The 144,179-nt window shown below is 39.7% G+C and overlaps 1 protein-coding gene across 1 annotated transcript; it reads left to right on the forward strand.

The window, feature by feature from the left end:
• The first annotated feature begins 1,730 nt into the window (after positions 1 to 1,730).
• si:dkey-238o13.4 (uncharacterized protein LOC560780 homolog) lies at positions 1,731 to 59,908 on the forward strand. The gene is made up of 6 exons (XM_039763450.1): positions 1,731 to 1,905; positions 31,510 to 31,617; positions 31,922 to 32,061; positions 35,737 to 35,833; positions 47,532 to 47,656; positions 59,236 to 59,908. The coding sequence occupies exons 1-6, from the start codon at positions 1,821 to 1,823 to the stop codon at positions 59,410 to 59,412; spliced, it is 732 nt and encodes a 243-aa protein (XP_039619384.1). The 5' UTR covers positions 1,731 to 1,820; the 3' UTR covers positions 59,413 to 59,908.
• The last annotated feature ends 84,271 nt before the right edge of the window (positions 59,909 to 144,179 follow it).

Below are 144,179 nucleotides of genomic sequence, written 5' to 3' on the forward strand. Positions count from 1 at the left end.
TGAAAAAAACAATACAGTATTGTGTACGTGAAGCTCAGGAAAAATGAAATTTACAGATCGTTGTTATAGGGGCGACATAATTTTCTCAATTTGTTATGTTCTCCTATCTATCTATCTATCTATCTATCTATCTATCTATCTATCTATCTATCTATCTATCTATCTATCTATCGCATGCCTTGAATCGTTATAACTATGGCGTTGCTTTACCGCTACTTCTGCTCTAGATGTCGCTGCTATGTAGATATAATGTGCTAGGAAAGCACGGGGATTCAACACAAGGGGGCGCGCGTAGCACGTTCAGGTCAAATTTGTACTCAAGTACGACAAAGTTCAGAACATAAACCTGAATGGATGTCATAATTTATTTTTTAGCGGTTATCTTTCATTTCTTTGATATATGAAAATATGAAATGTCCAATTTACGCCTGTGTGTATATTTATCTGTATAATTCTGTTTCATGCATGATGTTTATTTGCTTATATTTCGACATTATGTTTTGTGTTTTTGGTGTCTTCCTATAAATGGCACTACCTCAAGTACGAAAAGCGAAAAAAACAGTATATTTATAATTATTGAGCAGCATGCTGCACTCAAAAGTTCAAATGCGTTTTACACTAAAAATTAGATTGACTTGAACTCAACTGAATGGAATGGAACTGAATTAAATTGAAGGTCCCCTGCATTTATTTGCCAAGGAATAATATAAAATTCTTAATAAGCTACTGTATTTCGAGCAATTGTCCATTGAAAATGTACTTTTTTTCACTTAGTACTTTGGTTCCAAAGTGTGTCCTAGTCGGCAAGGCATTTCATTTGGTTCTGTTCCTACGTCTGGTGCAGTGTGTCTCTCAGTGCAGTTGTAAGGAATAAATTTAAACTTTTAAACAGTTCTTCTTAAGACTAATTGGGTTACTAAATTGGAATTATGTTTATAACGTGTCTTCTGTAGAACAGAGCTACACAAAATAAAGGTTGTTGATGAGCACTGGCGCCTATATAAATCCCTTAAGATACTGTTGGGACAAGTAAGTATTATTAACGGAATAATAAAGAGATTTGTTCCTTGATTTTGAAAGCCTACTCTTCCCAGTCATGTGGTGCGGCTGTCTGCGTGTGGTTTGCACGTTCTCCTGGTGCGTAGGAGGCCATCCTAAGGACACGTGTGTTAACTGTCGGTATTAACATAAGATGATTCTAGAGAAAACTAGAATTTGCAGCTATCCAGGTTCAATAATGAAAAATGAATAAAAGTGATTTCAGCTAAAGTAACCACGAACCAGTTTTCTGTTATCATTCTGGCAACTGGCAAACTTGCACGTTTTATACTTACTCGAAATCAATGCTCATCCAGCTATAGTTATTATTAAATAAATGACATGCGCCAAAAATTAAATGTTTGTTTTCTGAAATATTTTTAAAAGTTGCTCGTGTTTAGGCACCCTGCATGCAGTACCTATATCTTGTAAAATCACGATCAAAATCTGCCTTGTCGGCCGTAATGTAAGTTTCTCTACCCCCTGTTCTTTTTTGGGAGCCCCACCTTTACTTAAAGTGTCCGTCCTCAGCCCGCGGGACAGTGGGTGTTACTGATAGTGGGTGTGTCAAGAAGTGGGCGTGTCGCGTAGTCCTGCGACCCTTCTCACTTTTTGTTTACAAGTGGGAGGGGCTTGTTTAATATGGAGGCGTGGTCTCACATTATCAAGAGCCTTTTAAACCCGTAATAACTTAGACGTTATATTCAGCTTTATCCAACAAACGGTAGCTCTGAACACTTCCTTGAACATTTACTTACAGGGGATTCTAAACAAGACGGAAAATGACAGCTTCAGACAGAGTAGTCCTAGCTCTCGGGGGAGCAGGTACAGTTGGATCGGGAATTGTTAAAGCCTTACTTGAAAAAGGTAAGAAGGAAAGCACGATGGCTCATTTCATAATACATGCAATTTCATTCCATTTATTGTTTTCCACGCTGTATGATCTGTCATTTTCCTTGGATGGGTAAGGCATATATCAATGTGAATCTGTCATTGCTTGAGTAAAAGCTTTTATGATTACTGCATATAAATAAGTCAAGACTTGAATTTTACCATAACTGCGTATGAGTCATGCTCTTGAATCAAAGCTTTCTGCTGACAGATGAGCTTTGTCCTTTTCTTCACGCAATTTTTTATCTTACTGTACTATTCATTTCCAGAGGTCATAAAACATGCTCAGTTCTCAACACAGAATGTAAAGCATTTCGATCAATCGGACAATTTTCACCTTTTATAGAATTGTTTTCACAACCTTTATAAAACAACCGGGTTAATTTAGCAAGTGGCATATTTATAAATACAATACTCAAACCGATTTTTTAACTATAGACTGAAGTGGAGCCTCAGAAACCCAGCTCAGACGGGATGCCGGTCCATCGCAGGCACACTCACGCATTTACACGTACATTTACAGCTGGCAATCAATGTATGCATAGCATACTGTATTTAGACATTAAGATGAGTTTGCAAAAATTCTGGCAACGACCGAAAGTAAACACAATAGCACTTAGCCTACACAATGGTCGAATGACAGTAAGAATGGATTGGCAGCATACCTGAGTTAGCACCAGCAAAGTTAAATATAAAAGAGTCCATTTACAAAAGAGATAAATTCAGATAGATTTACAAGTGACATCTGAGATGTTAATATGCTTATTAGAATCACGTTGGAAGATTAAACTCTGTTTACCCGATTTACAGCACTGGGCTGGTAAGGCAATAGATAGAACAAAGTATAATTGTAATAAAATATTTTGGTTCCTTTTTTAACAAATGAAGATATAAACCAATGTGTAAGGTTTGTTTTTTTTATATTTTCCTGTCCACATAAAGTTAAATTCTTAACAATCAAGTGAAATGTGTCTTTTAAAAAATGCAGAAAAAAAAATTGTTCTCTGTGTTACTTACTCCGAACGTGCTAATTCCAATACAGGCTCGCGGGAGACTGAAGCGTCGGGAACAAATTAGTAACCATCCCTGGGCAGAATGCCGGTGCACCGAAGGGTATATTCAGTCACACCAATGCGTTCAGTCTAAACAGCACTGGATGTGAAGAAAAAATCAGAGCATGCAGAGAATACCCGTCGAGAACACGCAAAGTCCACATGGATAGTTAGTTGGTCGGAATTTGAGCCCAGGACCCTTCAAGATAGCAACGCCAACTGTTGCGCCTTTGGATTTTTCTTTAAGTTTGCATTGATCTTTGGAAATGTAGCTTGTCTAGTTGAGTTAAGCGACTACTTAAATAACTACAGGATGTCATTAGTATGCGCTGAATAAAAAACAACAATAAATCTGATAAAATATATATACCAGAAATAGAAACGGAAGATCACGCATAAGTATATTTGCCAGCCGATAACGGGTTTCATACAATTAAATTAAAATACACCTTAACTTTTAAGTTTCTTTCAACCATAACCGAGTGGAGTAAAGCTGATATCTTAAGTGGCAGCTCGGAAACTGCAGATGATCCAGTTATGCTTTAAGAAGCAATCAAAGGTGTGTGATCTATCTATCTATCTATCTATCTATCTATCTATCTATCTATCTATCTATCTATCTATCTATCTATCTATCTATCTATCTATCTATCGTGTTAATATTTGCTAGTGTATGGGAACATGTGAGTCGTGCCTTAAAGAATCCAGTCTATTAAGTGATAGATGATAATACATTAAATAACTAAAAATGAAAAGTCCGAGTTTTTCGATATCTTCTTTTGGTAGTGTTTCACTACGTCATTTGAGACCAACTGTATAGAATTCACCCTGTGTCATAATATTTACTTAATCAATTCTGGATGCACACTGGGTGAGAGCTGGTGTTGCCTGAATTGGATTAATTGGCAATAACAATGAATGCATGAGTTATACCATCTATTCTCCCATTTCCTGGTCCCACTTTAATCGAATTCAGGTTCGCGGAGAGTCAGTAAATATCCCGAGAACGTGGGACATAATGGGGAAAACACGAGCGCTGGACTGGCTGACAGTTAGCTTTTGGACAAACAAGTACATATAGTACCTACTCAATGTGGCGCAAGAGTGGAAAGGAATAGTTGTCTCCGGGTGCTTTTGTGAAGAAATAGTGCTAAACACTGCGCCACCGTGCCTCATAATGTGAATGAGTGATGCACATACATCTTTAACATTTTTCCTGAGTAAAATCCATTTTCGAGTATACAGTAGTTCTCCAGTCTGACCAAGCGTGGCTCTTGGGTTTAGCAACTAGTTATTGCTTTTCAGGACCATGAACAGCTTTCACCTACAGTATGTGCAGTAAGATGAGGGCATTTGAAAAATTCACAGAAGAATGGAGATATTTCAACGACATCTCTGTATTGTGTGTGTGTGTGTGTGTGTATGTGTGCATGTGTAACTTACAGAGCTGGTCATAATATTCACTTTTGAAACCTGTTTTTTTTATTTTGTTATTATAGCATTATACATGATACAGTATGTAAGACAAAGTTGTGTTGCTGAAGATTAAATGTTATCCCAAGATTATTAGATTAGCCCAAAATTATCATTATTAGACTATATTAGACTACATTCCTTCATTTTTTTTGTATTTTTATATTTATATTTTTTGTATTTGGTATCATGTCTGAATTCATCCCTATATAGTATTTTTTACTGAAATGTTTCTTTATTAAAATGTTCAGTATTTATTTATTGTATAGTTGTTTCACTTATATAAACTGCAATCCACAGGTTTCCTGTTGGTTTATCTAACCAAGTGTAAGACCACTCAATTGTAGACCACACAGCAGTGACAATGGGACAATTCAGAATCTGCAGTTAATTGGCATCTCCAGAAAGTGCTCATGCAAACATGGTGAGAAAATACAAAATTCATACAAAGTGCACACCAGCCAGGTGCCAAATCACAGTTTATGCCAGGGAGATAGTAATGTAAGGAATTATGCTGCTAATTAAAATAAAGTAAATGAGCAAATTATGATGCTGACTGATTTTAATAATTTTGCTTGGAAAAGAACATTTCTGCAGCCCTTTGGCTCAGTTCCTTTGCTGGTTACTGTCTGTAAGGAGTTTGCATGCTGGACCACTGCAGTTTTCTCCCACATTTTTGGTTGATTGGCAACACTACACTGTCTCTGTGTCATTGTATGAATAAGTGTGCCCTATGATGGGCTGGCATGTTGACATGTACTGGGTGTGATACTGTTGAAATAGATGTTAGTTGCCTATAAACTTCTAAGTGTAAAAGCTTTTACATAAAATGGATAAATGTTTTGTATGTTAAGGTCCGCATTACATTTTAACTAGCTTCTTCTTGTCAAAGTCATCTCCGGCAACTAATGACAAGAAATCAAAATACCCAGTCTTCCTTCTTTACAGCTTTCAGTTGCTTGTATCAGATTTCATTAAACCCTGTGCCCCTTTGTGGTGGCACTGGGTACACCTCAGTGCTGCATGTCCACCTGGAGGAGGCTTCCGTGTGACATTTGTTCTACCCATCTCCACAAAGGTTTCTTCCTACAGCACAAAGAGACTTTTAGGTAGGTTGGCAACTTGAAATTGGCCCAAACTAATTACAAAAAGATGAAATCACAACATAAAAACACAATATCTCCTTAGACCTTTTGTTATTTCTTGAAGATGCTCTAATAGTAAACTAAAATTCAATAGTTAGTCAAAGAGTAATTCTAAACTGATCTGGTGTGAGTGAGTGTGGTCGGTGATGGACGGGCATCTTGTATAAGGTGGGCTCCTTCCTTATGTGTCCTGATGCCACAATAGACCAGGACTCCTTATGAGCCAGACCAGAAAAAGCAGCAGTTAAAAAAAGGAAATATATTTCATTTGCCCTTGTATGATTCAAAAAGACTGATGCGATTATGCATTAGGGACAGCTGTTTCACAAGACTTTGATATCAAACTATGATTCTGTTTACGCTGGCACAGGAGGTGTCCTCAGAATGTGTTTGATTGTGCTAGTTTGTGCCTAGTATTCAGCAATCTTCACTTTTAGAGTGGGCACCTGCCTGTTGGTGCTACATTAGGCTTTTTTTCCCATATGATCCATCCTAACTCAGGTAGCTCGTACCACATCAGTTCAGATATGAGCACACATCTTTTGTAAGTCAGAGACATTTTAGGCTTTGCAAACAGAAACATCAGAAAAGAGAAAAGATAGCAATACTTAATTAACAGCAAAGATCTAATGTCCTGTGGCATTCCTATAGCACACCACAAATGAGTGCCACAAAAATGCAAACCATATTGTCTTAACACATATATTCTTGACACCTAGCTAAATGGATCCTTGGGCCTATGTGGTTTGTGTAATGTCCTTGCTTTTCCCTTTAACCTCAATCAAAAGTAACCAGATTTGAACCAGCAATTATTTTGACGTTCTCCAGAGTCCGGTGTTTCTGTATCTTAGCCCAATGCAATCATAACCTGGTGTGGTCCAACTTATAACAAGTTTTACATTCTTATAGATGCAGTTGAAGCTATGTTTGAATTTTCTTCAACCCATCTGTTGCTTTGTTCAAGTCATGTCAGCTTCCCACGGCTCCTTTTGTAAATGGTATGAGTCCAGCCTAATAGTCATCATCACCTTGATGTTTTATGTATGTTGTGGAAGTCATCACAGAACCATGACACTACAATGCTTATTGGACATGAAATCCATCCATCCATCCATTATCCAACCCGTTAAATCCTAACACAGGGTCACAAGGGTTTGCTGGAGCCAATACCAGCCAACATAGGGCGCAAGGCAGGAAACAAACCCTGGGCAGGTTCGCCAGCCCACCACAGTGGACATGAAATCTTCAGCATATATTCAAGGTACTGCATTGGGAACCCATCAATATACAGAATTCAAGCTCACTTAAATCTACTACTACTACTTCTGAATCATACATGCACACGCAATGTTTTGGTAACTTCCTGCTCTTTCTAAATAGCACTGTCTGCTCATATGATCCTTCTATTCATTTCCTAGTCAGCCTATTATCCAGTTAAGGGACATGGGTGGCTAGCAATGGTAGCAAGGTAAGTACCAAGCCTTGACAGAGTGTCACTTAATGAAAGGACATATTTTTTTCATATATTTCTGCTCACCCATACCAGGCCACTTAAGAGCTTCCAGTTAACCTAAAGAGCTGTGATGTTCATCCATCCATCCATTATGTTGTGGAAGTCATCACAGAACCATGACACTACAATGCTTATTGGACATGAAATCTATCCATCCATCCATTATCCAACCCGTTATATCCTAACACAGGGTCACGGGGGTTTGCTGGAGCCAGTACCCAGCCAACACAGGGCACAAGGCAGGAACAAATCCTGAGCAGGGTGCCAACCCACAGCAGGGCACGCACACCCACACCAGGGACAATTTAGGATCGCCAAAGCACCTAACCTGCATGTCTTTGGACTGTGGGAGGAAACCAGAGCACCCGGTTCTCACGGGGAGAACATGCAAACTCCACGCAGGTAGAACCCGGGAACCCAACCCAGGTCTCCTTACTGCGAGGCAGCAGCGCTACCACTGCTCCACAATGCTGTCCACTGTGACGTTCTCACCTTTTAAATACTTAAATAGAGAGGAAGAGAAAATATACCAAATAAAGTTGCCAGACAGTCTATGTTTTATATGAAGCACTACTGAAGTGTTTCTCAACGCAGTTTCTGGATTATTCTACAGTGTCAGAAGATTAATTTTGTCACTGCATAACCATTTGCAGAGATAACATAATGATGCAGTGGCTAGAACTTCCGCCTCATAGATTCAGCATCATTGGTTTGAATCTTATGCCCAGACACACGCTCTCCTTGTGTTTTTTCCGACATCCCCAAATATGTGCTTGTCAGGTTGATTGGTGACACTAAACTGGTCCTGTGAGTGTGTGTGTGAGTTGGGAATTTGGTGGACTGCCATCCTGTTCAGGGCTGTTAAATACCTTGCAGGCAATATTGCTGGGACAGGCTCTGATGTCTGGCAACTCTGAATTGGATGAACCATTACGTAATGTATTTACAGGTTGAGACGCAGCTACTCAAAGACCCCAACGCATATCTGACAGAATTACAGTTGTAAAGTGTTTGTGCTATTAATTAGGTGCTTAATATCAAATGTCAGCTCATACATTAAACGGCATAAACACTCAATATTTTATCAAACCATGTTTATCTATTGTCAGACACAAGCACTTAGGAATCATCTTTAAAGGTCTGAAAAGGTAAATAATCCCACCCCGAGCCATGAAGGGGCACCAACATTAATATGCTGTTCTTCTTTATCAGATTTGGTGGCAGGATTGGCACTCCAGCCACAGTAAAAAAAATAAAAACTCACGCTGTTCCAGTGTGGTGCTGCACTCAGGTTTCAGTCTGGGTGGTTTGGTGTGTGGTGGGTATTCAGTGCTTACTTTATCAGCAGTTCAGAAGCTCAATGACTGGAGGACCCCTAAAGACATTTCCATATTATGGACCTCACCATAATAGCACCTCAACAATCAGCACACTAGTCTCTACTTTTTAAGTTTATTTGTTAGACCAGCTTTGCTGCCGTTATTTGAGCCTGCGTGTACTTGTTATTTTTGATTTTCCCTTTATGTTCAATTTCAGTTACATGAGGTTAGAGGTTGTCATCCAATTCCTCAACATTTTGCTCTTGATCCTTTGTCTTTCATTACAGTGGTGTAGTCAGCAGGATCTTTTGTTAAATATGTCAGAACCCTTGGATCTTACAGAGGTGGGGCTTGGGGGAGAGATAGTGAGAGTGTCTTTAGTGGTCCTCTGGTCACTGAGTTTCTGAACTGTGGATAAAGTAGAAGAGTTTGTTTGCATTAGCACCCCCTCATGGCGTGGGTTGGAGTTTCACAACTTTTCATAGCCTTGAAGGTGATTCCCAAACTCTTGTGTCTGCCAATATAATAATAATACTGTAATACTACATTTTATTTATATAGAGCCTTTCTCATGCTTCAAGCAATTCACAGAAATTCAGAAAGTACAACAGGGCATATACAACATTAGATACAAATAATATCTGCATAGAACACTAACTAATGGTAAATAGAGGATATACAAAGCATTGAAATAGAATAAAAGACTATAAACCAGAATAAAAAAACAAAATATACTAATAACTACTAAAACCCCTGAGCAAATGACATAATTTATAATACAAATACAAATCATCCTGAGTACATGAACATGAGTATAAACTGAAAGAAGAGTTAGAGTCAGGATAAGTTAAACACCTTCCTGTGTTAAGATGTCTCTTAAAAGAATGAAAAGAGTCAGATGATCTCTTTGATTTAGGGAGGTTTTCCAAAAGCTGGGTGCTACATAGCTGAAGTCTGTCACTCAAAGAGCACAGGATAGGTTAGGGGGTATAAGCCCGAAGGCAAAAATACTTTGGTTCACTGGTTGCAGTGAGATTGCCAGATTCAGTGGACCTTAGCCTGGAGAATAGGGGTATAGTGATGGTGGAGGTTACTGATGTAGTCTGATGTAAGGCTTTGTAGGTTATTAATAGAATTTGAAACTCAATCCTGTGAGACAGAGGGAACCAGGTAGAGCAGTATGGGTGACACGTGCTCGCTGCTGCAGGTCTTGCAGAGTTTTCAATCAACTGGAGCTGTGATAAACAATTAGAAGGGACATCTGCCAACAGGGTAGTAACAAAAGCATGGACAAGTTTCTCAGCAATAGAAAAAGAGATGAATGAGTTAACACTGGATATGTTATGGAGGAGTAAGTAAGAAAGTTTCTTAATATTAATTATGTGGGCGGAATAAAAAAGGGAGGAATCAAAAATGACACTAAGTTTCCTAGCAGAAGAACAAGGGCTGATGAGATAATCACCAAGAGTGATTGAAAAGGAGCTCATTTTCTTAAGCCGAGCCTTAGTAGTAATTAGTATGACTTTAGTTTTGTTGTATATTCAATCAATGTTTTAATTTCACTGAGGCAAGTTGTGAGCTGAGCAAATTCTGATGATCATTCACTTTTAACATAGAAATAGATTTGAATATCACCTGTATAAAAATAATAACTCAGACCAATACTATAAATAAAATAGCCAAGTGGAAACAAGTAGATACAGAATAGGTGAGGGCTGAGGGCAGAGTCTTGAGGGTCTCCTTGTATGGCTAACATTGACCTGGATTTGCTTTTACCAAGACTAACAAACTCTTCTGTAGTTCAGGTGCCATATATAAAAAAATCTGTTACTGTTTAAGTAATTAGACTTCACTTACTTCACTAGTATTGTTTCCTTGGAAAAAAAGATCACTGAAAAATGCAGTGGTGGAGTTGCTGCCTCTGGAATCTGGGCATCCAAGGTTCAAAGCCCATGCTCTACTGTTGTCTGTGTGGTATTTTCAGTTCTTTCTGGGTTTGCATGGGTTTTTACTGGGGGTGATGGTCTTTTTCCTAATGACATGCCTGTTGAGTTAACTAGTAATTATGGATTTGACTTTGTGAAAGTGGGCCCTGACTCTTGGCTTATGCCCTGTGCTGCCAGGGTAGTTTCCAGATCCCATATAACCCCGCATTGGTTTGCGAATGTTTTTTGTTAATGAGAAAAACATTTTCTGTATTGGACTTTGCAATATGTATTGCAATATGCAATTTTTGTATATAATACAGTAAACACATGTCTATGTAATTTTCACCTATCTTAAATATAACAAAGAGGCCAATGTGAAAATGAATACTTTGCTCTGAAATGTCCGCTTTAGAGCTCATTTGGTATCTTGACCTCCAATTCACTCCTGTGTTGGATTTTTTTTTCTCCTCTACTGGAATAAACTAATTATTGGGTAGAATCCCTCCAGGGCAAGGATTAGTTATTCTGGGTGTTAGGTAAACTATTGTCTCTTATTTAGATTAGTGGTTTGTGTGAGCTTTCATTTCCATTGTCAGTCTCATGGTATGAGCCTCAGATGGATTTAAATCAAATTTCAAAACACATTCTCAGAATGGGGAACTGCCAGTATTCTTTAATTAGTGGCAACTCCACACTCTTCTGAACAATGAATGATAAAGGAAAGAAAAGAAACAATCAGGACAGGCCATTTGGATTAATAACCACGCTAGCGTGCGAGTAGCTGTTTTGACTTGGTGTGCAGTCTCATGCGGAAAGTATTGCGTGTTACCAGTGAAAATATAAATTAAACAAAAAATGAAATAAATAAAAGAAGGCAAGTGTCAGGAATTAAACAGCTGCAGAAATGAGCACTGGTTTGTGGTCCATGCCTTGCATGCTAATGTCTGCCAAACCGATTTTTTGAAGGTGTGGGACCTTGGTGGCTATGGTTAAACACAGAGCCAAACCACAGATCTTCAGATTTCCTTTCTGGCATCAAGAGTTGCAATATGACATGTTGTTTAAATGTCAGGAAATTCAGAGGCACAATCATTTTCTGACTTTTATACAGTTGTCTCATTTCCTAATGCAGTTCCGGACAGGAACCGAACTTGGAATTTCCTAGTATATTCTAAACACTCAATTTAAATTTATGTCATTTGTTATGAATAAATATACTTCAGTTGCCTATGCAACTTTAGAAACAAATTAAAGGAAAAGCTTAATGTGTTTTTTTTTATCTGTGTTAAAAGTGAAAGATATTTAAGCACATTAAAATATAAATGAACTAAAGTTAGCATAAAGGCCACTGTGAACATTTTGACTTAAAGTATAAGGCAGCAAAAACATTCATAAAAGATATTCTGAAAGAAAGTCATTAAGTCATCTGCTCCACGATAGTGCGTCTAGTTTCTAATTTACATTTACAAAGTCAAAATGTTGACCGAGTGGTGTGGGAGCTCCAGAGTTTTTGATTTGGATGTACTGTCTGTGTGGTTTGTATGTTCCCCCATTTCTGATGTTTCTCTGTATAGTTTTTCTAATGCATTACTAAGATCAAAGGTTCACTGGCAACTTTAAAATAGCCCGGTGTATAAGTGTGAGTAGCCCTGCTCTGGACTTGAACCTGGTTCAGGGTTGGTTCCTGCCTTGGGTCAATTGCTCCAGGCTAAGCTGCAGCCACCCAAAAATCTGAAGTGGATTTTATGGGTTTGACAATTGATGAATGGATAATTGTTTAATGTTAATGGCCAGTCTAAATATTAAAATGAAGTGTTAGTGTGCACTGATCATAGCCATGGTAGTATTTTGAATATCCACATACTCATATGTAGGAGCATATTTTTACTCTATATGTATAGTACACGGTGGCATGGTGGCGCAGTGGGTAGCTCACAGTTAGGAGACCCGGGTTCACTTTCCGAGTCCTCCTTGCATGGAGTTTGTATATTCTCCCCGTATCTGCGTGGGTTTCCTCCGGGTACTCTGGTTTCCTCCCACAGTCCAAAGACATGAAGGTTAGGCACACTGGAAATTCTAAATTGTCCCTAGTATGTGCTTGGTGTGGGTGTGTGTGTGTGCGCACCTGCAGTGGGCTGGCACCCTGCCCAGGGTTTGTTTCCTGCCTTGCGCCGTGTGTTGCCTGGGATTGGCTCCAGCAGACCCCCGTGACCCTGTACAGGGTGGTGCAGATCTAATTATGCAGATCCAAATCGTCTAGATGACTTTGATTTATGTGGGGACGATTCCAGTTCGGCGCAAAGACGATTTTTCATGTCGTCAGTTTGCACACTTCTCGATGGTCCAGGATTTTTCGGGTGATTTTCTATGTAATAAACTTAATAAGTTATAGTGTAATGAAGATTGCATAATTATATCTGGAGCACCCTATAGTTAGGATATAGCGGGTTGGATAATGGATGGATAGATGGATGTATAGTACACGCCTACATAATAGTCATAAATTGTTAGTCAACATGAAGCACTATGTAATGCTACTTAAGTTTATTATTACTGTCCATTCAGTAGTTAACTGCAATGCAGCAAACTTTAAGCAACACCTTATGAATGAAATATTCAAAAATGGTACCAGTTGTTGTTTGATCATAGTAGCACCACAAACTACTATAGACACTTCCCATTGATGGACAATAACCACAAGAAGCCACAATTGCTAGCATGAGGAGTAGGATTTATGTGGATTCACGAAAATAAAAACCAATTGCAACAAGGTTGTTAAGAGATCTAAATTCAGCTGCCATGGAAAAGGAAGTTCTTCACCAACAGAGCCAATTTCTGTCATTGGATTTAGCCCTCAAAGTTGAACTAACTTGCATAGATAGATAGAAATAAGGAGGTTTCTCCCTGTTTTTCATAGTCAGAATTAGAAAGAAAGTGTGTCTGAGATGTAGTCATACAATCAAGGCTGATAACAAGGAAAGGACATTTTCAAATAAGACAAAATTCTAAATTTAAAAGATCAATACTTTCAAAAACGATAAAGTGAAGCAGAAGATTAGTATCAAGGAACAATGACATTTGGAGAAAATGCAACAGCACTGGAACAGCTGAGAAAGCACTTCAAGAAAGGTCTAGGCATGAATGAAGCACATGCAAGGTGGTGCATTACAATTCACTAACTGAATTCAAGGCCAATAATAAATAAAGAAAGAACCAGAAATCGAAGAAATTGCTAACAAAATAACTCTAAAAGAAGCAAGTAAGGGTGACTTGAACATAGGGTCAAAGCATCTGCATGTGAATACAGAAAGCACGTTGAAATCTACTGGTTTATTTTCTTTCATGGTTGTGAGCTACAGGCAGGCAGGCATTTTGACAGTTTTCTTTGTTTTAGACATGGTGTCACGACAACAAAGCTGCCCAACCTAAAAATTCAACAAAATAGTGATATAAATAAATATAACCCTAAAAAATTATGTTGCGAAAATGAACAAATTTAATAAAATAAGCTACAAACATGAAAACTAGAGTATTCAAAACTCCCAAAGTATTTCAGACTACTGGCTCATATAATATCATATAATATAATATAAGCGACTTGCTCTCTTGATGATTAGCTCAGGAAATTTCCACTGATTCTATTATGGCAGGAGAATTTTTTTGACCTCACCTTTTATGTTTAGAAGTGTAAAAAGGACTATGACTTTGTGAATTTAAGCCTTAAGGCTCTTAATCTTAGGCATGCTCTAGTTTGTCTGTCACATTTCAATTATAAATCATAGTTTCTAATCATAAACACTTTGAACAAAGCCAAACAATTGTTTTTTATGAAACTTTCCTCCTAATTTGAGGCACAGTTGTTGTGACCTAGCACACTTCCACATTACATATGTACTTCACATGTACGCATTTGTCCTGACTTGAAAATCAACTGATCGGTATACGCAATTATCTCATAATATCTCCTAAATGATTACATTAAGCCAGCACTTCTCAACCTTTAAGTATTTGCAACCGAGTTTTCATAACAGTTTTAATCGCGCCCCCTCTAACATTTTTTTGAAATGTAGATGCATATTTTATTATACCTACTTAACTTTTATCAACATTTATCTAACTCTATATTTATTGTTCTAGTATCAGAATGTGGTTTAAGTTAATTTGTTTTGATTTCAACACATGTTTTTTTAATATTTTTGATTCTTGTTTTCTTTTTTTCACATCTTCGCGCCCCCCTTTTTGTTACTTTGTGTCCCCCTAGAGTGGCCCGCCCCACAGGCTGAGAATCACTGCATTAAGCACAACCCTCGTTTATTAATCTGGTGAAAAAAAATGATTTTAGATGACTGGGTTACTTATTATTAAAACTTTCCTTAGCTGCTTTACGTTTGTAATATAACTCTTTGGCTAAGATTGATTCATGACAGATTTCAGAGAGGAATGCATGCAAGTAGTTTGATTGGATTTGTCTGGCTTTCCTTTCATTTATGTTATTTAATGAGGGCTTAGTTGAAGGGCCTGTTGTGCACAAGGCGGTACTTCATTGTTTAATGTTTTTGTTAACATGACAGTAGATAGAAGCTTGCTTGACTTATGTAGGATAGTCATGTAATTCAGAGGCATCTTAATTGTGTAGTGAAGGGGCAAACATTGTGATCTGGAATGTGGGAGGCTTGGGTCATGTTCTGAAAACAGTGTAGTTTCTAACTAACCTGATATCCTTTAAAATAGAGGTGCTGTAGTATTTAATGAGGAAGTGCATTCTAAAAGCTACACCTGAGCAAAACTCTATATTAATTTCATTGTATTTATAAAAATGCTCTCTTTCATTAGATTCTGACGATTGATTTTTTTCTAAGTTATTAGTGTTTTAAAATTAGAAACAATAAAATTGCCCGCTGTATACTGTACATATAGTTTCTCTTCATTCAAAAATCAACATTTGGTACTGCTATAATGTTTATGTACCTATAGTCCAAAAAAATACTTAGTTTTTATTAATTTATTTACTGTAGGGAGCTAATGTTCTAAAGTTCTAAAAGGACAAGGGGGATGCTACAGAAAGAAAATTATTTTTTTTATTCTTAAGTCAAATTGAATTAGATTGTTAGCTAAATTCTTACACTAGACACAGGAAAAACACAAGATGTGAAAAGATGTGATTCTGATCCGTGTGTTTTCCAAAAATGATCAATATTAGTGAATAACAAATGAGATTGTGAATGACGCATACTCTTAAAAATAAAGGTGCCAGAGTGGTTCTTCAAAGCGATGCCATAGGGGAACCATTTTTTGGTTCCCAAAAGATACATCCACATGAAGAGTCCAGAAATAACCTTTATTTATTTATCCACAACATGCTCCATATAATAAATAGCCATGAACAGCTGGAAAGAGACCTGTGAAATACCAATGGGTCATGATTTTAAAGAGACTCTTGTTGCATACAATAATACAAGATTAGTCCAAGTATTCTTATTCTGTTACTGTCCTGCTAGGTAGCCTATGATACATTAAAAGTTTTAGATTTTTAGTACATATTAGGACAATTTTCAAAGCACAAAGAACAATTTTATATACAAAGAACTCTTCCCAGAATAAAATGGTGATTTGTCAAGCAATAGTTTTAAAAGGAACTACACAACCCAGTAAAGAACCATATAGTGACATTAAAGAACCAGAATTTTTAAGAGTATAGGTGAAGAATAAGTGAGTTTTACGTGTGTTTCCCAAAGCCCTCGTTATTCAACATTTAATGAATGAGTTTAAAGTACTTCTTGGTTGGGCTCCTCCCCAGCGTCCATGTCAGAAAAGCAGACTATTGATAATAGGAGCATCTATCCCACGTATTTTAGTTATCAAATACATATTGTATTGTTATACCAGACATGTGCAAATGCTAAAAGTAAAAAAAAAAATAAAAAAATATAAAAATCAGTTAACATGTAAAAAAGCACAACACAAGGAAAATAAAAAACAACACCTTACAACAGAGAAGTTAAAACAACTTATATAGAAGGTGACAAAAAGGCTTGTAGAAGCTCCTGAAGACTTGTATGCTCACCAGAATTGCATCTTCCACCTCCCCCAGAGCAAGCTATACAACAGCGCATGCGTTTTGGTATGTGGCGTTATAGCTCTCCCCAGCCATGATCTGGGGATTCAACTGTAATTGGCAGGTATTTGTGAAAAGGATACTCATTGTCTCCAAGCCACCAGAAAAATGCGGCATCCTTTGCCATCAGACACACTCCAGAGTTGAACCACATATAACACCTGGCTGCGGCAGATAGAGGGTAATTTCCAGAGGGTGGGACGGGACTGTGTGTCTGCCTGGAGGATTGCCATCTGGGATCCCAAGTTGTTTCATCATGTAGTGGGTGCGGCAACGCACTGTACCAATGTATGCTCCCCAACTTGACTTGACTTTGGTCTTGTTAATTAATGAGCTTTCTAAAGTATGAGATAACAAAGTACTTTGTGTTATGAAGCTTTCAAGAAACACACCCCTGACCATTTCTGAGCTAACGTGTTTTCACATCAAGTGTTCATTCTGTGGTCTGTAGTGCAGTAATAGAATTAGGGAGAGAATATTTTAATTGATGAGTTTCAATGAGAAGAGCATGCATGATGATTTGCTAGTGTGCAAGTGCCACATAACAGAGAAGGAAGAAAAGCAAGAGCAGGAGATAGACAATAAGTGAATGAAGCAGGCTGAGACACAGTCAAGCCCAATATCAGGAGAAAACAAGTGAAAACCAAACAGCAAGAATCAAAATTAAAAAATGAAGCAAAAGGTTACAATTACAATTAACTGTTTCTAAAAATAAATAATTTAATCATGTCACAGTTTAGGTAAGTTGTGTACTAACCAGGAGATGGTATAGTTGTGTTCCATTGAGAAAGGGTTAGCTGCACTGTTTTCCATCAGCACAGACACACACACTCCAGGATGAGGATTTGCCCTTTCAAAGGTTTCCTAGTTGGGACACTGGAAATACTCCTGGGTCTGAAAAAAAAAGAAGCTGCACCACATCTACCAGGAAGATGGAGTCCAGAGGGAGCAACAAGGCTTACTGAGAAAAGTGGAAGGAGGAAGGAAACACCCAAGGAAGAGAAACTATGGCCTATTCTGTTGTACATTATGAAGTAAAGCTTGTTGAGAGGTATTTCCCTACTAATATACTGTTATTTGCACATGGCTTTTGGTGTTGTGCAATTGTGTGTTGGGTCTGAGGCACTGCTATGCCCTCTGAAGAGAAAATCAAAATTCTTATTGGCTCCAGTACCCCATAAATGGCAGTTTGTTTTTGTATTAAACATTTTTCCAGATTATAGTAGCTTTGTATATATTTTTGATCAAATTCAGATACTCACTTTTGTGAAATAAATCACAGGCCTCATAAACTACTGGACAACCTTAGTTTCAGTGGCTGAATAAAATAGACGTTTTCTGTTATTCTAAAATGTGAAACTGACAAATCACATTTTGAGACCTAAAAGCCACAGTTAAGGGGCACAGGGATAAGTCTTCTGAAATGGAATTCATCATTGTAGTATCTATAACACACATCTGGACTCCTTAAAAGAGAAAATAAGCTGTGTAAAAGCTGTCAACTGTCTCTGATAATAAACCTGATGATCCTGAAGATCAAAGTTTCCTGTTATATTAGAGCAAGATGACCAAACCTGCAATGGGTAAGCCTACAACAAGAACACACCTCACCAATGGTAATCTTTAAAGCTACTCAGTATCCAATTTTTTGAACAGGTGATTGTAAACTAAAGCTGTTCCTTCAACAGGGTGCCACGTGTTAGCAGAGAAGTTTAGAATCAGACTAAAGTCAAACCACCACAGCTGCACTTGCTGACTTCATACAGAGTATCCTAACTAAACACATGTGTTTCGCTGTATTATTTTTAAATTAAGAACATAGCACTGAACTACTGTTATTTTACTATTCAAACCCACAGGGTCATAAAATTGTCTTTTATGATACCCATCACAGCAAAATGTTAAAGATATCCAAGAATTTTATGGCTCAGGCTTTTCTTCATAAACAAAACCAATTATACAGGACTAGCATTATAAATAAAATCCAATTTAAATAAAATGTATTTGTAATGAACAAATTCTGTTGACACTAGGATTTTTACAATGCTTTTTTTATATAAACATTTTTTATTGCATGTCAATAAAAAAGTGGGAGCATCCACATTTTAAAGAAAAATTGCCAGACATATTCCCTTCAGAACAGCTTTCACAAAAAAGGACTAAATGATTCTTGATTTTAATAATAATTTAAATAAGTTTGCTCATTCAATTGATGTTGAAAAGGCTTATAGTATTTTTCTCCAAGTACATTTTATATATGCTTACTAAATGGCCACTTGTTTTGGTATGTCTAACTAATTGAGAGATGGTCCTTATTTACCCTTAAAAAATTGAATTTTTCAGGTCATCAATTCATAATGTTTAAGAATTAGAGTTGGGGGAAGACTTGCCGAAGTTGACTAAAATGTATTTTAGAACTGTGACAAATTAGCTGTCATTATTATACTGACTCACAAGAGACAGTAAGAGAAAAAAATGGAGATGATTGGAAGATGCAAGTCAAAAAAAGGACAAATGTTAGAACCAGGACTCAGCATGTACTTTTTCAGCAAAGCCAAAAGCACGATCAAATATTCAAAAACAAAATAAAGCAGAGATTTAAAAGAAGTAAGTCTTAAAGTAGAAATTCAATGTTTTATCCATCAAACTCTGTCACTCTGGAAATGTATAGGATGACCTTCATTGATTGACGTCAGTGATGAGCAGCCCCTGCAGAATTCTGGGAAGGATGACTATGGAAATGACTGAAACATTAATCTAAAATGTTGGTGTTCACAGGAAAAACAAAATGGCATTGTGATAAAATGCAAAAAAATTATAAACTTTTTTAACATTTTTTAAACACAAAAATGAATAGCAGCTTCTGAATCTTTGAGTCTAAGTTCAGGTTTATACATCATGCAACGCGACACGTGTTCCAGTGGACACTCCTTCTACGCAAGCATTGTACTGTTTATACTTGCCCGCATGCTTTACGTAAATCTGGAAGATTCCACCAGGTGGCAGTGCAAAATATCATCACGGTGAGAACAGGTTTGGCTTCGCTGTGTTGTGAATTGCCTGAAACACCCATTAAATTCTGAGGACACATTGCTGCAGTATCCCTGAAAAGGATATTTAATGATTAAATCTATAAATCTAAGGATGCGCCCATTCCGGCAAACATCAGGCATGAGACAGAAACAATCCCTGGATGGGGCATCAGCTCATCGCAAGGTGAACACAAGCATACACATACCCTAGTGTCATTTTAGCGTCACCAAATCCCCAAGCCTTCATGTCTTTGGAAGCAAACTGGAGCACACTATGGAAACCCACCAGGGAATCATGCAAACTCCAGGCAGGTAACACCAGGGACATGACTCTCTTTGAGGCAGACCGTGCTGCCACAACATATGTAATTATTAACAGTATTTATTATTTAAATGAAGTTAACGACTTATCTGTAAAATGCAACATACATACTTTAATGCATTTCATCATGAAAGTAATATCAAGTATAAATCTAAGGATTCTCAATGTACAGAGAGCTGGAATATCATAAATGTAATGAGTTTTGTGTGGCGATTGTTGCTGTCAGTTCAGGAGAAAGCCCCAGAAGCAAGTAGCGATTAAAAACTGGGTTTGTTTTAAGATGATGTTTACGATGATCTACTTTAATGATAAAGTAAACTACGAGGTTAAAGTGGACATTTCGAGATTAAAGCCAAATATCCATTTTAATCACAAAATCCACCTTTTCACTGTGTTCTTAATTTTTTTCTCTGTGGCTCAACTAAACCACTTTACATTCTGATGCTGTTGTGAAGGTGCAAAAAAAAAAAAGACGGCACAGAAGATGGAATGTGAGATCTTTAAAATGTATTGTTTCATTACGATGGGGAATATGTGATGCTTGAATATAAAAGCACCACGAATGCATCTGTATGTCAGCATTTTGCTTCACCACATCAAACCATTCATCAAATAACAATGCAGGCACATCGATACCAGAGGATCCTCAAAGCGCCGTTATGTCACATGTAGATAGTAAACGTCACATTCCAACTTTATCACGCTGCACCTCCCCGCCCCGTATTTTTGCTGGTACTGCAACTCACACACACGGCATGTTAATTTCTGAGGACGTGTCAAATGAACGCTGGGAATGTGAGGCAGCCATGATTTGTGCACATGTGCGCTCTGAGTGTGAAGTATAAACAAGCCCTAAAACATCAGAAGCAATGTATAGGATTGTAGCAGAAATGTGCACAATACATTTTTAAAGTTACAGATCATACCAATTACATCTCTAATCCCAGTAACTCATTCAATCACATTCAACCTCTTCTCACAGATGTTGAGTTGTGTTGAAACCCGGTGACCACATTCATGATAGTCAAGGTACCAAAGTGGTTCTTCAGAGCAATGCCATCAGAGAACCATTTTTCGTTCCCAAAAGAACCATTCACAAGAAGGTTCCAGAAAGAACCTTTACTTATTTAGATTCACAACGAGCGTGATACATCACAATGAATAGATAGTAATGGATTTGTCAGATACCAATGAGTTCATGATTTTAAGTTCAGGCTCTCTTGATCTGTCAGGAACCTACTAGGTATACTACTACATATTGCAGATTTCTGTTTTGTATGCATATTAGAAACCTTTTCAGAATCCAAAGCACCAATTTCATATCCAAAGGACTGCTCCCAGAGTAATATGGTTCTTTGCCAAACAGTGGTTCTACAAGGAACCATACACCCCAGTAAATTATGATTAAGGAACCAGCATCTGTAGAGAGGCCTTCCTGTCATGTTCTTGGGATCACCCCAGGACTTTCCTTGCTCTGTGGTATTGAGCATTAACATATTGCAAAATCCTATTCACAGTGGCCTCCACAAAAGGATGCACCTGATAGGAAACAATGTTCAGATAACCTCTGGCATTCAAACATTGTGGCTTTTTTATTTTATTTTTTATTTTTACCAAGGAATCCAATGTGTTCCACAAAAACACAATCCATACCATTGCAAACCAGGACTGATCAGGGATGTGTTTCACCAAAACAATGACACAAACTGGTGTCCCTACAACAGGAAAGGATCTTTAAAACTGGAATGTCGCTAGAACTAAATGATGTCATCCCGGACATGACCAAACAACATGTAAATAGATAAAAAGCTAATTTCAAGAAAATACAATATGGAAAAAGTATCCAAAATGCACCTTAATAAATTTAAACAACTGTAGATCCTGATAAATATAGAAGCCTACATTCTTAAAAATAATGGTTCTACAATGACACTATGCTGGGATGGGTGGTTCCTCTCACAGAACCATTTCTTAACAAAGAACAGTTTTATGAAATTAGCTCTTTGGACTTTGAAAAGGTTCCTTATATTTGAACAGAACAAAAATCTTTAATATGTAGTAGGCTACCTAGCAGGATATGAACAGATCAAGAAAATCTGAACATGAATATGCTATTGCATTCATGTTTATTTATTGAGTCTATTACAGAATCAAATAAATTAAGGTACATTCTCAAAACTTCTTGTGGATGGTTCTTTTTGGAACCAAAAATCATTCTCCTATGGCATCGATCTAAAGAACCACACTTTTATTTTTAAGAGTGTACCTAACACAGCCTATGGTAAGAGTTTTCATGATTCCAAATGATTTCTTGTTTGTGTCACTACTGTAGGTCTTGTTGATTGGCACCAGTTGCTTATGATAGACAGGCTGGTTGGCAGCTTGCGCTAACAGCACCACAGGCTTTCCTTAAACTCTTAACTAAAGCATCCAGTTAGAGGCTTCTATGAAGTGTTTTTAGACAAATGTATTCCTTGATGTAATGTTTTTAAGCCATGTTGCACTTTATTGATAGACAACTCTATTTTATAAGTGACATCTAATTTCATATCTGCATTTACTAAAATAAATAGATAGATAGATAGATAGATAGATAGATAGATAGATAGATAGATAGATAGATAGATAGATAGAAAGAAAGAAAGAAAATATGGCTTTTTACAATCATTATTTAAATAAATAGATACATAAGTAGATAGATAAATACATTTATACACACACTCTGATCTTAACACACACCAGAATAAAAAGGAAGACATTTTAAAAAGAAAGAACACTTCCGACTTGGCTGTCACAGTCACAGTGAGGCATATGCAAATGTATTGCTGTTGGTAAAAAGGAGCTCCAGTAGTGTTTCTTGACACACTTCTGCTGAATAATTCATTGGACTGAAAGACCTGAGTGTGTCTGTGTGTCAGAGAAAGGATGTACAGCATTGTTCATAATGCCATTCAGTTTTGCTATGACTTCCAGGAGGTCCACAGTATGTCCCATGACTGAGCCTGCTTTTTTATTTAGCTTGTTGATTAGGTGGGCCTCCATCCCACCACACCACAACATAGAAAATCTCACTGGCCATCACATAGGTCTTCATGATGTGAGACGTGAGTTGTGTAGTCATTACACAAAGAGGTGTCTGCCTTCTTTATATCAGGAACAATGCAGAATGTTTTCCACAACAGTGGTATTTTCTGGAGCCCTAGGGACAGACTGCACAGATGAAAGAGGATAGCGCAAAATTGGTCAGCACAGGCCTGAAGAACTTGAAGACTGACTCCATCTGATCCTGCAGCTTTTCCTTTGTGCAGATTCCTCAGTTGTCTCCTTACTTAGTCTTTATTTATGAACAGCCCGTACTGATGTTCAGGTGAGACTTGACACTGGTCATTCCAGTTGAAGTGGCAGGAGTTGTTGATATAATAAGGATGGTGTGGGGACAATGGTCATTGGAAGAAGTTGGTAGTGAGACGGAAAATCTATTAAAAAATTGGTTCAGAGCATTAGCTTTGTCCACATCCCCTTCTAGCACTTAAGCCCTGGATTGTCTGAGTCAAATAATTATGCCCAGTCCATTCCAGATATCTTTCATGTTATTCTGGGTGAGTTAGTTTTCTGTTTTAGCTTTGTAAGCTTCCTTTCCTTCAGTCAGGTTTTTTGTCAACATCCTTCAGAGCCTCTTATTCAATGGATGTGAATATTCTCTTTTTCTTTTTTTTAACCTGTATTAAAATTTTAAGACCTGTCCTAAAAATTTTGTGTACCTCATCTGTAACAGTCATTTTCAGATAAATGAAACACAATCAAAGATATTTAAAATGTGCTTTCAAATATCACAGAACAGCTTCCTGTTCATTTTTAGATTTCTAAAATGGATTTCAAAATGTCTTCCTTATTATTTTCTGATGCATTAAATATATTTTTAGGTATGTCAAAACAGACCAGCAGATTTGTTGAACAAAAAGAAATTTTGCAGGATCTGATTTTTAGATATGTCAGTTTCAATTTAAGATATCTCTAAATCTATCTAAGATATCTTGAAAGGTGCAGGGAGATATTTTGAGATATCTGATTTTTTGGGGGAAATAACTTCAATTGAATTAGACATATTTCAGAATTAACTAAAATAAACTAATTCTGAAAAATCTCAAAATGGGTTTTAGATGTCTGAAAAACTGAACTGTATTTTAACGTGTCTCTAAATGTTAATTTGGGTTGCAGTGCATCTCTAGCTTTATTTCTTAAATTGGCTCTGAAATTTAACCTGAAAAAAACGTGTAATTACTTGTTAGTTCTTGAGCCATCTCTTATCATGTCAATATTTCATTGACCGAAGAAGAAGAATTAGGTTATAATATTTTTAATAGAAGAACACCCCTGGGATAATACATTTTCCTGAAAGTAACTGACTTCTTGGCTCTTTCTAAACAGTGCAATATACTGTGTGGTAACTGGGGGTTCCATTAGTAGTCCATTGTTGGCTGAACAATAAAATCTTACTCTTGTATTTTGGAAAATACAATAAATTAGAAAGTTATAAGTTAGTATAAACTGTGCATAGTGTATCTTAAGTAGATGAGCCACATCACAAATGGTTAGCCATTTACAAACATATGTAATGCCACCTTGTAATTCTGATTGGCATCATAGTTCGGTGACACATACTTGTAACTTCTCTAATGCTGTGTGTGCAAATCAAAATGGCTTCTTCATCTTGCGTATAAAGTAAAATTGTGTGACGTGATCCAATTTGCTACAGCATCATCTTCCCACAGGCCAGACCCATAGCTCTAGTTAGTTAAGAGCACAGAAGCCAGAAGAAAACCGTGTCAAGAATAAAGTAGGCTAAAATAATATTCAACACCATAACAAATTTGTATTTGGGAAAATTTTAGCGGGTACTGAGGATCTCCAGCAACATGGACACCATCAGTATCACGATATCAGCAACTTCTGTATCACTGAGACTAAAGCAAGCACTAATGCCTCCGTGGAGCTCCTCTTTATTTCTTCTATATAAACGTCTCCACACTCTTTTTCAAATCCTATTGTCAAAGGATGCTTTTGGTCATGTATGTACAATACATAGAAAAAAAAATGGCAGTGTGCTCTGTTGTTACTCTCTCCGGTGGACGTTAGCATATCATAATCTCTTGGACCAATAGCATGAGTTTTCCACATTTGACTTATACAACTGACATTATAAAATACCTGAAATTATACGGTAAAATCAAGCCCCGACTTATCCATGGGAGAACTTAAATGTGAGTGTATATACGGTATATCATAAATGTTGTAAGTTGCCTTGAATAATGGCATCAGCCAAATAAGTAAATATAAATGTAAATGTAAATACAATGAGGGGTGGTCCCTGATCATGTGACTTCTAGTGGGTTTATTAAAATTCTTCTGTCTAAAAATTTGAATGAATTTCAAGTCTAGAGATAAGATTAATATTGTTACACTAAGAAAAATGAAAAACCAGAGGTAAAACTGAATTTGTGTAAGCAGAGGTGCATTGTTTGTATTTATGGTAAGACACTGAAGCATCTAGGTGTTATAATTTTACTTTGTCTTTCTATAAACCCCATCTTTATTAGGTAATCTTTTTAAAATCTCAGAATAATAATCTACCTTATTAGGTCCCAGTTTTCATAACTTTTTAGTAAATAAAGGCAGTGGTGTACTGTGGGAAAGAGGATTGGATTAATTGGTTATTAATCTTTTGGAATTTAATTAATTGCTAATCAATCATTCAGTGAATCTTTGACTTTACTTTAAACCATGTCCATAACCATTTTGGTAAAGCTCCAACTTTATTTTCCTTGACTTTTTCAGTAGATGAGGTTCCTTGCTTATACCATGGTAATTGAAGCACACCCATTTTTAGAAACAGAAATAAGCCATTTATTGATGAAAAAGGGATTATACAAATATGATTAGTGCTTATGTATTAATATCAAAGAAGGGATGCAAAACAGACAAGCCACAGGAGAGGCTGCTCTTTAGTCATGTGGTGGTTTTTTAGATTTTCCCAGCTTTTTTCATTTAGTGTTTGTTTCTCTTCTGGAATTCAAGCGTGACATCACAGTCATTGCTCTAATGCATAGTTGTGGGTGAGAAAGGGATCAAGTGCTATGCTGAAACTTGAGGTTCTTTTGTTTCCAAATTAATCAAAACCTTGTAAAACCTAAGTTAACTTGTCAAGCTTATTCATGAGCTTTTTGAAACAATTAAACATGAGAAAGCAGGTCTTTGGCTGGCTGTTTACTGCTTAATTTGTCTTGGCACAGATAATCAGTTTTTGATACCATGCCTTTAAAGGAGATACCCGATGCTGTGGGAACTCCATTGTTCCAGGCTTAAGAGAAGACCTCTGCTTTTAGTGGTGTGCACTCTGTGTCTGTGCCACATGATCCTTTGTTCATGTTTATGATGTGGCATCTTCTTTCTCAACTCATTATGGGTGTTACGCTCTTTGCCATGTCCCCTGCAACTTCTTTCTGGTACAATAGTTTAGACACTAAGTTGTTCTTCCCGAAGTATAGATTTTTCTCCGGATGGGGTTCGGTTGTTGGCCTAGCTTGGTAGAATGTATCTATGAGGTACTGATCCCATTCCAGGGTGTTTGAAGGGATTCCAGTGTCCAGCTTCAAGAGCCCTAAGCAGAGAAAAGTGTCCAGTCACAAAGAGACAAAGGTTGGGTCTCCCATCTCCAAAGAGTGTGGTTTCAATCCCTAATGAGAAAAAAGAAATGCATTTGTCTTGATTTAAGTAAGTGTGCAACCTCTGCTTATTGAGTTCTCTTTCAGTTATCGGTTCATGCCTGCTTATAGGACCATGAATTTAGCCATTTGAGTAAGCAAGAGTTCATCTTGTAGTCATATAATAACCTTAAGGTGAAAGGCTTTCCTGGTGTCTTTGAGTCTGCCAAAGGTGTACAGAGATAATCATCTCACCTTTGATGAACACCTCTAGTTTTTACATGAAATTCAGAAAGCAAGCTGACTGAATGTTATCTAATGGTGGAGCTTCAATAACTGTCCTGTAAATCATATATGTGAAGAGTAGCTGGCTTTTTGCATCCATGTCAACTTTCTTCTTTTAGCAGAGAAGGCTTTGTGTGGCATTGAAAGCAAAGCAAAATGGGAAAATGTCTACTTTGCTCTACCTTACACATCTGTTTCCATGGTTTTCTGGAAGGGTACATTTATAAAACAGCAAAGTCACATGCAAATGATATGAAGCTATATAACACTGACAAGGATCACAACACACATTTTATATTCATAAATGATGGGATAATGACTCGCTTCTCTTCACATACCTAATCATCTCTAAAATTCTGCTATAAACTTTCAAAGTCACTCACATCAATGTGATAGAATACATTCCTGGGCTTCTGTTTAAGATATAAACCCATATGACTCCTAAAATCCACTCACAGCAGTCTTCTCATTACCTTCAAACTCTTCTGCATATCTCTGGGTGAGGATTTATTGATTTATATTTTTAATGTAGGTACTATATGAAACTTTTCACCTGCAGATGTTTGTGAGGTTCCATTATTTCTGACAAGTCAAGATCAGAAACCTACTAGGCAGCAGGGAAATGCATTTGATGCCTCACAACTTGATTCAAATTCTGGCCTGGTCACTGTTTGTTGGAGATTAAAGCATTTCCCTCCATTCTGTATTCTATGGGTACTTTATGTTTTCATTCTGCATGCTCTCAATTAGCCATCCCTATGATAGATTTCAGTTGACAATGGGAGTAATGGACAAAAGCCATTAGTTAATGGTTAGTTTAATGCAATTTGGTTCACAATACAGCTTTCTCAGTTATGCCAGTAGTTTATCCTTTAGCTCTGGAATAATGGAATGGAACAAGAGCTGGATTTGGGGTTGTTGATTGATTTAAAAGTTGTTTTTTTTTAATTCTTAAGAAATGATTTCTTATCTTGTTTGTGTTGGGCTGTGAGGCAAAGAAGAGGCTGAATGCAAAAGCCAAACCAGACCACAGGGTGTGTCAAAATTTTTAAGTTTTGGCTGCAAGCATGTTAAATTAAATAGGGTAAAATGGCTGAAATGAAGTCTTAAACTTGTGTATGCTGGCAGTTAAATTTATAAAGTTTCTAGAATTTAATCTTCATAAAAATATTATTGTTTTATGTGTAGAAATTAGATGTTCTTGGTTAATTGGGCCCTATGATTTAAATAGTATGTTCCAATTTTGGGAGCCAGATATTGTTGTGCCAAAGGATGTAAAATAGCCCAAAAATAATAAAAAAGAACAGATGAAGAGAGGTTGTCAAAAAACAAAGCTTGGGATGTAAATGGGAATTCTATTTTTTGTATATGGATAGAGAGAGAGAAGACATTCTCTTTTTTATTTTAATTTTATCGATTTTATTAAAATCAAATAACATTTAATACAAATAACTCAAGTTTTAGAAAGGAGGACATATCAGTGGGTCTACATAACAAAGTTAGGATAGGGTCACCCCAAAACCCTTCCATGACAGAAAACAAAGGTTTGTGTTTTATCCACAAACTCGCAGTCTCAGATAAAAAAACAGATGCCAGTGCTGACCTTTTAACCCATTGTATAGATGACGCAAAATGGCAATGTTCATGCAAACCCAAAATGAGATAATGAATTTTAAATTAAAAAAATGAAACATTCCAATATTTAGATTTTACATAGATCAGAAACCCAAAGCAAATAATAATCAACACAAATAATAATAAAAACCAACAAAAATTAAAACAGGGCTGAATAATTACATGTAAAAAGCAAGATGTGTTGAGCACAGTGCGCAGGTAAGAGATTGGTAATATGACAATTGTAAATAAGGTAAGAGTTCTAACTAATGACCGCATTAGTTTAAAGATTTTATTTTCTTTGTTTGCTTTTTGGATAAATAAATTAGGATTCTTTAGAGGAATTTAAACTATTTGTGTGGATTTAATGGACACTCAATTCTGACACTGATAAAATCATGTAAAGCTGCTATGAAGTGTCAGTGGAAACGTCTATTTCTTTTCGTTGAAAGGACAACCAAGCAAGTCTCAGAAGACACAGAAGCCAATGAAACAGCCTGGAGTGAACAAGTGTTGGAGATATAAAATACTATTACTATGTTGCTTAGGTTTTGAACCAGCACAGTTCACAACAAGTGAATTAAGAATAAATGAACGGACGCAACTCTTCTGTTTATCATTAAAAAATCCTGATTGACTCTACGAGACTTTCCTTTGGCAAATTTGCTCTTGTTTCACTTGATTTCTTAGTTTCTACAGTACAGGGGTCCTCGGGTTACAACATCTCGGCATATAACTTTTCGAGTTTACAACGCTTACTCCCATAAAAACTTAAAAAAATTGAGACATGAGTGTTTCGGCTTACACTGTTAGCGTTGTTCTTACAGACTCTTTGGGCGAACTAGTTTGGTTGCGCGGGGCTCAAGTGTTCCATTTGTTTCGCTTTGTTTGCCGACCTTTTGGCCCTTATCATGGCTCCTAAACGAAAGTCAGAGTCTTCAGATGGTAGTGCTTCGAAGAAGAAGAAAGCTATTACGATGGAAGTGAAATTAGACATTGTAAAGAGATGAGAAGGAATAATGGTAAGGAATTTTTTTTACATTCATTTTTTGTCGTTTTTATGTTACTACAGTACAGTGTACAGTACAGTATATTTATGTTCTTTTCCTTTTTCTGTGGCTTAGTTGTGTTTTTATGTTCTAGATTATATTTCAAATGTGTTAGGATAGGTAAGTGACTTAGGCTAGGGTGTGTTTCGACTTATACCAAAATTCGGGTTACATAACTGTTGTAGGAACGGAACTGTGTTGTTACCCGAGGACCCCCTGTGTAAAATTCTTTATTCTTTTTATCAAATCCTTTCTGAACTCCTACTGGATTTTGTTTCTACTTAAATTACTGTTTTAATTTCCCCGTGTTCATGTACTTGTGACTTTAATAATGCTTTGTAATGATATTTGCTCTTTAAAATTTTGAGTCATCATTTAAATCATTTATTTTGATGTTTCAAACCAAGACTAACTAATCGATAACAGAATGTTACTGATAACTTACAGTTAAAAAAATGTGAATTTTATGAAAATCCTTCATGAGAAAGAAAGATCATAAAAAACTAAAAAGATGTTCAGAAGTGGATTTTTGTTTAATAAATACTCATTTTTATATATGGTGTCATAATCTTGGTATCATTTTTGATTCCTCCCTTTCTTACTCTGCCCACATAAATCACATCAAGAAACTTTCTTACTTTCACCTCAATAACATATCTCGTGTTTGCTTCTTCCTCTCCTTTTCTAATGCTGAGAAACTTGTCCATGCTTTTATCACATCCCGCATAGATTATTGTAACTCGCTGCTGGCAGGTGCCCCTTCTAATCTTATATCACAGCTCCAGCTTATTCAAAACTCGGCTGCAAGAGTCCTTACTCGAACCAGCAGCAGCGAGCACATCACACTCATCCTGGTTCATCTTCACTGGCTCCCTGTGTCTTACAGAATCGAATATAAAATCCAACTAATTACCTACAAAGTCTTAAATAACCTTGTGCCAAACTACATCAGTGACCTTCTCCATCACTATGTACCTGCCCGCCCACTAAGGTCCTCTGATTCTGGCAATCTTGTTGGGCCCCACAATAATCTACACTACATGGGTGACAGGGCCTTTAGCTGTATAGTGCCCAGATTCTGGAATGACCTACCAAAATTAATCAGGTCAGCTGACTCCATGAATTCTTTTAAACAACAACTCAAAACACATCTGTTCAGGAAGACTTTTAGCTCTACTTGACTTCATTCCCCTTCTCTCAGTTTACCTCTCTGTCAAGATGCTCATGTAACCTGTATGTGTGTGCTAGACCATCAATTCTGTTGTCTGTTAGGCTTTCTCTGAATTTACTGTCTGAATCTTCTTTATTTATTTATTTGGTTTGTACTATGCTATATACTGTATACCCTGCCGTTCTTTCTTATATTCTGTAAATGCCTTGAGCATGGGAAAGGCGCTATATAAATAAAATGTATTATTATTTATTGTGTTTAGTGCACACAGTTTTATTAAATGGTGCTTGGCACCACTGCCACCTGACCAACATACCTGATGCCACAAAGGATGAAGGACACTGTCACTGTGATGATAACCCACAGCATCCAATTTTCTAAATCTTCCATTATATGTAGATAATACTGAATAATTATCACATTTAATTACTGTGGAATCAGTAGAGCTGCAAGGACTTTTGGTCTTGGAACTCTTAGAGGTTTATTTTTTCCAGCATCTGTGCTGGTTGTCATTTGTTTCTCTTTCATTCCTGACCATCAAAGTATATGTTATCAAATTAGACTCTGACTTAACATGACCTAAATTAAAATTAAATTTTCCTTCAACCTCCTTTGTTTTTGTAATTGTGATTTTTCTTCTAATATTTGTAAAGCAGTTTGATCCACACCTTTGTATGAAAATGTGTTATATCAACAAATGAAATAGAACTCTGATTTAATTTACCAGTAAAATTAAGGTAAAGACCTCAAAAATCAAACTTTGGGGTAATTATTCTAGTTTTGTCATCTGAAACATGTCTTCATTATAATCTGTAATGCGATTTTTAAAATACTTAAGACACAAACATTTCCTTTCTTCAGGATTTCGTGTTGCTGTGATCTCTCGTGATGGAAACAGACTTGAAAAACTGAAGAACTTTGTCTCAGCTTCTACCAGAGATAACCTTTACACACTAGTGGGAAATGTTGGTAAGATGTTTATATTGTGAAATCCATTCCTATGGGTATATTGTTTTCTTTTTCTACAGAAAACCAACTTTTCTTTTCTACCTTGGGATTAATAAAGTATCTATCTATCTATCTATCTATCTATCTATCTATCTATCTATCTATCTATCTATCTATCTATCTATCTATCTATCTATCTATCTATCTATCTATCTATCTATCTATCTATCTATCTATCTATCTATCTATCTATCTATCTATCTATCTATCTATCTATCTATCTATCTATCTATCTATCTATCTATCTATCTATCTATGTTCCTAGGTACTGAAGAAGGCGCTGAAGCTGCTAAAGCTAGTCTCCTGAAAAGTGTAGGAAAGGTGACAGACATTGTATCATCATTGGGCTTCAGCTGGTGGCAGGGTGGACCACCTCATACTCAGACTCTCAAAGAGCTGAACCATGTAAGTATTAATGTATCATCATTGCCCTGCAGTGTACAGCATCACATGCTATTTTGTAAAATAGAATTCTATGAAAAACAATTCAAAACAAGAAATATATGGGGTAAATTGCAAGGTGGCAACATATTTTGAAGATTTTTTGAAATAAAAAAAAAACAAACTTATAGGACATGGATATCATTTTTGGGAAAGGAAGATTTCAAATGTTTGTCTACTAATACTTCCTAATCATGGAGCCAGGCGTACTTTGCTGACATGCAAGTAAGAATTTCATTGTATTCTCAAGCTTGACAATAACTTGAATTTGAAGTAGACTGAAAAGCAGAGTTAGCAGTACAGGTACATGAGTTCTGAACATGATCAGTACATGAGATCATTTCTAAACTAACACTCCGTGACCTCACGGCTTTGAGGTGGATTGAGAAGACGTGAACTGCAGCAATAAAATCTAGAGGGCATGAAAGCACAATGGAACATTTCTGCATCACAGGAGCTGATGGTATAGGTGGTAGAGAGAAGTCATGATGTGACTTGCAAAATTCAAATTACTGCTGAGTAACACTTTAAGACTCATGATGAGACCTGATCAAAAAAGATGAAACCAAGTTTTTTTTTTGCAGAAACCAAGTACTGGACATTTTTAGGGCAAGGGTTACTCATGCCTAAAGTATGATGTGGTACAGTGTGTCAGGGGTGTGTCGCAAATAAGAGAGGAGCAGGATTTTGTTTAAAAATAGTCGATTGTTTGTTGTTTGTGGGAAAAAATAGGCTTTAATGGCTTGCGCTTTTTTGGGCTATTTTTTTAAGAATGACATGGTAATTTGGGCTATTTTTTAACCCCTCCACCACCATTTTCACGTTTTTCATTCATCTGGCACCTCTTCCCTTGCTATTTTCACTTGTATATGTAGTTTACTGTTGTAAAATCTCCCAGGGGGGCTCTCTCATCAAATGTAATGGTGGTGTTATGATTCTTTTTGTTGTCCAATTTTTGTATGCATGTTTAAGCCTTTTTTATTAATGGCTAATGCCCATTATTTAATTTTTCAGGCACTGGCTGTGACGTTTGCATTCATTTTTATTGTTGGCATTGTTTTCAGTTATTAGAAAATATATTGCATAATTTTCATTGCTATTTTGTTTTTCGCTGGGCACCCGACCTGAGGAGTGCCATGATTTAGGTGGTCCACTGAACACCCAATAGAATTGCATGTTTATGTCACATGATTTACACAGTGGAAACTATTTTTGGAGTCCTGAGGATGTGTCCACAATTGCATGTGCTTGACACCCCCCACAGCTCCAATCTGGATAATTTCTGCATATATACAGGTATATATATATATATATATATATATATATATATATATATATATATATATATATATATATATATATATATATATATATATATATATATATATATAATCCAGCGTCTGTCCCTCTGTATGTCTGTCTGCTTTTCACGAGAGAACTACTTAACAGATATAGATCGTTTTTTTTTTTCTATAATTTGCATGAACAAACCAGTTGATTTTGCGACTTCTCTCACTACGCTATGTATAATAGTTCGCTTGCGGTACCGATTTACTTGCATGAATCCAAGAGACACGCAGCGGGCCAAGGGGAGAGGGGCGGTGCCTCTGGCTGTACCTTGCCTCTGCTTAGCTAGCAAACAAGAGTTCAAATTAACGGATTTAGATAATTTCCCAGAACATTCCAGTTGATTTTGCGACTTCTCTCATCACACAAAGCATCATAGTTTGCTTGCAGGAGTGATATATTTGTGTTAATCCGAGACAGAGGCTGCAGGCCAAAGGGAGGGGGAAGCGTGCTGTCAAGAGTGGGGTGCCGGGCAGGGCCCTTCTCACTGTCCTGTTTCACCACTACGCAGGCGGTGGACAGCTAGTAGTGTATATGTGAAAGACTGCAACTACAACCAAACAAAATAGATAATTAAATAAAAGAAGAAGACTAGTTGTTACAGTGTTTAAATCATGATATGGCCTAATTCAGGTGGAAGTGCTGCCAAACAGGGCTCCGCAAACGTCCAGGAGCCCCCTGGTGTTGGCCACAGGCCCCAGCTTGGTTGAGCTTCTATGTTCCAAACCTGTGGCCCCTCTGTAAGACATGGCGCTGCCCTCTAGCGTTCCAGTGGAGATAATGTCTCGAATAACCTCTCTCCCCCAGTCCTTCCACCATCGAGGCATCCCGGCCATCCTCCACACCAGTTATATGACACAGCCCTATAGATCATAGCAAAGGAGAGAATTAAAACAAAACTGAGGGCTTTCAGCCAACAAATTATTCAGCAGTAGTGTGTCAAGAAACGCTACTGGGAGTCCTTTATACCAACAGCAATATGCCTGCATAATGCCTTACTGTGACTGCCACTGCCAAGTCAGAAGTTTTCTTGTTTTCTTCTTACATTTTTCTACTTTTTTGTCATTCTGGTGTGTGTTCAGACCGCAGAGTGTCTGTATATATATATATATAGCTGTATGTATTTTCTATGTATTTATGTATGTATTTATTTATTTATTTAAAGAGTGGAATGTCTATAAAAGGGGCAGCATGGTAGCCCAGTGGTAGTGCTGCTGCCTCGCAGTTAGGAGACCTGGGTTCGCTTCCCATGGAGTTTGCATGTTCTCTCCGTGTCTGCATGGGTTTCCTCCCACAGTCCAAAGACATGCAGGTTAGGTGCACTGGCGATCCTGAATTATCCCTATTGTGTGTGTTTGGTGCATGGGTGTGTGTGTGTGTGCGTGCGCTTTAATGGGCTGGCGCCCTGCCCGGGGTTTGTTTCCTGCCTTGCGCCCTGTGTTGGCTGGGATTTGTTCCAGCAGACTCCCGTGACCCTGTAGTTAGGATATAACGGGTTGGATAATGGATGGATGGAACTTCTATGAAAAGCCAGTTTTCTCAAATTGGACACTTTGGTCTTTCAGCCAATTAATTATTAAGCAAAAGTGTGTGAAGAAACGCTACTAGAGCTCTTTTTTACCAATAATACATCTGCATATGCCTCACTGTGACTGTGACAGCCTAGTCGGACGTGTTCCTTCTTTTTAAATTTTCTTCCTTTTTATACTTATGTGTGTTCAGATCAGAGTATGTGTGTATAAATGTATTTATCTATCTATTTATGCATCTATTTATTTAAATAATTATTGTAAAAAGCCAAATTTTCTATCTATCTATCTATCTATCTATCTATCTATCTATCTATCTATCTATCTATCTATCTATCTATCTATCTATCTATCTATCTATCTATCTATCTATCTATCTACAATATCTCTGTCTTAAGACTCTGTGTTTCGTATTCTTATTTTGACTTACTCTGAACTTGCTAACAAGTCCTGCTTTGTTTTTTGACTTCATTATTCACTTCCTGATTCACTGTGCTTCCTGCTATCTGCTTGGAGGAGCAGAACATATGCTAATGCAAAAGGAAAGGCATCCGCAAAAGGCACTATGACATTTCAGAAGCTCTAGGAAGTAAAAGAGCTGCTGTGGAGGCTAAAAGACCAGGAGAAGGCACCCAAAACTATTGTTTAACAATTAAGCTGGATAGACTGAGTGACCTTCATTGATCTATACATTTAACACTCTTTTTATTTCACTTCAATTTCAAGAAATATCACTTTTCAAAAATTTCAATGTATTTTTCAGGTCTTGGAAACTCTTCTCCTATGCACATTTACATCCTGGAAAGCCTTTTTCCCACTTGTGAAAGATAACCCAAATGGAACATACACATTCATAACTGGTAAGTGCTGTCCTTGCAAGTTGCATGCACACTTATGATTTCATGTATAAATCAGGGCTGGGAGCTGGCAGTAGCTACTAAAGTATTAGATAATATGAACTTTTGCCTGGCTTCTGAGCCATAACCAGTTTTTGCATGCAGACTCTGCTTAGCGCTTTCAATGCCACTCCCAATTCATAATTTAGTTCAGATAACAGAGGAATAGACTTCCCTAGGCCTTGGAGGATCAATCTCGCACTGGGGACTGACATTGTGGTGATGGTAAGATTGTTAATGAAAACCCTAATAACAGAGTCCTATAAATAAAATATCTGTTTAGTTTTAATCTAGTCATTTGATATAGATATTTGTTAAACAGTATGATGTGGTGGCACAGCGGCCAGTGTTCATACCTGGTATCTTTGGGGACTCTGATTGAGGGTGGAAAAAAGGAAAAGATGTTATTTACTTCATAGCTCATGAAAAAGTAAAGATATTTTGTTAACTGAGAAGTATTACTGATATATTTGCGCTATTCAGTGGCTTAAACAGGTAATCATACACGGTTAAGCATGTTCACTGATACCAGTTGGTCCACAAATGTGTGGATCATGTAAACCATATTCATACTGTAGTGATGCATACATAGTAGGAATATTAGCTCTGGGCTACCACTCTGCCTATGTTACAACATGTGTACTAAACTTACTAAACTTTAACCTGATAAAAATTGAATATACAGTAATCCCTCCTCGATCGCGGGGGTTGCGTTCCAGAACCCCCCGCGATAGACGAAAATCCGCGAAGTAGAAACCATATGTTTGTATGGTTATTTTTATATATTTGAAGCCCTTATAAACTCTCCCACACTGTTAACATTATTAGAGCTGTCTAGACATGAAATAACACCCTTTAGTCAAAAGTTTAAACTGTGCTCCATGACAAGACAGAGATGACAGTTCTTTCTCACAATTAAAAGAATGCAAATAGATCTTCTTCTCTTCAGGAGCAGAGAATTTCAGAGGGAGAGAGAGAGAGAGCGCTCGCAAAGAAAAGCAAACAATCAAAAATCAATACGTGTGCTTTTAAGTTTGCCGCGGCATTTTTAGAGGAGCGTCAGTATCTTCTAAGCAAACAGCCTCTGTGCAAACAGCCACTCTGCTCACATCTCCTCCATCAGGCACAGAGAACGTCAGAGAGAGAGAGAGAGCGAGATTAAAGCAAACCATCAAAAAATCAATAAGTGTGCTTTTGGAAGCACCGCGATAAAGCAGCATTTCTTAGAGGTGCGTCCGTATCCACTAGGCAAACAGCACCTCTGCTCACAGCCCCTCCGTCAGGCGCAGAGAATGTCAGAGAGGGTGAGATAGAGGCAGAGACAAGCAAACAATCAAGCTCCGCGCGGGATGCATATCTTATAGCATTGAGGAGTTTTAGTTAATATGTAATACATGCTCTGATTGGGTAGCTTCTAAGCCATCCGCCAATAGCGTCCCTTGTATGAAATCAACAGGGCAAACAAACTGAGGAAGCGTGTAGCTTAAATTAAAAGACCCATTGTCCGCAGAAATCCGCGAACCAGTGAAAAATCCGTGATATATATTTAGATGTGCTTACATTTAAAATCCGCGATAGAGTGAAGCCGCGAAAGTCGAAGCGCGATATAGCGAGGGATTTACTGTATACCTAGAACTTTTGTTGTTCTTGTTACTAGACAGCAAGCTATACACATACCTAAACTTTCTGTTAAAAGCCGTTATTGGACAACTGAAGCACACATGTACATGATGTTAGCAGCAGCAGCAGCAGGCAATGTCTTTGTAAATTAACATAATAAATTGCAAAATAATTTTGAGTGGGGGGAATTCCTAGTTGGAACTTTCAACTGGAACTGCCTCATTAAGTTTGATTTCAAACTCAGAAACTCTGGGCTGGTCTTTTAAGTTCGAGTTTCTCTGACTTCAGATCATGGCATCAATCCAGAATGGTGACTTACACTGCGAATGTTAGTGAAAGCTGAAGCATTATACTGTTTGTTAACACTTCTGTCTATTTGTGTCTCATTAAATCAGTTGTACACACAGTACTGTCTAACTTTTATTGGTGTACATGTTACAAAAATGTTTGCATGCTTATAATTGTGTATAATACATTGTTATCAACTGCTATTTATTCTGATAGATCAAACACATCAAAGATTTTCCAGGTGGCATCCATGTTGGTTTTTCAAATGTTTTACTGGAACGCAATTAACTCGGGTGCTCCAGCAACCAAATTTTGAGGTAAATGGAACACAGCATAAGCTTCCATAGGTTTCTTTGTAGAAGTTATAACCTTGGGAGAATTACCAAATGATTTTGTCATACATTAGCTTTGGCATGCCCTCTATAATTCATTATTGTTCTATAAATTGTTTCAAATGGTTAAGCACTGTCATTCAAGGCAACTAATAACAAGTAGAAATTGAATCTTCAGATACCTATCATCTCCCCTTCTCTCTGAGCTTTTTCTTATTTATCATATTAGTTTAGTTTATTAGTGCCAGTTAGAATTATTTTTAGAATGTACATTTAGTACATTCATCCTATATGAAATTATTATATTGTTTTGTTTTATTGATTGGTTTGCTTTGTGATTATGTATAACACTCATCTTATTATTTCGGCAACCTCCTTTAGTTACCTTTTATGACATTCAGGAGGTACAGTAACCTTATTTTAAACCAAAGCCACAGTGGTTATTTTGGAGAAACTAGGGAATTTATACTACTTAGTTGACATGTTGAGTATAGATGGAGGTCTGGGCAGAACAGTGATACCCAAGGAGAGAGGTGCATGCAAGAAATTTTAAGAGCTATTCCTCATTCTTACTTCTAAATGAGCACCTCTGGCATTAAAAGGTAAAAATATGAAAGCTCTGTTTGTAGTAGTATGCTCAATGGGATTGAAGTCTGACTGATGAAGATGAAAGATGAAGCAAAGCTGGAAAGAACAGAGATCAGAATGATCAGATGCATGGGGTGTCATGGAGTTAGAGGAAGACAAATGCTGAATTGAGAAAGAGGTTTGCTGTGGAAGAGGTGGAGAAGTAGACTAAGATGGTTTGGGCGTGTGAAGTGAAAGGCAGAGAGTGACTGGGTGAAGAGGTGTGCCAAGATGCAGGTGGAGGGGATGAGGCCAAAAGGGAGGTCAAAGATGACAAGGATAGAGGTATTGAAAGGAATGGGTATAAATCTAAAGTATGTCCAGTACCATGGAGAATGGAGGAAACATTCTTGGGGATCCACCTTCTAGCTTGAGTAAACATTAAAAATGTCCATTAAATCTTATGACGATGCATTCTTTTTAAATATTTGGTTAAGCCATGGGAGTTGCTGTGCCATGTTCATGCACGCACTTGCCAGTGTATGGCATTTAGCATTAAATGAATGAATCACAATGTTTCTCATTCAAATTTTGGTTAGCTTAGAAAGAACCTCAGCATAAAAGCATCTAGTACTAAAAATAAATAAACAATAAAATATTTAAAACTTTGATCTTGCTATGCTTCTAGCTATGAATTTGGTTTCAAGCATTTTTAAGATTTTAGTATTTATGAATTGACTCTTGTCCTTACCAGTTTCTGTCAATATTTTCTAAAATAAAACTGAATCTCCTCACACACCGATCATTTAGGTGTAGTCAGCACATACACATATCTTGCTAAATGTGCTCTTTTTTGCCATAACCAAATTCTCACTTGCCTGGACAATGTCTAATTTGCAGGTTCCCATAAAATTCATTTATGGCTGCAAGGCAAGTTGAAGCAATATACATTTTTTATGTTAATAATGAGGTATCTCAAAGGTGTCTTTTGTGTTTTGCTCAAGGATGGAAATAGAAATGTGAAAATTACTGTCACCAGAACCGGGACGTGATTAAGACTACTATGTTAAAGCAAGGATGGTCAAAACTATGAGATCTAAAGAGACAAAAAAAATCCATGAACCAAAAATTCAAAGCCAAGAAAACTACTAAATCCTTGAATTGATTCTGAAATAAGCAAGTTATGTAGATTTTAACTGAGGATATGCTGCTGTCATGTCTGACCTGAGCTTTGGCCCATTTCAATTGCCTTGTGGGCGAGCTGTGAACTTGAGAAAGGTTGCATGATGAGCACTGAGGATCCGATGGCTACCTTACATCCGCAACATCTGTGAATGTAAGAGACAATGAGGAATGTAAAGTGGGATATATTAAATGTTTTTGTACTCAGCTGATAGCACTGAGATCAACGGAGCAATCTCTCACTGTATTGGATGGACAGGTTGTCAGAGGATGGCAAGGGTGGAGATCTGAGCGAGGATAAATGTAAGGTGCAAACAATTCAAAATAATTCAAAATTAGCCAGCCTCAATTGAAAGAACTATGACATTGTATGCCAAGTTAAGGTATTGTGGTATTTTGGGTATTGTGGAGAATCAGCCTAAAATTCCTGTTTCAGATGCTATTTAATGCTGGACAGGTTTACTTTTGATTGAATTAAACAGGTGAAGAAAAAGCAGGAAGGGGTCTGGAGACTTATGTGAATAAAATACATTAAAAAAGTGAGCACATTTTAATGCATGATCCATACTTTGAACTGAATTTTCATGTTCCATACTTTGAAATAAAGTCTGAGTATGTCCATGTTATCAACTAAGAGAGGGTTGCATCATCATGTTGATGCTTATTTTTAAACATGACAACAGAAATGACTCACTCCATTATGAACACTCTAATGATGCGTCATTCTGAAAACTGGTGTCTTCAACCAGGGATGGAACAGACTTCTAAATGGCATGTCCCTTTTGTGGACACAGCAAGCTGGACCTATAGTATTCAAATATTAATACTTTTAAGTGTAAACCTGTGGTACATCTGGACAAGTCTCGCCATCTTATTGCTACCTACAAGCTTGTTATTGACAGCAGCAGCCACTCTTGATTATCCAAGCCAGAAGTTCAATTACTATGTGTATTTGGGAGAGTGGGGGTTTGTTGTTTGCTTGTGTGTGTGTGTATATATTTATATATATGTATATATATATATACACTCATCTAAAGGATTATTAGGAACACCATACTAATACGGTGTTTGACCCCCTTTCGCGTTCAGAACTGCCTTAATTCTACGTGGCATTGATTCAACAAGGTGCTGAAAGCATTCTTTAGAAATGTTGGCCCATATTGATAGGATAGCATCTTGCAGTTGATGGAGATTTGTGGGATGCACATCCAGGGCACGAAGCTGCCGTTCCACCACATCCCTAAGATGCTCTATTGGGTTGAGATCTGGTGACTGTGGGGGCCATTTTAGTACAGTGAACTCATTGTCATGTTCAAGAAACCAATTTGAAATGATTCAAGCTTTGTGACATGGTGCATTATCCTGCTGGAAGTAGCCATCAGAGGATGGGTACATGGTGGTCATGAAGGGATGGACATGGTCAGAAACAATGCTCAGGTAGCCCGTGGCATTTAAACGATGCCCAACTGGCACTAAGGGGCCTAAAGTGTGCCAAGAAAACATCCCCCACACCATTACACCACCACCACCAGCCTGCACAGTGGTAACAAGGCATGATGGATCCATGTTCTCATTCTGTTTACGCCAAATTCCGACTCTACCATTTGAATGTCTCAACAGAAATCGAGACTCATCAGACCAGGCAACATTTTTCCAGTCTTCAACTGTCCAATTTTGGTGAGCTTGTGCAAATTGTAGCCTCTTTTTCCTATTTGTAGTGGAGATGAGTGGTACCCGGTGGGGTCTTCTGCTGTTGTAACCCATCCACCTCAAGTTTGTGTGTGTTGTGGCTTCCCAAATGCTTTGCTGCATACCTCGGTTGTAACAAATGGTTATTTCAGTCAAAGTTGCTCTTCTATCAGCTTGAATCAGTCGGCCCATTTTCCTCTGACCTCTAGCATCAACAAGGCATTTTCGCCCACAGGACTGCCGCATACTGGATGTTTTTCCTTTTTCACACCATTCTTTGTAAGCCCTAGAAATGGTTGGGTGTGAAAATCCCAGTAACTGAGCAGATTGTGAAATACTCAGACTGGCCCATCTGGCACCAACAACCATGCCACGCTCAAAATTGCTTAAATCACCTTTCTTTCCCATTCTGACATTCAGTTTGGAGTTCAGGTGATTGTCTTGACCAGGACCACACCCCTAAATGCATTGAAGCAACTGCCATGTGATTGGTTGATTAGATAATTGCATTAATGAGAAATTGAACAGGTGTTCCTAATAATCCTTTAGGTGAGTGTATATATATATATACTAGCAAAATACCCACGCTTCACAGCGAAGAAGTAGTGTGTTAAAGAAGTTATGATAAAGAAAAGGAAACAGTTTAAAAATAACATAACCTGATTGTCAATGTAATTGTTTTGTCACTGTTATGAGTGTTGCTGTCATCAAGCATTTGATTATCATTATTTCTTTCAATCAGGTTCGTATTTGGAGGACGTGTTGTGTTGAAGTTACATTCTTTGTTTGTCAACCGTTGTAAAGATAACAGGAAGTGTTCACTACCCAAATCGCTACCGTGAATGTAAGATGTTTAACAGGCATTCCCGGTATTAACTTGTAGATTTGCCTGCAAATATTTAGCGGCAGCGTGTCTATGAACTTGTGGAATCTCTTGCGAGTATGTAGCGACAGCGCCTTGTAACGGTTGTCACATATTTTTTTATTGTGTGCTTTTAACTGTTTCTGCCCCGTGCTTCCTTTTAGAGATTATGTCCCAGTAATTAACTGTCTGTGGGATATCTGTTTAAGAAGAATTGGGGGCAAACTACGCCTGTGGGTCCTTGCTAAATGTACCATGGTGTGACGTAAGGGGAACTGACTGTAAAAAGGCAAGGAGGCGCATATTTTGAATGAAAAGGGAGAAGACAGCGAAGGAGCGGAAAAGTGAGAAGGAAAACTGTTTAAATAAAGAGCTGGGAAGGTGAATGGAAAGAAGCAGCCAGCAGTAAAGCAAGAAAGACTACTTAATAAGGATGGTGGGGTGCACGTAGAAGGTGCAACAATAGGATTGTTAAACCTTGTGATAATGTTCCCGCACGGAGGGTTTATAGAGACGCACCGGGAGAAGTATAGAATAGGGAAGCCTGTGTGACTGTTCTACTGTTCTCCTTCCATAGTTCTGTGGCTCTGCATATTTGTATGCACCTCTCCAAAGTCAGTTTGTCTTCTCTCAGTAATCTTTGTCGCAAACAATTCGGTCACATATAAGGGAACTTTTAATCTCCCCGAAATTGCATGTGCCTGCTAACACTCTCAGATCTGTGACGTAGTTGTCTATATTTTCTCCCCTTGCCTGATTTCTTGAAAAAAAATTGAACCTCTCTACAGTTTCGTTTATTTTCAGGTTGTAATGTTCATCAAATTTACGTATCATCAAGCTCATGGTTAACTCATCAGGTCTTACATCACCGGTCAGCACCTGACACAATTCTCTGCTGCTCTCTCCAGTAAGATAACGGAATAATCTGACTTTAGTGTTTTCCTATGCCTCCAGCATTGCAAGTTCTATGTATAATCTAAACTCGTCCTTCCATGTTCTCCATTACATCGCCAGGTCTTTAGCATCGAGGCTTAATGTCAGCGGCAGTCTCAGACCCTCAATTTTCCTTTCGCCTTAGCGTCTCTGCGTTCCAAACTTTTAAGAGCAAACTGGCGTGACTTTTGAAGCAGTTCCGTCACCTGCGCTGCCACTATGTTTCCCTCTTGAGATTACTAAAAGGGACAGACTCACGCTTCCAGTTTATGTCTGTTTATTTCACAGTAGTTAAAGCCAGAACAGTCACACAGGCTTCCCTATTCTAAACTTCTCCCGGTGCGTGTCTCTAAACCCTCCGTGCGGGAACATTATCATAAGGCTTAGCAATCCTATTGTTACAGAAGGAGTGCCTGCTAACCTAAAAGGGATATTCGGACCTCACGGCTTTACTTGTCTGTTGTGGAGTGGGCGTCGGCCATGGATGGACGCTAACGGCGAGTCACCCGGGTGAGACAGACTTCATTTTTCAATAAAGGAACTGTCGCCGAGCCGGTGAGATCGCTTCTTTATATGTAAATTAAGTCAATTACGTGTGAAGCGTGGGGATGGGGGACGCAATATAGGCAGGGAATATGTGGGAGGCATGGTGATGGGGGACACAACTCCGCCTCACACGGCGCCAGAGCTGCAGGCTATGGCCATATATATGTACGTAAGTAGGATTCAGTTATGACCGTTACGTGTAGAATTTTGAAATGAAACCTGCTTAACTTTTGTAAGTAACCTGTAAGGAATGAGCCTGCCAAATTTCAGCCTTCTACCTACATGGGAAGTTGGAGAATTAGTGATGAGTGAGTCAGTGAGTCAGTGAGTGAGTCAGTCAGTCAGACAGTCATTTAGTCAGTCAGTCAGTCATTAAGGGCTTTGCCTTTTATTAGTATAGAAATATATATATATATATATGCCTGGAAGAAGGATGGACCGGGAGAGGGGCAATATCTTTCCCTGGGCGTAAGAGGGAACCCCCTCTGGATTCCATCAGGGCCATGGAGATGGGAAGCTCAACCCTGTGGGGACCCGTGGTCACCATTAGGGGGCACCTAGACGGTCCTAGAGCTCTGGAGGACAGCACTTCTGCCACACCAGGAAGTGCTGCTGGAAGACCATCACCAAGCACCTGGAGCACATCCGGGGCAGGATTAAAGGGGCCACCTCACTCCATTTGAAGAGCCGGAGTCGGGTGGAAGAGGACGGAGCTTACAAGAGAGGAGTGGAGGCGGCCTGAGAAAGAGAAAGGACTGAGTAGAGTGTGGTATTTTTGTGTACTGTGTTGGTGTTGTGTGGTCTGTAAATAAATGGTGCGTGTTTTGTACATTTGGAGTCCATGTCTGTTTGTGCCGAGGTTGATCTTTCACATGGCGTCCACTCTTCGAATGGAGTGTGGCGGCATCTTTTATCCTGCCCCAGATGTGCTCCAGGTACTCGGTGATGGTCTTTCGGCAGCACTTCCTAGTGTTGCGGAAGTGCTGCCCTTGTATCCAGAAGCACTCCAGGCATACACAGTTCCTGGTCTGGCAACACTTCCTGGTGTGGCAGAAGTGCTGTCTTCCAGGGCTCTAGGACTGTCCAGGCGCCCCCTGATAATGGCCACGGGTCCCCATAGGGTTGAGCTTCCCAGCTCCATTTCCATGGCACTGATGGAATCCAGGGAGGCTGCCCTCTTACGCCCAGGGAAAGGTAGTGCCCCTCTTCCGGTCTGTCGTTCTTCCAGGCATCCTGGTTGTCTGCTACAATATATATATATAGGCGGCACGGTGGCGCAGTGGTAGCGCTGCTGCCTCGCAGTTAGGAGACCCGGGTTCGCTTCCCAGGTCCTCCCTGCGTGGAGTTTGCATGTTCTCCCGTGTCTGCGTGGGTTTCCTCCGGGCACTCCGGTTTCCTCCCACAATCCAAAGACATGCAGGTTAGGTGGATTGGTGGTTCTAAATTGGCCCTAGTGTTTGTGTGTGTCCTGCGGTGGGTTGGCACCCTGCCCAGGATTGGTTCCTGCCTTGTGCCCTGTGTTGGCTGGGATTGGCTCCAGCAGACCCCCGTGACCCTGTATTCGGATTCAGCGGGTTAGAAAATGGATGGATATATATATATATACACATTTTTTTTTTTTCTTCCCTTGTGCTTCTGTACAGTTTTAATTTCTCCTTGAGGATAATTAAAGTACATCTAAGCCACCAAGATTTGTGGTTGAATCCAGAAACTTGGTCAATAAAAGTAACACAATGCCATCTTTATAGAGGTGGGATACAATGACCTAATACAACATGTGACCCTCGTGTTGTATGAGTTGTAATGGACTTAGTGACTGCAAACAATATGACCGCGTCCCTGCAAAAAATGCAAAAATGGCAGTAGCTGCTGTCAAAATCATGAAACAACATGGTGGTGGGGAAATGTCACAAAGATAAAGAGAAAAATTATTGCAAGTTCAGAACAGAAATTAAATTACAAGACATATGCATACTTCAAAACCCCAAAGTCATAACACTAGGATGTTTGTGGAAACATACATAATGGCAAGCAGTGTGGTGTAGTACTTAAGGCTTTGGACTTTAAATCCTGAGGTTGTCCTGACACAGTAAGCCAGTCACTTGACCTGCCTGTGCTCCAATTGGGAAAAAAACAAAAGAAATGTAAGCAATTGTATCATAAATATTTTAAACTGCCTTGGAAAAAGGCGTCAGCCAAATAAGTAATTGCATTTGATGAGAAACTCTTAGGAACATGGCTTTTTATAAGGAATGTGGAACTCAGTCATGGAGTGAAAGTTGAGAATGTATTGATTAACTGATGAAAACACTATGCCAGATTATACTGATGTGTATGTGTGGTGGAAATTATGAATTGTTATCTTAACACCAGCAAATGTCTGATGATTAGTGATGCATAATTATCAATATTATTACAGTGAAACAAACTGAAAATCAATAGACAGTCCATAGGTGATTTCATGAAATTCTTAATTCATCCAAGCAATAAAAAATCAGTGTGCCCATAGTTTAAGGTTTTCTTGTGCTCATAAAACCTATTAGATATTAGCTAAACAAATGGGCTTGATGGACTGAATAGTCTTCTCTCATTTGCCTAATTTCTTATGTTTTTTATTTTTATTTTTATTGATTTTAATCAGAAACAGAAAAGATTCCATAGAGTCAAGTCACCCTTAACGAATCAAATCAAAATTCAACCCCTGGCCAAGAGAAAGAGAGAAAAGCCAGCAACTGAAACTAGTCTGTGAAAAGAACAAGAAAGGGACAGCTTATTGTAAAATGTTATTGATTTGATCCTGCCATATTTTTTAAAAATGTTTTGAACAGATCCTCTAAGTGAGAATTTGATTTTTTTCTAATTTCAAGTAGTATAAAACATCAGTTACCCACTGACTTAAAATTGGTGGGTTGGGATTTTTCCAGTTGAGCAAGATACTGTAAGTTTACGAGCCAATAGTGAGGTAAAGGCAGTTACAGTTTGTTTGTCCTTCTGCACTCTAAGACTGGGAGTACACCAAACACAGCTCTTAGTGGATTAGGAGTGATTTTGACACTGAAACTGTCTGATCGGCATGCAAAGATTTTTGTCCAAAATATTGTTATTTTGGTGCACCCCCAGGACATGTGGCCCAGTGAAGTTGGAGCTAGATTGCAATGTTCACATGTTGGATCTTGCCCTGGAAACATTTTGGACAATTTTATATGTGATTAATGTGCCTTAACCTTCCTCCAGTTTTCCTCTACAGTTGAAGGTTACGTTGTTAGATCAGCTTGTAACTGTAAATGGGTCAGGAGTGAGTATGTAGTCTCTAGATGGTCTTGCAAGGCTTCTTCCTAACCTCACATGACCCTGGATGTTAATCAGTCAATACAGAAAGCATAGATAGCTGAAGATATTTATAATCTTGTAATGTAAACTAGTAATATATTAAAGTAAACCCCTGTCTAACATGACAGGTGTGAAAAAGTGACACCAGCATTCAAAGGTTCATGAGCTTTATTGGTGTTTCTTTTGAACTGGCACGTTGCAAACAGCTGTTGAATGAGCTAAAGAATGAGAGTCACACATATTTAAAAGTCAAAAAACTTTCAGGTACGGTATTTTTTAACAATCTACATGCTGTCCCTTTTTTGTTTTCCAGGGGGTGCAGGTGAGCGATTGCTTATGCCTGGGACTGGATTTCTCACATTGGGAGCAGCAGGCAGTTTAGCTTTCTGCCAGGTCGTGAGGAGCGAATACCCTGATATACCCTGCAAAGTGAATGAGGTTAGTCATTTTGATACTTATATTTCCATCTTCTTTTCAGTTTCAATGAGGAATATATTTGATACAAAGAGAACTCTAAATGCACTGTTCTTATATTATAGTGCATACAGCAAGTATATTCCTTTGTTTATATATTTATAGTGGAAGGTTGCTTAGTCTTCAAGATGTTTTCAGGGATGTAAGTGGCACCCAGGTGATCCACATGAGTGATCCATATGCTGCTCTAGGAAGAAAGATAGTGTCTCAGGGAAGTTTGTCCTACAGGGAAAGTGGTAGAATAGAAGTGGCTTACTTGAGACAGAAAAGGATAGAGGGGTATGGGAGAGCAAGTTGGCTGTATTTCCTCTCTTGAATAAGACAAAAAAGTTTAATGAGATTTCATGAGAAGGACTGGGAGATAGAGACAAGATCAAAATAAAGTACCAAAGACTAAATCAACCTGCAATCAAATCCTGAACACTATCTGAAAATCAAAGTTTAAAATACAAAGCCGAGTTTCAATAACCAGAAAACACGAAACAAATGAATTGCATGTAATGCTCTTTGAACCCAATCTTTGGTGAAATGGGATCATGCATGATAACGTAAATACTCTTGTGCTGATGATGTCACCGGTCATGGAAGAGGAGATACATCACCTTAACAATAGGTATGCTATAACTCTAAAATGGCAGAGCCTATATGAAAACAAAATAGTGTTGTGACATAATGTGAAAAAAATTCAGTTTTGAAATTTTACTGACTCAGAGTGAGATTGAATATATTTAATGAATAGGACTGGGGGATTTAAGTAGTCAAAACAAGCTGAGGTCAAAGCTAGAAATCAAATGATCCAAAGGACTAAAAAATTTGCAAACTAGAAATGAAAGACCATATACAGAAGAAAAGAACTGAAATATCAGGAGGACAGACAAAGCATTTTTCATGCACACATTTTATAGTTTATACTCATCAATCTTGTAGACTGAATAACTGTCCAATGCCGATCCAAATATGATTGCGCTGATGATGTTACAAGTGTTGCGGTTCTCAGAGAATTCTGTCATGCAATCACCATTTCAATACCAGATGCTGAAACTCCAGAACAACAGTGTCCAAAACAAAGTACAGATGGTGTCTTGGTATAATGGTAGTGATATTCAAGTTTTTTCTGTCGCTACCCCCCACTCTCCCTCAAATGGGAATCTAATGTAATATTTCATATCTTTGACCCTTAACCCCCTCAGGTAAACATATAATTTGTCCATATATATTCAAGGGAACATACAAAAAAAGTAATAAAATACCACAGACATTAACATAAATGGTAACTCCTGGAAATATAATAATATCAGAAATTAATTAAAATGGTAAAAAAAACACTACAAAGGATTAAAACTTTGTCCCAAAAGTCCATACATGTTCATATTATTAAAGAGTCTGTTCTTTGTAATCCAGAAAAGGTGCTCTTTAAAATTATGCACCTTCAAGGCACAACCCTTGTCCTTTTCATTGGGGTGCATTTTCATTTTGTACAGTAGGTGGTACTTTACTTTCGTGTTCTGGTAGCATGATGTTTTGGTGTGTCTACACCCTTTCTTTCTCATGCCTACACTGTTTTTAATATTTATAGCTTTGTGTCATCTGTCTCTCTCAAAAGATGTTATTCCCTCCATTTTGTTTGACTGCTGGTTCAAAGAAGAACAGATCTCAAGGGCCCTTTTTCTCCACTTCAAAAGTGGTCTCAATCTTAGTACACAATGTCTTCTAAAACTTTACTTTTCTTGCTGGCTCGTGCACCTGGTTTTCATTAACAGTTCATTTGCTCTGTCTCATGTAGTAAGTTACCCTCTGCAGTTTCTCCCCCATCCCATCTCCTGACAGTATGGTGTCATTAGTCCTTGTGATCTGTGAGCTTTTCTATCACCTGCATATCAGGACTACCAGTCATGGGCCTGCATTCGCTTTGGTCAATTTTTTTTGCTAAACTCATGTTTAAATAATCACAATGTCCTGATTTTGCAGGAAAAACAGATAACTAGTTACTAGAGTAAAGCAGGTGAAAGCAAAAGGGAAAACAAATGAAAATAAAAATAAAGTGAAGAGATTGAGAGGCAAAATACACAGTTAAATATCAGGCAATAAGTCGAAAACCAGGCAAGACTTGAAAAGTAATCACACAAGGAGTAAAAAATGTAGATAAGGTTTTTATCTGCAGATTGGTTAAGGTTAGAGCATAAGATTGACCTTTTATCCCATTTGCTGATTAATTCAATAGCCTATTGGAAGTACTTCTGGGTCGAACAGTACCCTCTGGCAGCACCCCCAGAACCCGACAAGACTGCCCTATGGGATTCCAGTTCCCTGCATGACTGTCCACACAGTTAGCGTTGCCCAGGGAGGCTGCCACCTAGTGTGTTGGGGGAGTATGTAGCCCTGCCAGGTTGTCACCCCCATCCTTCCATCCTACTGGCCTCATGGCTGGGTAAAGGTCTTCGGTCCATCCCTGCTGGGAAACCATCATGCACACCTGCATTTTGGCTTCTTTTATGAGTCTTTTGGCAGGACTGGCAGGGAACATCTTGCCCTTCTTTGTGTACACTCATTGTCAGGTAAGGGACCAAAACCAATGCCGTCTCAAAAAACAAGGCCCGCTCATGCGTTACTTATTGGTCCGGTGACGTCACAATCAAGGTGCTATGTTTCCAAACAGTGCCAGCTGAACTTTCCGTCAAAGATCGTCGTTGAAGTTGTAAAGAAAGTTAATGGCGTTTTAGTTTTTGATATAAAGTTATTGCAGTCGTAAAGGTTATAAGTTCAGATGTCTGCGGTGCAGTGCAAGCTAATATTTTGATGTGTTTTGTTTATTTTAATGGAGAAACACTGCACCGCGTGCCGGGTAACATCGATAATGCTGCAAATGTTTAAATGTTTAAACTAGGGAATGGGGGGGCAGGGAGTTTAGGACAGGCCAGATTTAGATCTATACATGGAAGAACAAACAATGGTGTAGAAATAAAAATGCATAGTAATGTAAATTTTAAGCAAACACGTAAAGATAGAAGGATTAACACATTAAAAATAGCTTGCCTTAATGCTAGAAGTATCAAAAATAAGGTAAGTGAGTTGGAGTTGTATGTAGCAGAGCACAATTATGATATTATAGCAATAACGGAAACCTGGCTAAATAACAAAGATGGGGATGAGTGTAACATAGAGGGATACACATTTTTTAGGAAGGATAGACAGAACAGAAAAGGAGGTGGGGTTGCTGTTTATGCCAAACAGGAATTAAATGTAAGTCATCTTCAGTTGGATGATGAGCCCCATCTTAGTGAGGACATGTGGCTTCGCCTGGAAAATATTAGGGAAAAAGGTCTCATTTTAGGAGTGTGTTATAGACCACCCAATTCAGACAGTAATTTCAACACACATCTTTTTAGTAATATCAAAAAGGCAAGTTTACAGGGGATATTATAGTCATGGGGGACTTTAATTATCCAAATATTAACTGGGATAACCTTACAGATGGAGGAGCACAAGAGCAGGAGTTTTTAGAAGTAATCGGCGACTGTTTTTAACACAGCATGTTAAAGCACCAACAAGGGGTGAAGCCTATCTGGATTTAGTATTCTGTAATAATCAGGATAGAATTGAGGGTGTAGAGGTGATTGAACCACTAGGGTCAAGTGACCATAATGTAATACAATTCTCAGTATTTTGTAAGAGTACAGATGCAAAGACTAAAATTGTTAAGTTGAACTTTAGTAGGGCTAATTTTGAGCAGATGCGACAAAGTCTAAGTAGGATAGACTGGGATAAGCTTTTAAATGTGGAGACAGTCGAGGAGCAGTGGAACAGGTTTAAAAATGTTTTACATGTAATGCAGGACAGATACATACCTAAATTTGGAAGTAATAGGAAACTAAAAAAATCTCCACGATGGATTAATAAAGATTTAAAAAGAAGTTGCAAAGGAAAAACTGCTGTATAAGGCATATAAGACTAATGACTGCAAAGAGAACCGTAGCGTATGAGAACATGAGGGCAACCATTAAGAAGGATATCAGAGAGGCTAAAAGACAGTTGGAGAGGAATATAGCAGATAAGGCGAAAGAAGACCCCAAGAGATTCTTTCAGTATTTTAGTAGTAAAAGAACAGTTAAGGAGGAGGTCAAGTTCATCAGGAATAGTAAAGGGAATTAAAAGATACAGACAATGAAATAGCAGATGCCCTAAACTTACATTTTTCTGAGGTGTTTACAAGTGAGCAAGTGGATAACCTGCCAGAGGTAAACACAACTACTAAGGAGGTACTGAGGGATTTGGAAATTGTAGAGGGAGAAGTGCTGCTCAGATTAAATAAGATGAAATCAAACAAATCACCAGGCCCAGATAATATTTATCCTCGTGTTCTTAAGGAGGCTAGTGAGTACATATATAAACCCTTGACACGTATTTTTAGGAAGTCACTGTGCACTGGAGAGATTCCAAAGGACTGGAAAATGGCAAATATCATCCCATTATATAAAAAGGGTGACAGGGCAGATCCAAGCAACTATAGGCCAGTAAGCTTAACAAGCATCACAGGAAAATTAATGGAAGGAATTATTAAGGATAAGATTGAGCAACACATGACAAGGACAGGAGTTATTCTGAACAGTCAGCATGGGTTCAGAAGGGGGAGGTCGTGTTTTACTAACATGTTGGAATTCTATGAGGAGGCAACAAAAGGATACGATCAAAGTGGAGCTTATGATATTATTTATCTGGACTTTCAGAAAGCATTTGATAAGGTGCCACATGAGAGGTTGGGCATCAAGTTAAAAGAAGTGGGAATTCAGGGTGATGTTTTTAGATGGGTGCAGAATTGGCTCAGACACAGGAAGCAGAGGGTGATGGTGCGAGGAACCTCATCAGAACTGGCTGATGTTAAGAGTGGTGTTCCACAGGGGTCAGTGCTAGGGCCGCTGCTATTTTTAATATATATAAATGATTTAGATAGGAATATAAGTAACAAGCTGGTTAAGTTTGCAGATGATACCAAGATAGGTGGATTAGCAGATAATTTGGAATCCGTTATATCATTACAGAAGGACTTGGATAGCATACAGGCTTGGGCAGATTTGTGGCAGATGAAATTTAATGTCAGTAAATGTAAAGTATTACACATAGGAAGTAAAAATATTAGGTTTGAATACACAATGGGCGGTCGAAAAATCGAGAGTACACCTTATGAGAAGGATTTAGGAGTCATAGTGGACTCCAAGCTATCAACTTCCAAACAGTGTTCAGAAGCCATTAAGAAGGCTAACAGAATGTTAGGTTATATAGCACGATCTGTGGAGTACAAGTCCAAGGAGGTTATGCTCAACCTTTATAATGCACTGGTGAGGCCTCATCTTGAGTACTGTGTGCAGTTTTGGTCTCCAGGCTACAAAAAGGACATAGCAGCACTAGAAAAGGTCCAGAGAAGAGCGACTAGGCTGATTCCAGGTCTACAGGGGTTGAATTATGAGGAAAGATTAAAAGAGCTGGGCCTTTACAGTTTAAGCAAAAGAAGATTAAGAGGTGACATGATTGAAGTGTTTAAAATTATGAAGGGAATTAGTACAGTGGATCGAGACTTGTATTTTAAAATGAGCTCATCAAGAACACGGGGACACAGTTGGAAACTTGTTAAGGGTAAATTTCGCACAAACATTAGGAAGTTTTTCTTTACACAAAGAACGATAGACACTTGGAATAAGTTACCAAGTAGTGTGGTAGACAGTAAGACGTTAGGGACTTTCAAAACTCGACTTGATGTTTTCTTGGAGGAAGCAAGTGGATAGGACTGGCGAGCTTTGTTGGGCTGAATGGCCTGTTCTCGTCTAGATTGTTCTAATTGTGTTAAATGGAGGTTAGGGCATGTAAAATCACTTATATTTGTTGCTGGTTATGTAGTGTTTAAAATGGTTACAGGCGCAGTTCAGTCACTTCAGTGTGACATGTGCAGAAATGAGCTAGTCATGGATAAGTCTTAGAATTTTCACAGGAATATAATTACCTGCTTGATTCAGACAGGGGTGGTCTGAAATGGCCCTCAGATTTGTTGGTTGAATGTGTTACACAAATGTTTTTGATTTTCCAGTCAATTGTTACTAATGCTGAATATGAGTCAAATTTTTTATTGTTAAAAAATAAAAAATCTGCATTAATCTCACTGTTTAACGAAAGCCTGAACAGATGTGGACTGCAAGTTGGTAATTGTGTTTCTGGGAAGAGTATCTGTGACTTACTGAAGTTGTCCATGTCTACAGTGGCCAACATCTATTTAAATAAGTATTGCAAGCGCGCTGCAGATAAACGTGGTACTTTTAAGGAAAAAGCTAACCTCAAACGTAAACTGGCTACATTGACAAAAAAGAGGTAACTTAATAAGCCAGTTATTTTGATATAACGTTCTGCTTCCGTACAGATTAATATCAGCACATTTGTTAATTTTGCTTATTTTATGATGGTATGAACAAAATCATCATTTATCATTAGTCATTTCAAAATAATGGCTGTTTGTATTTTATCTGTTGTTGCTTGTTATTTTTTAGATTTAACTGCATTAACAAAGTGTTAAATGTAGCTTTTCTTGTGATTATTAACAAGTAAATCTGCATTATTTTTCACGTTACTTCTGTTTAATCCAGGAATATGTGATTTCCTGAGATGCATGTAAATATTCATTTTTCATATGGTGCCAACCACTCGTCGCTGTGATTTTCTATTTTTTTTTCTTACTTTATCATAGTCATTTTCATATATGAACATTCAGTATTGCATTGTTTTATTCAATACAGTATTCAGTGTTACTCTTAGGTTAATCTCATGTTTAAGGCATTAATTGCATTAATGTTGAGTTGCTGATATCTATATAATGGTCACTGTTAAGTATGTCAAATATGTGATTCAAACGTTATGTGTGACTTTTATATAAAAATAAATGAAATGCATAACGCAACTGACTTGCCTTTGTTATTTCACGCATTGCATTAATTAATTTTACACGGGAATAATTTATTTACACGCGTACAACGCGACAGGTTCTCTATATGCGTCTGTTGCTGCTGTAGCACCTCGAATGTGATGTCACCACAGGCATGAGCGGGCCTTGTTTTTTGAGACGGCATTGCCAAAACCCATCCTGATTGGGACACCAGCACATACGTGTCATCCATCACAATCCATTATTCTGTTAAAATCAGATAATTTAACAAGTAATAAGATAATTAAGACAAATTGCTTTCAGTTTAAAAACAATATTTTCTTCAGATTACATACTCTTGCTTTTCCTAGTTTGCTATTACAGTTTAACTTATATGTTTGCCCATATGAAACAACTGACATTTAACAGTTACCTGCAAATTTATTAATAATACATGCAATAATAACAGAACTATAATAATAAATTGTAACAATATAGGCACTTTTTAGGAAAGCTTTGTGAGGCATAGATTTCTGAGTCTAGAAAACATGTACCGAAAATAAGATACAGTATACGTAGCAATATTTCAGCATTATATGATGAAACTCTATTAAGTTATGGCACAGACACCTAAGAGCATATTATATACAATAAAATAAAAATGCATAACAAGGCAAGGGCATGCAATTAATATAAAACCTTTCCTGTTAGCAGCACGTCTTTAAATATTTTTAATATTGTAGGAGAATTAAACAAGTTTAACATTAAATCACCAGATACATCTCTGTTGTTTAATTTTCCATAGAAACCAAAAACAAATAGCTAATGAACAAAATACCCTTTGTCTAATTGTTGGGAAGAGGAGTGCCTTCACACACTCTCAGACACCCATAATGTCAGGATTTGAATCCACACCTAGCTAGGCACAATGCCAGTCTGATTTCTGCATTTTAAATCCAAAGTTATTAGTCTGAAAGATTCTGGGAGAGAGAAGGTGTTCGTATTTCTTTAGGTATTGAATTCAGTAGCTGCAGCTGTCAGAGTGTATAAAGTAGAGTGCTTGCTGAACTTGGAATTTACACTGCAGAGCTATTTGTGACATCAGCCAGAATTTAGAACAAATATCTGTTCCTAATCCAAAATCTTTCTGTTACAGTATTTTACAGTATGTGGTTGTTTCATTTATATACAGTATATATATATATATATATATGACTTTATGAAGGTCAAGAGCTTACTGAAAAGCCAAGTCAAAGTGATAAATGCATGATTGCTTCTTTTGTGTGTGTATATATAGTTACATATACTGTATATAGGTTTATGGGGTCATTATTGTCACTTGTATAGAGTACAGTGAAATTCTTACTCGCATGTACTAATAAACATGCAACACGTTGCCACTCTCCAGCACCATGATTAGTAAGCATCTTACACTGAAATGCCTGTCTTCCTTATCCAGTGGTTTAAGTATAATAAAATAAGAGACAGTACTCTGAAATTTTTGGTTTCTTTAGGTAATGGCTGGTGGGGTCTCCCCGGTACATATGTAAGGTACAAGATACATTAAATGGATTTTAGTCTTAGAGACTGTCCGCCTTGTACATATTTCAGCCTGGAGAAGGATAGATTATAGGTCAGAGACATGGTTGGAGGAATGGGGTCCCCCTCGTTACAATTCCCAGAAGACAAGAGATGGTTAACATGTGTGACATTGTAGTAAAAAGGTTGTGAGTATACAATTCCTGCAGAAAAATTGTCTTCTGATTCTTTTGTGGCTTTGGGTCAGCTAGAATTATTCCTGTCAGAGTTTCCTGCAGTTTCCAGATTTCCCTTGATGATGTAGGAAACTAAAACCTTAGTTTTCCTTATAATTTCTCTGAAGGAAAGATCTATAAATTTGTTTGTTGTAATGGTCCGTCTATGTTTCATTGCTTATTGCCCCTTTCTCACAATTTTGATAGCAATATACAGCTTAATTTAGTCCAAATAATATTTCACAGGGTTTAGCAACATAGCTTTTCGCAGTACTGCTTTTATATGGATAGAGGCTTTGTAAGTAATCAGCAAATGTTGGGATACCTGCAGGAACTGTTTACATCCCTTTTAAGGCTTAGTTCACTTCCATTGCTGTAGAAATGCTGTAAGCTGTTAACTTGAATCCTGAAAATTTTTTTTTTGCATGAATCTTTCAATTACACTATTTTTCAATAAAAACTGGAAAAATGTGGGTGTTATAAGTCTTTTGACCAGTAGTCTATACAGTTGTGCTCATAAGTTTACATACCCTGGCAGAATTTGTAAGATGTGTAGCATACTTTAAATAGATGACCAATCAGGCAAAAGACATTTCATTTAGCTTTAATGGAATCCAAATGAAACATAAAGCATCACAGAATAACACAACCATTAAACAAAACATGGTAAATAATAAGGAAAATAATGAGATGGTCCTTATTCAAAAGTTTGCATGCCTTTAGTTCTTATTGTTTATTGCCCCCTTTAGCATCAATGACGGCATGCAGTCTTTTGTGGTAGTTGTGGATTAGGCCTTTGATTTTCTCAGGTGATAGAGCTGCCCATTTTTGGCAAAAAAGCCTCCAGGTCCTACGAATCCTTGGGTTGCCTTGTATAAACTGCATGCTTTTAGGTCTCCCCAATGAAATTGAGGTCAAGAGACTGTGATGGTCACTCCAGCACCTTCACTTTTTTCTGCTATAGCACTGAAGGATCAACTTAGCCTTGTGTTTTGGATTATTGTCATGTTGGAAGATCCAAGAGTGTCCTATGCACAGCTTCCAGACTGATGAATGCAAGTTGCCCTCCAATATTTTTCGGTAACATACTGCATTCATCTTGTTATCAATTTTCACTATGTTATCTGTACCACTGTAGCTTACACAACCCCAGAACATCAGAGATCGACCTCCATGCTTCACAGTGGGAATGGCGTACTTTTTGTTATGGGCCTTGTTGCATCCTCTCTAAACATAGCGTTTATGGTTGTGACCATAAAGTTCAATTTTGGTCTCATCATTCCAAAGGACTTTGTTCCAGAAGTTCTGAGACTTTTCTAAATGCTGTTTGGCATATTTTACATGGGCTATTTTGTGGCATTAGCATAGTAAAGGCTTTTTTTTCTTGTAACTTAACTGTGCAGCCCATTTTTGTTCAAGTTCCTCATTATTATGCATCTTGAAACAGCAACACCACTTGTTTGCAGAGAAGCCTGTATGTCAGCCGAAGTGCATTGTGGGTTTTTCTTGGTAGCTTGACAAATGATCCTTCCATTTGCGCCTGAAATCCTCGGCTGATTTACCTGACCATGACCTGGTAACATCAGAACCCCCTACTTTCCACTTTTCTTAACAGAGTTTGAATGCTACTGACAGGCATTTTCAGATCTCCGGATATCTTTTTTATATCCTTATCCTGCTCTTTTGACAGTTATTTTGCTTTCTCCATGGCTTGGTATCCAGCAAAGTCAGTGCAGCTCTGCATGAATTTAACTTGCCTGTTTATACACAGACATTGATTATAATCAAAGAAGTTACAGGTATGGACACTGTCCCTTAATTACCCTTAATTTGAACCTGTGTGTGTCAACTTGTGTGTATTTTATCAGCCCCAACATATGTAAACATTTAATCAAGCCCGTTTGGGTGATTTCAGATGTCATTATGATTTAACAAGGGCACACATAATTATGTGATAATCAATTGCCTTGCCTGAGAACACTCACCAATTAAATGGAAATCTTTCTGCACAATTAGTTATATTTTCTAAATTTTTCACAAATTCTACCAGGGTATGTAAACTTATCTTGATCAATCAGAGGTATTTTGGTGGTGCAAGTGGGGTCTACACAATATTATGGAGGTGGTTTCAATGTTGTGTCTAGCTGGTATATATAATATATATTTTATAATAATAGTTGATATATATATATGTGTGCATACAGTATATGACTATATACAATCATATATACGCAATCCATCCATCCATCCATTTTCCAACCCGCTGAATCTGAACACAGGGTCACGGGGGTCTGCTGGAGCCAATCCCAGCCAACACAGGGCAAAAGGCAGGAACCAATCCTGGGCAGGGTGCCAACCCACCACAGGACACACACAAACACCAAGCACACACTAGGGCCAATTTAGAATCGCCAATCCACCTAACCTGCATGTCTTTGGACGGAAACCGGAGCGCCCGGGGGAAACCCAAACAGACACGGGGAGAACATGCAAACTCCATGCAGGGAGGACCCGGGAAGCAAACCTGGGTCTCCTAACTGCAAGGCAGCAGCGCTACCCACTGCGCCACTGTGCTGCCCAATGTTGTATTCATTTTCTTTATTGTCTGTTTTTGGTATTGTAAGACTGTCACTAATTTTTGGGAGAAATGCAAGTAACAATTGTATTGTATTATGTGCACATGACATTGTACATGAACTTAAACATAGACTTGAACTTTAAGGTACAGGTAGTAAATTTTTGCTTAATCGGGACTAAAAATCCAAGAAGTGGAAAACTATTAAAGATTTTTAAGAAGCAAACTCCACCTTCACACAATATTAGGATGCTGTGTTTATGCTGCTAATGTCAGTTACAACAATAACTTGTTGTTTTTTTCATTTTTTTAGATCAAGATAAACATGGGAGTGGCCATGCCAGAAAGGATGGGCCCAGGGTACATCAGCCATCTGGATGTTGGAGAGGCTGTCGCTTCAGTGGTGGAGCGGAGGAACAGTTCCCACAAAGTGTTCTGTGTTAGCTCTCCTGCTGACCTCAAAACAATCATTCTGGAAGGAAAAGTCTAAAGATTCCATGGAAGACTATGCCTTGAAGAACAAGTAGTAAAAGCACTTATGTAAACACATACACCTTACCTTTTAGAGCAGTTAGAATAGAACTGTAGTGAGCAACAGTAATCTTCAGCATTACTAGATGACCCGCTATACAGTATGTTCACCTTCTGTATCAACTTTTAGTCGCATTTTACTTTAATATACACATACCTGGTCTAGTTGGAAGGGTACATGTTTATTCATTAGATGCAATTTAGAATGAGATGCTTACCTGAACTCTCAGAGCTAATGGCCAAATAAGGGGTGGTCTGAAAATTTCAGTGGAAGTGATTATTTAATGTAAGCCCAAAATACGGTCAAAACCACAAAGACTGAAAAATGGTTGACAGTATCTTGATTTTGTAGGAAGCTGCTGTCTGCTGTAAGATACTAGATATTTAAACAAATTAATAAATGATACGGCCTTCTAAACAAATAAGACCAAGATGGTCTAAAGAAGAACGTTTCACATGATATGTATTAATTGCCAGTGTTTAAACCACCATAATGTTTGGGTTACATGAGAAAACACTACCTCACGTGTATTGAGAATAAAAAAACGTGTTTATGCAATCTTCAAAATCAGGCAAAGAATCAATTCTATAGGCAGAACCAACTGACACACTTAAACAGAATTCAAGTAATATATATCTCAAGCACACGTCATTCTCCGATCATTTCAATATCTGTTTCCCTAAATAGTTTTGAATGAAGCACAAGAAGAATTTTGGTTTATTTTAAAAGTGCCAAAATAGTAGCATTTAAAATGAGATTTGGAAGTGCTGGGTGGTCTTCTGGTAAAGAAAATGTGAACAAATCCAATGTAAAAGGGGTAGCAAAATCTTAGTATTCAGTTCTATTCTAACATTTATGTGAAATCAAAAGAAGAACAGTGTTTGCATTGTATGAGTTTCACCCTAATGCTCCTGATACTTTAGAGTAGTGTGTCTGTTGCCTGCTTTTTACACTCCAAACAATCTTGATCTTTCTTGCATGTTATATTAGTCTGAAAGCGACTTTTAACTGGATGCTGTGTGATGTGCGACTATTCACATTGGGCTTAACCTGCGTACAAACAAATGATGGTAATGGTGCATGCTCACAGTCAGAAACATTACTTTTTCCTCCAATTTTATTTTCCTGGTTGTGCATGCAGTGCAGTAGCAAGGAACATGCTTAGAAACTGCATGGAATGCGTAATATGTTAAATTTTATTATCAAACAATTCTATTTTTAAAAGCACTTTCACATAAACAAAACAAGCATATTCTTTCTTTTTTATGCAATATCAGCGTATTATGTGTATTTAATTATTATATATTTATTAGTGAGATTCCATGCTGCCAAACTTTACAGGTCATAATGTTACCGTACACCCCATTGCTTGATAAGATCTCATCAAGGCCTCTATTCTTCCATTTTCTAATTCTCATTGTTCCACAAATGGACGACAGTGAACCTGTTAAACTTTGACTAAATCATCACAGGACAAACAGACATACATGCCAGCACTCACTCATATTGGACCACAAATCATCCATCCATCCATCCATTATCCAACCCGCTATATTCCAACACAGGGTCACGAGGGTCTGCTGGAGCCAATCACAGCCATCAAGGGTGCAAGGCAGGAAACAAACCCTGGGCAGGGCGCCAGCCCACTGCAGGGCACACACACACACACACACCAAGCACACACTATGGACAATTTAGACTCGTCAATGCACCTAACCTGCATGTCTTTGGACTGTGGGAGAAAACCAGAGTACCCGGAGGAAACCCACACAGACACGGGGAGAACATGCAAACTCCATGCAGGGTGGACCCGGGCAGTGAAACCACAAATCATCATATCTTATATCTTTATGATGAGACAGGAGGCATATTGTAAGAACCAGGAGAGAACCAGCGTAGACATGCACAGAATACGTAAAGTCCATACTGATTCTGATGGGGTTGGACGCTAATGTTTTCCACTCTCCAGGATTTGCTGTACAGCAAAATTTCATCCATGTCATCTCTTTCATTTCTGTAATGCGAATTGACAAAGAGGTTCCAGAATTAAAGAAGGTAAAAGTGAAGGGGAGTCCAGTAAATATTGAAAACACCACTCGTAATCAACCTGTAACGTCTCCTTCTGCAGTACACTCATTGGAAAGCCAACTTAAGAGCTATGACTCTAATATTTCACTTTTAGAAAACTTTAGGCTGAAACAGCTCAAAAAGCAAGTTACATTTAAAAATATTTTGCACTGTGTTGCTTTGCATCCCCACAACATTCATTCTTTCTTATTAGTAATAGTAGTCCACTTTTTGGTGTGAATTCTAAAGTTAAACTAACGAGACTTCTACAGTGTCCAACCCGCTAGATCCTAACACAGGGTCATGGGGGTCTGCTGGAGTCAATCCCAGCCAACACAGGGTGCAAGGCAGGAAACAAACCCCAGGCAGGGTGCCAGCCCACTGCAGGACACACACCCGCATACCAGGGACAATTTAGGATCGCCAAATGCACCTAACCACTGTCCTTTCCTCCTCTTCTTGTTTTTTTCTGCTTTTTGCTTCCAGAGATGTCTGTCCCCTTCATGATTTATGAAAATGGTGCTGATTACATTTAACATTACTAAAAAAAAAAATACCATTCATCATAGGCACTCTGTGCTGCCCACAGTGACAATGTTTCCGCAGAAAAATCAGAAGTGACCACTTCATTTCATTGTATGAATTCCAATTGATAATCAAGGTAGTTTGTGAATGCTATGAAACATATGTGAAAAAACTGGATTGTCTTTCTCTTTTCTGAATTGCCCATTGATGATGTTCTTCAAATGATTTGTTGCACGTAGCATTCTGTGTTTTTTTCTTTCAAGGATGTCTACTTGCTAGGAGTCAGTCTTGTAAAATGAGAAGAAAGAGGGCAATGCTTTGTCTTGAGCCTGGCATTCAATGTCCTCTTATGAAAATGAGAAAGCACTAAATATGCATAAAACCACTTTCCTTCCAGCGCACCAATTTTGATGAATTTTCGTACGCTTAATCTTTGCAGAGATTTGTCTGGAAATGTTAGTTTTCACTGAGATATACAGTACACTGTATAACTTTATGAAATTTCAAAAACTCTCAGTGAATGGAAAGGCATCTGGCCATAAAAACATACCAAAACCTATAAAACATGAACCACATAAGAAGTGGGAAAGTATAAAAATGAAGAAGATGGAGAAGAAGTACAGAGAAATGTTCCATGCAACATCAATTACTACTTAACTTCCTCTTTTCTAATTCACCTCGTGCCTGAATTACTTGCATACTGTATGTCCGTCTTTTACGTGTTTGATAGCCACTCCTGACGAGAAAACGAAATTGAAATGTCAGCAGAGCCACCTCACCTGTTTACACGGACTTAAACCGAGATTTTAACTCTCCATCAGGTGCTAATTTCAAATATATTATGCTTAAGAAATATGAACTACAACCAGCAAGTAGAGTCTCCATAACTAACAGCTAAAAGTAGGCCATCGATTCATGCGATTTTTACATCTATGAAAGCTTTTTCAGTTACCACAATCTATCTGGACCCCAGTGTTAAACTACAGAATATAGTAAAATGCTATTGGAATATTTTTATATACAGTACTAATACGTGGTTTGTCATGTGGTGAGTGTGGCAATGCGTGGTAATTAGTCCATACTCCCACTAATACATATAATTACATTTTATTCTGTTATTTCTGAATATATCTTTTGATGAAGTAAATTAACAAAAAATAAAAGTACTCCAAGTTATAAAACAGTTAAATAAGTCCGTTAAATGCACTGGAATCTCACACCAGGCATACTTTGTTTCTGCATTCATTCACCATTGCCTGGTCATTTTGGATTGTAATTTTAAAAATTTTGGATTTTCTCTTTGACATTTGTTTTAATGATGTTTGTTCTGAAACTCATCTATTCAATGCATTTCAATCTGTTGTTCCTGAGGCATGTCTGAATTTTGATTCACACCCTGGTAATTCGGAGCAGAGTCCAATCGTGGCAAAGAGCACAACTTGAGGTGATGAGTTTCCTATTGGTGACTCTCCCAGATGTTTGGATGGGGCAGGTTTTCAGGATTTAAGGCAGCTACAACATCTTGTATGTGTGTCAATGGAACCAAGTAAATGGTAACAGAGGAAAAGAATTCAGAAAGTAATACAGCAGATGAAATATAGAGATCAATCAAAATATTTTTTTCACTGGATAACAAAATCTTACAATAATCAGTGAGGCAAAGATGTATTATATTAAGCTGATTAAAACATGAAACTGTATCTTCTATGAGAAATGATGTAACAGCATCAATGATTTAAAAAAAATATTGTCATTAGGAACAGACCTATTTTCTATTTCTGTAACAGCATTAAAAATGTTCATTTGAAGACCAATAATAGAAAACCAATCTAGTGGCCTTGCTGTTACAACGCTATTTTTGTTTCATTTAATTGCCACTGTCTTGTCACTTGACCTCTACTTTGGTTCAGTGTAAAATTTTGCATATAAAATGAATCTGAAAGGAAGCTCAGTATTGTTGATTTCATGCAAAATATTCCTAAAGGCATTTTTTATACTGTGTGAAATTGTTACTGTCATTTACATCTGAAATGCCTCATGTGACATCAGAGTTTCTGGAGCTGCCATTTGTGAGGAGTCATTCGGTTTATAAGCAGTTTGGGTGAAAATGTTGTTAAGAATGTGAAAGTGTTGTTTATTTGCAACTTGATCAAAGCAAAAAGCAATTTAGATGCGCTTTGTTATTTTCATTAAAAAAAAACCAAAGGAAATGCATTCAGTTTGTACCAGAGTTGGAGCGCATGTGTTGCTGGGAAGATCTTCATATTTGCTATTTTGCTATTTTTTTTTCCTGATCGTTCTACAGAATAAATCTCATTGAGTTTGCGGCGCATTTATGGTAAACCACAGATTCAATTTAGAAACACATAAATGAATAAAACATAAATAAACAAGTACTTGAAGAGAAAGTGATACAGTTTCAAAACATGTTGATACTGGTATAATTTTTAAAATGTAAAAATATACATCTGGGTGGAGCTGCAGTGCACAAATTCCTTTTGAACTAAGATGAGTCAATTCTGATGCTGGACCACATGTGGGTTCCCGCTACTTGTTATAATTTATTCTTTCTTGTGATTTTATTATAGAGGGCAGACCATTCAGTTGTAATTCCTCCTAAGTCTGTTTAAGTATGCTTTGCATTGCCATATGTGCAAGTGTGGAAGAGACGACTAGCAGATGCACTTCACTGATTTCTGGTGGTGACCCCAATGTCTGCTTTTATTTGTATTCAGTGAAAAAGCATTTGCTTGGTGTTGACAACAAAATAAAGGCTTGGTTGTTAATGTTATGATTTTGTTCAACACCCACAATACTTAGAAACACATTTCATTGCTATTATAGGCTTTCTCTCTGCTGTACCTTCATCAGAAAATGATTGTCTCAGTTTATGTTATTGTTTTTTTTGTCTGTTAGCTTGTTTTAATAAATTTTGTTTGAATTGAAACTAACACTATGTGCCTTTTTATTAAAACCAGAAGTTCACAATGTAAAGATGTTTAGAAAATTGGAGCTGAGAATGCAGCAAGAGAAGATCCATCCTGTGAGAGCACACTATGTATGATGAACTGGCTTTCTGTCCAGAGCTGGCAGCCCTGGCACCACCAGTCTATAGGGAAAGCCTGTTATCCCTAACCATGATATGGATGGATATCTGTCTGCCCCTGGTTTCTGAAGATGCAGTCATTATACGGTATAGGGCTAGACTTCTTTCATAAAGTTTAATGTATTGTCAATTATACCATTTTTACATTAAATATATAATTCACTATTTGGTGTTGAAGTGAATTCACATGTGACCTGTGACCACCAATGGACTTGCATCCCAGTCCACTTCTGTCCTAACCATTAATCCATCAATTACCAGATTAATTTAATTGAGTTCAGGATAATGGGGGTACCGAAAAGGCTGCCATTCCACCCATACCCACACTCATTCATTTTAGCCCACATTTACTTTACATGTATGTCTTTGGACTGTTGGTGAAAAACTGCCATACCTGATGAAAAATTCACGTAGAAACAGACAGAACTTGCAAACAACATGAACAGGATTCAAAGCTAGTCTATTAGTGCAGTGAAGCAGCACCCCAAACCATAGGTCCACCATATCACTCATTCCCATGGGTCTCTAATGGAAAAAGCTCTTTCAGAAAATGAATACTCTATATGGATTGTGGCAGATGACCAGTGATCTAGCCCTGCCAGGATGGCTAGAGGAAGGATGGACCGGGAGAGTAGCATTACTCTTCCCTGGGCACCTGGATGGTACTAGAGCCCTGGAGGACAGTGCTTCTGCCACACCAGGAAGTGCTGATGGACCAGGGATGGTGTACACCCAGAATGCTTCTGGGTGCAGGGGCTGCACTTCCACCACACTGGGGAGTGCTGCCGGAAGTTTGTCATCGGGCACCTGGAGCACATCCGGGGCATTATAAAAGTGGCCGCCTCACTCTTTTCGGGGAGCCAGAGTTGGGTGGAAGAGGACGGAGCTTGCGAGAGAGGAGAGGAGGTGGCCGAAGGACCAAGGACTGAGCAATCATGTAAATAGTGTAAATAGTGTGGAATAAACGTGTGTGTTGTGGACATTTTGGTGTCGTTTCTGTCTGTGGCTGCACAGGATGCATATCTGATACCGTATTACTGAATGACAGACTAAAATGGCTATGATGCTTAGCATTGCTGCCTCACAGTCCCAGGTGGCTGCTCTCTTTACCAGTCACTGTCACTTCCCATGCCCACTAGAGTTTCCTCCAACATCCCAAAGACATGAATTGTAAGGTAATTCTCTAATTGAAACTGGCTCTGCATAGATGAGAGTAGATGCATATGTGATTGTGCCCTACAATAAGATGGCATCGCAATTTATTGTTTCCTGCCTTGTGTCCAACAGTACTGCGTTAGGCCTCTGCTCCTCAAACTCCTGCAATGGAAACGTTGGACTCAGTAAGTAATTGTGATGGGCTAGTAGACTGTATTTGGGTCACAGAATGCCAAGAAAATTATTAATGTATGCATCCAACTACTTATCAAACTCATATAATCCAATTCAGGGTCTTGGGAAGATATCCTGTATTCCTGCGCAAGCTAGAAATCAAACGTAGATGGGGTGCTAGACATATTTACACATAAACTGAAACAGGGCCAGCTTAAAGTCACAAACTAACATCCTTATTTTGGGATGTGGGAGGAAAACTGGAGATCCTTTAGAAAATCAAACAAAGACACAGGGAAAACGCCACACAAATGTGTCTTGGATTTGAATCAGTTCTCCTGAAGCTGAAAGGTAATAAACTATGAAGATATCATAAATTATCATATACATACATTAAACTAACTTTACATAAAAAATGGGTTCTCCACCTAAAGATACAATGCAGTATAATTATTGAAAACTTTACACTACAGTCTAATGAATGATTAAAGTAAACTTGCAATAGAAACCATCCATGTCGAGAGTCCTCTTTTTTCTAGTCAGTATTTGTTGGCTTTTGGGACTTGTCCTGATGGGATGATAGATGGATTCTTGCTTCCTTCCTTTTGCTAAAGTCATAAATAGCAGAATGAGAGGTAAATAAGCAGCAGAAGGCAGTGCTTACTTCCCCTTGACTCTTTTGATATGCTGAATGTGAAAGTCATGCTGTTCCGATTAAGGCTTTTGCGGAAAGAGGCGACATCCACAGAGAGAGAGCATTGCGTGCTAACTGCCTTCTCAAGGTACCACAGAGCTGAGTCAGTCTGGGTCCGATCCAAACCATTGAGGCGTGTGGCTTTCACAGCATGCTGGCTCACAGTGTGTCTTCATATGCAAAAAAAAAAAAAAGAAAAAAGAAAAGGTCTCCCAAGTTCAGCACATTTATAAATCAGGGCGTTTACAGGAGTTTAAAAGGCATCAATAACTTTTCACAAATAAACTGACTGGAAACACATGCACCTGAAATGACTGTGCTCTGCAGACTGCCAATTTGGGACCTTATAATGTGTCAATAGGTATGAGTCTCAGTTATGATTAATGGCTTCTTTGAACTCTTTTCCAAGTATCCATTCTTCATACGATTTGTGTATTTTATACTTTGCTTACCTTAGTGTGGAGCCTTTGGTTGACCACACAGTAATGAATGAATGGTTTGAGTCTCATGCTCATTCTTTTCCTTGCAGTCACCGCAGGAAATATTTGCAACTTTAAACACATTGACAACATGTTTTTAGCTCAAAGAGAAGACCAGAATCCATTGAACACAACAAATAAACACTCAGTAATGATATGTGGCACTTGGTGCCACTGCCCACATGGCAAGTTGTTTTGCCTGCCTAAGGTAAAGTCATCTCTGATGGAGGATCGCAGGAATCGTCTTTCATCGGATTGGCTGGTGCAGCACTGACTCAGCCGTGGCATGGCCAATTAGGCGAGGCAGCTTGATGGCCAAGGTCTCCAGGACTCTGAACAAATCCAAATCCTATCATCTACTGTTGATTTCTGCTATGTACTTGTAATATTTCCAATTTTGACATCCACTGCATGCCCATCCTACATGGAAAGGGGGTCTCTCTTTGAAGTGCCTTTCAAGGTTTCTTCCATTTTTTTCCCCACAAGGGTTTTTTTTGGGAGTTTTCCTTGTTGTCTTAGAGAGTCAAGGCTGGAGGGCTGTCAAAAGGAATGGCACTTCTTGTGTGATTTGGTGCTATATAAAAATAAATTGTATTGCATTGCATTGTATATGTAACATGCCAAAGCTGAGGACAAAAGAACTAGTAGGGAGTAATGCTAATATATCATTATTCTACTACACTTTATCCTATCTATTTGAGTTTAAACATGGTAATTACTAGTGAAGATCAATGAACCAAAGCAAATTTGTTGGGTTCACCATTGACCTTGGCTGGCAAATTTTCCCTGAAAAATTGCTGTGTGGTCAGCTTAGACAAATTATTTTTTCCCAGTGCCCCATGATGCTCTCTGAGGTTAGCATGACATCACAGAACTGTAGCAGCATATTGGATGTGGTACCTGGCTGATTTGTGTTCCCATGTGCAGAAGTTTCATATATGTGTATTGAAAGCATTGTCCACCTCACCCTCTGCCCAATTTACTTCACACATACAGGAATAGTTTTTGCTATATACACGCATGAATGATGCCATTACCTGAGCAATATTCTAACCAAATCTACATCCTGCATGTGTTTAAACAAATAGTGGTATTTTCATTTGATTGGTACATTAGCTGACCATAATTAGAATATTATGAAAATACTTGTTCTGCATAGCATTTGTTTTATCTTGGTAGAGTAATACTTTTATTTAATACATTTTCCACATTTTGTTATGTTACAGCCTTATTCCAAAATGGATTAAATTCAATTTTTTTCCTCAGAATTCTGCACACAACACCCCATAACAACAATGTGAAAAAAGTTTACTTGAGATTTTTGCAAATTTATTAAAAGTGATGCGCTATGAATACTTTCCAGATGCACTGTATATTGCTCTAATTTCCCCTTTGTATTATTAAGATGTAGCCTCTGTCAGAATGCCTAATCCCACAGATTTATCACTGTTTATAAGGTATTATTGTAAATAACATCTCCCCACCTTCCCTTCTAAAGCAATCAGGTGTAGTAAAAAGACAAGCAGGAGTTAATTACACATAAAACAATGCATTATTGATAATATTAATAAATATTAACAATATGCAATGTACATTTGAATATTGGCAACCATATAACCTGATTAAATGGTGATGTGTAGTTCAGGCGGCATGCAGACTTGTTTGTTACTTAATGTCTCTAGTTAAGGCATCATTGGTGCTCCGCTTTCTTCAGAACAGGCCGCATGACTGGTCAATATAGCTGCTGAGCTGTACTCTTCATTATGTTGTCTTCATCAACAGAGGTTAGTAAGAGATGCTTCTTTCAGATGTTAGTAAGAGAGAGATTGTGAGGTTAAGCAAGTACATTTATAGATGTTCTGTCCAACCCCTACAGCCAATAGGACATTGTGGTATCTTAAAAGCTTCTGATCCAAGCCAATTTCAAATAGCCCAATGAGACCAATGAGGGAAATAGAATATCTTAACACCTGCCCCCAAACCATATGTTAACATAACCTGGCTTTCTTGCAGGGGTTAAAAGACTTTAGCAGGGAAACACTCACCTAACTGGTTTAAGTCACATCCCCCAAATCCTGTCATAAAATTCAAAGAGTCTCAGTCATAAAATGGGGGGCAAACACGAATGCCTCTCACCGAAATAACACTAAATTACATTGCTTTGCCTAAATTACAAATAAAGACATACAAAATATGTATCAAGTTATATGCAAAATCTCACATCACAACAGCATCATTGTATGTTTTGAGTTTACTGCAAAATTCAGCATGTTATGCTCCTCGCTACTGCATGTAGCGCAGATTAGTTATTGACAGGGACAGCCACCCAAGTATAAAACGCTGACCATCGCATCACAGACACTGTTGGTGTTAGTTAGTTGTAGTGATAGGAGCTTGGGAGACACAGAGAGAGATAAAGGACTCAGATTATATTATTATGTGAACCCAGATTATAATTTTATATTGGGGTAAACGGTGGGACAGTGGTTATCAGTGCTGCCTCAAAACTCAGATCTAATTTTTGGCCACAATAATCAGTCCTGCACAGTTGGCAGATGCTTCCCTAGCCCTCTGAGACACTTAAAAGTCCATTTGTCCATTATAATCTGACTCGATATATTGATTTTAATGTGTTTTGCTGAGTTCAGCAACATTCCCAAACATTTTAGTGTTCAACGGGGTTCGTTCATCACTAGTGATTATAAATGGACCCCCCAATGCTTATACACTCTGTATGCTAGCATTTTTCATCAATCTAAGTATTCGAAACATTAACCTTAGTGCTCACTTCTCGCAGTCACTGCAGAAGTTTATTTTATAGTTTCACAGGATTACAGGCCTTTTGTATGGGGTCCTGAATCAAACTATTATCCTGGACAAAGAAGGATCACTTGTGGTCCCAGAACTCAGAAAGATATCAAAGAGGAACAAAGTATTATGAAAAAGTGTTGTCTCAAAAATAAAGCAAAAAGCATAAATTATAAAACCCCTTCTGGTCTGCACAGTATAAAGGCAGATTGACGACAGAGGATGGTGATTTTATTTTGAATTTTATATCTGAGCCTGAATCCTATATCGCAAACATCCAACTAAGAGGACTATTTTCTGTTTAAACCTGAGCATTGAAGTGTTTCATTTTCCTTGCTTTTTCTACATTTTTTGCTCTAATTAAACAGAGCTTTGTTGTCCTAAGATTGCTACCTTGTCCTGCACCATCATTTCACTGTGCTACAACATGAATGCAGAGGAAAGGAAAGAGATAGCAAATATTTTTTACATTTTTCTATTACCTGTCAGTGACAAGTACTGTTACCAATAGGATCATAAAATATTAAGTAGTGAGTATTTACTGTGACTGAAAATGAACGAAAAGTTTCACATTGGTATTTGCAATGGCTCACTTTGCATCTTTAACTCTGCTACCTCCAGCTCTGTCTCCTGTTTTCTGGTCAGTGCCACCGTCTGCAACCCATGTAACATAGCTGGTCTCACTACCATCCTGTAGACTTTCCCTTTCACCCTTGCTGATACCCGTCTCTCAAAAATCACTCCTGACACTCTTCTCCACCCAATCCACTCTGCCTGCATTCTTTTTTTCACCTCTCTTCCACAATCCCCATTACTCTGTACTGTTAATCCCAAGTATTTAAACTCATCCACCTTCACCAACTCTACTCCCTGCATCCTCACCATTCCACTGACCTTCCCCTCATTTACACACATGTATTCTGTCTTGTTCCTACTGACCTTCATTCCTGTCCTCTCTAGAGCATATCTCCACCTCTCCAGGGTCTCCTCAACCTGCTCCCTACTATCGCTACAGATGACAATGTCATCAGCAAACATCAAAGTCCTAGGGGACTCCTGTCTAATCTCATCTGTCAGCCTGTCAATCACCAATGCAAATAAGAAAGGGCTCAGAGCCGATCCCTCATGTAATCCCACCTCCACATTGAATGCATCCATCGCTCCTACCGCAGACCTCACCACTGTCACACTTCTCTTGTACATATCCTGTACAACTCTTACGTACTTCTCTGCCACTCCTGACTTCCTCATACAATACCACAGCATACAGAGAAAGTATTATCATGAAGAAAATTCCACCTCGAGATTCTGATGAATCTTGACATTTTATACCTCCCAAAGTCCGAAAATACTGTTTTTTGGAACTATGTCTTTGTGTAAACATGATATCTCAATAACACAACTAGATATATGGACGAAATTTGGCAATATATTATTAATTTAATTTGTTGTTGATGGTTCTTTAATTTACATAATATAATCATTGTCTTACGGTTTACTTCTCAAATATCCATCCCCATATCTGAGTACACGAGAAAGTCGAGGGGAAAACCACTCCTGATTTTTGAAAATAATACGGCACTGATCGTGAGACTGACTAGGTCGTATTACAAGATCAGCATATTGGTACTAACCAATCACTTTTGCTTTAAAAATGTCATTTAACAACGAAGAGATACAAATCTTGTAAACTTCCTGAGCTGGCAATGTCTCTACTGAACTACATGTTGGTAGGCAAAGAGAGTCTGCCAAGTGATGAAAAGCTAAACATACTAATGTGTTTTTGCATTTATGCTATATTTATTAATTTATCTTTTTAGTTAATATTCATCATTATTAATAGCAGATATTGTGAAAAGAATCCAATAACAGAATTATGTTTTCAAATATTGGTCCCCATTTTTTCAATATTTCTCTCTCTTTCAAAACAGTTCATATTTTTTTTGTTTGTAACATCAACCATATCACACATATTGCATGTGTGAGGGATTTTTCCTGCTTTGCATCCAAACCTGCCTGGGTAGGCTCCAGGTTCCTGCAATCCTGCTCTGGATAAACAGGTTTAGATAATGTATATATTGTTCTTAATCTCAGATGCTAAATCTGTCGTTTTGTGCCTGTCCATACTCTTATTACCTGCTCTTGCTCTGCTCATTATGGGTTTACTGCTCTTATGGTGGGCTATTCAAGTCTCACTGCCCCTAACCGTGACACTACATGCTTGTTTTTCTTTGTTTCTCTCAATACAGGTAGGTGGGGTGTGCACACTGATTCAAGTCTATGAGCCTTCTTCTTCCTAAGCCCCCGTGAATTTCATGGTCACACCTGTCACAACACAGTTGATTCTCTTTTCTGATTTTTGATCTTTTCAGGTCTGTAGGTGGCAAAATTCTGTCTATAAATTGTTTGTGCCTGAGATGGAATCAGAGATCAGTATGGCTAGTAGAAAACAACAAAACCCAGTATTTGAGATTTTTGAATGCAATACTGAAGGCATTCATTATAAGCACTTTGTCATTAGAGCAGGATATGTTGTGTGCTGTGCTGTGGAAATTTAGAGTATATAAACCCTCACACCTTACAATTCACCTAAATTTCATTACAAATGGGCCCATTCTGGGTAATAAAAGGAAAAGAAAATAGTGCCAACAGTCAGTGCAGATTTCCATCCATTCATCCATTATCCAACCCGCTATATCCTAAGTACAGGGTCACGGGGGTCTGCTGGAGCCAATCCCAGCCAACACAGGGCGCAAGGCAGGAACCAATCCTGGGCAGGGTGCCAGCCCACGGCAGGGCACACACACACCCACACACCAAGCACACACACTAAGGACAGTTTAGGATCACAAAGCCACCTATCCTGGAGTACCCAGAGGAAACCGGAGTACCCGGAGGAAACCCACACAGACACAGGGAGAACATGCAAACTCCATGCAGGGAGGACCCGGAAAGCAAACCCAGGTCTCCTAACTGTGAGGCAGCAGTGCTACCACTGCGCCACCGTGCCCCCCCAGCACAGATTTGTTCAGCACAAACGACATAGAAAATATTTTAAAAATTATAAAATTGTGTGAAATTGTTCATATTCAGTATCTGGTTTTGATTATGCAAAACCAAATAGTAAACTGTGTCGTGTAGTGTGGTAAGCTTCGACTAACATTAAACTCATATTATATCCAAACACATTAAGTGTACAGTTCTGTCTCATTGTGACACAAAAACTAAACTCCATTGTAGCTCTTTAACCATACTATAATTACTAAAAGTAAAACTGGAACTATCCATCCATTATCCAACCCACTATATCCTAACTACAGGTTCACTGGGGTCTGCTGGAGCCAATCCCAGCCAACACAGGGCACAAGGCAGGAAACAAACCCCAGGCAGGGCGCCAGCCCACTGCAGGGCACACAAACACACACGGGACAATTTAGGATCACCAGTGCACCTAACCCGCATGTCTTTGGACTGTCTGAGGAAACTAAAGTACCTGAATGAAACCAACGCAGACACGGGGAGAACATGTAAACTCCACGCAGGGAGGACCTGGGAAGCAAACCCGGGTCTCCTTACTGTGAGGCAGCAGCGCTACCACTGAGTCACCGTGGCACCCAAAACTGAAACTAATATATATAAAAATAAAATACAAATGTCTTTGTAAAATAAAAACTAAACTAAAACTAAAAATGCACGATGAAGGAAAGCTAAAACTAAACTGAATTTCGAAGTAAGGTCAGGAAAAATACAGAAATAAAAACTAATATACAAAGGCAAAACTATAATAACCTTGTTGGTAACTCTGTATGGGTCTAAGTGTGGTTAGAAATGGATAAATAGAATACAGGTTATCATTTTTCATTGTTAAAGAGCTCTTCTCTCAAAACATGAGTAGGATGAAGTTAAAAAAACAATTTAGACAGATGAAGAATGAGATTAGAGAAACATAAAGATGTAAGCAATCGACCAGGGCAGTTTGGTAAAATTACCTGTTTGCTTTTGTAAGAGATGCGTCATCGATCTCAGTATTTAAATCCAGACTGACAAATTTAGCATCTTAGTCTAGCATTGCCTGATTAGAGGTGTTGCTTAGCTGTTCCAATTGCAACTCTGTATGTGAGTCATTAGTGTTACAAAAGTGTAAGTATTACAGTAAGGAGGAACTGTTACTGAACCCTCTGTATTCTGTTTGTCTTTTTGGGGTTCTGTTGGTACCACTCTTGTCCTGCCAATCTGTTCTGCACATGGAAGGAATCAATACAGATATTAGGTGATGATTTATTAAAATAGGATATCTTCTTTTGATTTCCATTACATTAGTCCATTATGCTCTTACCAAGTTAAGGGCCTTGTTCAAGGGCTCAACAGCATAAGATACTTTAAGCAAAGCCCTTAACCTGAAAATTGCTCCAGGGGCAGTGTACAATGGTGGAGCCTGCACTCTAACTTTCAATGGTTGTGCAAAATGGCAGTTTCCCCTCAGGGATTAATGAAGAATATCAAATCCAAATAATGAAAAAAATAGGAGAATGTCCAGGAGGTGTTCAGGCAATTGGCAGAGGTCATCAGGATTGTGACTTGATTTTGACTGGGGCTTTAGATAGATAGATAGATAGATAGATAGATAGATAGATAGATAGATAGATAGACACTTTTTTAATCCCAAGGGGAAATACACATACTCCAGCAGCAGCATACTGATACTAAAAATAATATTAAATTAAAGAATAATAAAAATGCAGGTATAACAGACAATTACTTTGTATAATGTTAACGTTTACCCCCCGGGTGGAATTGAAGAGTCGCATAGTGTGGGGGAGGAACGGATCTCCTCAGTCTGTCAGTGGATCAGGACAGTGACAGCAGTCTGTCTCTCATGAGATGATAGTGTTCAGTGGATGCAGTGGATTCTCCATGATTGACAGGAGCCTGCCAGGTGCCTGTTGCTCTGCCAAAGATGTCAAACTGTCCAGTTCTGTGCCTACAATACACGTGCGGCATCTTTCTTCTTTATGCTGCATCCCCAGCACACCACCACTTAGAAGAGGGCACTCGCCACAACCATCTGATAGAACATATGCAGCATCTTATTGCAGATGTTGAAGGACGCCAGCCTTCTAAGGAAGTATAGTCGGCTCTGTCCTCTCTAGCACATAGCATCAGTATTGGCAGTCCAGTCCAATTTATCATCCAGCTGCACTCGCAGGTATTTCTAGGTCTGTACCCTCTGCACACAGTCACCTCTGATGATCACGGGGTCCATGAGGGGCCTGGGTCTCCTAAAATCCACCATCAGCTCCTTGGTTTTGCTGGTGTTCAGGTGTAAGTGGTTTGAGTCGCACCATTTAACATTTAACTGGATCCCTAGTGATTTATTTTCTACAGAAATGTTGTAAACAGGACTTTTTGTTTTATTCTATTCTCTCGTCAAATGACCATATCTAAAGAATACTGTGAAAGAACTTCATAATTAATGCTTTGCTTTGTTAATTAAATTGAAACTGCTTCCTCTCTATAAATGATCCATCCATCCATCCATTATCCAACCCGCTATATCCTAACTACAGGGTCACAGGGGTCTGCTGGAGCCAATCCCAGCCAACACAGGGCGCAAGGCAGGAAACAAACCCCGGGCAGGGCGCCAGCCCACCGCAGCTCTATACATGATGTATGACATAATCATTGCTGTCATTGCATTTTAGCTGAAAATTTATGATAGTGATGAGCACAGTGCAAATAATAAACTGATCAGAGATATACTGTATGCTTTAGGGGCACAACAAAAAGAAATCCATGATTCACAGTAAGGAACAAAGCTGAGATCAAGGCACACAAGCCAGTGCAAGGAAGGAAGAAAAAATCAAACTTGGCTTTGTTCTTCTCATACTAGTAGAGATGAAAGAAGAGGGGCTGAGCTTGGCATCACAGTTCCTATAGAAACAAGGGGACATGAAGGGTGTTGTCCCTGCAGTGTAAGCCAAAATCTAATTTACATTTATATGTTTTGACTAATAGACAAAGCAAATATTTCATGGTTAAATTAAGAGATGGTTAAAAAAAAATAATCCTGTTCCCTCACGTTCAATATTACATTTGTATAATAACATATTGCCTAAGTGAATTTCCATTTCAAGAAACCTTTCTTATATAAATCCTAACAGTAGAATTCAGACAAATACAACAGTTCTAAATTAATTCACAGAAAAGATCATTTAGCCGAGTTTGTTTACATTTAAAAACGTACTCCGTAGTTTGCATTTGCAGAGAGCTGCCTCTTGTGATCTCATTGCATCATGGATTTCTTGAAAGCTCCAGATCTTCAGGATCAGGGAGTAAAAGTAAAAAAACAAAGTTCTTCCCCTAACGTTTGAAGATTTCTGCAACGAAGCCATCAGCATCTGGAGCTTTGTTGCACTTCATCTGCTTGATGGCAGTTGACGTCTCAGCAAGGACTGGAGGGATTTCTACCTCTTCTCTGACCAGGTGCTGTAGGCTGGAGCTAGAAACACTCTTACTAAATAATAATAACTCTTACTTAATTTACAGTAGGAGGTCTTCAAAATGATCACTCCAACACACATTCATGACTTTCTTTTCATTCCTAAAATAAACAATATTTATATTGAATATAGTTAATATTGACAATATATATAATAACATCCTGTGATCAACTTTGCTTTTTAATATGACATGTAATCGAAACATCTCCTTTGCCTATTATGACATTTATTTGCAATTTAATTCTCTAAACTCCTGTTTTGTAAGACATGTATTCTGAGTAGGGGATATTGCAGTTAACACTGGTGTCCCACAGTTCAAGGAAATGGGTTTGGACTACTGGATCAGTCCTTGTCTTAGCAGAGTCAACAAATCTCCATTGTGTCTGAGGGCTTTCTCTGAATCATCTAGTTCATCTGACATTCCAGAGATGTACAGATTAGGTTTATTATATAGCTTATAGCAATGAGTAATATGAATAAAAATAATAATTGGAGAACAAGATCAAAAGACTAAGAATGAAGTATCTTTTTAATTAAGTCATTTGATTAGCTTACAGATACTTAGACATATGTTGGGAGGAGAGAGATACATGTAAATCTGTTGGCAATATCCAGTTTATATATTCCGTAAATATTGTGAAAACAAGTGAACAAAAGAACAAAAAGTTGGGGGCACCAGAGCTAAACCCATTTAATGTCCAGATGAAAAGATTTGACAAAATAAGCATTTAAAGAAGAAAACACTGGAAGTGAACTAAACACTTCACTTTCATTTGTTTATCTATTGCCCTGGAGACACACGACTAAAAAGTGACATCCTGCTTGTTGTGGACCATTTTGAGTATAGACAACTCCCAAGCACTTCCATGAACCTAGCGTGTATCTTTCTTTGAAGTTTTACAATCCTCTCATTGAAACAAAGAAGGACATAATTTGAGATATCCAGAGTTTCTTGTCCTTTCCTCTGCTATCTTCCCAGTGCACCAGATCTCATGAGCAGCCATGCCAAACAGTGACAGAGTTTTAATATATAGAAGAAGAAATAATCATATTTACTTCACAATATGCACACGCACACACACACACACACATATATATATATTAATGAATAAAGATAAAAATCATAAAGGGTTGCAGCACCAGTAGGTGATTTCCATATAGTGGTTTCACAAAAAAAAAACCACAATAACATCTTTTCAGGAGCGAGCTGAGGCAAGATGGTGGTTAGGCCAATTAAAAGGTAACTGAGGTGGAAAAGGCAGGCTCAGGGGACTGGAACCCAGAAGAGACGTCATTTGTTGTCCCATCACCGACTGACGGACCTGCAGGAGAAAAGAGAGCAGAAGTATTAGGCAAGAGCACCGAGCTTTGACTTGGTTTGGAATTACTGTTAAATGAGCCTTGGAGTTGTCTTCAAAGCACACATATGTGATGATATATATTAATGATTAGGAGGCAGCTGAAGGGCCTGAGTAATTGTAATAGCACCACCGACCAAGGGGTGGTGGAGTGTGCTGACTGTCTTTCTCAGTTACTTGCAGACCATTCCTTGGAAATCCTGGCAGGTTCCAGCACCCTCAATGTCATTTCTTCTGGGTCCGGCCCCAGAGATGATGGCACTTTTGGTCCCGATGACATCACTTCCAGTTCCGGGCCCAGAGATGGTGTCACTTCTGGTCCCCATAGGCACCACTTCCGGTTCCAGCCCTAAAGATGACGTCACTTCTTGAGTGTGCGCCATTTTTCTTGCCTTAAGTCAGTTCTGTTTTGGACTCAGTCGTGTGAGCATCTCTGTTCAACAATTTCAACTTTTGCAGCCAGGATATACACTGCTCACAAAAATTAAAGGAACACTTTAAAGAAACACATTAGATACATCAGATCTCAATATGAAGTTGGATATCTATACAAATAACGACAGGGCAATGTCTGAGGAACAAAAGGATGCCAAGTTTTTTAATGGAAATAAAAGTTTTCTGCCTACAGAGGGCTCAATTGTGTAGACACCCTAAAATCAGAGTGAAATGAAGATGTGGCAGGCTAGTCCATTTTTTCAACAACTTAATTTCTGCTACTCAAAATGCTTTTCAGTATCTTGTGTGGCCCCCACGAGCTTGTATGCATGCTTGACAACGTCGGGGCATGCTCCTAATGAGAAGACGGATGGTGTCTTGTGGCATTTCCTCCCAGATCTGTATGAGGGCATCCCTGAGCTGTTGTACAGTCTGAGGAGCAACCTGGCGCCTAATGGACCGAAACATAATGTCCCACAGATGTTCTATTGGGTTTAAGTCAGGGGATCGTGAAGGCCATTCAATTGTTTCAATTCCTTCATCCTCCAGGTACTGCCTGCATACTCTTGCCACATGAGGCCGGGCATTGTCGTGCATTAGGAGGAAACCAGGACCTACTGCACCAGCGTAGGGTCTGACAATGGGTCCAAGGATTTCATCCTGATACCTAATGGCAGTCAAGATGCCGTTGTCTAGCCTGTAGAGGTCTGTGAGTCGCTCCATGGATATGCCTCCAAGATCATCACTGACCCACCACCAAACCAGTCATGCTAAACGATGTTACAGGCAGCATAATATTCTCCACGGCTTCTCCTGACCCTTTCACATCTTTCACATATACTCAGGGTGAACCTGCTCTCATCTGTGAAAAGCACAGTACGCCAGTGGTGGACCTGCCAATTCTGGTATTCTATGGCAAATGCCAATTGAGCTCCCTGGTGCTGTGCAGTGAGCACAGGGCGCAGTAGAGGACATTTGGGCCCTCAGGCAACCCTAATGAAGTCTGTTTCTGATTGTTTGGTTTGAGACATTCACACCAGTGGCCTGCTGGAGGTCATTTTGTAGGGCTCTGGCAGTGCTCATCCTGTTCCTCCTTGCCCAAAGGAGCAGATACTGGTCCTGCTGATGGGTTATGGACCTTCTATGGCCCTCTCCAGCTCTCCTAGAGTAACTGCTTGTCTCCTAGAATCTCCTCCATGCCCTTGAGACTGTGCAGGGAGACACAGCAAACCTTCTGGCAATGACACGTATTGATGTGCCATCCTGGAGAAGTTGGACTACATGTGCAACCTCTGTAGGGTCCAGGTATCACCTTGTGCTACCAGTAGTGACACTGGCTGTAGCCAAATGCAAAACTAGTGAAGAAACAGTCAGAAAAGATGAGGAGGGAAAAATGTCAGTGGCCTCCACCTGTTAAACCATTCCTGTTTTGGGGGTCTTCTCATTGTTGCCCCTCTAGTGCATCTGTTGTTAATTTCATTAACACCACAGCAGCTGAAACTGATTAACAACCCCCTCTGCTACTTAACTGACCAGATTAATATCCCATAAGTTTCATTGACTTTATGCTATACTCTGATTAAAAAGTGTTCCTTTAATTCTTTTGAGCAGATATTATATGGGTGGCTGCCCCAAACCTTTATCATGTCTCATGGTATTCTTTATCACAATATATAATGCATATATACACATATTTATTTATGAGATTCTGGGTATGTGATTGTATATAATCATATACTGTATGCACATATACTGTATATATCATCTATTATAAAAATATATATTATCCCACCAACCAGCCAAAACATTAAAACCACCTTCCTAATATTGTGTAGGCCCCACTTGCACCACCAAAATACCTCTGACTCATTGAGGTATGGACTCCATAAGACCTCTGGAGATGTCCTATGCTATCTGACACCAAGACGGTAGCAGCAAATCCTTTAAGTCATGTAAGTTGAAAGGTGGGGCCTCCATGGATTGGATTTATTTTTCTCAACACATCCCACAGCTAGATTGAATTGAGATCTGGGGAATTTGGAGGACAAGTCAACACCATGAAATGTCTGTTATGTTCCTCAAATCATTTTTTGCAGTGTGATAGGGTGCATTATTCCGCTGACAGAGGCCACTACCATCAGGGGATATTCTTGCCATGTCAGGGTGTACGTGGTCTGCAACAATCTGTTGATAAGTGGTACATGTCAAAGTAAAATCTACATGAATGTCAGGACACAAGGTTTCCCAGCAGGACTGTGCCCACAGCATCACACTGCCTCTTTGACTTGCCTTCTTCCTATAGTGCATCCTGCTGCCATCTCTTCCCCAGGTAAATGATGCAAAGGCACCTAGCCGTCCACATGGAAAAAAAGAAAGCATGACTCATCAGACCAGGCCATCTTCTTCCATTGCTCCATTGTCCAATTTTGATGCTCATGTGCTCATTGTAGGCTTTTTTGGCTGTGTGAGCATTCTGATCGGTCTTCAACTATACAGCCCCATACGCAGTTAGCTGTGATGCACTGTGTGTTCTTATACCTTTCTCTCATGGCCAGCATTAATGTTTTCAGCAAGTTGTGTTACAGTAGCTCTTCTGTGGGATTGAACCAGCCAGGCAAGTCTTTGCTTCCCTTGTGCATAAAAGGGTCTTGGGCACCCATGACCCTGTCACAGGTTAACTGATTGCCCTTCGTTGGACTACCTTTGTTAGGTATTAACAACTGCATACTGGAAACACCCACAAGACCTACTGTTTTGGAGATGCTATGACCCAGTAATCAAGCCATCACAGTTTGGTCCTTTTCAAAGTCACTCAGATCCTTACGCTTGAATATTTTTTCTGCTTCCAACACATCGCCTTCAAGAACTGACTGTTCACCTGCTGCCTAATATATCCCACCCCTTGATGGGTGCCACTGTAATGAGATAATCAATGTTATTCACTTTACCTGTCAGTGGTTTTAATGTTGTGGCTGATTGGTATATTTTTGTATATATAATACACAAATCTATCAGTGCACAGAGTGTAGCATAAAGAATCCTTCAAAGTAAAACTATTTTTAATATAAATTAATAGTGAGCAAAACTGTCTTGTTAAGTTAATTTGATCAGACAGAAGACTCTTTTGCTGCTTTTTCTCAGTCAGTGACAATTCAGCTTCATTAATCTGGCATCTTCTAAACTAGTCAGGCATGTGCTGTTCTTTTAGAAAGGCTGAAGTCTACACAATTTCCCTTATTAAATAGAGACACTGTGAAATCAACAAAGTACTTACATGAAAATCTTTTCCTCATTAAACATAATATAATTTTGTTTGGCTGAGCGGAATTGTGTGGTCTGGATGGACTATACTTGTATTAAACTGTTGTCGTATGAAAGGCTAACAGCTCTCACGCACCAGGCCAGTAGCCAGCACTGAAGAATTTTGGGAGTGACATGAGGCTAGCAGGACTGGTAAATTAACTAACACTATTGGAATTCAGTGCAATTAAAATAAATAATAGTACTGTTTGTGGCGCAATTTTGGTAATCCACATTGCAATCTTGGTTTGGTAATTGAGATCTTAGGCTATTTTGCAGATGCTTATGCTCTATTTCAAATTGATCTAATATGAGAGACACATAGCTGCCTCACAGCTCCAACGTCCAGGCTTTAAAGCCCTGAGCACAGGCATAGCCTGCCTTCTCTCTCATACTCTAATGGACAGGCACTCCACTCTTGTGTATTTTGCTACACAGCTTTGACCTGGAATAGTAAGTTTGTTAAAGGAAGGATGAAATAATATAATATAATATAATATAATATAATATAATATAATATAATATAATATAATATAATATAATATAATATCTCTGTATATAAAATTTGTAAAGTTTGCTTGAACATTCCAGTTGATTTTGCGACTTCTTTCATTGCGCTATGTATCATAGTTCACTTGCAGAACTGATTTTATTTGCGCAAATCTGAGAGAGACACAGCTGGTTGAGGGGAGGGGGACAGGGCCTTCCTCACACATGCGCCAGCTTCGGGGCGTATCTTACATCTGCTTAGGGTAGCGAACGAGAGAACTACTTAAAGGATTTAGATCTGTTTTTTTTCTAGAATTTTCTTGAACATTCCGGTTGATTTTGCGACTTCTCTCATTGCGCTAAGAATCTTAGTTTGCTTGCAGAGGCTGCATACTGAAGGAAGGGGGAAACGTGACACCTGGAGTGGAGAGTTGGTCTACCTTTTATATTCTGGAGTGTAACTTGTCTCCATTTAGCTAGCAATACCTTTTTACTTATTGATTTTTAAAGTCTGTCACAATTACGTGGGCGGAGCCAGAGGGAATGGCTAGTATTATATAATATAATATAAAACATTAAGTTCTATGTGTCCAGTCCCTCTGTGTAATCAGAATGGCCTGTTTGGCTTTTATGTGATTGGTCAACTAGGGATGATGCTTCATCCCTCAATTACTGGCCGTTGGCTATACTCTGAAGTGGCTAAAAAAATGACCTCTTTAATGGATGTCTTGCGTTTATCTCATTGGTTTGCTTGCTAAATATTTGCTGGTGAAACAAAACCATTTCTTTAACCCCATATCACAATATCATCATGGCCTGGCACCAACAGTTCCTTGGAAGTTTTCACATTTTATTGTGAAATAACTCTGAATCACAATTGATTTCATTGGGCTTTTTCAACATTGATTAACAGAAAAAGACTCTTCAATGTCAAAGTGACATACAGATCTTTACAAAGTGGTCTTAATGAATTACAAATATGAAGCACAAAAATAATTAAATAATTATTGCTCACAGTAAGTATTTACCACCTGTAATATACCATTCCATCTTCTAAGTCCACTTAATCCTCAGCATGGCTGCAGGGTGGAGCCTATGTCAACAACCATTTTTTTTTTTTATTTCATTGATTTTATTGAAATCACACAACATTCCATACAAATAGATCAATTTTACAAGAATAGAATTGAAAACAAATCAACTCCCACACCTGAAAAAGAGAGCATGGGCAGCAGAATAAAACTTAAACCTAGTAAAAATAACTGAATAGATACATTAATAAATGAATATAGATGAATGGAGAAGAAAAAGAAAGAATAGGGAGAGAATCTACTTCCTCAGTGCTTTAAAAGCTTATTCTAAAATGTTATTGAATAGATCCTGCCAGGTTTTGAAAAAGTTCTGCACAGATCCTCTAAGTGAGAATTAGATTTTTTCCAATTTCAAATAATATAAAACATCAGTTACCCACTGACTTAAAAGAGGAGAGTTAGGATTCTTCCAGTTGTCCAAGATAAGTCTGCATGCCAGTAGTATAGTAAAGGCAATCACAGTTTGTTTGTCTTTCTCCACTTTAAACCCATCTGGAAGAACCCCAAACACAGCTAATAATGGGTTAGGAGGGAGTGTGACATCAAGGCTGTCTGAAAGGCATTTAAAAATGTTGGTCCAGAATGATGTTAATTTGGTGCAGGCCCAAAACATGTGACCCAGTGAGGCTGGGACTTGATTGCAGCATTCACAGGTTGGATCTTGACCTGGAAACATTTTGGACAATTTTAAATGAGACAGATGTGCTCAATATATAATTTTGAGTTGAATAACTCTATGTTTTGCATATACGGAGCTCGAGTAAATTCTCTGCATTGCTAACTTCCACTCCTTTTCTGACATTTTGAGTGAGAGATCCTTTTCTCATTGTCCTCTTGGATCTTTGAAAGGGAGAGTCTGTAAAATGGTTTTATAAATTGCAGAGATGGTGTCTAAGTCCTTGAAACTGATCAATATATTTTCCAGCATAGAGGGAGGTGGGAGAAGAGGAAAATTGGGCAAGTTCTGTTTAACAAAGTTTCTAATTTGAAAATAGTGAAAGAAATGTTTTGCTGAAAAGTTAAATTTAGAATGTAATTGTTTGTAGGATGAAAAGGCGTTGTCTATATTACAGATATCTAAGTGATTTAATCCCAAATGTTTTCCAGATATTAAAAACTGCATATGTTTATGAGGGTTGAAAAAGGTGGTTCTCGTGCAGAGGTGCCACAGATAAAAGATTCTCCATCTTAAAATGCTTCCTACATTGGTTCCATATTCTGAGTGAGTGAAGCACTATTGGATTATTAGCATATTGGCGATAATTTGCATTTATTGGTGCACAAAGCAAAGAATATAAAGAGGAACTGCAGGATTTTATTTCTATTGTGGACCAAGCCTGTGTATGTTCATCTATTTGTGTCCAGGTTTTTATATGTTGTATGTCTGCTGCTAATAAAACTGAAAGTTAGGTAGAGCCATGCCACCTTCTGCCTTAGGTCTTTGTAGGGTCGCTCTTTGGATACGTGGATGTTTTGAGTTCCAAATAAATGAGGTTATGGTTGATTCTAATTTCTTAAAGAATGATTTATTGATGTATATTGGAATATTTTGAAATAAAAAGAGAATGATTTATTGATGTATATTGGAATATTTGAAATGAAAAGAGAAGCTTAGGGAGGATATTATCTATTCATCTAAAGTGAGATGAAGGGTTGACCATCTATACATGTCTTGCTTGATTTTTTCCATATAAACAGCGAAATTTTGTTGATAAAGAGCTTTATGTTTGCTTGTAATATTTACCTCATGCATATTTAAACTGACCACCGATGATAAAAGGGAAGGTGTCCAATCTAATACTGTGTGCTTGAGAATTCACTGGGAAGAGCACAATTTTAGTCAAATTAATTCTGAGACCAGAAATCGTTTGAAATTCTGTAAGTGCTGTTAGGACTGCAGGCACAGTATTTTGTGGGTCTGATATATACAGTACCATATCATCTGCATATAGAGAAATTTTCTGTTCAAGTCCTTCTCTGATAATCCCCTTTATCTCATAAGCATTTCGACAGTATAATGCCAATGGCTCAATGGCGATTGCAAAAAGTAGTGATAACAAGGGGCATCCTTGTCTGGTACCACGTTCTAGTTTAAAGTAGTCTGAATTAATGTTGTTAATACAAACTGAAGCTTCTGGATTGGTATACAGTAGTTTGATCCATGCACAGATGTTCGGGCCAAACCCAAATTTCTCCAATGTAGCGAAAAGGTAGTTCCATTCAATCATATCAAATGCTTTTTCTGCATCCAAGGATAATAAAATCTCTGGAATGTTTGACTTTGCAGGTGAATATATTACATTAAACAGGCGTTAAAATTGGACGCTAAGTGTCTGCCTTTAATAAATCCAGTCTGATCTTGTGATATTACCAAAGGCAGCACTTTCTCCATCCTTCTAGCTAGGATTTTGGAGAGTATCTCAACATCATTATTCAGAAGTGAAATTGGTCTGTATGATACATATTGTAATACATCCTTGTTTTGTTTAGCAACCATTTAATAAGACACACTGGAATCATCACTCGTGTGCTTAAAGAAGTTATACATTTAATTAAATGATGATCACTGGTCTGGTGTTTAAATTGATTCTCAGTATAAATGCACCTTATCTGGAAGGTCCTACTTTTATTGAGTCGGTATGGTGACCTAACTTACAAAATGAAGACAAAAGAACACTCCAAGCAACTCCATGAAAAGGTGACTGAAAAATGCAATTCTGGGGATGGAGACAAAAAAATAAGTCCTTGAATGTGCCTTTGGTGTCAAGTTAAATCAAACATTAAGAAGTAGAAACAGTATGCAAGAAGAAGACAAGTATGGGTGGCCACAAAGAGACCTACAGTCAGGTTTATAAGTATCTGGACAGTGACACAGTTTTCATAGTTTTGGCTCTGTACACCACCACAATAGATTTGAAGTTGAGAAATCATTATGTGATTGAAGTGTAGACTTTCAGCTTTAATTTAAGGGGTTTACCAAATATCATATGGGACATTTAGGAATGACATTTTTCTGCATAGTCCTGACCATTTCCAGGGGTTAAAAAGTATTTGGACAGTTGACTGACAAGCTGTTCCATAGCCAGGTGGGAACAGGTCCTTCATTATTTCCTTAACTATTAAGCAGGTAAAAGGTCTGGAATTGATTCCAAGTGTGGAATTTGCATTTGGAAGCTGTCACTGTGAACTTTCAAAGACTTTCAAACTTTCAAAGTCCATCATTAGGCAAAATTATGAAAATTGTATCACTGTCCAAATACTTATGGACCTGAGTGTATGAAATCTTTGAAGAGTTACAAGCTACAGAGGTTTAGATTGGAGAAGCTGGGCATACAACAATGTGTGCTTCACAAGTCACAGCTGTCAAAGAGACAAAATACATAGGACATCTCAACAAGAGTTTGCCAGAAGGCACATAAGATATTCTGTCAGCTGGAAAAAGGTTCCATGTTATGATGAGACAAAAACTGAGCTTTTTGGACATCAGACCAAATGTCATGTTTGGCATAATTCTAACCCTGCACATTATCAAGAACACGTCATGCTGTGGGGCTGCTTCACTGCAGCCAGCCCTAGAATGCTTGTTAGGGTGGAGGGTAAAATAAATGCAGTAAAGTACAGGGAAATCCTGGAAGAAAAGTTGATGCAGGGTCTCAAGCATAAAACCAAAGCTACACAGGAATAGCTTAGAAATAATGGTGTTAATGTTCTGGAATCTTTATGAGGTCACAAGTGGTTTTTTTTTGCTGATCAATGTCAAAAAATTTAAAATAAATCCACTATGATTGAATGTTGTAAAACAAGAAAACATGAACGCACACAAGGGGGTGAATACGTTTTATAGGTGCTGTAGAATATCAAGTAGAGAAACAAGTACAAAGAAACAAAGTCCGATAGCTGAAACTGCTTTCACTGCCAACTGAAAATATACCACCCAAGACCATCTTTACCAAAGAAGAAGACAGATGGCTTAAACTCACCGAGTGTAGTTTTGTCTGATCCCTGTAGGTCGCCATAATCCCACATTTTTATTTCTTCTCCTCACTGACAGCCTGTGACCAAATTGCATTAATGATGGCTCCATACGCCACAATCCCATTTCCACTTTGTCTTTTAAAATGTAGCCCTCGCACACCCTATGTGCTCAACAACTACCATTATCAAGAAAGAAAGAAAAAAAAAATGTTTCAAGTGGTTTAAATACTAATGAGTGTGTTCTTACAAATTAGAAAATTCCTGTGGGAAACAAGCTTTCTTCACCATAGCGGTAAAAAGCTGCATAAAAGAAAAAAAATCTGCCTTTGATTTTCTTATATTTTAAAAAGCACTTTCTTTTCTTTCCATTATATTGACTTGAAATGAAAAATTTGAGCAAGTGATCATAATAAAATAAAGTGGGATTTTTAAAAGTATTTTATTATGTGTTCATTGAATGAAAAATAATTATTGTTTGAATTAAACCAAAAAGGGCAAAACCAGTATATTCAGTACAGAGAATTGTTAATAATAACAGAAGAGGGGTGGTTTGCAAAATCCTTGTTACCGGATTGTTTTATTTTTTTATTTTTTACAAGCTTACGTCGAAGATTGCACTAAATTAATTATATAATAGTTCCTTTAATTTGTGCAATTTGAAAAGTTTCTTTTATCTGAACTAGGTAGGACTCTGGCATATGTCTTTACTTTGTTCTCAGAAGTCCTGATTGACCATATGCGCATTATACAGGGGGGACAAAAGTAGGTTTACAGTTGTGAGTATGCAAGGCCAGCAATTTGTACCCTTATGAGATGGTACCTAAGTGCACTTTGGCATTGTGACATTGTTTTTAGTTAATAAAGTTAATAAAGCTATTGTAATAATCATAGCCTGTATGTATTTTTTTATATGTATGTATTTTTCTACTTCACTCACACAAGGTATCTCTCAAGGGTCCAATTCTCTTTAACATCTATATACTCCCTTTAGGTGAGATTATTTGTTGGTATGGTCTGACCTTCCACTGCTCTGCCAATGATACACAACCTTGTGTAAGTGTTGATGCAACTATAACATCTTCACCTGTTGCGCTGACTGACTGCATTTGGGAAATCAATCACTGGATGACAGATAATTTTTTACAACTCAATCCTGATAAAACAGAAATCTTATTACTTGGTACCAAATCTGTCCTCTCTACCCTTTGTGGGCTTAAAATTGATGTTGATGGGATCCTGGTTGAACCCTCAGCATCAGTCTGTAATTTGGGAGTCATCTTTGAGCAGCTTCTTACTTTTCAACCACACATTATCTTAATAGTATGAACAGCTTATTTCCATCTTCACAACATTGCTCATCTGCATTCTTTCCTCAGTGTGAAGGATACCGAAACACTCATTCATGCTTTCATCATTACGCATCTGGACTGTTGGCCTCCTGACTAAATATATCAATAGATTACAATATGTTCAGAATTCTGCTGCTCGTTTACTTACACACACTAAAAAATCTGCTCACATCACTCCTTGTCCTCTATGATCTACATTGGTTACCAGTCTTCTCAGGAATCAAATATAAAATTATTCTTCTCACCTTTGAAGCCCTTCATGGTTTAGCCCCTCATTATCTGTCTGAGCTGCTGCTTCCTTACACTCCTGCCCATGCATTAAGATCATCAGATGCTAACTTACTCACTGTTACCTGTTAGTAACTATGGGTGGCAGAGCTTTCAGTGGGATAGCCCCTAAAATTTGGAATTCTCTCCCTCTCAGCCTTTCACAAAGAAAAATCTAATATTAATTTCAAAATCCTGTTAAAAACATATCTCTTCAATGAGTGTTATTCATTTTCTTGTATGTAATTTCTATTGTCTTATTAATGTGTTTATTGAATTGTAAAGTATCCTTGAGTGTATAAAAGGCACTACATAAATATAACTTATTATTATCATTATTATATGTACAACTACAAACCTACTTTTTCCAACCAGTGTATAACAGATAGATAGATAGATAGTGTGAAAAAGGCGCTATATAGCGCCCTTGAACCCTCAGGGATGACTCCAAACAACGGGTAAAAGTCCAATACTTTTTATTTTGACTCACAGTGCACCAAGCACCTTCCACACTACTCATCCAATACTCGACTATAAATACTCCTCCTCGCCCAGACACTTGCTCCTCTACCTCCCAGCTCAGCTCAGTGTCTGGACTGAGGCACCGTCCTTTTATAGCCCCTGACCCGGAGGTATTCCTGTCCCGACAGTCCATAGTTCCTTACTCCTTCCGGGTCAGGGCAATCAGTCCTTTTCTTTAACCCGGGAGCACGTTGTTAGTTCCTGTCACGTGACCATGACGTATTCCCGGGTCATAGGGCATGAAAGAGCCCATAAGCCCCCCCACAGCGACTCCTGATGGCCCCCAAGGTATCCAGCAGGGTTGTGTAAAAATACTACAAGGTCCATAATGCCCTGCTGGACCTCGGGGCATGATCCTGCTGTCGGGAGAGCTCCTCCTGGCGGCCTGGGGGTGCGGACCGGCATGGAAAGCCGGCAATCCTCCACAATAGATAGATAGATAGATAGATAGATAGATAGATAGATAAATAGATAGATAGATAGATAGATAGATAGATAGATAGATAGATAGATAGATAGATAGATTTTACAAAAGCTCAAGAAACGTTATAATAACTAACAATACAGCAAGACTGAAAGGGAAGCTCTACAGGATGGTAGTGAGACCAGCTATGTTATATGGGCTAAAGACGGTGGCACTGACCAGAAAGCAGGAGACAGAGCTGGAGGTAGCAGAGTTAAAGATACTAAGATTTGCACTTGGTGTAATGAGGATGGATAGGATTAGAAATGAGTACATTAGAGTATCAGCTCAGGTTGGACGGTTGGGAGACAAAGTCAGAGAGGCAAGGTTGCGTTGGTTTGGACATGTGCAGAGGAGATATGCTGGGTTTATTGGGAGAAGCATATTAAATATAGAGCTGCCAGGGAAAAGGAAAAGAGGAAGGGCTAAGAAGAGGTTTATGGATGTGGTGAGAGAGGACATGCATGTGATGAGTGTAACAGAACAAGATGCAGAGGACAGAAAGATATGGAAGAAGATGATCCGCTGTGGCAACCCTTAACGGGAGCAGCTGAAAGAAGAAGAAGAAGACTTCTCTGAAATTCACAGAAGAATTACAAATATGCAAAAAACTTCTGACTTATCTATAAATAACAGAGCATTTCCCATCAGGCATTATAAAGGTATATTATTGTGGTGGGCAGGAGCCCAGTAGTGTTTCCTGACTCACTTCTGCTGATTAATTCATTGGCTGAAAGCCATCAGTGTTAGTGTGTCAGAGAGAGGACGTGGAGCATTGTTCATAATGGCACTGTTTTATTTCAATACTCTCCTTTGCTACTATCTTCAAGGGGGCCAGAGTGCATTCCATAACTGAGCTTGCCCTTTTAATTAGCTTATTGATTCAGTGGACCTCTCTTGAAGTGATGTTACCGACCCGACACACCACAGGGTAGAAAATCTCATTGGCTATAGGGGAATTATAAAACTTGTAAAGGATGTTACTTCCCACATTAAAGGAACACAATCTCCTAAGGAAATAGAGCCGGCTCTGCCCTTTCTTATGTAGTTCTTATGTGTAATGCGGTAACTATGAAGAGTGCAACTGTAATGTGTTGTAATTTGTGGTAACACTTTACATTAGTGATGTTTAATTGCTGGAGGGAAGGTTGTACCTGAGCTGTTTCACTGGGATCCACACACCCACTAATTTAAAAAGTATGTCAAGAAGGATTCTTTTAAATTAAGACTGATTCAGAGGCTTAGTTTCTCTGTGCCATTTCCTATCCTGAGGACAGGAATCATCATTGTTCCATACATGGGGAAAGCTAGACCATCTCTCTCAACCCATTCAGAGGCTATGCTGGAGAAGAGACTATGCAAGATGGAAAACCATTCTACATGCTTAGAGAGAGAGCCATCTGGTGGTCTATTATCAGGATGGATTATTTTGCCAATATTCACTGTACACTACTATTTTGGACATATTATCCATAACGCACAAGTAAAGGCATAATTTTCTCTACATATATACCTTTCTCACCTATATGTACTTTTTCTTATTCCCTGGCATTGATCTATGTAATAAAGAGTTAAAAAGGGAGAATGGGGTCACAGTAGGACCATACCATGACAAAATAGTTGACATCCCTGTTCTACATGAATTCTCTTACAGAACATTTACAAGAATCACTCAGCATGTTATTCAAGCACCTTTATAATTTTCAAACTAACCCAAAAAAGTTTGAGATGTGAGGAGAAAAGGAAACAATTGGAAGAGAGCCATTGTGTGTGGGACGGGAATTGACTATGGATGTCAGATGCCCCAAAAGACAAATTCTTTTATACAATTTCAGTATGAGCATATTCTACTATGGCTATTTATTCTTGGAAAAGGAACTCAAAAGCTGTTCAAGGGCATTTTTCCTCACAACTTACCTTCAAATATAGTCAAACCACATATGGAAATGCCCAGTCCGATAACACTGGCGGTATGTTGCAATAAACAACTTCACGGTGACTGAAATAAACACATAACCCAGTCAATCCTTATGGAAGTGCAATTTTAAATACATTTAAATGGTACAGTGATATGAAATTTTAAGTAGGGAGTAAAATTCTAGGAAAACATAGACTTTATTCATGTCATATATATTTAAATAAAATGCTTAATTTTAGCTTTTTTCTTATATGGCAATAAAAAGGGAAGTACTTCTAACATTAGTGAAGAAGTGACCACACATTTTCCATTTTCAAAGAAATGCTTACCACATGGCACAAATTCTGGCTTTAAAAAACTAATGTGGCTTTACTTATAAACATATTCTCATATGGTAAAAAGCATTTTAAAAGGAAAATCATTGAACTGTGCTATTGTTCAGCGAGACGTATTTTGTTCTGTGACAGTGAAAATTGTTTACCAAATTTAACTTATGGGTCATATGGCATTTTGGTATGCTAGTTTTATTTATTTTCAAAGACTTATTTTTGAAAATCAAGAATCTGCTTACTAAAAGTTAAATTGGCCAGAAAAGCATCTATTAGGTTTGTTGCAGGACATTGGATCATAATATAATTGAGCTGAATGTATCACAATCTAATATATAAAGCTCCAAACCATTGTGTGTAGATATATATATATATATATATATTATATATATATAGTCATCATTGCATAAATTTTTCTTCACCATAGAAATTTAAAGACTAAATTCAACTTACATTCCTACCAAAGATATTTCTGTCGACTAAATAGAACCTACTTATATCCAAATTCGAGCTATTGAGCTGTCGCCTGCCTACCTGAATAAGTCACCCTCGCTTCGCTCTTACTTTTTTACCATTCATTTAATCATGGCTAGTCGCGAAAAAATTAGAACATGGAAGGAGGATTACACTGAGAATGGCTTTACCAAAACAATTATTGATGGCGAATAAAGTATCCATTATTCATAAAGCTTCAATTGGTGATCTGTTTATCTGCGTTAACCTCATATTTTTTCATGGTTCTTCTCAAACCAAGGGGTTGTGAGGGTAAAATGAATTGGGAAGCGCTGATCTATATATATTGAATATATTGAAATAGTTTTACTGTCAAATAATGCAAACAGTACGCGGCACGTGTTTCACCCTAATTCTGGGCTCATCAGGCAGTATACACTCACTGCTCCCCCTCGAGGGAATCGAACCTCGGATGGGGAAGCCTCTCGTGTTGCGCCATGGCATGTGGTTCATTTATTTGACAGTATGTAGATCGGGGTGTATATATATATTGTGGTCCCCGGCCGGAGGGCTTGTGCCTCCTCCGGACCGCGAGGGGGCGTCCGCCCTGGTTTTATTGGAAGCCCAGCCCTGTAGGGGCCCGTGGTCACCGCCAGGCGGCGCCCCAGTGCCTGTTTATCCCGGGAGCCTGGCACTTCCGCCACACCAGGAAGTGCGGGGGGGAAGACGACGGGGAGACACGGACGGCTTCCGAGTGCGCAGCCGGCACTTCCGCCACACAGGGGTGTGGCCACCGCTAAGTGCCGGGAAGCAGCTGGAACCCGTCCGGGTTCCCATAAAAGGGGCCGCCTCCTTCCAGTCGGTGGTGGACGTCGGGAGGCAGTGTTTTGGGTAGGCTTGAGAGAGGACAGGAGGCGGCCAGGAAGGCACAAGAGACTGTGGGCCTGGACATTGGGGAAATCGGTGCAAGAAGGCACTGGGGGTGCACGTGAGCAAAACTGTAAATAGTATTGTAAATAAACAGTGTGTGGGTGCAAAATATGTTGTCCGCCTGTCTGTGCCGGGGCCAGCGTTCACAATATATATATATATATATACTCCTGTAGCCACAATAAATGCATTTATTTTGTAGACAAACCAGGGATGAACAAGTTCCTTTCTACTGCAGCCACAGTTGTGACACACATAAAAAACATCAATAATAACTCATAAACTTGCAATATTATTTAGGAAAATCGCAACATTTTACTCACCAAAAATTCGGATTATTTGTAAACAAAATCCATCGTCCTATCTTTCCTCAAAAACAATTCAATTACTCTGTTGTATGGATTATCCGTGCACTTCAGTTTCATCAAAACCTCACTTTCTATTGCCATCAAAGCTAACGCTAAAAGGCGAACCCACCCTATGGTATTTCTGGCATAAGTCTGATTTGGCTTTAGGGCTGAAAATGTCCGCTCGACAGAAGCAGTGTACACAGGAATGCTCACCGCCAAACATACCAATGTGTACAGCTGCCCCATGCTCTCATTCAGATTTTTCTGATGAAGGAAGTTAAGGAGATCAGTGGGAGATTCTCCGGCAAAATCATCCATGGCATACATTACAGTCAGTTCTGTTTTTAGCCGAGACAGATCAAAAAGTGCTCCGTGGCTCTTGTGTTAAACTGGAGAAGGCTGCATGCATGAAATTTTTCTTGTATTCCCGAAACTTCTGGGGCTCGAGGAGCATGACAAACATCAGGTTTTCATGGTCTTGAAATCTGGTCTGTGTCTGGCAAATAATATTGTCCAGAATCCTGCCATGGAGTTGGCCGTAGTGCATGCGATGATCTTTCGCTCAGAGCGTTTGCGGTGCGTTCAATGGCCTCGTAGAGTTCCTCATATCGGCTTCTATCCAATCAATGGGTCTGAATACGGTGACGTTGCCGTACGCCTGCTAGAGGGCCCTACTGACACCAGCTCAAAATCTGATTGGTTGAAGCAACAGGTTAATCGACATTTATTCTGTGTTAGAGTGCCTCCACAACAGATTGTAAAAGCCTCTCTGCCTGGCAACAAATGACGGCTGAAATGTGATTGGTTAAATATTTTAATACGAAACTACGCCTTCCACGGCTATCGAGCTCCATTCTATTACAGTATATGGACAAAAATACGTTCCAGTTATGACCATTACGCGTAGAATTTCGAAATGAAACCTACCCAACTTTTATAAGTAGGCTGTAAGGAATGAGCCTGCCAAATTTCAGCCTTCTACCTACACGGGAAGTTGGAGGATTAGTGATGAGTGAGTCAGTCAGTGTGTGATTCAGTGAGTGAGTGAGTTATTGAGGGCTTTGCCTTTTATCTAGATATATATATTGTAATAGATGGCCAGGACACCCCTTTGACACTTGGTTTGTGGGAATTGCCATGGACTACACATTACTTCCCCCGGAACGCTTGGTGGCAGCCCCCCGAGTTGCAATGGGGCCACAGGCATGGGACTTCAGAGCTCAGTCTTGTTGGAATTCGTTGCCACCACCAGGGGGAGCTACATGGCTTAACGAGCCTGTGTGGGCTGGAAAGCAGCCACACCCAGATGTGCTGCCTGAATTAGATTAATTATCACCTAAAACGCTTCCAGGTGGACAGTATAAGGGGCCAGCATCCACCACTCTGAGATCCAGAGTCAGGAGGAGGAGGACAACGCTTGACGGGAGGAGTAGTGGTGAAGATCAGTGTGTTTTGTTTTGGTGTATTTATTTTGTGCTTTTGGGACTGTGCTGTGCCAGTGGGACACGGGGAAGACGTACCCCACAGGTGAAGACAATAAATATGTGTTATTTTTACGTGTGCCTCCCTGTCTCTTTGTGCCGGGTTGAGTGCCTATAGGGCACCTTGTCACTATATATATATATATATATATATATATATATATATATATATATATATATATATATATTGTGGTCCCCGGCCGGGGACGCCCAGGAGGACCAGAGGAGGGCTTGTGCCTCCTCCAGACCGAAAGGGGGCGTCCGTCCTGGTTATGTTGGGGGCCTCGGGTAAAGAGCTTGGAAGCCCAGCCCTGTAGGGACCCGTGGCAGCGCCCCGATGCCGGTATATCCCGTGTGGTCCCCGGCCGGGCTCCAGGCGGCGTCCCAGTGCCTGATTATCCCAGGAGCCCGGCACTTCCGCCACACCAGGAAGTGCCGGGGAAGACGACAGGGGACACCCGGACGGCTTCCGGGTGCGCAGCCGGCACTTCCGCCACACGGGGGTGTGTCCGCGGGAGATTGCCGGGAAGCAGCTGGAGCCCATCTGGGTTCCTATAAAAGGGGCCGCCTCCCTCCAGTCAGCAGTGGATGTCAGGTGGAAGTGGACAGAGCTGGAGAGAGGACTGGAGGCGGCCAGGAAAGAAAGGCACAGGTACTGTGAGCCCTGGACTTTGGGGAATCGGTGCAGAAGGCACTGGGGTCTTGTAGTGCACGTAAATCTTGTAAATAATTATTGTAAATAAACAGTGTGTGGTGGAGCCAACGATGTCTGTCTGTTTGTGTCCGGGTCCAAGTTCACAATATATATATATATATATATATATATATATATATATATATATATATATTGTGAGATGTGGCCGGCTTGTCATCCCGGCCAATACCCCCAGGCTGCCAGATGGAGCCCTCCCTGCAGTATGGAGGTGCCCCGAAGACCAGCAGAGAGTCATGGACTATGTAGTTTTTATATAAGACCCTGCTGAATACCACAGGGGCCGCAAGAGGGAGCTGCAGGGAGGACCAAAGATTTATTTGTGCCCTATGACCTGGATGTTCGTCAAAGAAAGAGTGACGGGCTTCCGGGGGGAAGAAAAGACCTTTTACCTGACCCGGAAGTGATACAGGATCACATGGACTGGGGATTGGGAACACTTCCGGGTCAGAGTATATAAAAGGACTGTGAGAGCTCCCTGATGGCGAGCTGAGCTGGGTGGAAGGGTGGCAACACGTCTGGGAGTGGAGGATTGTTTATTATTGTAGTTATTGTTATTTAATGAGTATAGTGGAGGAGAGGGTGCTTTGTGCACTGTGGCATTTGGACTTTTACCTGGTGTCTGGAGTCATGGACAGGGGTTCAAGGGAGCGAGAGCGCCTCCTATCTGTCACAATATATATATATATAATATATATATATATATATACTAGGGTGTTCCCCCCGCCCACTTCGCTCTCCAACCCCACTGCTCGTTTTGCTCGTCAGCTACTTTGCGTCTGTGTCGCTCGCGTTGTGAAGAGGGGGGCTGAATGCGCTCCAAGGAGACGCGGTCACTCCTCCAAAACTCCCTCTTAAACAGTGATACAATGGGAAACAAATACAATTTTATTTCACTTCCTCTTTGCTCGATCAGCTGCTGGCTTGCTGCTGCTGCCGTGCCACGTAATCTGCATCTTGCACAGCGCTTCGAACATTTAAAAGCCTGTACAACAGCTGTCCTACTCTTTGTCTTTTATCTCCAGCCCCAGGTGTGGTTAAATCTTTTGGCACAAAGTCCCGACTCGCGAGACGTGAGTTCTTGATATTTTATTGTTTATAATTTAAAAACGGAATAAGAATCTGAAAATCTAACAACATCACATTAAAGTTCAATAAATTCTGAAAAGAATTATACCAAACATATATATGTAGGTTTTAAAATAAGTCACCGTTGCACTTTTAGGCTTAGGATTTTATATATATATATATATATATATATATATATACAGTGGTGTGAAAAACTATTTGCCCCCTTCCTGATTTCTTATTCTTTTGCATGTTTGTCACACAAAATGTTTCTGATCATCAAACACATTTAACCATTAGTCAAATATAACACAAGTAAACACAAAATGCAGTTTTTAAATGATGGTTTTTATTATTTAGGAGAAAAAAAATCCAAACCTACATGGCCCTGTGTGAAAAGTAATTGCCCCTGAACCTAATAACTGGTTGGGCCACCCTTAGCAGCAATAACTGCAATCAAGCGTTTGCGATAACTTGCAATGAGTCTTTACAGCACTCTGGAGGAATTTTGGCCCACTCATCTTTGCAGAATTGTTGTAATTCAGCTTTATTTGAGGGTTTTCTAGCATGAACCGCCTTTTTAAGGTCATGCCATAGCATCTCAATTGGATTCAGGTCAGGACTTTGACTAGGCCACTCCAAAGTCTTCATTTTGTTTTTCTTCAGCCATTCAGAGGTGGATTTGCTGGTGTGTTTTGGGTCATTGTCCTGTTGCAGCACCCAAGATCGCTTCAGCTTGAGTTGACGAACAGATGGCGGACATTCTCCTTCAGGATTTTTTGGTAGACAGTAGAATTCATGGTTCCATCTATCACAGCAAGCCTTCCAGGTCCTGAAGCAGCAAAACAACCCCAGACCATCACACTACCACCACCATATTTTACTGTTGGTATGATGTTCTTTTTCTGAAATGCTGTGTTCCTTTTACGCCAGATGTAACGGGACATTTGCCTTCCAAAAAGTTCAACTTTTGTCTCATCAGTCCACAAGGTATTTTCCCAAAAGTCTTGGCAATCATCGAGATGTTTCTTAGCAAAATTGAGACGAACCCTAATGTTCTTTTTGCTTAACAGTGGTTTGCGTCTTGGAAATCTGCCATGCAGGCCGTTTTTGCCCAGTCTCTTTCTTATGGTGGAGTCATGAACACTGACCTTAATTGAGGCAAGTGAGGCCTGCAGTTCTTTAGACGTTGTCCTGGGGTCTTTTGTGACCTCTCGGATGAGTCGTCGCTGCGCTCTTGGGGTAATTTTGGTCGGCCGGCCACTCCTGGGAAGGTTCACCACTGTTCCATGTTTTTGCCATTTGTGGATAATGGCTGGAGTCCCAAAGCTTTAGAAATGGCTTATAACCTTTACCAGACTGATAGATCTCAATTACTTCTGTTCTCATTTGTTCCTGAATTTCTTTGGATCTTGGCATGATGTCTAGCTTTTGAGGTGCTTTTGGTCTACTTCTCTGTGTCAGGCAGCTCTATTTAAGTGATTTCTTGATTGAAACAAGTGTGGCAGTAATCAGGCCTGGGGTGGCTACGGAAATTGAACTCAGGTGTGATACACCACAGTTAGGTTATTTTTAACAAGGGGCAATTACTTTTTCACACAGGGCCATGTAGGTTTGGATTTTTTCTCCTAAATAATAAAACCATCATTTAAAACTGCATTTTGTGTTTACTTGTGTTATATTTGACTAATGGTTAAATGTGTTTGATGATCAGAAACATTTTGTGTGACAAACATGCAAAAGAATAAGAAATCAGGAAGGGGGCAAATAGTTTTTCACACCACTGTATATATATCCATCCATCCATCCATCCTCTTCCGCTTATCCGAGGTCGGGTCGCGGGGGCAGCAGCTTAAGCAGAGAGGCCCAGACTTCCCTCTCCCCGGCCACTTCTTCCAGCTCTTCCGGGAGAATCCCAAAGCGTTCCCAGGCCAGCCGGAGACATAGTCCCTCCAGCGTGTCCTGGGTCTTCCCGGGGCCTCCTCCCGTTGGACGTGCCGGAACACCTCACCAGGGAGGCGTCCAGGAGGCATCCTGATCAGATGCCCGAGCCACCTCATCTGACTCCTCTCGATGGAGGAGCAGCGGCTCTACTCTGAGCCCTCCCGGATGACTGAGCTTCTCACCCTATCTTTAAGGGAAAGCCCAGACACCCTGCGGAGGAAACTCATTTCAGCCGCTTGTATTCGCAATCTCGTTCTTTCGGTCACTACCCATAGCTCATGACCATAGGTGAGGGTAGGAGCGTAGATCGACTGGTAAATTGAGAGCTTTGCCTTACGGCTCAGCTCCTTTTTCACCACGACAGACCGATGCAGAGCCCGCATCACTGCGGATGCCGCACCGATCCGCCTTTCGATCTCACGCCCATTCTTCCCTCACTGTGAACAAGACCCCGAGATACTTGAACTCCTCCACTTGGGGCAGGATCTCTCCCCAACCCTGAGAGGGCACTCCACCCTTTTCCGCTGAGGCCCATGCTCTGGGATTTGGAGGTGCTGATTCTCATCCCAGCCGCTTCACACTCAGCTGCGAACCGATCCAGAGAGAGCTGAAGATCACGGCCTGATGAAGCAAACAGGACAACATCATCTGCAAAAGCAGTGACCCAATCCTGAGTCCACCAAACCGACCCCTTCAACACCCTGGTTGCGCCTAGAAATTCTGTCCATAAAAGTTATGAACAGAATCGGTGACAAAGGGCAGCCCTGGCGGAGTCCAACTCTCACTGGAAACGGGCTCGACTTACTGCCGCAATGCGGACCAAGCTCTGACACCGGTTGTACAGAGACCGAACAGCTCTTATCAGGGGTCCGTACCCCATACTCCCGAGCACCCCCACAGGATTCCCGAGGGACACGGTCAATGCCTTTTCCAAGTCCACAAAACACATGTAGACGGTCGGGCAAACTCCCATGCACCCTCCAGGACTCTGCTAAGGGTGAAGAGCTGGTCCACTGTTCCGCGACCAGGACTAAAACCACACTGTTCCTCCTGAATCCGAGGTTGACTATCCGACGGACCCTCCTCTCCAGAACCCCGAATAGACTTTTCCAGGGAGGCTGAGGAGTGTGATCCCTCTATAGTTGGAACACACCCTCCGTCCCCTTTTAAAGAGGGGACCACCACCCCGGTCTGCCAATCCAGAGGCACTGTCCCGATGTCCATGCGATGTTGCAGAGACGTGTCAACCAAGACAGTCCTACAACATCCAGAGCCTTAAGGAACTCGGTATCTCATCCACCCCGGGCCCTGCCACCAAGGAGTTTTTGACCACCTCGGTGACTTCAGTCCCAGAGATGGGAGAGCCCACCTCAGAGTCCCCAGGCTCTGCTTCCTCATTGGAAGGCATGTTAGTGGGATTGAGGAGGTCTTGAAGTACTCCTCCCACCACCCACAACGCCCGAAGTCGAGGTCAGCAGCGCACCATCCCCACCATATACGGTGTTGACACTGCACTGCTTCCCCTCTGAGACGCCGGACGGTGGACCAGAATCTCCTCGAAGCCGTCCAAAGTCGCTCTCCATGGCCTCTCAAACTCCTCCCATGCCCGAAGTTTTGCCTCAGCAACAACCGGCCGTTCGCTTGGCCTGCGGTACCTATCAGCTGCCTCCAGAGACCCACAGGACAAAAAGTCCTATAGGACTCCTTCTTCAGCTTGACGGCATCCCTCACGCCGTGTCCACCAACGGGTTCGGGATTGCCGCCACGACAGGCACCGACCACCTTGCGGCCACAGCTCCGTCAGCCGCCTCAACAATAGAGGCACGGAACATGGCCCATTCGACTCAATGTCCCCACCTCCCTCGGGGCGGGTTGAAGTTCTGCCGGAGGTGGAAGTTGAAGCTACTTCTGACAGGGGACTCTGCCAGCCGTTCCCACAACACGTGGGCCTACCAGGTCTGACCGGCATCTTCCCCACCATCGAAGCCAACTCACCACCAGGTGGTGATCAGTTGACAGCTCCGCCCCTCTCTTCACCCGAAAGTGTCCAAGACATATGGCGCAAGTCCGGCGACCACGACCACAAAGTCGATCATCGACCTGAGGCCTAGGGTGTCCTGGTGCCAAGTGCACATATGAACACCCTTATGCTTGAACATGGTGTTCGTTATGGACAATCCGTGGCGAGCACAGAAGTCCAATAACAAAACACCGCCGGGTTCAGATCGGGGCCATTCCTCCCAATCACGCCCTTCCAGGTCTCACTGTCATTGCCCACGTGAGCATTGAAGTCTCCCAGCAAAACGAGGGAATCCCCAGAAGGTATGCCCTCTAGGACCCCCTCCAGAGACTCCAAAAAGGGTGGATACTCCAAACTGCTGTTCTGCGCATACGCACAAACAACAGTCTGGACCCTTCCCCACCCGGCGGAGGGAGGCCACCCTCTCGCCCACCGGGTAAACCCCAATGCACAGGCTCCAGTGGGGGCAATAAGTATGCCCACACCTGCTCGGCCCTCACCGGGGCAACTCCAGAGTGGTAGAGAGTCCAGCCCCTCTCAAGGAGATTGGTTCCAGAGTCCAAGCTGTGCGCCGAGGTGAGTCCGACTATATCTAGCCGAACCTCTCACCTCGCGCACTAGCTCAGGCTCCTTCCCCTTCAGAGAGGTGACATTCCACGTCCCAAGAGCCAGTTTCTGTAGCCGAGGATCAGACCGCCAAGGTCCCTGCCTTCGGCCACCACCCAACTCACACTGCACCCAACCTCCTTGGCCCCTCCCATAGGTGGTGAGCCCATGGGGAGGAGGACCCACGTTGCCTCTTCGGGCTGTGCCCGGCCACCAGGCGCTCGCCATCGAGCCCCACCTCCAGGCCTGGCTCCAGAGGGGGCCCCGGTGACCCGCGTCCGGGCAAGGGAAGACCAGTTTGCCTTGGGTGGCCCTACCAGGGGCATAAAGCCCCGGACAACATAGCTCCTATCATATATATACATATATGATTGGCTAAGACTGTAACCTACCGCAACCAAAATTTTCATCCTTGGGGGTACCTTTGGTTTTTTTTTTTTTTCTTTTTACTACAATTTGAATGACAGTGCCACTTGGTGGCTTAGACCAAGTGCAACACTGAAGCCAGACATATCATATACAGTCTGGAGAAAACCATGAGTGAATTTTGCTTAGAAGTAGGTGGGAACAATTAGAGCGTCACATTTGCAAACAAATCCAGTGGCTCACAAAGGCAGTGCTCAAAGTGTGGGTGGTGATTTTAAACTGTAAAGATCAGAGGTGCTCTTGTTAACGTGGTCTGACGGAGAGCAAGCTTCTGATTATGATGAACTATCTACAAGTCAAAATATCTCATGGGGATGGGTTGAACTTGTGCCGATTCAGGCTAGCAAACCTTCAGGAACAAACCTTCGACAGGGCACCAGTCCAACACTGAGCAAACACACACACACACACACACACAAACACACACACACACAGGACAATTTGGCTTGTGGGAGAAAACCAGAGTACCTGGAGGAAACCCACACAGACACAGGGAAAACATGCACATTCCATGCATGTAAGGCAGCAGTGCTACCACTGCACAACTGTGCTGCCCTTAAAAATAAACATAACCTGTTTTAAAATATGCATAACCTGATGGAAGAGAAAAAACATATTGTAGCATCAGATTATACATTGGCCTTCAATGGTGTCGAAGGACGAGTGGTAAACGTGAACGGCATGTTATTCTAGGTGTTGTGTGTACTCTCTATTGTTCAGCATTATGATGACAGTGGAGGAGGCAATTTGAGTTTGAAAGAATTAGCAGTTATGCTTGTGAGAATATGAACTGCAAAATAGCTTTTGAAGTAAATGATGTGTCATACTGTGTCAAAAGGACTGCTGTTAAGAGAGCTGAGGATGAAGAGCAAGCAACATGAGATGCAGATTTCAGTACTTAAAACACTCAAATCAACAAATCTGCCTGACAACACCAGTAGATGCACAGATGAGGCTGCACAACGTCTACCTTCTGATTGCAAATTCAATTGAATAACTGAAGAAATTCTAGCATTACTGTCTTTTTGGAAAAGCAAACATGCTATGACAAAACAGCTACAGCGTTTTAACACGTTGTTATCCACAGACCACAATGATTAAGTTATTTACCACAGTGATTTAAGTAATTTCCTTCGGGATTAATAAAGTTTTTCTGATTCTGATTATCTAAACTGTGTTTGTTGCTGTTATGTCATATAGTGGAATAGTTAAAATGACAGAAAGATATCATTGCAACAGAGGCATTTCTCAAATATGTGGAGCCCAGTAGCTGCAGATGGTCTACGTGTGTGTATGTCTGTCTGTTCCCACTGCCTCAGCACTCATTACAACGTGCAAATTAAATATTAAGCTTCAGTTATCTTGTGCTACCTAGCTCCTTGAAGGATAACAACTATTTGTACTTTTTATTTTCTCTCAGCATCAAGTCTTTTGTTCAGTACCTTTTGCTCTCTCCCTGAAACCCTGGCACAGACTGGAGAAATTAGTGGCGACTGTTTCATAAAGAAGCCCAGTGGGTGCAGCCTTTGCAGCACAGGATTTCACTGGTATTCATTATGCACTTTTTAACGTATTGTCCCCAGATGTTTGTTATCGTTTGACAATCATGTCTGACCGCTTGAAACTAGAAAAGTCTATAGCCAGATTAGCTGTCAAACAGACCAGAGCTTGAAAATGCCTACCTGTGCATAGCTGGATCCTGCTTTTAGGTAGACAAAATGACCCGCTGTAATATTGCAGAGGATAAGTAGTCCTCAGTAGTCCAAATATGAGGCTTGGTTGGCACAACTGCTGAACGCCAAGTTCTTAGGCTATGTACTTAGTCCTGTTTAATCCGGTGCAGAGTCACTGCAGGGTCTGGATGTACCCTGCAGCATTGGATGCAAGGGTGGATATCAAGAACAGAATGGTAGTCATTCCATGGAGATATGCACATTCACAAGAAGAGATACAATTTAGAGTTATCAGTCAACTACACATGCACATCTTTGGAAACAAAATTATACAATGAAAAACTATGCAGACATCAGCAAGAATATGTAAGACCTAGTGAATAAGGGCCCTTGGGATGTTTCACAACTGGCTGTCTGTCAATGGCAAACACAGTCTTACTATACATCAGTGACAGCAGGTCCTGAGTCTAAGGCAGTAGACCAGTTGAAATGGCACCTCCTGTAGCATTACTTTTGTATATTACTTGCACTAGTTTTCGTAGTAGATTTGCCTTCAAACTTCAACACTACAATATGTCTAAAAAATAACAATTAGATTATACAAATTAAAAAATATAACCTACTCTACCCACTACCCAAAGATATACATAGTACCTTAAGTTCACTCAACAGTGTAAATTTGAAAGGTTTGAGTGAGTGTGCCCAGAACACAGTCCAAGGTCCAGTAAAGAAATTAATCGAAGGGTACCCTGAGATTCAACAATTAGCTTATGTGGATCTGAAAATGGATGAATGGGTAGAATAGAGCTTTCTGATTTATCCACAAACAAGTAATCACTCAGAACAAAGGGTCCTGAGGAATTAAAGCTTTCCCTATAGCAGCTTACGGAATAAGACAGAAAACAATTTTGGAAGGGGTCCCAATAAATCAAATGGGCAAACCCACTCATACCAGGTAAATGTAGCATTACAAACTGACACAAAAATATTCATATTCACTTTGTATTCCTTCCATATCTGATTACTTAGTGCTTTTTGTAGCATTTCTGTGCCCTGTGTACCATTATTTTTTACTTTACTAAAATGGATTTTATCCTCCAAAAGGAGAGCTTTATTTTCAAATAGAAATTAGGGTCATTCTTCTTGTAACCCGCTATGGCCCATTCACAATTTAGGATTGAAGCATGAGCTCTGCTGGCACAGACTTGCTACAGATCAAGCCAACCAACAATTTAACAAACTGGAGTTTTGAGCCACGTTTTTAAGTGTTAACAGTTATCAAGATAATTGCCTTTCAGTGAATGTGTTGTGTTTAAGCCACGGAACTGACTTTTGTTTATTTATAATTCTTTAATTATTGCTTATATTGTAATTATCCATTCATCCATTTTCTAACCCGCTGAATCCGAATACAGGGTCATGGGGGTCTGCTGGAGCCAATCCCAGCCAACACAGGGCACAAGGCAGGAACCAATCCTGGGCAGGGTGCCAACCCACCACAGGACACACACAAACACACCCACACACATCAAGCACACACACTAGGGCCAATTCAGAATCGCCAATCCACCTAACCGGCATGTCTTTAGATTGTGGGAGGAAACCGGAGCGCCCAGAGGAAACCCACGCAGACACGGGGAGAACATGCAAACTCCACGCAGGGAGGACCCGGGAAGCGAACCCGGGTCACCTAACTGCGAGGCAGCAGCGCTACCCACTGCGCCACCGTGCTGCCCTATATTGTAATTAGTTTATTATAAATATTTTTTTGTCAGATTTGTTTATTATGTAGTTTGTATGTGCTTATATTTAATCTACCATATCCCTTGTGCTTTGCAGGTGGTTCCCCAAGAGATGGGGCCACCTGTCTATCACATTGCAGTACTGATTTTAGTCCTATAAAGTGTGGTAGCCGGCCTGAACACAGACAGGCGGACAGCGATGGTTCAACCCATACACGTTTATTATACATTATTTATATTTATAGGTGCCACACACATCCCCAAAACTCCCCCAAAGTCCAGGACCTCACACATTGCCTCTTCGAACTTCAGGCGGCCTCCACTGCTCTCCTCCAAGACTTTGTCCTCTGCACTCCCGACTCCAGCCAACGAATGGAGGGTGGCGGCCCCTTTTATACACATCCGGATGTGCTCCAGGTGCCTCCCGATTAGCTTCCGCTGGCACTCCCCAGTGTGGCGGAAGTACCGGCTGTGCACCCAGAAGCACTCCGGGTGTCCCTGGTCGTCTTCCCCCCAGCACTTCCGGGTGTGGCAGAAGTGCTGAGGACCAGGGCTCTCCAGGCATTGGGGCTTCTATGCTCTGTTCCCGTGGTCCCCAAAGCCACCAGGATGGTTGCCCCCTCGAGGTCTGGAGGAAGCGTAATCCCTCCTCCGGTCTTTTTGGGCATACCGGCTGGGTGCCACCCCCAGCCACTTGCCACAAAAGGTTGATGGGAAATGCAGTCCCAAAGGTACATTGAATGCACTTATAGTTAGTGAGCTTGTTAATTCTTTGTGTTTACTGGCTTTTCAACCTTTTTGCTTGTGTTTTTGGGATTCTGATTTCTGAAGTGTTTTGGGGTTCCTTTGCTTAGAATTGTCTTGTTGGCAAATCATTTTGCCTCCTGTTTAACAATTTGAAATTTAATGTTAATAAAGTCAGACAAATTTTTTGTCTTGCGCTGTACTAGACAGGGTTTGATGGTGTTTCCCTTCCTGTTGGGGCATTTGGAATATACTGTGTGACATTTCAAAGCATACGTTTGATCTGTGTGAGTTAAATGCATTTTAGTTTGGTGCAGACCAAAGCTAACCACTCATCGGAATCTAGATTGCCTTTCGGTGTACCTCTTCTGGGCTGGCTAGTGGGAGTCAGGTCTGCTCCCTGGCTATTTTTGAAGGCCTCACTCCTTTTTGTTATTTGTGTGCTGCAGCAATCCTGACAGAATGTACCACCTAACAAAATGAAAAACCATGGACTCGAGCTTGGTCCAAACTGAGCTATAATATCAACTGAAGTATTAGAGATGGTGGACAGACTTTTTCAGAAATATATAGTAGTATTGCTCTGGATTAAAGGGTACCCGTACCTCCAACCATGTGCAATAGATTATGAATAAATTAGTGGATGCCTCATCTTTTTTGGCTAAGGTGGTAGATTTGGAGGAGGATGAAACACGGTATTACCTGGTGGAAAGTTACACTCTAAGTGCCATTGAGGCCCATCAGAAAACTAGTCTTGTTGTGATTGTGGTGGCAAATAAATGGCAAAATAGTGTTAGGTCTTCAAATTCAACAATGGATTCTACTGAATCGCTTGTCTTCACAGCCTTTACAGAGAGAGGGGCAGTTCCTAAACAACAGTTGGTGCTGCATCTTGTGGTTCTGCCCACAAAGAACATGAAGCATGAATTTAAAGAGATAGTACAACAATACATACTTTACCTTGATACATGACAGTTATTTCTGTTAGTTTCACTTATCATTTGTTATTTCTGTTGAATGTATCTCTGTGGCCTGTGTTTTGTGGGTGGAGCCCCAGGAGGCGGGGTTTCACCTGATATTGTGACTGCTGGGTCCGCCTTCCGGCTATTTATTCCAGTCAGAAGTGAGAGCCAGCAGCTGAGTATTGAAATTGTTTGGAGTTCTGTAAGTATTATGTTTTATTGCTTGGATTTTCTGTTTTTTTAATCATTTCTGCTTTGCCCCTAGATTTTTCACTTTGGGTAAGTGTTTTGAGACTTGTTTGCTTCGAATTGCCTTTAAGGCACATCCTTTTTGCTAGTTTTAAATGTTTTTTTTATTTCTACACGTAAATTATAAAGATTACATTTTGGTATTTTCTTTACAAACCAGATTTTTCACAATTGTATCTCCCTTGTAAGGCATTTTTGTATATTTTTGAATTTTTAAGCTAGCTTCACATTTTTGGGGCCTGCTAGCAATTAGCAGTTGGAGAAAGCTCAATCAGGACAGGCCTCTTCTGGCTGTTATATTTCAGTCAGGGTTCATCCCCTAACTGGGATTCAAATCTTTGATTGTTTATAATTTTATGTTTAAATTAATTTATTATTTGCATTATTCTTTGTTTTTTATTTGGTTTATGCATGTAAACCTTATATGCTTTGTGTTTTGTGGGTGGTTACCCAAGAGGTGGGGCCAGCTTCCATCAAAACAAGGTACTGACCACCTCCCTGTAAAGGCAGAGGGCATCCCACAGTACCTTGCAGTTCATTTGAATGCGCTTAGGAGTTTGTGGTGAGTTATTGTGTTTCTTCTGTGCTTTATATTACTAGAGTTTTTGAGCTGCTTTGTTCTTTTTAATTCAGCATTGAATTTCTGTATTGGGACCTTGCTGCTTTTAGAATTGCATCTTGCAGGAATTGTATGCCTTTTGTACTCTTTGGAGCTTCACAGTATAACAAAGCTTTAATTTGAAATAAATCTTAGTCAGTCAGTCAGTCATTTTCCAACCCGTTACATCCTAACTACAGGGTCACGGGGACCTGCTGGAGCCAATCCCAGCCAACACGGTGCGCAAGGCTGGAAACAAACCCCAGGCAGGGCGCCAGCCCACTGCAGGGCACACCCACACACCAAGCACACCCGCGAGACAATTTAGGATCGCCAATGCATCTAACCTGCATGTCTTTGGACTGTGGGAGGAAACCGGAGCACCCGGAGGAAACCCACGCAGACACGGGAAGAACATGCAAACTCCATGCAGGGAGGACCCGGGGAGCAAACCCAGGTCTCCTTACTGCGAGGCAGCAGCGCTACCCACTGCGCCACTGTACCACCTAATAAATCTTTTATTTTATAACTACTGTATTCTGCTTTTGACCTTATATCTACCAGGTATGTAATGGCAAATCGCCCATAGTTGGCATAACACTGTTGGCATAACACTCCACAATTATAATACACTGGGAAGGCTGTTGTAAGTTGTGACCTGCCTTTTTTGGAGCATTTTGGAGGCCTCCCAACATTGTTGCCATGTCTGGGACTTCCCATCACAACAGCCACTTTGTTTTTGTACTTTTCAATACGAATATCACCATAGCATTCATTTTTTACCTTCAGCAGCAATATTGTTGTTAATGATGGCCTCCTGTTATAGGAAGTACATCGTGTGATGCCATTATTCCACCAGTATTTAAGATGGCTCTTGTCTATGTTTTTGGTATTTGTGATATAATTTAGCTAGTAAAAATATAGTACAGAGTCAGGACTTTGTTGTATGTCACCACTTTGTTTTTGCTTTGGTGTTATGTAGAACAGCCTCTTTTTGGAATCCAACATTTGCCTATTTCACGTTTCTCTTTCACAAATTTGACACAAAAAGAAGAACCCACAATTGTCTGTGAAATAACTTGAAACTGACAAAAGTATTTGGCACACACCATTGTTTCTCCGATCTTTAACAACAATCAGACTTTGCTGTAGAGTTTCATTCAACAGAACATTTCAAATAATAAAACAAATATAAATGACATGGACAAAAATGAATGGACCCTTAACCTAATAGTTTGTTGCTTAACCTTTATAAGCAATCACTGCAGACAAGTGCTGCCAATGAGACTTCTGCACCCATCAACAGGTAGTTTGACCCACTCTTTCTGAGCAAACTGCTCCTGCTGTGTCAGGCTGGAAGGGGGCCTTCTCCAGTCTGCATGTTTCAGTTCTTGCCATAGATGTTTGATTGGATTCAAATCAGGACTCAAAGAAGGCCACCACAGAATAGTCTAATGTTTTGTTCTTAGTCATTCTTGGGTACTCTTAGCTGTGTGTTTTGGGTCATTATCATGTTGGAGGATCCATAACCTGTTACTGAGACAGAGCTTTCTGACACTGGGTAGTACATTTCGCTCCAAAGTGTCTTTGATATTCTTGAGATTTCATTGTTCCCTGCACAGAGTCAAAGCACCCTGTGCCAAACACAGCAAAGCAGCCCCGTAACATAACCAAGCCTCCTCCATGATGGAGGAGGTCATAGAGCTGATGTGACTTGCCAAAATGCTCCAGTTTTGTATCATCTGTCCAAAGGACATTCTTCCAGAAACATTGCAGCTTGTCAATATGCATTTTTATGTTTTTATTTCAGTAGTGGAGTCCTCCTGGGTCTTCTTCCATTGAACCCACTGCCACTCAAAAAGGGCAGATGGTGCGATCAGAAACTGATGGACCTTGACCTTGAAATTGAACTTGTATCTCTTTGGAAGTTGTCCTTGACTTTTTTCCTACAATTCTCACTATCCTTCTGCTCATTCTGGGGTTGGTTTTCCTCTTGCAGCTGCATCCACGGAGGTTGGATAAAGTCCTATGGACATTAAACTTCTTAATAACATTTGCAGCTGTTGACACAGGAACTGCTGGGAGATCGTCCTAAAACCTTTGCCTTTGACATGCTTGTCTATAATATTTTTTCTGATCTCCACAGACAGCTCTTTCCTTTGCTTTCTCTGGTCCATGTTCAGCATGGGACACACAATAATAACAAACAGCAAAGTTACTACTTTTCTCCATTTAAATAAGCTGAATCACTGAGTGCACAATTGGACACATCTGTGATACTAAAGAAAACAGTTGATTTGAAAAATTGCTCTAATCCAATTATTTATGATATTTTCTAGGGTTACCATCAAATGTTTCCAGGCCATTTACAAAAGATCTTTGTAGAATAAGCCATACTTGATCTATTTTCACACTTGCTTTGCTTGACTTGATGACATATCAAAGGCATTCAGGTATACATGGGACAACTGCTATTAATTTAATCACTGTTTAGGAGGCAAACAGCACTTTTTCAATGAGCCGTACAACAAATTTGTCCAAGTCTGTGCATTCCTTGATCCTGTATAGTGTTGGAACACACATTCATGTTTCACTAAAATGTCAAATCAGAGGATTAGAAGCACATACCTAACAGAAACACAACACACAGCTTCCCGATTTCATGCACAATCTTAAGTTATGCCCCTATCTTACAACCGGAGGCAGAATGTCATCATTTAGTTGAGATTCACTTCTCCATGCTGACCTAGGTATTGCAGAATAAAAAGCACAAAGTAAAATCTGTCATGTACCATTGGCCACCTGAAATTATATTTATGCATTTTAAGGACTTGGTAAAGAGCTGAGGCTTAATAATTATGTACTGATATGTAAAACAACAAGATTGAGAAAAGGTGGACTTTCATTTTCACATTTCTGTCCGTTTAGATTTGCTGTTTTTTAACCACAGATTATAAATTGGGATGCTGATTATTTAAAAAGAAGACAAGTTCATTCGTCCAGGGAATAAGACCACGTCTTGACACTGAAAGTAATCCATCAGTTGAGTACCTGAAAATGAAAGGCCAAGTGATCTTTTATCAAATTATGTTTTATGTACTGTAGGTTTGCAACTATCTCAGCAGACAGAAGCAAAAAAGCACCAGAGGCTGTTTTTTCCAATCTGGATAGGCAGTCAGCCAGTTGATTTCAACCTAACCAAGCACTGAACTTTTAATTTAAGCCAAATGTGCCTCAATTATTTTATTTTCAAATGGCTCCAATAATAAGAGCAAAGCAGAACAGTCTTGGCTTGCTATAAAGAGATGTAAGGTCATAAATCCTCAAGCATGGTTTTGCATTCAGAGAAAATGAAGGAATAGCAAACATTGAAGAGTACAGCAGAGCAGCAAACAGAATTAATAGGACTGCGCATTCTACGTAACTGAATGGAGTACATCTGTAAGTGTGACCAGGTGTATTATTCAGGTTTGAAAACTGTCTTGCACCCATGTTTGTTATGGAATTATCCACTGTCATGGACACCAAGCGTGGACTGGTTCAAGGACACTTACCTGACCTGGAGGTCAGTTGAACGGGAGGACAGCGGGAGACCACTCACATGGACTATTTCCTCCCATAAAGATGCTGTGTAGTTTAATAAGTGACATCATACAAGAAGCTTCAGTCCACTTTTGCCAGGACAGTAGTTCTGGATCTCAGACACTAAATGCCAGGGCGTGGTTTTGGCAAAACACACACCACCACATTCATATTTAGTTGAAGGGCTACAAGGCTTCGTTACAAGAAATAGAAAGCTTCTTTATCTGTTGACTGAAATGATTTAAGATTTCGAAAAAACTGAGGTGTTCTGCAAGGAGACTGAGACCACAATGCCACCACCAGTACATCCATCTCCACCACAAACTTTACTATTTGTCACCAGAACCCAGAGTGGCAGAGCCGTGATTGAGACACAGAGTCTGATTTTATAGTAATGAAGGAACATTCTGGTAAAGACAAGAATGGAAAGTTGTTATGTTAATTAGTGAACGTAACTGTTATAGTTTAAAATGCATATTAATTTTTCTCTTGTTTTCTGAGGGAGGTAGATGTGGTGTAATTTAATTATTCATGATGTTATTGTTCCTATGGGGAGAGAGCACATGAAGCAAAAAGCATGTCCGAGACTAATCACATTTATGAAAAATAATGAAAGTTTGTTGCAGTAAAAACCTGCCAAAGTGATGAATCCTTAATGCTGAACACATTGCTCCTAATCACACAAGGGATGCCTCAATGGCCGTTAACAGGTCCTGTTTCTTGACAGCACCCCCAGCCTTGACTCTCTAAGAAGACAATAAAATTCCAAAAATCCTTGTAGGAGAAAAAAAAAATGATAGAAATCTATCACTAAAGGGTTTCAAAATATTTTAATATTTGCTCAGGGATAACCAAGAACTCCATATTTATAGAGAACTTCCTGTGACTTCACATGTGCGACAGTCATGGTCAGGTGATCACAGCAAACAGTGATGTGTAAATATGGGAAAAAAAGATGGTATTATAATAGAATAAATGACAGAATTTAATTTTAATTGAATCCAAATCTTAAATAATTGAAAAATATGCACAAATATGTACATGTATATTACAGAATATCCTCTCACAAGATACAACCTCTGGGTGCGTCCATCCAGAGCATTTTAAGTCACATGCTGCGACCCTAAGGTGAAACACATGAAATTGCTTGGCAAGGCAGACAATAGGTTATAAGTCCAACACATAGTTAGAGAATAAGGGCCAATGTACAGTGGACCGAGTTTATGGGATGGCACTTTCAGGTGGATGTCCCGACACATGAGCCACACCTTCTGCCCCATTTAATATGAAGAAGGTGGTCTCCTTCTCTTATCAAAGTAGAACTTGTCAGAGGCTGCAGCTGTCAGCAAATGCTTCACTACTTCAGACCAGCTAGCATGGAATATTCCATGAATTCAGAAAGAGAGGGCACATTAGAATCCATGGAATCATATTACATGTTTTGAAAAAAAAACTCTGCCAAAGGTTAAACATCATACCACTCAGACTGAAAAGAATTAATTGCATCTTAGGAATTTTCCCAAGTCCTGATTAGTTTAACGTGGATGTTAACCTTCAAACAGAAATGTGAAATCAATCAATCAATCAATCAATCAACATTTATTTATATAGCACATTTTCATACAAAAAAATGTAGCTCAAAGTGCTTTACAAAATGAATAAGTCAACATTAATTAACATAGAATAAGTAAGGTCCAATGGCCAGGGTGGACAGAAAAAACAAAAAAAAACTCCAAAAGCTGGAGAAAAAAATAAAATCTGTAGGGGTTCCAGACCAAGAGACCGCCCAGTCCCCTCTGGGCAATCTACCTAACATAAATCAAACAGTCCTCTTTGTATTTAGGGTTTTCATGGAAGGACCTGATGATGATGGTCACGTGGACTTCTGGCTTTCAGTCCATCAATGTTGGTGCATCATGATGCTTTGAGTAGGTGGTGGTGGCGCAGGCCGCCACCACAAAGAAACCGGAAAAAGAAACAGAAGAGAGAGTAGGGGTCAGTATGGATTTTGGAGCCACTATGAATAGTTATTGTTATGAATTGAACATAAATAAACCCTGTGATCTGAAATAATAGATTTTTGTGAACCATGTAACTTAGAAAATAAAATAAATGACAGAATTGGAATCTAGATGCATGAAAACTCCCCCAAAATGAAAAAATACTGTATAGGAACATATTTACATTAATTTTGCAATATGTTGCATTTTAATCTTTCTACTTGTTTTTCAAGAAGGTGTCTGCCTTTCATCATATATTACAGCTTCATAATACAAGCCCAGATATGCCTCTTTCAAATAGTTTGGCTTTTCATGAACTTGTATTTACTGGAGTGATGCCAGTTAGGTGCAGTTTTCAATCAGTGAGAGAGATCATAATTTGCTTAGGTTAGCACCACCACCTATTAATAATTTTGAGGTAATTACATAACAGATACAGGTTGTGCTTAGTCAAGTGTGATTATTTGCTGACTACAGATGTCCAGAGATATCCTAATTTTCACAAGACAAATGTGTGGAACAGAAATCTAAATGCTGGAAGAAGATCAGCTTCATGAACTGAGTAAGGGTGAAGTCGCTTTATTTATTTGTTCCCTTGAAAGTTTAAAAAAGTCCCAGTATCCAGCAGGGGAGTACAAGCTCCCTGGGAATGTGATCTTTTAGAACTTTGGTCATACTTCAGACAATGTATCCCTCTCAGTTACAAAGACAGAGATATTAAGACAAGAAAATGATGGTACAAAAGATAGGGCATACTGTATTCAACTACTACAACAACAACAACATTTATTTTTATAGCACATTTTCATGCAAATGAAATAGCTCAAAGTGTTTTACAGGATGAAGAAAGAGAAAAAAAGACAAAATATATTAAAAAATAAAATTAGGCAATATTAATTAACATAGACTGCGGTGGGTTGACACCCTGCCCAGGATTAGTTCCTGCCTTGTGCCCTGTGTTGGCTGGGATTGGCTCCAGCAGACCCCCGTGACCCTGTGTTCGGATTCAGCAGTTTAGAAAATGAATGGATGGATAATTAACATAGAATAAAAGTAAGGTCCAATGGCCAGGGAGGACAGAAAAGGCCAAAAATAAAACTCCAGATGGCTGGAGAAAAAAAAACAAAATCTGCAGGGGTTCCAGGCCACAAGACCACTCTAGACATACTACCTAACATAAATGACCTCAATCAGACCTCATTGTATTCAGGGTTCACATGGGAAGAAGTTGATGAGGATGGTCATGTGAATCTCTGGCCTTTAATTCATCAATGTAGGGACATCATGGTACTTTGATTAGGTGGTGATGGTGCAGATCGCCACCACAGAAAACCGTAGAAAGAACAGAAGAGAAAGTAGGGGTTAGTACGGATTTCAGAGCCACCATGAATGATGATGGTAATTAAATGCATATACAGAGTATCAGGATTAAACTAAAATGAAGCTATGAGACAGCCATGATAAAATAATGGGTTTTTAGCAGTTTTGTAAAGTGCTCCACTCTATTAGCCTGGTGAATTTCTATTGGTAAACTATTCCAGATTTTAGGTGCATAACAGCAGGAGGCTGCCTCACCACGTCTTTTAAGTTTAGCTCTTTGAATTCTAAGCAGACACTCATTTAAAGATCAAAGGTTACGATATGGAGTGTAAGGTGAAAGAAATTCTGAAATATAGGATTGAGCGAGATTATTTAAGGGTTTGTAAAGCATTAGCGGTATTTTAAAGTCAGTTCTGAATGGAATGTAATGATATCAAAACTGGAGAGATGTGTTCAGATTTTCTTTTCCTGGTTAAGATTCTAGCAGCTGCATTCTGCATGAGTTGCATTCGATTGATGTCTTTTTTTGGGTAGTCCTGAGAGGAGTGTGTTACAGTAATCTAGCCGACTGAAAACAAAAGTGTGAACTAATTTCTCAGCATCTTGCAACTAGCATTTAAATAATGCATTGGCTACTATTAACAAACAACTAGGAAAGCCTGACAGAACAATTGTCTTGCAATGTTTCCGTGGGGTCTTTGGCGATTGTATGTCCATCTTCAGAGGAGTCAGAGGTATTGTCCTAGGCATGAGCTGCAGGGGAAGTCTTCCATCATCCAGAGTAAAGGCATCACCAATAATGCTATTTTGTACCTTTAGAACAGTCCAGTCAAATAAGACTATCATCTTCCATTAGTTATATTGTCCACTGGCTATAGTTACTCATTTACACCAACGATTACATCAGTACTAGTATTCAAAAAAATATGACCATCTGGTTGACCACTATTAACCCTAATTAGCCTTTACAATAAAATATTCTTCTGATCTTGCCTGAAGAAGAGGCCTTAACTGCCTTGAAAGCTTGCATATTGTAGTCGGTTCAGTTAGCCAATAAAAGGTGTCATTTGGCTTGACTTCTCATTGCATCCATAATGGCTAACATGGTACAACACCCCACTTCTTCTGATCCAAAAAAATATAATCTCAAGTTTACTGTGTGTGGCCTCAATTAGTAAGTCATTATGAATTAAGGTAAAATGTAATTTTGCATGTATACTGAATCTGCTTGCTTTAAAATAATTTGGTTGACAAAATTAACAACTGATTATTTTAGCCTCTGGGCATACTTTAGCTTTCCTGAAAGAAAAAATCTTCCTGTGTGTGGTCTAGCAGCTCTTTATTTATGTATTAAATAACAGTATATTACTAAAATATAATTATGCAAATGAAAAATCAGACTCACAAATCACAATGACACACTGATTATAAGTTACTTTTATGTCTCTGGTGACACTCCTCATTCATTCTTCTGCAGGCCTACATACAGTAAATATTGATAATTATAGAGAAGGTATATGTGAATGATTTAATTTTGCAGAGAAGATTCATATAAGACTGCTATTGATGGTAACTTAAAAAACTGCAGATGAAGAGTGAAGATATCAGGAAAATCCTGTCTATGTGGTGAAGTCATCAGTAGAATCCTTAGGGATTTGTGCCGCTAATCTTTCCAATTTATATTAATGACATAGTGTGTAAACCTGTACACTTTGCAGATAACCCTTCATTTACACAGACAGGAAAATATCATGGAGGCAACCAAAACAATTCATGAAGACCTGGATGATCTTCAGAACGGACAAACGCCTAGAAAGTACAGTTTGCCGTAGTCAAGGGCAAAGTACTACATGGAGGGCAAAGGGACTTCTTCTTCCTCTTCATCTTTTCCCACATCTATGCTGAGTTGATTTTCTATAGGTTTCAGCATAGTTTTACAGGTGGTTGCCTTTCCAGATTCCAACCCCCCCACCCCCACCCCATTTATCCAGGGTTCAATTATAAATGCATGATGGGTGATGCTGACCTATAGGAAGAAACATCAGAGCACCTCTGATGGAGGCAATAAGACTGCTTTGTCTGATAATTTTCAGGACTCATCGAAAATACATCCATGTGCTTTTTCCTCTTGAAAATATATGTGGAAAAAAATAATTTTTAGCTATTAAATTGGCCTCAGAAGAGCAGCTCGTTACTTGAAGGATCTGAGCATTCACTTATCCCTTTACGATTGTTTTGATTCATTGATCATAGTGATCTATCTGAAAATAACCAACATATGGAAGCCCTGGCAAGCACCTTTAACCATAATAACATTCTTGAATGTGAGAGGAAGAGGAGAAGAACAATAGATATTAATCAATCAATTAATTCATCACTGGATTTGCGTTTGGCAATGCGAATAATTAATGAGACCTTGCAGTAAGCCTCACGCTTTATTTTTCTTTCCTGGCCATTAGACTTATATTAAAAGTCGATTAAAAAGTATTCACAATGATTACAGAATAGCATGATTGCTCATACAATACATTGGTACAGAAGATGGGACACATGAGAGAAGAGGATTTTGAGTTTCTCTAAACATTCTTGATTTTACAAGCTATTGCATCTGGTGTTTCTCCCTTGAAATTTAAGAGTCGTCTCATTCTTGCTCACTTGAATGCACAAATGTATGCCAGAGGGACTTACATTATGTCATATCATTTTCTAAATCATGGGATATAAATCCTAGTCTCCTTACTGACAGACAGCATTGCTACCACTACACCACCAACTTGCATTATGGGACATTCCAAAATTTCTTGCTTGCAAATTTGTCAAACGCTTGATGAAGCCAGAAGTTTGCCTGAGTTCTAATTTATCTTGCCTGCACTGAAACTGGTTTTACAATCCTTTTACAAGCCCTGTAGATTTATGTCATCACTGGCCCATTTTCAAATTGATAAATTGGCTTGCAGAGGAGTGCATTTAGTTTCATTGGCATGGTAGCTTTGAAAATAGGCTTTGACTCCTTATGGTTAACAGTGTCTTGTGTCATCTTCCTAGTCTTTTATTGGTGTCAACATACTGCAGTAGTTTTATTAAAAATAAGTGTCGGTCGTTCTAAAACCATTCACATGTGAGATGCCCGTGCACTGTGTCATCCCGGGAAGCCCGGGATTCCCGGGAATGACATGTAGGATTCCCAAATTCCCGGGAATGGATAAACCCGTCCTGGAATGGATTCCCTATTTTGGATATTCTTAAGGCTGATGTCTCTTCATGTTTTATGCTTGCCTCAGAATGCTTCTTTGACTTTCATTGGCACAACTCTGGTCCTTGTTTTTAAAAAAGGCAACAGCAGAATCAAAAGGTGATCAAAAGCCTAGAAGCAAGGCTAGATGCTGAAAGTCTTCTTATAGTGTATCTGCACTAATGAAGCAACTAAACACACCTTAGCAATCATAAATTCTTGTGACGCTAAATGACTTAAAAATTATGGCGTCCTGAAAAGGGAAAGACTATGCATAAAAAGTGCTGTGCTGTGCTTTGCATGGTGAAATCAAAATGTATAAAATATACCCTTTAATAAAATCTCAGAATGAGCACTTTATCAATATGTGAATTGTTGAAAGTATGGAGCCCCAGAGAAAATCAAGGACGAATGTGTCTTTGTCCCAAACATTATGGAGGACAGTGCATTATGCTAGCTTATACTGTGAGAAGTGAATGAGCAGAATCTGCACATGGCCTACACATCATATCATTTCCAGCCTTCCTCCTGGTACTTTTAAAGATCTGATACTCCAGGTGAGTACATCCTAAGAACCAATCCTACAAGTTCTCCTCCTAGAGAACAAATTTCTCCTCATTGGATGCAGAAAGTCCACTTTCATTGCAACCAAATAAAAAGCTAAATATTTGGAGCTAAGTAAACCAGGGTTTATGAAGATGAACATGGTCATAGTCATACTGTACACTCAAGGCCCTACAATTGGAGTAAGCAGGTCTGATAAATGGAAAGGCAATTGGATGGATGGATGTACAAGGCATTAAATATAATATGAACAAGACCTGAGATGTGATTCTCAGCCTCAAATGCTTTGTGTGTTCAGTTTCAATATTCTTCCCGTGGTTGTATCAGTTTACTCTCAGTGCCCATCGCATCAAAAGTCAGGTTGATTGGCGACTCTGAATCCTGCTGAGCTGTGTGTCAGTGCTTATTTGTATCCTGCATTTGAAGAGAGCAGGCCCATCTAGGACCAGTTCCCAAGTAGTTCAACCCTAAATAGAATAGGCAGACAATTAAAAAAGATTGGTGGATAGAAATGATTTCCTCTTGACATAATATTACTTCTTTAATGGAAAACACACATCAATGCATCATTTTAATGAAAGTAACTAGCGTCTGCTTTAACAGAACACGCTGTAAATCCTAAGTAAGAAATTAAGGAACAGAAGTCTTTTCCCACAGAATTAAAGTAACATTCTGTTGAAACTAAGGCAAGCAGAAAATCGTTCAGATCTCCTTCCCATTTTCCCCATTCCCTTCTGCTTGTCACGTTTTTGGATATCACTCCTGGGAGGTCCCCTACATATTTAACAAGTGTATCAAACCATCCTTGTGTTCGATTAGCCTTTTTGAGTCTTTTCTTTTAGGAGCATTGGCCAGTGAGTTAGTAAATGAAAGTATACTGACAAAAGATTGCAGTGTTTTTAGTCCAAATTTAAATTCTTCACGTGCTTGCAGAAGATCAAACAATAAATAAAATAATAATATTATTGAGTCAAGCAAAAGCTGTGGAATTTATAATACTCTGAGTTTTAAAATTGAGAATGTCTAACTGAATCACGTCAGAAGTCAAATCTGGCAAATCCATGATATACCAGGAGAAATAATGCAAAAATACTCTGGGGCCACTATGTGAAATGACTTACAGTATTTCTTAAACATAACCTATATAAACCCATAAGTCTCTTTTGTATATCCTCTTGGAAATGGGCAAGGCAAAGCTTACTCTAGCATCATAAGACACAAGAAAAATCCACCCTTGAAGAAACATCAGCTCATCACGGTGTACATTCACTCAGATTTGGTCATTTTGGAGATGCCAGTCAGCCCCTAACACATGTGAAGAAACTTGAGCACCTCGGAAAAGTCACATACACACAGAAAAGACATTTTAGCTGCACACAGACAGTCATTGGTCTGGCAATGGAACCCAAGGACCCAGAAGCTGTAAGGTATCAGGTGTAAGGTGCCCTGCCGGGTAAGGACTCCGGCCATCCACCACAATAAATAGATAGATAGATAGATAGATAGATTACACAATTCTTATCTTACCTGGTTCAAGATGAGAGACACCACAGAAGGATATTTTGCTGTGCTGTATAAATATTTGAACAGGAAGGCATCAGAAAATGTAGCTCTACATATGGTGAAAAGCCCTGCTCTGTTTTATCCAGCAGTAAATGTAATCAGGTTAAGCTCCGGCATGCATTTCATGTTGTTAGTTCTGTTATTTGTGTACTTGCTGTTTTCATTACAACAGTAAATTTTGATGGTGAAGCTCCATGTTTGTAGAGGCTCCTGACATGTCAGAGATTCATGGATCCATATCCCTTTGCTAGTGCTCCTGTAAAACACAGAGTTTAGCAAATGGTGGAAAAGTGGTGCATGCCTGGTTCTGTGAGTAATGCATCAAACCAAAAAATGATTCCATCTGTGCCAGAGAGGTTGTTGAAAACATTTTGTTCAAAAGGAATGAAGTCTTCATAAGCCATCTCAGCAGTTATCCAAATAGATCTGAGGTCCACTTGCAACCGACCTTGTTACTGCTGGTGGAAACCACGTTCAGTACAGCCTTTAAAATGGTCAGTAATACTCTTCAATAACATCTTCTAATAAAAATAACACAAAATAAGTGTAATATAAGAATTGTTACCCATTTATTATTAGTAAAGCTCTTAATGCCATTGACACAAAGATTCAGCTACTATTATGTGCGCCACACTGTAGAATTTCTGACAGTAAAAGTCAGATCCTCTTGTAGTTGGCCATGACTGCCACCCAAACTCTAAGAATGGCCTTCAATAAACAAAAGCAATGAGTTCACTGACAGATCATCATGATTTAAATAACAATATTTTTCCTACAAATTTTCCCTAGAATTTCTTTCTTTTAATTTTAAATGTTTTAATGAAAAATTGTGATGGTTTCCTGCTTGGCTTACTTTGAAAGTACATATTTCACGTGCTAACATTAACAAATATTCATGTTATTTGTCTTTAATCACCACAATACCACATACACATTACTGTACACCCTGTGAAAGTGAGCACCTTGGAGGGTTACACTGAGCTGGAAGCAAGCTAGGCGGCACTGTTTCTCACTGATTAGTGCTGCGGTGTGAAAAATCCAAACATCTTCCAGGTAGATCATTCTCCCCATGTCTGTGTACATTTTCTCCAGGTTTTTCTTACAAACATGTGGAGGATAGGGTGACTGCTGACTCAAAATTGCTCTTTATAAATACCTATGGGTGTATATGTGAAGGAGCCTTAAAACCAGAGCTACCCAATGCACCCATGATAGAGTAGGTGTTGGCTTTCTTCAGTCTTAGATGGAATGATGGATAGATTGATTTGTGAAAGCAAGCCAGTTAATGTGTAAGCTGTAATCATGACCAGTGTCACACATGTGCACTTGGGGATTGCCTTCAGGGCTTGATAAAGGTAAGCAATATCACTAACTGTCCTGTCTCTTCTACCTCCAGCTCCAATAAACCAGACAAGGCCATATCCCTTCCAGTCAGGACGCTATAAAAAGGGACATGTCTGAAAGGAGGTGCCTGAGCCTGGTAGAGTATGGAGCTCCTGCATGACCTAACTGTTTATTCTCAATTCTGTGTTAAGTGTCTGAGCTGGCCTGTTTACTGTTGTGCCTTGTGCACTTAAACCTTTTCCTTGGGTTGCTTGGTTGGCACATCAAGTGTTCCCTGTGGACTCCTTGCACGACTGGACGATTACACCATGCAGAGAATAGCACACACAAGTACAGTGTCATGCAAAAGGTTTGGGGTTTCACGCCATGCATTCTCAAGCAAAGCAAATTACTATATGACTGAGTAGTCACTTGAGACCGAGTTCAAGGAGTGTCACTCATAACAAAGAAAAGTGGCTGATCTTATAGTCACTAGTACGGGTTTGGCTGTAGACAGAAGTGAGGTCAGGAACAGGGCAGGAACTGGAAGTGGAAGTGGAGTCTGCTTGAGAACTGTGATTATAGTTAAGCAGGCTTCCCTTCTGAGGATCTACAAAGGAAGGAGAAAAGGTGTTAGTGCGCTCTGTCAGCCCCTGGCCCAGTACACCACATTTAGTCAAGTCCAATGACTGCCTCCCATGTCACATGTGTGACAGTGTTCAGAACTTTATAAACAGCCCTTTTGTACATACTGAGTCATGAGTTTTACTTGAACAGCAACTTCCTTTACATAATTAGCATATACCGTACTTAACCCATCGCAGCGTTGGTTTTAAATGTTGTACCTACATGTTTGTATGTATTATTTATGATGCTTCAATGATTTTTGTGATGTTTCATGTAACATTTAACCAAAGTTTTTTGTTTGCAAAAATTCAAGATGAAGAAATTTCAACTCAACATTTCAATGTTTTTGAAGAACTGCTGCTAAGAATAAGTTGTAAAGTTTGGCTTTCTCTTGCACAGAAGTGTGGATATATCATATAAAAGTGGCAGGCCTGTGTAGTGCTGGTCAGAAGTACAAGATGGCAAAGCTTTGGTTTGCAGATTGTCTACTAATGGTATTCTGCCTAGCTAATGTATTGTTTATTTCATACTACCAGAGCACAATACTGGATCATCTCTGGGTATTTCACACACTACAAGTAGGCTGTGGTATTGGAAGAAGAAGGGAATTCCAAAAGAATTAAACAAAATTAGGAAAAAAATATGTTTTTACAAGACAGCATGGGGGCGTGTGCACTATAGGCAATATAGACCCGAGACAGTGTGAAATTGAAACTATATGTACAAGTGATGGTTTCTGGTCTGTTTAAGGGACAAGGATAAGGTCTGATAAGGAGGTAGCTTTTTGATCAGAAGAAGGAAGGGAGAGATGTTTACAAGTCATAAACATTTGGATAAAAAGATGAAGATGCCAGAAAATTCATTATGACCATTGTGGCCACTAGTGGATGTTGCAGCACCCCAAACCCCTCACAAAATCACATTGACACAAGTCCTGGACTCAAGTCAAATACGGGGTTTTATTATCACAAGTACCTTTCAAGAGGCACACTTGTTTTTCTTATTGTTCCTCTCTCTTTTCCCTCTTCTTCCACTCCTCCAGGTGAGCTTTGTCCATCTTCAACCCGACTTCAACACACCTAGGAGAGGCAGACTGACTCCTATAATCTCAGTTCTGGGAGTATTTCTGGAGCTGGAGCACAGCCATCTGGAAGAACATCTGGGTCAAACAGAAGTCCCCAAAAGGACAGATAGCAAATCCTGGCAGCTCCCCCTAGCAACCTCTATGGAACTCAACAGGACTGCCCCATGACAATAGAGGTCCCATTATGCCCTGTGTGGGGATCCTAATCCAGGGATGCTAACATCTAGGGTATCAGGGAAGAAAGTAGTCCAAGCAGGATAACTCCCCTAATTCTACCACTATATTAGCCTCCTGGCGAGGTAAGGAACTTGGACCTGTCCCAGCAGGGATGCCAGTGTAACCAGATGTTTGGCAGTGAACATTTTCTTTTTTTCCTGCTTTTTTCTTCAGCCTGGCAATGGAAAGGAATCTTGTAGGGAGACCAGTCCATGCGTGCTGCCTATTACAGTATTTAGAAAGATCAGATCAAAAAATACAAAGCCTGTTTATTATTGCAGGAATACAATAAATAACGATGAGTGAAACAATTCAAAAGTGAATTTGCATTGAACTGCAGGGTTTTGTTTTGCTTCCAGTGACATTGGTGCTTTTCACACAAAAAGAATGGAATTTCTTTTCTGTCTGGATGTGTTTTCATACCCTAATTCTACTTTTAAATAAAATTTTCTCCTAGCTAATACAAAAAAAAAAAAAATCACAGCTAGTGTGCACATCCTCAACACTGGGGTTTTGGAGTTTTTGGAGTTTCTTGTGGAGAAAACACAGCAATGCACACAACACTGTGTTTTAGTGTATCTTCATATAATAAATACACAGCATGTACTATTTTTAAAAAAATATACTTCACTCCTCCACATTGATGCAAAAGAAGGGCATAAATAGAATGGATTTTACTAGTGTGGCACAGATTAAGAGCTTTACATAGCTACAAAAAAGAACACAGGTAAACCCAGAACTGTGAATGAGACTTTAAACAGCAGTATTCTATATTTTACACCAAATAAACCCTTTAAAACATCCTAAAATCTTTGTAGTGAGCTTCACAATTTCAAAATTGCCTGTGAATCAACTTTTGTTGTCAGTTTTTGTGAAACTGTGTGCTAATGAAAACTCACCTGTTTCTTTCATCACTCTTAATAAAGTGTGATAAGATGTTACCAGCATGGGCCTTTTGAAAGAGTGAGAGAAGCAAATGTGATGGTACTCACGGTCATATGAGGCAACTCCTGAGCCTGACAGAGGTCCTCCTAAAGATGTCAGCAGAAGATGTGGCAGCGTGTGATATGAGCCAGGGGCTAAGAGTCTTTTTCCAGATTGGAGAAATGCAAAATACTGAAGACCCCCATTTGGCATATATACAATCTAAAAGAAAATATTATGAAACAGCATAACATTTGAACATTCAAACACTGAGCTAAGATTCATTGTAAATAATTATAAATATGAATTTAGCCAAAAAAATTACAGATTGAATTGCTTTTGGGTGATAAAACAGAAACTTCATATCACAGACACAAAATGGTTAGAAGCAGTAGATGGCGTTTTATGATAGATGTACAGTATTGGTCAAAAGTTTTAGATCAGTTTTCTTCAAATTTAATCAGTTGAAGTGCAATGAATGACCTAAAATGGTGAAAAGGTAACCAGCAAACTGCTGGAGGTTTAAATGTAAAGTTTAGGTTAGAAAAAACTTAAAAAAAGGAAATTTCCAAATATTACAAATGGGCCTTCTTTGGGGAACAACTAATAGGTTACAACTTACAGATGTTCAGCAGCAATTAAAGTAAATTAAGCCTTGCAAGCTGAAGCAAACAATTTGTACAGGTGTCCCAATTTCTGTTGATTACTTAAAAACCCAGAAGTCAAGGGCACTTTACTCCTAATTATTGTGTCTGCGAGTGGTCTAAAAGTTCTTAGATTGTGAATTACCACTTTACAAGATTCAAGGTATGAATAACATCAGGTCTCAAAAGGTGGCCTTTTTCTGTTGTACATTATATTACTGTGAACATTTCTGGGCTAAGTATCATTAGAACATTATTGAACAGAATTGGCACTTTCTATAATTAACAGTGTAGCTTCATTGAATCACATTTTTAAAAAGCATTTTTATTACTGTTTTCTATATGTTTTATTTTGCCTTTCATTTGCAAAAAATGGTAATTAATGACATAATCATTTTAGTGCTATTTGTTACTAGTTTCTGAATTTGTCAACAAACAGTATATCTTTAATCTTTGTTACATATAAGATCAATTCAAATGATGTGTAACTAAGAATGCAATAACATTAGACATGCTTTAAAAAAACACAGGAACCTTTCTTTACGGTTCAGTTTCTTATCAAATCTGAATTTCATAAACTCTTAAGCTACAACACTATGCTAAGCGTCATCTTTAGCCTGGTCCTGAGCAGTCTTAGAAGTGGTGCTTAGCTGCCTCAATTACCAAGCATGATTTGCTCTAACTGAAAATGGTAGGATTAAGCATGGCTTAATCATTAAAGTCACTTGGTGGAATACCACCTGGCCTTGCTGATCTCCAACTTTGTCTGCAACAATTGGTTAAACCACAGTGTGCACATACAGTATGTCTGTGTATCTAGCATGCCTTCTTTGACCATCCTTAGAATGGAGGAGGATGTCCCAGAAGAAGGCTGATGTCACTTCGGCTCAGATCCAAGCCTGCTCTGTCTTGTGTGTCATAATTTACAGATAGAGGACCCTCTGAAATTATGAGCGTTAATATAATAGTCAAACTGCCCTTGAGGGTGAACTGCTTATTTGCTTATTAATTTTGTGTTTTTATTTTTATTTTATTTTTTTTAATTACAGCAGTTAACTCTACTGGCCAAATGTTTTGGAATATCCCCAATTTTCAGTTTGTATTGAAATGTAAGCATTTCACGTTCAGTGAATAACCTGAGACGGTACATAGGTAAGCAGTGAACTACTTTAAAACTGAAAAATAATTTGATTTTTCAAAGTTATACAAATAGGCCTATTACATGGGGCAAGTAATAGGTTAATAACTTAAAGCTTTTCTGAAGCAATGGAAGTTACTTAAGTTTTGAACGCTGATGCAACAAATTCCTACAGGTATCCCCAATTTTGTTGATTACTTACAAACCCTCCATCTGTATAAAAGCAGTGTTGGAATAAACTCTGTTGCTATACCCTTTGTTACATTATTTGGACAATATTGCAGTGTATATTGTTATCATAATGGTGAGAAAAAAGTATAGCAATAAAGGAAGGTGAAAGACTATTTTAACCCTTAAAAGTGTAGATCTTTCCTTTAGGAAAATTGCAAAGAAAGTCAAGCTGTCAGTGAGTACAGTTTCCTACACCAATAAAAGGAGCTTGGAAACTGGAGAAAACTCTGACAAGAGCAGGCCTGGCAGACCAAGAATCGGGGCCGGCTCTACGCTGGGGCAAGAGGGGGCAATGCCCCCTTAAATAAATGTCCTGCCCCCTTAAATCAAACTTTTAGAGGTTTAGAAAGAAAATAATAGATTGCCCACAAACTGAATATGGACAAGATTTACTACAGTAGCTGAAAAATCCACTGGAAAAGGCACAAATGAGATGATAGGTTTCACCTCTTGTTCGCTCTTTCCTTCCGTGCTTTTTTTGTCCGCAGGCTCACACAGAACTCGGCAGAGATCCCCCACTCACTCGCCCCCCAGCTAAACATCCAATCACTGCTGTATGCAAATGACCCGGTGTCAGGTTTCTCAGTAGGCAGGGCAGAGCAAAATGAGCTGCGCAACGGCAAGAGGCTTTGAGGAAGCAGCAAATCTCTGTCATCAATCACAGCGACTCGTGAGATAATTAACAACAACTAAAAAATACATCTATATTTGTACAGTCAATGGGGGACTAGTCCAGTGTTCTTCTCACAGTTTCAGTCTGGTAGAGAAGTGTTTCTTTCTCGATCCCACAAGCAACACCACTACATAGAGCCGACTGGAGGACCTGTGTCTGTCTGTCAGACCCTGACACAAAGCCCCACCCCAGCTTTCAACTAGTTTGCACTCAACAGTTTTCTCGTTTCATATACCGATGCAATCACAGCGATTTTAGTAAAGCTTATTCACTTTCCACCCCAGCTTCCAGCAGCCCACAAAGGGAAAGTTAATGCTGTGAGATGCATCCTTTTTCCAAGCTTTTAAAAAGTGTGGCGCTGCTCCTTCCTGTACCAATAGCAGTAGCAATGATGCTGCTGCTGCTACATCAGAGACGGGAGCTAGCATGTCTACCTCAACAATTGCTGCCCCAAAACATCCCACTCAGCTACCCAGTGACTTAAATGGCAATACACTATCCCAGCCAATACAAGGTAGTTACCCCAAACGTGTATTTGGTGGTACAACATTAAGATCATTCAGTCCTGCTTGGTACTGCACACAAAAAAAATGCAAAATACACATCTAAGGATATCCAAAATGAAATTATCCAAACACTGGCTCAAAAGGTGCTTGGAGAGGTCAGGAAAAAATATGAAAGTGCTGATTCTGCAGCGTTTTGCCTCAAAAGTGATGGGACCAGGGATAGGTGCAATGTGGAACATTAGTCTGTGATAATACGGTGTCACACACGTGTGCATGGGAAGCAGCTGAAGGGCTTAGACAATACTGTTTATACATCTGCCCAGGGGCAGGGTACGCTGACGCTCTTTCTGAGTTCTCTGCAGGTCTTACCCGGGAAATCCCACCAGGAGCCGCCATTTCCAGGAAGGACACATCACTTCCGGTTCCGGCCCCAAGAATGAGGTCACTTCCGGTTCCGGCCCCAAGGATGATGTCACTTCCAGTTCCGGCCCAGAGGACGACATCATTTCCGCCCTCTGCTATAAAGCTCACTGCCTTTGCTTAGGCAGGCAGTTCTGTTTTGGACTCTGTTGTGTAAACAACTGTTTAAAAATGCCTCAAAGACTTTTGCAGCCGGGAAACCGCATTAAACGGGTGGCTGCCCCAAACCTTTCCACGCCTCTGGTCTCCAGTTCTTACAGTGGCGTAGTCGGCAGGATGGTGTCCCGAAGAACCGGGACACGAACTTCAAGGAACCAGGTGGGTGAGTACGGGGCCGAGTTTGGGGCAGGGAGTGCGCGGAGGGTCAGGAAGGACGGTGCAGGCTCTGCTCCACGAGCATAACCCGGGGCTACCAACCCATCTCGTGGAGAAGGTAGAGGGGACCCACAGGCGTGGGCTGGCTTCTGGGGAAAACACACGAGTGGCTCAGTATGCTCTTCTGGGTAGGAAAGCCGAGCCGCCCATCGGGACCAAGGTCCCTGTTAACGATGGGCTGTCCCCAGGCCGGCAGGTGAAGAATATAATAGACTGGGGGTTTAACCCAACAAAGGGCTGTCAGAGCAGGCTATGGCTCTCTGGCAACAGGTGGGTGAGTGGCTACGCCATTTGATTTGACCCCTTGCAAATAGTGCAGCAAGTGGCCTGTTTTTTGCTGCTACAGCGGATACCCCAGGAATTTGCCCAGCCGGCCTGGGGCGAATTCCATTCTATGGACGAGCTGCTACAGCTCTTGCAACCCAGAGGCCGGCTGTGAAACCTGGGAGGCAGAACAGCCGCTCTGTGGACTACCCGGGAGTTATGTCCTACAAAGCAGTCCCTTCCACGCAATCCAGAGCCTGTTCCGAAGTCGCCGGGCCGTCTGGCTTGCGACCTGTCGGGGAACAAGGCGGACCGTAGGGGACAATGGCGGGGTTGTTTGTGTGCCCTTAGCAATCCCTGGCGGATAAACATACGGGAGAGCTTCTTATTAATGGACATATGATAACAGCGCTGTTTGATTCCGCAGTAACGTGTCTGTCGTTGCTCGCCGTTTTGTTCTACCGCAACAATGGATTAAGAAAAAGACCAGTCTAAAATGTATACACGGAGATATCCGCTCGCACAATACCGCCCGGTGTTACGTATGTCTCGGAGGAACCCTTCGCAGCTTACCGTGGCGGTACACCCGGATCCTCCGCTTCCGTAATCCTCGGGCGGACTGGTCTGACAGTAACGCGTAGTTTAGAAAGCATTCCCCGAAAAGCTTTTGGCCTCGTTATAGATGATAAAGATTCATCTCAAGCTGCTTCCACACCGTGTAATCAGCCGACAGGGAGTGGGGCGGTAGGCCAAGAGAGTGACGAAGACACTCCCGGACCGTCGCGGGCTACTACGTCATCCACTAGCGCCCGGCAGCGAGGAGGATTCTCCGCCCCTTGAGGTCAGACCGGACCCTCTCTGAGTTGCACTTTCAGTTTAGAGCGACACCGGCTTCTTTCAAGAGAGAACAGTGGAATGACGACTCTCTGAAGCACATAAAGAATGCAGTGGTTCTCGTTAACGCCAACGACGCATTTGCCCATGCCACAGGGACCTCACTTTGTCATGATAATGATTATTATTGTATCGGGTCGCTGAACATGAGGGGAAGGTCCGGAAGTTGTTGCTAGTCCCGCGGACCTACCGGCGGCAGGTTTGCGAGTTAGCACACTCTCACCTTCTTGGAGGCCATCTCGGCTCCGATAAAACATTAGAGCGCATTAAGCTCCGTTTTTTGGCCTGGATTAATGAGGAGGTTCGGCGCTTTTGCATTTCCTGTCCGGAGTGTCAACTGCGGCAAATTCCTAGGAAGGACCGTGCTCCTCTGATTCCCCTTCCCCTTATTGACGTTCCCTTTGACAGGATTGGGGTGGATATAGTAGGACCCCTGAGCCCTCAGCCCGAGGATATAAATATATACTCGTCCTCGTGGATTATGCAACCCGATTCCCTGAAGCCGTTCCATTGCGCTCGGCTACCACTAAAAATATTGCACGGAACTAGTAGGAGTCTTTTCACGGTGGGCATTCCTAGAGAAGTCCTGACGGACCAAGGAACGCCTTTCACCTCGGAAACGCTCAAGGAGACTGCCAAGTTACTGAAAATAAAGCATTTAAAACCTCGTGTATCATCCTCAAACCGATGGGCTAGTGGAGAGATTTAATCAAACTCTCAAGCAAATGCTACGTAAGGTAGTCAGCAAGGATGGGAGGAATTGGGACCAACTCCTCCCCTTGTCCTCTTTGCCTACGGGAAGTTCCTCAAGCCTCTACGGGGTTCTCTCCCTTTGAATTACTATACGGAAGACAGCCCCGGGGCTTATTAGATATTTTAAAAGAGGGCTGGGAAGGGGAGGCACAGCCCTCCACTAATATTTTGGAGTATATGCCCAATTGCGCGATAGATTTGATGCAATAAGACCTATTCTAAAAGTCATATAGAGGAGGCACAATCAGCACAGGCCCGCCTGTATGACCGTGTACGACTCTCCGGGAGTTCCAACCGGGATCGCGTCATGGTATTGGTTCCTACTTCACACTCTAAACTGCTCGCACATTGGCTAGGCCCCTACGAAATTAAGGAGAGGAAGGGATTGGTCGACTATTTGGTGAAACAGCCCAATCGCCGACCAGCTGAGCGAATATATCATGTAAACCTGCTGAAACCGTGGAAGGAGAGGGATCCCGATCCCTCCTCCGGACAGCCCTGCTCTCTCTTCGAGGTAAGTTCCCTTAATTTCGCGAACAGCTATCTCCCAGACAGAGACAGGAGCTCAAGCAGCTATCCGCTCGTCCCAGAGGTGGTAAGTGAACAGCCAGGTCGGACCTCTCTGATTGCGCGACATATTGACTGACCGGGGTGATCGTCCGTGAGCGACCCTACAGACTCCCGGAGGCAAAGAAAGTAGAAGTGGAACTGGAAATCAAGCGAATGCTGGCACTAGGAGTGATCGAGGAAAGTAGTAGTCCCTGGTCCAGTCCCATCGGCTTGTTTGGTAAGCCTGACGGCAGTTGGAGGTTTTGCAATGACTTCCGTCGGCTCAACCAAGTTTCCGATTTGATGCTTATCCCATGCCTCGCGTGGGCGACCTCCTCGAGACTGGGACCAGCCAAATTCTTGACTACACTTGACATGACAAAGGGGTACTGGCAGGTTCCTTTAACGGAGTCCGCGAAGGAAAAAACCGCGTTTAGCACTCCTAGCGGACACTGGCAGTATCGTGTCCTTCCATTCGGGTTACACGGGCCTGCGACTTTTCAGCGCCTGGTGGACAAAGTGCTCCGCCCCATAACTCGTTCTGTGCTGCCTATCTGGATGACGTTGTCATCTATTCCAGCACCTGGAAGGAGCACATACAGCAGGTCACAGCAGTATTACGGACATTGGGAGAGGCCGGGCTCGATCAACCCCAAGAAATGTTTCTTGGGTTGAGAGAAGCCAAATATTTGGGCTACCTAGTGGGCCGGGGTACTGTGAGGCCACAGTGTTCCAAGTTGCAAGCCATAATGGCCTGGCCCGTCCAAGAAACCAAGCGGCAAGTCCAATCCTTTCTCGGTTTGGCGGGTACTACCGCCGGTTTGTGCCTCGTTCTCCGAGAGCGCGCCTTGACCGACTTGACAAAGAAAAGAGCTCCTAATACGGTGGTATGGTCTGATAAAGCGGGGGCTGCATTCAGTGACTTAAAAAGGGCTCTGACTTCAGCACCTATCTTAATCTCCCCTAACTTCTCTCTCCTTTTGTCCTCCAGACGGACGCCGGACACAGGCTTGGGAGCCGTGTTGAGCCAAAGCGTCGACGGTGTTGAACACCCGTTATGTACCTGAGCGGAAACTGTTGGACGGGAGACCAGGTACGCGGCGGTGGAGAAGAGGCTCTGGCGATCAAATGGGCGGTGACTCAGCTGCGGTACTACCTCTTGGGTCGTGTTCACTCTGGTGACGGATCATGCGCCTCTGAAGTGGATGGCCCTTCACAGGGAGTCGAATCCACGGGTCACGAGGTGGTTTCTTGACCTGCAGCAGTACAAATATACGCTCGTTCATCGACAGGGGTCCCTTCATGCCAACGCCGATGCCCTCTCCCGGGCCCACGACCTCTCGGTGCAGGTCGCCCGACCCGACGGGTCTGGGCTGAGGGGGGAGTCTTGTCACACACGTGTGCATGGGAAGCAGCTGAAGGGCTTAGACAATACTGTTTATACATCTGCCCGGGGGGGGGCTGACGCTCTTTCTGAGTTCTCTGCAGGTCTTACCGGAAATCCCACCAGGAGCCGCCATTTCCAGGAAGGACACATCACTCCGGTTCCGCCCCAAGAATGAGGTCACTTCGGTTCCGGCCCCAAGGATGATGTCACTTCCAGTTCCGCCCAGAGGACGACATCATTTCCGCCCTCTGCTATAAAGCTCACTGCCTTTGCTTAGGCAGGCAGTTCTGTTTTGGACTCTGTTGTGTAAACAACTGTTTAAAATGCCTCAAAGACTTTTGCAGCCGGGAAACCGCATTAAACGGGTGGCTGCCCCAAACCTTTCCACGCCTCTGGTCTCCAGTTCTTACAACGGTTTGTCAGAAATTCCATGCCAGAGGAGCATCTTATTGGGTTGCTTGACTTGCAACAACTTGACGCAGAGTACATCACCTCTGAGATACTGTTACACCTTTCTGATGCTGGCTACAGTGCTGACAGTATACTTAGTCAGTGTTATGATGGGGTTAGAGGTGGGGTACAAGCTCTGCTCCAAAAGAGGCTTGACAGATATGTCCCATACATCCACTGCTACAACCACCAACTGCACTTAGTGTGCACTTGTGCATGCCATGCAGAGTGACCCATATGCAAATACATTTTTTAGCCTATCTAGTTCATTCTACAACTTTTTTCACCACCACTATGTGCTCAATAAACATGATGCACCTTGTCTAAAAAGGCTGCTTGAGATCAGATGGACAAGCCGCTATGAGGTGACAAGGTGCACTGTGGACAATCAAGAACAAATCCTTAGCATCCTATCTGAGATGACAGAGGATGATGATGCTGCAGTTGACCTGTGCACCGAGGCATCAGGCCTGCTATGCCAAATTAAGAGGCATCACTTCTTTGAGATTGGAAAGTTCCCAGTGCGGGTGCTTGGTGTCTTAAAACCAGCAAATGCTATTCTACAGTCTCAGTCAGTTGATCTGTTCAGTGCTTCTGAGGTTGTTAGTTCAGCACTGGACTCCTTAAAAACCATCTGGTAGGATGAATGTTGGGGAGTGTCATCTCCTGCTGAGGATGAGTCACATCCAACAAAGAGAAGGAGAACAATGAGCAAACACCTGGGTCAAAGTGTTGCGCTCTCAGCTTTGGGCCATACAGACTCTGGTGACCCTACTATTTCCCACCATCAGTCTCTGAAAAGATCCCTGCTCAACATCCTTGACAGGGCCATTTCAGAAATGGAAACTAGATTTTCACACAAGAATATTGACCTGATGAGAGCCATATCTAGTCTTGCACCCAAATCTAGCACTTTTCTAGATCCCTCCCTGTTGCACCCTCTGACTGTGATGGATGGCACTGTATCAGATGTTGTAAATCTGAAAAATGAAGTTCTTGTGGCAAAACAGATGCTGCTCAAAAAATGTTGTATGTAACAGCCCTGGTAATTGGTGTGTCTTCAGCATCGTGTGAGAGTTCCTTCTCCACTTTGTCACGTGTCCTAACCCCCTATCGTTGCACCATGTTACATAAAAGAAAGAGGAATTTGGTGATCTTGGCCCATGAGAAGTCCATAACAAATAACTTGGATATGATGAATTTGGAAGAGTTTTTGCAAAGGGAAACAGGAGGCTGTTGTTGTAGAGTGATTGAGGAGAAAGGAGAGTGGAGCTGTTCAGTTGCAAACAGAGACTTCAGTTGCTTGCAAAACAAGCATAAAACAAGACAAACAAAGACAAAAAAGAAGAAAAAAGTTCAAATGTTCTGTTCTAAATCTGTTGTGTTCTAGAAATTAGTTTGAGAATTGTAGGAAAAGACATGATGAATTGTTTTTTTTTAATTACTATGCCAACCCTTTTTAGTTTTGTAAATATTGGTTATATTGAGAGGTCTTATTTTATTTTTACCTTATTTTGCAAATTTATTTGAGAATTAGGCCATCCAATTAAGATACATTTTATGTTGTTGGTTGTAAAGATCTGGATGGATATTTTATTTTATTCTTTATTTTTATTTTTTTTACTCTATTTTTCAGTTTTATTTTTCAAGACTTGGTGAATTGTTTTTTTTTTTTGTTGTTTATAACTTGGCCTACCCTTTTTAGTTTTGTTAATATTGGCAATAGTGAGAAGTTTTATTGTTGGGTTCGAATATATTTGATATAGGCCATCCAATTAAGGTAAATGTCATGTTTTTAGTTGTTATAATCTGATGAGGAATATTTTATTTTTTGTTGTTTTATTTTTCAGTTTTCCTCCTGAGGGATTGCCACCTTATCGTGGTCAGGGGGTTTGCGTGCCTCAGTGATCCTAAGAGCTACACCAGCAGAAGCTTAGCCTTCAGGTGGGGCACCCAAGTTGGACAGGTCTTAGGGTAGAGGCCTGACAAAGTGCAATCCAATTACATGACAAAAACAGTTATCCAGAGCACCCCCAGTCCCACCACCACCCTACCCCTTTCCCACCTCCATTGCCACCATGTGCCCCCTTCACATTTCTGTCTGCCCCCTCATATATGCCTGTCTAGAACCGGCCCAGCCAAGAATCACAACAGAATCAGAAGACAAGTTTCAGAGAGTCAACAGTTTGTGTGATTTAAGGAAGTGGAAAAAAAAGAAGTGACATAAGTGGCCATTGCTTGGCTTGTACTCTGGTCTCTGGATGAGAGAAGAGTGGCTATATATTGTCATACACGTGTGCTTAGGAGGCAGTCAACAAGCCCTGAGGTGAGTGAAACATCACGAGATAAAGGGTTGATTTATGCCTCTCTCTCTTTTTCATCAGATCCAAAGAAGAAAAATATCTCCATTCACTTACCATCACAACTTCTAGATTCACAAAATGGCTGCCCAGCGTCACTTCCACTCCTGACTTCTGATGATGACATCACTTTCTGGTCTCCCAATGACGATGTCACTTCCGGCTTCCAATGATGACGTCACTTCCGTCACAACCATGAAAACATTATTTCTGCTTCCCGATGATGACGTCTCTTCTGTCCAACAGTTCTGACGTCATCTCCTGCCACATCACTTCCATCAGTCATGTTTTTGTATAAATATCGCCATATTCCTGATGTATACTGTCAAATACTTTGGTTTTGATCAATTTCTATTGCTTTTTTTCATTACGTCCACTGGACATTATACATGGTCATTCCCCAACTCTCACGTTTTTTGTCATGGTTTAAATCAAGCTTATTTACCTCTTGACAACTAAAGAAACCGAACAACTAATTTACAAATCCAGACATCATTATTATGAACATGGAGAGAAAGCTAATAAGCTTTTAGCAACAAATTCACAAGCAAGATGTATAACGCAATCTCGTAATTACTAACACGAACGGAGATAAAATCATCGAACACAAAAATATAATGTACACTTTTAGAGACTACTATAAATCCCTATATACTACTGAGTTTAAAGAAGACAATATACAATCTAATGCATTTCTGGATAAATTACAGATACCACAAATTGACACTATTAGTGTGGAGGAGCTCGATAAACCTCTGTCATTATCAGAATTACTGGATGCTATAAAGTCACTCCAAGGTGGAAAAGCAGCAGGCCCTGACGGCTACCCTGCAGAGTTTTACAAGAAATTCTCCGCTCAGCTAGCTCCCTCCTATTAGCAACATTTACAGAAGCCAGAGATAACCAATCTCTTCCACAAACCTTTCGCCAAGCACTAATCACTGTCTTTCCAAAACAAAATAAGGACTTATTACAATGTGCATCATACAGACCAATTTCACTTCTGAATAACGACGTTAAAATACTCTCTAAAATCATAGCTAGAAGGATGGAGAAAGTGCTCCCTCAGTAATATCACAAGACCAAACTGGATTTATTAGGGGCCGACACTTATCTTCAAATCTTCGACGCCTGTTTAATGTAATATACTCACCAACTAAATCAAACACCCCAGAAATATTATTATCATTGGATGCAGAAAAAGCATTCAACATGATTGAATGGAAATACCTTTTTACTATTTTGGAGAAGTTTGGGTTTGGCCTAACATTTGTGCATGGATTAAATTACTGTATACTAACCCAGAAGCTTCAGTTTGCATCAATAACATTTGCTCAGACTACTTTAAACTAGAACGTGGCACAAGACAAGGATGCCCTTTGTCACCACTGCTGTTTGCAATTGCCATTGAACCACTGGCAATACATTGTCGAAATACTGATCAGATAAAGGGGATTAGCAGAGAAGGACTGGAACAGAAAATCTCATTATATGCAGATGACATGGTACTGTATATATCGGACCCAGAAAATTCTGTGCCTGCAGTCTTAGCAGCACTCACAGAATTTCAAAAGATCTCTGGTCTCAGAATTAATCTGAATAAAAGTGTACTCTTTCCGTGAATTCGCAAGCATATAATATTAGATTAGACACCCTTCCTTTTATCATTGCAGAACAGTTTAAATACCTCAGGGTAAACATCACAAGTAAACATAAAGCTCTTTATCAACAAAATTTCGTCGTCTGTATGGAAAAAATTAAACAAGACTTGCATAGATGGTCAACCCTTCATCTCACACTAGCTGGAAGAATTAACACTGTTAAGATGAATATTCTTCCTAAGCTCCTTTTTTTATTTCAAAACATACCAATATACATTAATAAATCGTTCTTTAAGCAATTAGATTCAACAATAACCTCATTTATTTGGAATTCTAAACATCCACGCATCAAAAGAGCGACCCTACAAAGACAAAAGGCAGAAGGTGGCATGGCTCTACCTAACTTCCAGTTTTATTACTGGGCGGCAAATATACAGTCGATAAGAACCTGGACACAAATAGAAGAACATACACAGGCATGGACCGCAATAGAAGTAAAATCCTGCAGTACTTCTTTGTATTCCTTGCTTTGTGCTCCAATAAACACACGTTATCGGCAATACACTAATAACCCAATTGTGCTCCACTCACTTAGAATCTGGAACCAATGTAGAAAGCATTTTAAGACGGAGAAGCTTCTTTCTGTGGCACCCCTGCAAAAGAACCACCTCTTTCAACCCTCACAAACATATGCAGTTTTAATATCTGGAAAAATTTGGAATTAACTTGCTTAGAGATCTTTATATAGACAACGTCTTTGCATCCTATGAACAATTACATTCCAAATTTAACATTCCAGCTACAAATTTCTTTCACTATCTTCAAATCAGGAACTTTGTTAAACAGAACCTTCCAGATTTTCCTCATCTTGCACCCTCATCCACGCTGGAAAAATTATTGCTCAATTTCAAGGAGTTAGACTCCATCTCTACAATATATAAAATCCTTTTACAATCCCTTCCTTTCAAAGATCCAAGAGGACACTGGGAAAATGACCTCTCAATTAATATATCAGAAAAGGAGTGGAAAGTAGCAATGCAGAGAATTCACTCAAGCTCCATATGCAAAGCATACAATTATACAACTCAAAATTATATATCGAGCACATCTGTCTCAACTAAAACTCTCCAAAATGTTTCCAGGGCATGATCCAACCTGCGACGTTGCAACCAAGCCCCAGCCTCACTAGGTCACATGTTCTGGGCCTGCTCCAAATTAACATTATTCTGGACAAAAATTTTTATTACCTCTCAGACAGTCTTGGACTCACAATCCCTCCTAACCCATTAACAGCTGTGTTTGGGGTTCTTCCAGAGGGTCTTAAAGTGGAGAAAGACAAACAAATTGTGATTGCATTCACTACACTGTTGGCACGCAGACTTATTCTGATAAACTGGAAGAACCCAAACTCTCCTCTTTTAAGTCAGTGGGAAACTGATGTGTTATATTATTTAAAATTGGAAAAATCAAATACTCAGTTAGAGGATCTGTGCAGACTTTTTTCAAAACATGGCAGGATCTAATCAGTAATATTTTGAAATGATTTTATAAAGCACAGAGAATTTGTTGATTTAGGTATTTTTAAAAGCCTTAAATTTTACACCGTTTGGCTTGCTCTCTCTCTCAAGGGTGGGGATCGATCTGTTCTTAGCATAATTCTTTTTTTTTTGTAAAAACTTGATTGCTATGTATTGATTGTAATAAAATTAATAAATAAATAAAATAAAAAAATAAAAAAAATCAAGCTTATTTTAAAACCTATGTATATATGTTTGGTATCATTCTTTTCAGAATTTATTGAACTTTAATGTTCTTAGATTTTCAGATTCTTATTCCTTTTTAAATTATAAACTAAAAAATATCAAGAGCTCATGTCCCACGAGATGAGACTTTTTGCCAAGAAATTCAACCACACCTGGGGCCGGAAATAGAAGACAAAGAGTAGGACAACTGCTGTACAGACTATTAAATGTGCGAAGCGCTGTCCGAGATGCAGATCATGTGGCACGGCAGCAGCAGCAAGCCAGCAGCTCATTGAGCTGTATCGAGTTGTATCACCGTTTAACAGGGGGTTTCGGAGGAGCGACTGCATCTCCTCAGGGTGCGTTCAGCCCCCTTTTTCACAACACGAGCGGCAGAGATGTGAAGTGGCTGGCACGTAGCACAGGCCATGGGGGGTTGGCAAGCAGAGCAAGCAGCTAGTAAACCCCCTAGTGTATATATATCTATATATATGTGTGTGTGTATATATATGTATATAAAAGTAGGTTTAAAGTTGTGAGTACGTGAAACACAGAGTTTATTATTTTAACATTATTTGTATTATTTATTTGTATTATTTGTCTTCTTATTTGTCTTATTCTTCTTCAAGCTGTTGACGTAATAAAGCTATTGTAATAATCATAACCTGCATGTCTTTTTCCATGTGAACAACTGAAATCCCACTTCAGAATTAATATGTATTACTAAAGGCTTATTCAAAAAATGGCTTTGCATTACAACTTTTGTTGAATAACCACAAATATCATCCTTCTTGTTGATTTCACTCGTCACCTTTGCTCCTGGCACACTGAAAAAAAATGTTTTCCACAGTCAGTCTCACTCTAGAACAATTCTTGCATGTTGTGCATTGATTGGATTGTTAACATTGCATTCTTTGCTTAAATTAATGAGGATACAGTAAACAGGAACCATAATCATTAAACTTTGCAATTATTTTTGGCTAGTTAGTTTATTTCAGGGATCTAAATTAAATTTTATTGTTTATGGCTAATGGGGCTACATGGTAAGATTATGATTGTGCTGTCACCATCACATTCAGGTATTTTGTAAACTAGTGGGTTAAATAGAGGGCAACATGTTTGAATTTTTTACTGACGCTCAATGGTGATTTTTTTTTCACTCATGTGACACAAATATGATTGTTTCAGAGTAATGTGAAATGCCATTCAATTTTTTGAAATGCCATGCCTGAAATGTATTATTTTCCAAGAGACAGACAGACCTCTCGACATTTGGAAAAGTGTTCAACAGCTATTCTGCACGAAAACCCCCCACATGTTGTTTCCATCAGTCCTTTCTCCTATCTCGTGTCCACAGATTGTACATACAGATCTGACAGTGATGATCCCACTCATAGCACCTTGGAGCACTTGCCATTGTTAATTGATATGTTCATAGACGTGCTTCATTGTAAACATCGGTATGTCATCGCTCAGTATGTTACTCATATTCATGGTTGTCTATTAAGTCGAATCTGTCTGATGAAGCAATTTTAATCAATTTTGCAAATTCACCATAGTTAACGGTACACAGTTATATTGGATTTGAATCGCTTACAAAATTAATTTGAACAGTCAAGCAAAGAATCAGAATTGAGTAACTTTTAACTGAAGTCTGAATGAAGCCTTATTGGTTTCTAGTAATATATAAACTCATTTTTACCGTTGCAATTTTTTGCTTGCATTGCTTTGAGAGTGGGGTACATTTCACTCCCATAGTCAGTACCTATACAGTAGTAAGTAGTTTAATGATGTCATATCATTGCCATTTTGTTTACATGTTTTCCTTCAACACTGCCTTCTGGTGTGTCATTTTGGAGCTTTTCATGCTTCGATGGTCATGGTACAAGCATGACACTAAACAGTATTCAAAATTTAAGAGGTAAAATGAACAGCTTCACAGGAAACTAGCTGTGACACAAACAAACACTGTTGGGAAAAGACTTTAGGTTTGATTTTGAATTTGATGTAGCCCCTTGGTCTTTGTTGAATGATCTAACAATGTCTGTGCAATCACTAGCTAACAACCTTGATAATTCTTCTGAAAGGCCCATAAATCTGCCAATTACTACTGCAGTCTGCTTGAAGTGATTAGTCTCTTTCCCCTATTTAGAGACAGCAACTTGTAATTTAGTGCAATCCCTTTAATGTGTCCACCATTTTCTAACACAGTTGGGGGTAACACATTAAAAGTAACATGGTCAGATTATTATTAATTCAACTATTTGTTACAAATATTTTGAAACACTGTGTGATCTGGTGGTGTCGTGGCTAGTGTTCATACTGATAATCTTCAGGGGTTTGCTTTAGGGGTGGGAAAAGGGCAATGGATGTTAATTAATTCAGACCACATGATGGACTAGATGCATTTATAAAACACAAGAAAATTTTTAAAGGTGGCTGTGTTTCTGTGCCATGAAGGTACTGTCAAACTCAGATCACAAAGCCAATTCAGGGTGGGAAAAAAACCTTTATATAGAAGTACATGGAGTCACTCTGTACTCATAGATGCTAGTAACATTACTTCAATATACTTGTCAATGACAAAAGTATGTGATAAGTTACACATGTCCTTGTCAGTTATTGATAAACAAGACCCTTGGACTCTTGTAGTCAGGATTTTACTACTCGAGATTGTACTGGTTTTTATTATCAATACTTGTCCTTGAGCTAAAGTAGCAGCGGGACTGGGTCACAGATCAAGAGGCTTTAATTAAAATGCTTTCTTACAGTGCTAAAGGCAAAAGCTAACAGTTAACGAGGGCAGAAGTCATTCAATATAATCAATATATAATCCATTTGTGATAATCATATTTATCAGTAATAATCATCTCTCATAGTTCATATATAGGTTTATAATTAAATGAGAAAGGCTGGCCGGTGAAAATTTTCATACAAAAGGAGAAAACATAATGCACTGTTTGTAATGCATTGAATTTTATAAGAAGTAACTATATAACATATTACTTTTTTGTATGTAATGAGCAATATAACTAAGTTATTTTTAAAAGTAACATTCCCCAACATTGATTGCTACCATAACTTCTCTAACCATGACCTTGGCTACAGCTGTTCCCCCTTCGGACGAAATGAGAGTGGTCCATGAGCAGTATGTGACAAAATCCAGACTGTCACAACAGTCTATGAGGACTGCTTTTTCTATCCAGTGCCCACTTCAGAAATCCACTATGTCAAAGTGCCTCATTTGCTCTAAGTCAACTACAAGTTCTGCCTCTTCCAGAAAGCAGGGTTTGAAACCTAGACAGAGGTTGGCTCCAGGTATAGGTGGGCCAGGTCCTCTGGGGGATTCAGGAAATATTACTTCTCTGAGTCCTCAAGACAAGCCAGTGGTTATCTTTCACAACCTGGTAAACACTATGTCACTATATTTGTCTAATAACATAAATTGTAGATACTTTCTGCCCTTGTGTATAGGCACCATTCTACTAACTCCTTACTAATGCTTCTTCTGCAGTGACAGAACTCACTGCCAGGTTTTTTTCTTTTTGTGCTTTGTTGTTTCCCTTCTTCTTAGTTAACCTTTCCATTGTTCCATGTCAGGCCAGTGCCCCTTCTGCTCTGAAACCTGTTGCCAACTAGGAATTCCATTAAACATCTTTTGGAAATATTCCTTATTTTTGTCCTTTTGCCAAAGGTTGTATGAGTCAACTGCTGCGTCAGTTTTTCCAGTTGTGTCAACTTTTAATCTTGGAATGATTTGGCAGCCTTCAAGCAGTTATTGATTCTGCACTTCTGCAAAACATGGAACCCAAATTAAATTAAATTAATGGTGAAGTTTAGCATGCCATGATGTCTTAACTCAAACAAACTCTATTTCCAAGTAACAATTCATGGAAACAGTTGGGGTTTTGTTTTTAGTTTTATTTGATTTGTGTAAATCATCCTTTAGCTATTTGCCCTGACAGAAGTATGCTTTTTGTTATGTTCTTATTATGAAAATGGCAAGATAAAGTTTGGTATTCCATTCTAGAGAACAAATCTTAAAAAAAAAGAAGTACATGAAGGCAGCAGCCTTCCTGCCAAGCTACACAGAAGACGTACAGCTCTGCTGACCTTGGTGTTCTCGTGTAGGTGGTAGCCTACGTGTCTGCTTTGGGCTTTAAACTTGAGAAATCAGAAACACTTGGAAATGCAAATGCCTGGAGTCTTCAAGGAACAGGGTGAATAGCTGACACTTAAGTACCACTCCAGTGTGCAAACTCCTAAAACTGTAATGAGATTGTGACCACTGGGGGTGGTGCCACTGAACCCCAAACCTCAAACACAATTGCAAAGACAAGTCCCAGGTTCACAATTAATGTTTTTATTTAAGTATCTTTCCACAGGCTTCTTTTCCTATTTCACAACACAAACAAATCATTTCCTTTGTTCTCCTACTCTTTACTCCTCCATACCTTGCAGATGAGTGTTGCCCTACTCTGTTCCCAACTCTCTCTTTTAACTCTCGACCCAGGAATATGTGCAGTGCACAATCTATAGCCTCTTCCAGATTAAGCAGGACCACCCTGATTACTCAGTTCCCCCTGGCAGCCACCACATAACCTGACAGGGTAGTCATGTGGCATCCAAACGTTCATGCTGCCCTATGGGCATCCATACCAGTGTCTGTCAGAAGAGATAATGCCATCCAGTGTATGGAAGAACAATATGCCCATAGTTTCAGCTGTCCCATATTTCTGGACTCCTGATCAGGAAAGGGAATGCCAACCACCCCAGTCGGATTGCTACCCCAGCCAACAAGTCCATCAGTGGCTGCTAGGACACCAGTTCTGATACACCTGCTACTGCAGTGTCCCTCCATATCCATTTTCTGGCCCAAAGGGGGAACATTGCAGCTTCCTTCCTGACCATCCCGTATTTTAGCTTCCAGGCCAGGTAAGGGAGCAGAGATCATCCTGGTGAAGACACTGGTCGATCCATCACAGGATGTGCAGGTTTACTCTTCTAAAGGTTAGACAATCTAAATGTGTGTGCTTACACCCATTTGTTAATCAATAAAAGGGAGCCAGAGCCTAAGAGTGTGCAGCAGGGTCTTTCCATGGATAGGATGACAATCTGTTAAGGGTCACACTCACAGGAACATAAGAGCTGGCTTAAATCAGCTCAGGGTCAGGGTGGAGCCTATCCTGGCAGTACTGGGTACTGGGCAGGAAATAGCAATGGACAAGGCACCATTCCACTCACAGACACAATTTGGAACTGCAAATGAACCTAACCATCACATCTCTGGGGATGTGGGAAGAAAACCAGAAGGCATGAAGGAAAACTCATGAAGGCATGG

This window comes from Polypterus senegalus, chromosome 9 (assembly GCF_016835505.1).
Source record: "Polypterus senegalus isolate Bchr_013 chromosome 9, ASM1683550v1, whole genome shotgun sequence".
NCBI lineage: Eukaryota > Metazoa > Chordata > Cladistia > Polypteriformes > Polypteridae > Polypterus > Polypterus senegalus.

What these genes read in the sequence shown, in the direction of transcription:
- si:dkey-238o13.4 (XM_039763450.1), top strand. Translation starts at nt 1,821, where the DNA reads ATGACAGCTTCAGACAGAGTAGTCCTAGCTCTCGGGGGAGCAGGTACA. An exon ending in TAAAGCCTTACTTGAAAAAG is followed by an intron (nt 1,906 to 31,509) that starts GTAAGAAGGAAA and finishes TCCTTTCTTCAG; the next exon opens with GATTTCGTGTTGCTGTGATC. An exon ending in AACATACACATTCATAACTG is followed by an intron (nt 35,834 to 47,531) that starts GTAAGTGCTGTC and finishes TTTGTTTTCCAG; the next exon opens with GGGGTGCAGGTGAGCGATTG.